Source organism: Esox lucius, chromosome 2 (assembly GCF_011004845.1).
Source record: "Esox lucius isolate fEsoLuc1 chromosome 2, fEsoLuc1.pri, whole genome shotgun sequence".
Lineage (NCBI taxonomy): Eukaryota > Metazoa > Chordata > Actinopteri > Esociformes > Esocidae > Esox > Esox lucius.
This window is the reverse complement of record NC_047570.1, coordinates 23,142,991-23,245,849: the sequence shown is the minus strand read 5'-3', so window position 1 is coordinate 23,245,849 and position 102,859 is coordinate 23,142,991. Positions and strand designations below refer to the sequence as shown.

General features: G+C 42.6%; 2 protein-coding genes across 4 annotated transcripts; one reads left to right on the top strand and one right to left on the bottom strand.

The window, feature by feature from the left end:
• The first annotated feature begins 12,913 nt into the window (after nt 1-12,913).
• pepd (peptidase D) lies at nt 12,914-26,267 on the top strand. The gene is made up of 15 exons (XM_010878552.3): nt 12,914-13,015; nt 14,126-14,309; nt 16,571-16,698; nt 17,393-17,456; nt 17,617-17,664; nt 18,837-18,898; nt 18,999-19,043; nt 20,697-20,772; nt 20,985-21,031; nt 21,972-22,040; nt 22,230-22,307; nt 24,125-24,273; nt 24,574-24,758; nt 25,057-25,248; nt 25,505-26,267. The coding sequence occupies exons 1-15, from the start codon at nt 12,999-13,001 to the stop codon at nt 25,619-25,621; spliced, it is 1,461 nt and encodes a 486-aa protein (XP_010876854.1). The 5' UTR covers nt 12,914-12,998; the 3' UTR covers nt 25,622-26,267.
• A 102-nt stretch (nt 26,268-26,369) lies between these two features.
• LOC105015393 (thrombospondin type-1 domain-containing protein 4) lies at nt 26,370-96,623 on the bottom strand. Of its 3 annotated transcripts, none has more exons than XM_010878530.4 (19): nt 96,334-96,623; nt 94,863-95,124; nt 94,177-94,233; nt 93,942-94,011; nt 91,711-92,090; nt 90,669-91,185; nt 89,300-89,402; nt 87,297-87,433; nt 42,728-42,935; nt 40,705-40,880; nt 39,804-39,927; nt 38,333-38,530; nt 38,015-38,144; nt 36,823-37,027; nt 31,766-31,939; nt 31,291-31,464; nt 30,246-30,425; nt 29,975-30,119; nt 26,370-29,337 (listed from the first exon to the last, which is right to left on the bottom strand). In XM_010878530.4, exons 3-19 carry the CDS (start codon nt 94,203-94,205, stop codon nt 29,195-29,197), a joined length of 3,093 nt encoding a protein of 1,030 aa, XP_010876832.1. In that variant the 5' UTR covers nt 94,206-94,233; nt 94,863-95,124; nt 96,334-96,623; the 3' UTR covers nt 26,370-29,194. The 3 variants fall into 3 exon arrangements, with proteins under 3 accessions (XP_010876832.1, XP_010876823.1, XP_010876842.1); XM_010878521.4 differs by having other exon boundaries at nt 94,911-95,124; XM_010878540.4 differs by having other exon boundaries at nt 95,021-95,124.
• Between the last annotated feature and the right edge of the window lie 6,236 nt (nt 96,624-102,859).

Here is a 102,859-nt window from a genome sequence, read left to right as displayed (position 1 = left end):
TGCATCTGCCTGAAAGCTTCTGGTGCAGTAATCATGTGAAGATGTGTTCACCTGAAGGTGTTGCAGCAGCCACCCACTCAGCTGCATCCATTTCCTGACTCTATCTTGCTGGCAGCTTCTTGTGTTTTAATTAAATCTTCATCTGGGTGGTTGAAGAGTGTAAATATGCGGAGCTACCACAGCTCGCCAGCAAACTATATGCCTATTGGCTGCACCACGTCTCCACAAACTACATCTCCTCTGCTTTGGGTTGAGAGGAGAGACAGAACTTTTTGGCTTTCTTGTTTCTCTTTTTCTTCCTATCTTTTTCTTCTCTCCCACTATAGCTGGAGGGCGTTGGCTCGTGGAACTTTCCATGTTGCTCTCGTAGGCTTAACGAACTAACACTGCTCTCTACTCACATTTCTCTCTATCCCATCAAGCTGAAGGGTGAGGAATTCCAACAGCTATTAAAATGGTATAGACGTTTCACTGGACAATCCTTCTTTCTGCCCAAGCTAAGTAGATACATTTGCAGGACTCACTAATGGGTGAAAAGGAGTTAGTTATGTTAGAAACAATATAATACACTCACTAGCGTCAAAAGGTTTTTGGCACTTCACAAATATGGCACAGTAGGCCAAATTTATTCTGTGGGGTCCACTTACAGTATAATTAATTTCCCATAATGCACCAAAGGCAGAAGTATAAAATACTTATTTATAAAACCCAAAATGTAATTATTGAAAAAATTACTTTATAAATGTGCAAATATAAGGAGAGTATGTATACAGATGGCTTTCAAAAGGTAGGATGTTAATAGTTTTTGAGGACTCTTTCTTCTCTAATGTATGTAATAGGTTAAAGACAGTTATGTCATACCCATGGTTTAATTGTAAAGTTGTAATTGGTTGTGGTTACAGTAGCTGTGGTTGTCATGTCTGTTGCAGCCTTTTCACGTTCTACTACTACTCCCACGGCCAAATAAACACAGACGGTTATTTAGCTTAACACTGATGCATACCAAACTATGGGCCAGAACAGTTGGGGTTGGCTTAGATTTTTGAAAACATACGATTATTGATTAGATAGCTAGAAAATGCTAGCCAGATTTTAATTGAGAGGACATGAGTCTTCATATGACAAGGTGTTAATGTATGGGTCATTGGCAATGTTAGTATGTATGACCACTATTCAGTTTTGAAGTTGGCCAAGCTATATTTACAAAGTGATATCCCAAGTAGTGTTTGATGTCTTACTGTATGTCTTATTGTTTACTTCAAGTGCCAACACTGCTTTCTTCTAGGACATCCTTCAAGCCACTGTAACGGTCCCAAACCCTCAGATTTTCAGTTCAAAGCTCTATGGTTCAACTGTATCATCAGAACTTGCAGCTGGCAGTAGAGATAACGTTTAGGATGCAAGGGAACTGGCACTGTACACAGGGACTGGGGTATCTTGACTTTCTGGAGCCCCAAGCTTTGCTGTACTGTTTGTTCATCTGGCAGATCCAGTTCATCTCTGCTGGTCAAGCACAGTTATTACTGGTGGTGAACAACATCAATATATTTTGGATGAAAAGTTGAAAGACATACGATTACACCTTGTTCTTTTGGACCCTTTCATTTTATTAAAATTAAATTTTATTTTAATAAATTTAACAAAAAAGGTGTGGTTTGTGTATTTGACTGGCATGTCCAATGCCTTAATAAATATGCAGGTTAAATGTCTTTAGAAGACCCAACTCTGGTCTGGTGTATGTTCTATGAGCTCCCAATCGCAAAACTGTTGATGATGGAATCATGGTGAATCAGCAGTCACTCTTCTCTCTTTTTACTCAGATTTCTGTTCATGTAATTTTTGGAACATTCAAGAAACACTCTCGTACATCCATGGTTTCTCAGTTTTATATTCACATACAGCACTGTATCTATAGAGAGTTACACCTCCCCCTGCTGTTCATATGATAGTAATGTATTTTTAAATGTTTTGTTGGTTTTTGTTTATGAAACGGGACCGATGCTATACTGGCCCTTTTTTCTCTTGATTCAGCAAATACACAGCCTAGATTGTGATTGAAGCAGTAAGGTGTTTCATGTTACTGATATATTTTGTGCAGGCTTTTATATTAAGTACAGTATGGTTAATGTGGCACAGTGGGTTTTTTTAACAGGGAAATGTTTAATACTCCCACTGGATTTTCCTTTGAACAATTGTCTTAGAGGTTGAAAGTTGAGTATGTTTTAAAAATGTATAGACATTAGATGGATTCAATAGAGAATTGTATGGATCTCCCACTGGTTTACTCATAGACAGGGCCCAGGTTGGACTGAGTTTGAACCTCAGGCAGGCGATTGTGTGTAGGACAACTGATGGAGATTTAAAGTGGCTGTGTGGAGCGCCCATGGTGACACAACATCAGCACCTTTGAAAGGCAAACAGTGTACGCGCTCAAAACTTGTATTCTTTCTGATGTGCATGCTGTGAACAATTTCTCTGATTTAAGTTTGGAAATCATAAAACTGGAATGGCTGGAGATGCCTCAGGGTAAGTGATAACACTGCTGTAACTGTGATGTATAGTTGCGAGTCAAATTTTTCTAGTGCTGCTACTCCTCTGACATCTCCTAATATTAAAATCCTCAAATTAACTCCTCAATTTATATTGCTGCGTTTAACAAACTGTGTCTTGACAGTTAATGATGGTAGATTACCTTATGTAACAATACTGACAGTCATCACCAGATGGTGCCTGTAAGACGTGCGGGTACATGCTGTTAGGTACAGTGGGGAGAACAAGTATTTGATACACTGCCGATTTTGCAGGTTTTCCCACTTACAAAGCATGTAGAAGTCTGTCATTTTTATGATAGGTACACTTCAGCTGTGAGTGACGGAATCTAAAACAAAAATCCCGAAAATCACATTGTATGATTTTTAAGTAATTCATTTGCATTTTATTACATGACATAAGTATCTGATACATCAGAAAAGCAGAATTTAATATTTGGTACAGAAACCATTGTTTGCAATTACAGAGATCATATGTTTCCTGTAGTTCTTGACCAGGTTTGCACACACTGCAGCAGGGATTTTGGCCCACTCCTCCATACAGATCCTTCAGGTTTCGGGGCTGTTGCTGGGCAATACAGACTTTCAGCTCCCTCCAAAGATTTTCTATTGGGTTCAGGTCTGGAGACTGGCTAGGCCACTCCAGGACCTTGAGATGCTTCTTACAGAGCCACTCCTTAGTTGCCCTGGCTGTGTGTTTCGGGTGGTTGTCATGCTGGAAGACTCAGCCACGACCCATCTTCAATGCTCTTACTGATGGAAGGAGGTTGTTGGCCAAGATCTCGCGATACATGGCCCCATCCATCCTCGTTCTGTCCCCTTTGCAGAAAAGCATCCCCAAAGAATGTTGTTTCCACCTCCATGCTTCATGGTTGGGATGGTGTTCTTGGGGTTGTACTCATCCTTCTTCTTCCTCCAAACATGGCGAGTGGAGTTTAGACCAAAAAGCTCTATTTTTGTCTTATCAGACAACATGACTTTCTCCCATTCCTCCTCTGGATCATCCAGATGTTCATTGGCAAACTTCAGACGGGCCTGGACAAGCGCTGGCTTAAGCAGGGGGACCTTGCGCGCGCTGCTGGAATTTAATCCATGATGGCGTAGTGTGTTACTAATGGTTTTCTTTGAGACTGTGGTCCCAGCTCTCTTCAGGTCATTGACCAGGTCCTGCCGTGTACTTCTGGGCTGATCCCTCACCTTCCTCATGATCATTGATGCCCCACGAAGTGAGATCTTGCATGGAGCCCCAGACCGAGGGAGATTGACCGTCATCTTGAACTTCTTCCATTTTCTAATAATTGTGCCAACAGTTGTTGCCTTCTCACCAAGCTGCTTGCCTATTGACCTGTAGCCCATCCCAGCTTTGTGCAGGTCTACTATTTTATCCCTGATGTCCTTACACACCTCTCTGGTCTTGGCCATTGTAGAGAGGTTGGCGTCTGTTTGATTGAGTGTGTGGACAGGTGTCTTTTATACAGGTAATGAGTTCAAACAGGTGCAGTTAATACAGGTAATGAGTGGAGAACAGGAGGGCTTCTTAAAGAAAAACTAACAGGTCTGTGAGAGCCCAAATTCTTATTGGTTGGTAGGTGATCAAATACTTATGTCATGCAATAAAATGCAAATTAATTATTAAAAAAATCATACAATGTGAAACATCCATAAACTGTTTTTTTCAGGATGATTTCCAGGGCAAAGTCTTTGATAATATTACATTTATTTTACAGTCTAAATCCTCCTGACTTGTTGTTCCTTTTGTAAAGTGACTAAGTATGCTTTTCTGCATCATTCTAAAATACCAGTAAAGGTTTAAAAGCAACTCAGTCTAGCTATCTTGCCAGCAAGTTCACATTACTTAATCTTATGCTTTCTACATCATCAATAAGCAACTACAAAAAAATTATGCAAAGTGGCAAGGAAAAACTCCTTAGTGGGTTCAGTACCTAGAAGAAACCTAGACAGGTGCTGGACTCAGAGGGATCCAAAATGATACCTTAACATGTTATCTGGACAGACACTAGTCTACTGTCACAAACTAATGCAACGTTACCAATTGGGATTGAGACAGGACAGATTGACCCAAGCTTTAAAGAGTGGATGGGGAGACACACTGACTACATGGGTTGTGCATATCAATAGCTGTATTTCCATTATGGATTTACCTTCACTGCCTATAGCCTGAACTGGGATACCTTTGGCAGTATGACGAGAACCTACAGCAGCATTCTTTCTTGAACCTTGAATATTTAAGATAAGAGTAAATGATTACTGCCCATATTCTGCAAAATATAAAAGGATGGTTATAATAATTACATAACTTTCATTGCTCACTGCAATTATTGGGACCTTGACCTATTTGTTTCTTATTTAGGCTCTGTACTCCAAATGTGTAAGTATAGATTCTCATGTTTTTACAGTATTTGAAGGTTAGTTTAAGGTTTAGGGTATTTGTGTCAAAATAGGTTTCTCATTTAGAAATGACAATCATTTTTATATGTACAAAAGGGTTTTCAAGTGTAATAAACTACCCGGGCAGTGGATCACTAAATAAACCATGCAAACTGTCCATCGGATCTTACAAACAACAACAATTATTCCCCCACATTATACCTAGAGATTGCATTTGCTGCATTTTTAAGGCCAAATGCAGCTGTTATTTTTCAACATCAAATGATTTATGGGTATCAGTTAACAGCTGGTAACCAGAAGCTGTATGTAATATTTTAAATTGTTGAAAAACTATAGTAATAGTAAATGATAATGTTTTACAATACCAACAAAACAATTGTTTAGTTGAAACATAATGTCATTCTTTCTGTGTTGAATTGCTTAACCCAAGTAAAATTCACAACAGTTTTGTTGAAAACATTGTTTAATTCTGACTGCAACACATTTCCACCAAAACAGTAAAAAAATAACAATAGATTTAATTTTCATCTTTGATAATCAGGACATTTTCTATAGGAAATGTATCAGTATGTTTCACACTTTAAATGTTAGTTGTATCAGCTGTTGTACAGAATGATTCAAAACAGGTATTACTGCACTGAGCCTTTATTTAAGTTTAATATTATGCATGGATTCTAAAGAACTGTAGAGAGCCTAACTCCCTAAATACACACAATTGGCTTTTTTTAACAAATGTGCCAGTTGTGTAAATGCTTTCACTATTAATAGTCAATTATGTTTTACTAAAGCTTTTTCAGTTCCTATTCATTTCTAATAAAAATTACCTATCATTACTTAAAATAATTAATTTTGCTTAGAGCAAATACTTGTATAATCTAATTGGTAATCATATAGAGCCATGTTGTGTCTGTGTTTATCAACCTGTGCTTTATATTTCCTGAAACAGTAGCCTGTTTCAAACTCACCTACAGAGCTTTCCTGTCTGAAACTTAACTGATTATTGTCTTGGTTCTGCTTTCTCTCCTCTACCCACTGCACTCTTGTACTCTAACACAGCACATGTTTATGATTGAGGAAGCCAGTGACAATTAACAGTTAGGATTTAACATGGCTAATCTAGTGATATATCAACAATAATAAATCTTTACTTGTGTGCTGCACTTTCTACACCTGATATCACACTAACTTCACCAACTCTTCTGCCAGACACTCTGCCAGTTCTTCACTCTCTTTTTGCCTAGCATAGCATACAGATGTACAGTAGTAGGGACAGTAATAGGACATCTCTAACAGAACAATAGCCATTGATGTACAGTAAAGTTTTAGTGCTGGTACTTTAATTGTCTGAGTTGGATCTTAGTCACCATACAAATAGCAGTGATAATAGCAGAGGTAACATAAACCTTGGACATGTTGATTGAAAACCCTCTATCATGAATCCCTGCAGTATGTTTAATGCTACTTAACCCACATTTTTGACAGATGGTGATTATTCCAAAACTGAGGAGAGTGAATGAATTGACACTAGCTAAAATACATTATAACTACACCTCTTAAACTGAAGTTGTATATCTGGAGTGCCAGCCTTTCACTTTATTGCCGTTCGATCACAGTGGTTTACTGTTTTCTGCTGCTACATGACATTAATTTATGAAAAGGAAGAAACTGACTACCACTAAGCATGTAGGCTCACCTAATTAGCTAACTATACTTGGGAGATACACATTTCAGTAAGTCTAGTGGTACATATATGCATTTAAAAGGAAACACATACACTCACCTAAAGGATTATTAGGAACACCATACTAATACTGTGTTTGACCCCCAGAACTGCCTGCATTCTACGTGGCATTGATTCAACAAGGTGCTGAAAGCATTCTTTAGAAATGTTGGCCCATATTGATAGGATAGCATCTTGCAGTTGATGGAGATTTGTGGGATGCATATCCAGGGCATGAAGCTCTCGTTCCACCACATCCCAAAGATGCTCTATTGGGTTGAGATCTGGTGACTGTGGGGGCCATTTCAGTACAGTGAACTCATTGTCATGTTCAAGAAACCAATTTGAAATGATTCAAGCTTTGTGACATGGTGCATTATCCTGCTGGAAGTAGCCATCAGAGGATGGGTACATGGTGGTCATAAAGGGATGGACATGGTCAGAAACAATGCTCAGGTAGGCCGTGGCATTTAAACCATGCCCAATTGGCACTAAGGGGCCTAAAGTGTGCCAAGAAAACATCCCCAGACCATTACACCACCACCACCAGCCTGCACAGTGGTAACAAGGCATGATGGATCCATGTTCTCATTCTGTTTACGCCAAATTCTGACTCTACCATCTGAATGTCTCAACAGAAATCGAGACTCATCAGACCAGGTAACATTCTTCCAGTCTTCAACTGTCCAATTTTGGTGAGCTCATGCAAATTGTAGTCTCTTTTTCCTATTTGTAGTGGAGATGAGTGGTACCGAGTGGGGTCTTCTGCTGTTGTAGCCCATCCGCCTCAAGGTTGTGCGTGTTGGGGCTTCACAAATGCCGCATACTGGATGTTTTTCCCTTTTCACACCATTCTTTGTAAACCCTAGAAATGGTTGTGCGTGAAAATCCCAGTAACTGAGCAGATTGTGAAATACTCACACCGGCCCGTCTGGCACCAACAACAATGCCACGCTCAAAATTGCTTAAATCACCTTTCTTTCCCATTCTGACATTCAGTTTGGAGTTCAGGAGATTGTCTTGACCAGGACCACACCCCTAAATGCATTGAAGCAACTGCCATGTGTTTGGTTGATTAGATAATTGCATTCATGAGAAATTGAACAGGTGTTCCTAATAATCCTTTAGGTGAGTGTATATTATAAGTAAATTTGTCATGGTGCGGTGAGCAGCAGCGCCACCGTGCCATATTTCCACAAGTTCCCATATTCTCACGAACACATCCCGGACTGTCACATGTTTCCCATCTTCCACACCAGGTCCCAATCTAGCTCGTTTGTATGTGTATATATGTTTCCCCTCTGCTCCCCACATTGTGGATCATTGTTGCTGTTGCTTGTCATTGTTGCTGTCTGTTAGTATACCGGTGAGTGTTGTTAAATTACTGTTGAATGTTGATTGTTAAGACGCGTTGTCGCGCACTTTATTTTCATCAGTAGTTAGTTTCGTTTTCCGTTCGTGTTTGGTTTGTTTGTTGTTTTAATAAAAACCCACGAACGAGAGTACTGCCTGCGCCTGGTTCCTCCAACACTACACCGCGACGAGTTGTTACAGAATGATCCACCGCAACTGGAGCCAGCAGGCAGCCCCTCCAGAGAGGGTGTATACGTGGAGGGGCGATTGGGGGTCTGACTCCCTCTCATCGGACGATGATGAAGCGGTCTATGAGAGAGTGGAGGAGGATCCCCTTGGGGAGCAGTGCTGGGGGTTGCCCCAAGATGGGTTCGGGGTGCCGCTGTGGGGCATGGACCAGTATGGAGTGGTCAAGCCCCTCACCAAAGAACAAGGGGAGCTGGTGAAGGGTCTCCTGCAGGACATGCAGGAGGCAGGAGGGTCAGGACGTAGGCGAGGCCGGAGGAAGAAGAGGGCGAGGTGCCCAACGCTCGGTCCAAGGTCCCCCCAGGAAAATTTTAGGGGGGGGCTGAGTGGGTGCCCGGGGGAAGTCCCGACGACGCCCCCTCTATGTCCGGTGCCTCCTCGACCCCGTGCAGGCTGGCCAGGCTGTAGGCTGGCAATTAGGCGCACACCGCTTCCTGCTCCGCGGCCTTCCGCTGCCCCTGTCCCTGCGCCACGGCGCTGATTGCCCCCTGCTGCATTGGAGCAGCAGCCAGCGCCTCCTACCTGCCAGCAGCGGCAGTCAGCGCCCCCTGCTGCATTGGAGCAGCAGCCAGCGCCTCCTACCTGCCAGCAGCGGCAGGAAGCGCCCCCTGCTGCATTGGAGCAGCAGCCAGCGCCTCCTACCTGCCAGCAGCGGCAGTCAGCACCCCCTGCTGCATTGGAGCAGCAGCCAGCGCCTCCTTCCTGCCAGTGGCAGCAGCCTGCACCGCCTGAGGCCGAGGAGGAGTGGCCTGCACCGCCTGAGGCCGAGGAGGAGTGGCCTGCACCGCCTGAGGCCGAGGAGGAGTGGCCTGCACCGCCTGAGGCCGAGGAGGAGTGGCCTGCACCGCCTGAGGCCGAGGAGGAGTGGCCTGCACCGCCTGAGGCCGAGGAGGAGTGGCCTGCACCGCCTGAGGCCGAGGAGGAGTGGCCTGCACCGCCTGAGGCCGAGGAGGAGTGGCCTGCACCGCCTGAGGCCGAGGAGGAGTGGCCTGCACCGCCTGAGCTTGCCGGGGTTTGGCTGCCACCGCCCTCTCCTGTCCCGGCCGCCCCGGCCCCTCCTTCGGCTCTTCCGGCTACCGACCCTCCTTCGGCTCTTCCGGCTACCGACCCTCCTTCGGCTCTTCCGGCTACCGACCCTCCGTCGGCTCTTCCGGCTACCGACCCTCCTTCGGCTCTTCCGGCTACCGACCCTCCTTCGGCTCTTCCGGCTACCGACCCTCCTTCGGCTCTTCCGGCTACCGACCCTCCTTCGGCTCTTCCGGCTACCGACCCTCCTTCGGCTCTTCCGGCTACCGACCCACCGTCGGCTCTTCCGGCTACCGACCCACCGTCGGCTCTCCCGGCTACCGACCCTCCGCCGGCTCTCCCGGCCTCTGACCCTCCGCCGGCCGCCGACCCTCCGTCGGCTCTCCCGGCCTCTGACCCTCCGCCGGCCGCCGACCCTCCGTCGGCTCTCCCGGCCTCTGACCCTCTCCCGGCTACCGACCCTCCGTCGGCTCTCCCGGCTACCGACCCTCCGTCGGCTCTCCCGGCTACCGACCCTCCGTCGGCTCTCCCGGCCTCTGACCCTCCGCCGGCTGCCGACCCTCCGTCGGCTCTCCCGGCCTCTGACCCTCCGCCGGCTGCCGACCCTCCGTCGGCTCTCCCGGCCTCTGACCCTCCGCCGGCTGCCGACCCTCCGTCGGCTCTCCCGGCCCCTGACCCTCCGCCGGCTCCTGTTCTTCAGCCGGTTCTGCCTCCCCGGCCTGTCCCGACGGCTCCGCCACCCTGGTTAGTCGCGGCTGTTCCGCCCCCTTGGCGGGTTTGTGCCGATGGGGGTACTGTGCTGCCCCGTCCCCCCTCCCTTGGGCTGGGGTTCGTCTTGGCCCGTCCGGTGGCCGGGCCTTTGGGGGGGGGTACTGTCATGGTGCGGTGAGCAGCAGCGCCACCGTGCCATATTTCCACAAGTTCCCATATTCTCACGAACACATCCCGGACTGTCACATGTTTCCCATCTTCCACACCAGGTCCCAATCTAGCTCGTTTGTATGTGTATATATGTTTCCCCTCTGCTCCCCACATTGTGGATCATTGTTGCTGTTGCTTGTCATTGTTGCTGTCTGTTAGTATACCGGTGAGTGTTGTTAAATTACTGTTGAATGTTGATTGTTAAGACGCGTTGTCGCGCACTTTATTTTCATCAGTAGTTAGTTTCGTTTTCCGTTCGTGTTTGGTTTGTTTGTTGTTTTAATAAAAACCCACGAACGAGAGTACTGCCTGCGCCTGGTTCCTCCAACACTACACCGCGACGAGTTGTTACAAAATTAAAACATTATTTATAGAATTTTGCATCTAATCATTCGTAATGCTGCTCTACAAACATTGAACAGCTAGCAGAAATGTCCGTGTGGGTACTAGGCAGCTAACTAGCTACTTTTCCGGTATGTGTGAGGTGTGGGTTGGGTGGCCACACATTCCATTAAATACGGGAAGCATTCACACAAAAAAATTGCCTTCTGTTTTCAGAATTATATTTTCCGCCTACTTCATCTAATGTGCATAACTGTGCTTTAAAAATACAATACCATCTCAAAATAAGGCAAATGGTTGATACCCTTTGCCATAATATTTCATGTCACCAAATAAATGTAGTGTAATTTTAGCTAGCTAGGATAAAAAGGAAGTCATCCGTCATTGCCATCCGTCAAAAAATACATTTGATAAAATTATTATGGGAAAGTTGTCTTTGCAAAATATTTGCTTACTTTAGTAATTTAATCATGTTTCCATGCCCTGACTGTAATTCATAAGAAACAGTAATTAACCATTGTGTATAAAGACATTAGCCAAGTTAAATTTTTATCTTCCACACGTCTGTAGAAAGTTGACAACACAACTGAGTGATAAACGTTCAGTCCATGAATAAAAAAACTATGGTGACCTTCCAACACCCTACTTAAACAAAATCTTTACACAGTCTAACCACAGGGACTTTCACCTATTGGATGAGGCATTTATTATAGTTCTCCATTAAATGGAGAGAGATCTGGCAGAGGTAGGGTTGTACAGGCCGATTTATGTTCCCAACACCAACTCAAATAATCTACTGATGCCTGACTTAATACATTAATAAAATAGTTTCCATCATTGAGCTACCTGACAGAAAGCGAGTAACACTAACTGCTACACTTCAATCAGAAGACAGATCTGATGAGAAATCCAAAACTACACTCACTCTGTATGTAACCAAAACGCTACATATTGGGTACCAACCCAAGAACTACACATCCTAACCCAAGAGCTCCAAGCAGCAGTGATGCCAAGCATGCTGAAACATCCTGGAAAGTGGAATGTTATCTTAACCACAAACAACTTTCAGTAAGAAGTAATTTGTCCTGTTGGACTTAATTGGGAAGCATCTCAGAGAGAAATGATCTGTTGCCAGGTATTTCTGTGAAAAGGATCTGGTGCCTGACCACACAACAAGAGCCCACAAAACATCTGTGACACTATCATCCTCACTGGGAGCAATGATATAAAGGCATGGAGAGGTAAGTCACCACTGCAGTGGAGAGATTAGCTGGCAGAGTTGTTGAAAAATGCTCAGGTTGAACCTCACCATGTCCACCCTGTTGAAAAAAATATGTTTGCTTTAACATTCAGCAGCATCACTGAACAGTGCAGGGGATGGGGTCAGTAATAGCTCTGTTGGTAGAGCATGATGCATTGTGGGTTTGATTCCCACAGGGGGCCATTATGAAAAAATATAAAATATCCTAAGTTGCTCAGGATATAAGCATTTGCTCTTAAATTAATCAAATGTAAAATGTCAATGTAGTGTGCTTTCATGGACAGTGTACATCTAGCATGCCAACAACCATGAACCAGCTAATGTAGGACCTAGTAAAAATGATTAAACTGGGGGTCAAGGTGTTTGCTTGGACACTAAAGGAAACTGCTTTGAGGGGATATAGTAACCAAAAGAAAATATTTTCTATGTATCCTTGAAGATCAAAACCACCCACTTCCAGAGAATCCAACGTCACCTACACTGGCAGGCCATATCCAGAAAGGCCAGCACAACCCCTGCCATCCCACTATTGCTCATTCAAAAAGAACGACATGGCAATCAGTCCACAGTCCAACAGGAGAGGTTTCCAGCAATTGCACCACATAAGGCATCTTCTGAAGACAGTTAGTAGATACAGATAGTTATCAGAAATATTATGATTAGAAATAAAAACCTAATGTGATTGTGAGTTCTGTTCAAGATTAAAGGTTTAAAGATAACCTAAATGTACTGTATGTAGTTCATTAACTAAGTAATTAGTTAATCTCAAATAATATTAATATATTAGCCATTTCTGAGAGTGATTAAGATAGCACAATTGATGATACAGTTTTTCCAATCAAAGGTTGTGAACGTTAGTCAGGTTCTGTACTGTTTATGTGACTATACAAATAGTATTGCATATTCATTTTTATAGACCTGATGAATTACAGCAAATCAGGTTTTTGCAAAATGGAAATATAATGTGACGAGTCCCACATTTTCAGAAAATTATTTTAATACCTTCAAAATAAGTATTTCTGCTTTCCCAAGCCTGAGTTTACCCTATGACAACACCCCTGTGACAAAAGTAATTCGCATGAACGCACCCGTTGCGCACGCATCGAAAATCAGCTGATCGGAGTCGAAAGCGAAGTCACATGTCACATGATATTGTTCAGTGTTGAGCAACATGGCTGCACGGCATGAGTGAGTATTCTGTATGGTTTTCTCTTCGGTTTTGTAATTGAGAGTGCATTCATTTCTTATAACTCACTGCATTAACCCTGATCAGCTAAACTATGTCGTTCACGGTGCTATATCAACCTACCTTAGAAAGTGATCGCGTTGCAAGCTAGAATGTTTTTCACTTCCCTGTGTAGTAGTAAACCTAACCTTTTTTGCAAATGTATGTAGTCCAAGATCACGTTTTAGACACCTAAATGAACCGTAGCTAACTTAATCCGTTCTCTAGCTATTGAATTATAAATGTCATAGTGTCTGAATCTCCAACGAATATCAAACCAACTTTATTACTTTGGCTACAGCTTGAGAATAGGTACTGTACAAAGTTAAGGAGGTGAGTTTGTATTTGTTAACATGGATGTGCTAACATGGAATTGTCTTAATCGTAACTTGTTTGTCGTTTTAATGTACTAGTTAAATTTCTTTAACAGGAACCACTCTTACTTAAATGACAGTTAAGGGTATAGAGAGGTTTTTTAGGTTTACTAAAGTTGGTTGGTGATTAACAAATCAAATTGAGTAACCTTTGATCTTATACACCAGCAGAAGTGTTATCTTTACCACACACTGGGGATCAGTTAATCTATTTTATTTTGGGCAATAATATTCAACATTTCCATCTGTTGTTCAGTCTTAATTCTTGAGTTCCAGACATGGTTTGATGGTCTGTGTCCTCACCACTTCTGCTAAAGTCTCTCAAAAATGTAATTTTACACAACCACAGTTGATAAACAACTAAGTGAATAGATTTGTTAGTTACATTTTACATCTAAGAGTTTAAAGGTGGCATTGTTTGAATATTCCCCATTTTAACTTTCTCCTAGTACCACCCACCCCAGCCTAAACCACCCTGGACTAGCTAATACTATTGTGGTCTTGTTCTGTAAGGGATCAGGAGCAGGGTTGTTATTGAAATTTAGTATTTTAAACATTTGAGGCTGGATTCTACACATTGCCCCTTCAAATATTGTACAGAATTTAAATCAAGGCATGCTGTTGGTAACAAAACATGGCAAACTACAAGCCAATAATGTTCAACATAGAAAAAACAAAATCTGTGCTGTCTTTCTGTAGACCTGTGTATTGGCTGGGGAAGGACACACTGAGAGTGTCAGCAGCCCTGTTCGTGGAGAACCGGCGGCGACTATGCCAGGGCCTGAAGGCCAAGGAAGGGGTGGCCCCCAAATCTGTGGTTGTGCTGCAGGGTGGAGAGCAGAAGCAGAGATACTGCACTGACACAGACATGCTCTTCCGACAGGTGGGTCATTCCTAATATGCGGTGCAATTTGGACCTCTTGCAATTCTTTAACAATTTAAATGATTCTTATAAGCTATCAGCAATAGGCCATGTTTGACTGTCAGAAAAAACTAAAAATGTAGACAGATTTTTCTCATGAGACAATTCAATAATTCTGCCCTGTTAGAGACATACTTATAAGTATCTGAAAACATTAACAATGTGCAGTACCAGTCAAACGTTGGGCACACCTATTCCTTCAAGGGTATTTCATTATTTTTACTATTTTCCACATTGTAGAATAATAGTGAAGACATCAAAACTATGAAACTAAAACACATATGGACTCATGTTGAAACCAACAAAATATTGAGCAAATCAAAATAAATGTATATTTTAGATTCTTCAAAGTAGCCACCCTTTGCCTTGATGACTGCTTTGCACACTCTTAGCATTCTCTCAACCAGCTTCATGAGGTTGGACTTCCCAACAGTCGTGAAGGAGTTTCCACATATTCTTAGCACTTTTGCCTGCTTTTCCTTCACTCATTCCATACCATCTCAACTGGATTGAGGTTGGGTGATTCTGGAGGTCAGGTCATCTGCAGCACCATCACTCTCCTTCTTGGTCAAATAGCCCTTATACAGTCTGGATCTGTGTTTTGGGTCATTGTCCTGTTGAAAAACAAATGTATAGTCCCTCTAAGCATAAACCAGATGGGATGTTTGAAGTATTAAATAAATCAAAATATTTTTTTTACAAAGACAACATATCAAATGTTGTGACTGAGAAATGTTATTTTTTCTTGATAAATATATGCCCACTTTGATGGGCATATAAATTGATGCCAGCATAATGTTTCAAAAAATCTGGGACAGGGGCAAAGAATTACTGGAAAAGTTGCGTAATGCTAAAAACCAAACCTGGTGGAACATCTTACAACTGTTTAGGCTAATTGGCAACGGGTCTGTAACATGATTGGATATAAAAAGAGCATTCCAGACAGGATAAGTCTTTCAGAAGATGGGGAGTGGTTCACAAGTAGGGCAACTATTTAAGAATATTGTTTCTAAACATACGTTACATAAAATCATTAAAAGATTCAGAGAGTTCAGAGAAATCTCTGTACACAAGAGACAAGGCCGAAAAAAAATTCTGTAGTAGAAATGGGCTCAGGAACACTTCGGGAAACCATTGTCTATGAACACAGGACAGTACGTTGCTGCATCCACAAATGCAAGTTAAAACTCTGATTTAGCTGATCAGAAGGTGATGCCCCTGTCCCAACATTTTTTAAACATGTTGCTAGCATGAAATTCTAAATGTATTTTTTCAAAAATAATACATTTTCTAAATATCAAAATTTGGTATGTTATCTTTGTACTATTTTCAATTAAATAAATGGATAAATGATTTGCACATAATATTCTTTTAAATTTTTTTAGCAATTCCATATACATTTAGTTGAACCGATCAATCTCTACAAGTTAAAACAAAAATCTGCATTGATGATATTATTCAATTCTGATTTTAAAATTACAATCTACCAGGGTGGAATGAAGCACAACACGTTGGAAGCAATTACAACAATTGTAATATAACATCAAATATGTATCTTAACATACATGAATCATGAGGATATGTAAATTGCAGTACATACTGACAATCATTTATTAAATATATTTTCAGTTAGTGAACTGTTCCACCCTGTGCGTATTCCTACATAAAATACATTTTGAGGCTAAGTTAGCTATAGCTCTGTGAGTGAGCAATATTGCATTGAAATGACGTTGAACACTTGACCAGGATTTACATTTCAGTATCAAACATTTTAGAATTATGATAGCCTAACAGTATGGAAATTTATGGAGACATACATACTAACATAATGAAACATTGAGACATATATTGAAAGTAGTTACTCAGCTTTGAGCTGTTGTTGTCCATCCAAAAAAGATTAAGGACATCTTCCCTCATTTTAAAAACATTTCTTATTGACATTTTCACCATTTTACTCCAAATTAGAATCAATATTTTTCTGAGACCGAAATGGCACTGTATAGTTGGAATGACCCGGCCATGTGTTTAGTTACAGTGAATGACAGACAAATGACAAGAACTCTTTAATTAGGCCATATATTGTAATATTCATGACCCCAGCAGGAATCATACCGTCATTCTGTTGTTGCTTTACCATCTGAGCCACTTAGGATCACACATGATGGGATTGATGGAGATGTAACTCTGTCTGACATTTGACTTACTATGGTTATCTTCTGAAGGAATCCTTCTTCCACTGGGCTTTTGGAGTGACTGAAAGCGACTGCTATGGAGCTATTGATGTAGACACAGAAAAATCCATTCTCTTTGTTCCCAAGCTGCCTGAGAGCTATGCAACCTGGATGGGAGAGTGAGTACTTGGGGGATAAAATGTATCTCCTTATGATATAAAATATATTGAGAGCATAAAGTCGCCACTGACATTATGTAAATAGTGCAGAATTTATATGTTTTTATATTTTAGTTGGACACTTGTTTCTTTTGATTTGTTCTATATTTATGGATGCTGCTCAGTTGTTAAGTCAATTAATGTGCAGGCTGGTACCGTACATTTCACGTACATGACTATATTGTCAATTTATGGTCCTAAAAGACCCAAACAACCATATGAACACATTTTTTTTTCTGATATGATGTACTTTTTTTGTTTATATTTACATTTTGTATTAGAGATTATGGTTTGTCATGTTTAAGTTGGTACAGATGCGACCCTATTTTTCATTGGATTAGTTCTAAATATATAAGAATTTTACAACAATTTAAATGGGCAAATTGGTTGCTTCTTTAGCATCCAAAACATGAGAGGATAAGTAAATATAAAAGAAAAACATATCATTTATGCTAGTGAATGTTTATGTTTTTGTACTGTTGTATAAGCGGAATAAACACCACTGTTCTTAGCTAAACCTCATCCCATAGTGTTGTCCATTATTTCCAAAATAATGTACAGAACGCTTTTTTTTCCTGGCCTATATTGATTTTGTCACAATGTAAGAATACTTTTCAGGCCTGCTCATTAAAGAAATTGCATATGTGTTTGACAGGATCTATCCAAAGGAACACTTCAAGACAAAATATGCAGTTGATGAGGTGCAGTACACCTGTGATGTAAGTTTTTTATTTATGTCCCTTCTAAATGTAAATACACCCATGTTTATTATATTGCGGCTTTCTTGTAATGTTGTAGCTCAGCTAGTTTTTCTCTGTTAGATCGTGTTATCTTTCTCTGATCCCTCATTATGCTGCCTTTCTTTTGGATTTCATACAGATTGCTGATTTCCTATCCAAGATGAAGCCTGAGGTCCTTCTAACTTTGGTATACTGGCTTTTAAGTTACTGAATGTACGGTGGCTTCAGAAATTATTCAAAGCCCTTCCCTTTCTTCACATTTTGTTGTGTTATAGACTTAAAGGGATAGTTCTTCCTAGATTCATATTTGGGTGCAATAACACTTACCTTCAGTTGTGCTTGAAGGCCTGTGGGGTAATTGCCGTTATTCGCCACTGTACCAGCCTTTAATGAGCATGTCCAAATTCATGATTTGAATCTGTTAGTCCCGAGCAATATAAGCTGCATTGTAAGGGGAACAAAATTAAAAAAATACTTTAAACTGAATTGAATAATCAGTCGCCCTAGCATAAATATATATTTTGACTGCATACTGACGAAGCAGCTTCCCCTATTTGGGGACTTCACACTGACACTATGCAGCCAATTTTCTATAACCACCATACAATAATGGGCAATTTGGCAATAATGGTAATAATCGGTAGCTAGCAAATGCAAGGTTGTGGTTGTTAATGTTTGTTACGACAACTTGAAAAACACAGATTGATACCATGAATTTTGACTCCATGCACCCACTACCATGCTTCACCATAGAGATGGCATTAGGCAGTGGATGAGCTGTACCTTGTTTCCTCTGGATTGGTATTCAGGCCTAATAATTTGTGAATATTGTTTCCTGATGATGCCTGATTAATATAGGGCTGCAGAGACGGTTGTCCTTCTGGCAGGCCATCTCTGCAGAGATATTCTGAAGCTCTTTTGGAGTGGCCATTGGGATCTTGATTACATCCGTGACTAAGGCCTTCTTGCCTGGTTACTTTGTTTGTCCAAGTGGCTAGCTGAATATTTTTGCAATTTCTGTGACCAATGCACCTGACAATCAACCTAATGTGACCAATGCAGTTGCATTTGTCATTGTGATTTGGTTACTTCAAAGTGACTGTCTTTTTCCATGTGTTGTTTCAGTTATTTTGTCCAACACTTTTTTTAGCTTAATTGGGAGAGTCTGAATAGTTTTGTACATGAGAGATTTTTAACTTTTATTTTCAGTAAATTGAAACAAAGAAAGAGAAAGTGAAGGGATCTGAATATTATCCGAAGGGACTGTACTTTAAAATAGTGGTGTACAGTAGTATTTAAAGTATATTTAATTATAAGAGACACAAAGTGGGCTTAATAAGTGTATTATGTTTCTTTCAGCGTGGCGTGAACACAGATAGTGGGAGTATTTGCCGGGAAGCCTCCTTTCCAGGAATTAGCCAGTATGTTTTATTGGTATCACTTTACATCTATATGAATTAAACAGGTATTTGTAAGTTATTGTACGGGTGTAATGTTGCAATATGTCCTTGTTTTTTTTAGATTCAAAGTGAACAACACTCTTCTGCATCCAGTCATTGTGGAATGGTCAGTACTGTATGATACTGTATTCACCACATAAACATTGGTTTCTACAGCATTTCTTCCATGTACAGTACTGAAATTATGTTTATGGTCAATGTATATGTGCAGTATGTGTTTATTTGAAGTAAACTCAATTAAACATTTATACATTGAAATGTAACAACTTCAAAAAGTCAGTTTTTCTGACCTAGAATGCAAAGCTGAAGCAATAGGCTCTGGTAGACTGTATTTATTTTCAAGTAGTCATGTGGCAAATTCTTAAAAGCTCCTTGCTGGGTTTTCCATCAATGTTTTTACTTGTGTTGCTTTTTGTTCTTGTTGTTTTTTATAAAGCCCTTTTATATCAGCAGTTGTCACAAAGTGCTTTTACAGACACTCAGCTTTAAACCCCAAAGAGCAAGAAACAATAAGAGTTGATGGATAGTAGCTAGAAAAAACTCCCTAGTAGGTCAGAACTTAAGAAGAAACCTAGAGAGGAACCAGACTCTGAAAGGTGGCCAGTCCTCTTCTGGCTGTGCCGGCTAAAGGTTATAACAGTACAAGATTATAGTAACATTAATGAATGCATGTGGGCTGTGTCAAGAGTCTATAAGCAGAATCCAAGTCCACTGCATGACCAGGTGGACAAGGACAGGAACAATCAGGTGGGGTGAGAGCAGTGGCAGCCGGAATCCTCAGGCAGCAACTTGATCTGCAACACAATCAGGAGGACTTTGGACAGGTGTGGTCCAAGGGCTCTTGTCCTGAGTTGAAACAGAACCGAACACAAAGAAAATGTAGAGACTGCATTCCTTGGATTTACAATGTAGAACTGACCCTACTTGCCCTGGCACAATAATATAGCAGTACAGGCAATATTGTGCTGAAAGACAATAAATGATGGCCATTTCTTGTAAGGTCAAAGTTTGTTCTTTGGTGCCAGATGATTCTGCTAGATGCCATGCAAGCACTTTACTGGGTTTCCTACTGTCTCTCAATGAAGTGACCTTTAAGTACTGTTTGTCAGATATAGACAGCTTTTTTTTTTAATTTTTTTATTTTTACTTGTCCTGTTCAAAGTTCTTTGACATTTCTTCTGGCAATCTCACAATAGATACATTTCACAAAGACTTTCTTCTTTTTGCTGTATCAATGTTTATTTGTGTATATTCTAATGTTGCACAGTGTTTCTACAAGCAAATATATGCTTAGTGCCTAGGTAAATAACTTCCAAAATGTCTCTCAAGTAGCCTTATACTTTTGCATGTTACTGTACATGTTTTAGGTAAAACAGTATGTCTACTGTTTTACCTAAAACTAGTAATCTGAGGTAATCTGAGGTGATGACTGCATCTATGATATGAAGATAATTATTAGGAAATGTATTGTGGTTGAATTCATGACCGATAAATGAAAAACACTTCACCAACATGAAGGCAGGATGCATATTTTGTTCTGAAAGTTAGAGAGGGGGCTGTCAGGCTCCCATAGTGAGGATTAGATTAGTAATAAGATATCAAATTTAAAGCACAAATGTAATGCATTTAGCTTCCTTAGACTTTCTATTGTCATTTGACTGAGAGCTATAAACCAAACCTAGTATGTTAAGTGGTATATGTTAATCCAAGAACCTGATATATATTTATCCAAGACTTCTTGTTCCATCTCTAACAACAGCCGGCTGACTAAGACTGATATGGAGCTGGAGGTGCTGCGCTACACTAACCGTATTTCCAGTGACGCCCATAAAGAGGTAAACTGCAAGGCCAGACAGACCTGTCACAGGGGGAGATGGAGCTCCAGCTATGTGCCAATTCATTGAAATAAAAGTTTCACATCTCATGTAGATAAGTATTCAGACCCTATGCCATGGAACTCATCACCTTTGATTGTCCTTGAGATGTTTCAAGAACTTGACTGAAGTACATGTTTCAGCTGACATAGTCCTTTTTTGTTTACTTTCAGATAATGAAGAAAGTGAAACCTGGACTAAAAGAATATGAAATGGAAAGGTGTGTTGATCTTTTTGGTATTCAACTTATTTTAAGCGCATTGCTTTTACAGCTGTGGCAGTATATTGTACTGTATGTACTGTGTATAATTCCATGACCAGAGGTGTACGTATTCTGTGCTGCCTGCTTGTGAAGGTAATGGTTTAACAGCATATTTCATATCTATGCCAAGGTGTGTTCATCTTCACAGCACTACTTATAAGACAATAATTGGCTAGATTTGGAAGCAGGGTCTGCAACAGATGGCCCATGAGCCAAAAGCTGCCTGTGGTTTTAATTGTTAGGTCATTAGCTACAGACATAACAAACAGTTATTTTTTGGTCACTTTGGCTCTGGGATTAGAACCGGTGGCCATTTGTTCTCCAGCCTAATACTCTTGACCACTAGGCCACCTGGTTTAGTACATAGATATTTTCAGAATCATGTAGTAACAACCACCCACAGAACAGAATTTACGGTTTCTGGCAGTAAATGTAATCTGGGTGGCAGAAGAGTAAATAATGAAAGTTATGTATCAAGGTGGTAGGTATAGATCTTTTTTTTTTTTCTTGTATTATAGGCCAATAAAATAAAAAAAAAGCTACGTTAAAGGGGCGATATGTAAGAATATTTCTGTACTACTAGCATAAATACAAACAAATTAACAGAAATCAGCTGCTGTTAATGTTCAAAATAAAACAATTCAGAGTGCTTGAGAAATTCCCCTTTTAAACCTTCTCTACAGTCAGTTCACATTGACATTGTAATACTGGCTTTAGATACTTCAGTGCTTTCCTTCCCACCCTTAAACAGCCTGTACTAGCTAAAACTATTCCGGTCTCATTCGGCAAGGGAAGACTAGGAGGAGACAAGTTGTGTTATTGTTTAAATTTAGTCTTGTAAACTTGTAGAGATTATTTTTTTGGTATTTTTTCTGATCTCCGTGCTTGACTGTTCCAGTCTGTTCCAGCATTACTGCTACACCCGTGGGGGAATGCGTCACACCTCCTACACCTGCATCTGTGGATCGTAAGATGTTTCACTTTACTACAAAGAAAGGGGCTTATTTAAAGGAGAATATACCTAAAAAAATTATTAAAAAAAGACATCTCAGGTCAATTTGGAAATGAAGACACAGTGCTATATTTCTGACTTTCTTTCTGACTGTATGTTTAATGGCTCAAAAATGACATCCTTGAATGCTTCCATCTTCGACAGTGGAAACAACAGCTCAGTACTTCACTACGGCCATGCAGGAGCTCCCAATAACAAGACCATCAATGACGGAGACATGTGGTGAGTCTGCAGTCACTGGATGTTGAAATGAGCTGAGGCCTGTTTTACACTTTGGAGTGGGCGTGTTGTGGTGAGCAGTAGTGGTCTGTGGGATGAATGGGATTTTTGGATCTTGTACTGCCGGCCTGCCCTCCACCTGCCGGAGGAGAATTTCTGGAACTGTTGGTGATAGGGGTTGAAGGGGTCAGCGATGATCTCTTCTGCACACTTCATTACCCTGAAGTCAAAACGGGGACAAATCGCCCTCGTCAAATCTTTTTGATCTGTAGACAATTAGCCGGCAGCAAGTTATGCGCAGTTCACAGTTCAAGTAGGCTGTTGGGAAGGTTGACCCTGGGGTTGTCCAAATCTGCAGATTAGCGGGGAAACTGCAAGGCCAGACAGACCGTTCTTTCAATTCATGGAAATGGATTGCCTTGTTTATTTTGAGAAAAGAATTGGCTGGAAGGTTGAGCCATATCAAGTCTTTCCTAAGGCTCCCATAGTAGAGAAACATGATACATTACATTTTCCCAGCACGTGCTGTTGTGTGTGCTTTGTCTATGAGGATTGCAGTTGTTATGAAATGCGAGAAGGCCAGAATGTTTGACGTTCTCAATTGATGTATGAATTGATTTTGAAAGATTTGCAGTTTGAGATTAATACAGATTTCACTCAGAAGTTCAATAATGGTGGTGTGTGAATACAATCCGAAATAATATTCAAACATCCCTAAATAAGCACTACATTTGGACGAGGGCCAGGTAACTAATTAAACATTGAGCTCGCCAAACAAAACATTGAGAATTTGACAAATCTTACACATTTTCCAGCTCTGAAAACAACTTGTCCACCCTTTCAGGGAGAACTAGTGTAGATCGTATACTAATGCTTTGAATAAATAAATTACAGTAATCCAACATATTACATAAGAAATATGGAGATTAAAATGCGTTACTGGTTGTGATATACTGTAAGTAATGGGAAACAGATGGACACTAACAATCTAACGACAAGCAGTTCACAAACAATGAATTGTGAAACAATTCTCAGGAAGAGGCATTCTGGGGAAAGGCACACTCTCCTAGACTCAGCATTTTAATTTAAAAAACAGCTTACTCAATACATATCTTCACATAAGCCTTAGGAATACACTTAAAAAGTGTCAATTGTAGTCAGTAGTTAGGTTAAATGCAATTTGGAAATAAGTTGCCTTTGTTTCAGCCTTTTTTTTCCTCTTTTTTTATGGCTTGGGTTGACAATTGCTTTGCTGATGCCTAGCCTGGAGTGTATGAACAGAACAAGGAGCAGATCTTTCACAAGATACATAAATCTGGAGCATTTTATCTCACCACCAAATATGGTGGAAGGTGAAGAATTTGATTGAAATTAAACTGGGCTGACATTGTGCTGATGTTTTCATTAACCAAATGTTTTCATTAACTAAAAAGGTTAATGTGTTGGCGCTATATTGGGTTTAATTCAGCTGTCAAACTTATTTACTGTATAATCTTGTTTTCAATCAGTTTGATCGATTCCAGTATTTTTGCTCTGAGTGCCTCTCCAGTGGGTTTACTCATAGACAGAAAACAGGTTGGACTGAGTTTGAACCTCAGGCAGGCGGTTGTGTGTAGGACAACTGATGGAGATTTAAAGTTTCTGTGTGGAGCGCCCATGGTGACACAACAAGCCTCTGCTAAATGTTTACTCATTTTGATGAACACGCTGTGAACAATTCCTCTGATTTATGTTTGGATATAATAAAACAAATTGCTGTAGAGGCCTCGGGGTGAGCGATAACACTGCTGTAACTGTGATGTGTGGTTTTTTCCTTGCAGTCTGTTTGACATGGGCGGAGAGTACTACTGCTACTCCTCTGACATCACCTGCTCCTTCCCGGCCAATGGAAAGTTCACTCCAGATCAGAAGGCAATCTATGAAGCTGTTCTCAAGTCATCACGGGCTGTCATGGCTGCCATTAAACCTGGTATGGCCATGCTTTACATAGGCAGGATAAATGAAGCTAAACATGCAATACACACATGCTTCCCAAAGTAGGGGTAGTAACCCCATGTAAGATCTCCTTACATAAATATGTGACACACACACATACCATGGCCGTCCGATGTTATATTTAAATAGGCTTCAGAGTTTTTGAAGTCCAGTGACTACCAGATAACATGCCAATATCCTAATCACCAGTCATCATTGTCTACTGTATCCTTGGCTTCTTCTAAATCTATATAAATACCAGAAAAAGATTGAGTGCATTTGTCCTGTTTTTCAGGGGTGAAGTGGACAGAGATGCACCGTCTGGCTGACCGGGTTCACCTGGAGGAGCTGCTGAAGATTGGGATCCTGCGTGGAAGTGTTGAGGACATGATGAAGGTCCACATGGGCTCGGTCTTCATGCCCCATGGACTGGGACACTTGCTGGGCATAGATGTGCACGATGTGGGTGGCTACCCAGAGGTAAGTAACAAAGAGATTTCTACAAGGCCTTTTCACACTGCATTGTTCGGTCTATCTAGACCTGAGGCTAAGACTGGCCCTGGGCTAGATTAGCTTGTGTTCCCACAAGAGTTAGTTAATCCTGGTCTTTAACCTAGACTAAGGATTCACGTTTTCCTAAACCTCTAGCTAACTAACAAATATCTGTTTACTTATTTTAATGGTCAGTGCTGCGTGAAGTTCAAAATGTACTTCCAAAAACACATTTCACACTTTCATGATGGTCAATCCAGTAGATATGTTGTATTTTGTTACACAGGGTATTGAACGGGTCAATGAGCCCGGGCTGAAGAGCTTGAGGATGGGCCGTCTTGTTCAGGAGCGCATGGTCCTGACTGTGGAGCCTGGTATCTACTTCATAAACCACCTACTGGACCAGGCCTTGGCCAACCCAAGCCAGAGCTGCTTCATCAACAATGAAGTGCTGGCTCGCTTCCGCGGCTTTGGAGGGGTATGTTTACCTACCCATGGATAGTTTCTAATCACTCTTTTATGGCCTTGTCTTACTGGCCTGCACATGGAAAACAGTCCAAAGTCTGCACATGGAAAACGCTTTGTCTTAATTCCATGGCAGCAAATAATATACACATGCTTTACTTTTAGGTCTTCTGCTACAGTTTGTTCTCTTTGTTCCTTACCTGCTGTTGACTAGTAATCTTGGCTCTGTGACTGAAATGATTTACTCACTGTTTTCTCCATCTGTCCAGGTGCGTATTGAGGATGACATTGCGGCGACTGCCCAGGGAATTGAGTTGCTCACCTGCGTTCCTCGTACAGTGGAGGAGATCGAGGAATTCATGGATGACTCTGGAAAATCCTTCTAAATACTCCGCTCAAAGCTCATCTAACCAAATCATTTTTACACTCCTTAATCTGTTTTCTGATTTTAAGTGAGATGCAGTTTGTATTCATTTACCTGTCCGCATATTGCAATATAATCACAGATGGGAAAAACCTTTTTCAATTCAGTAAATGCAGTATCAGTATCATAACATTAACTGTTTCAAGTTCCTTGATGATTCTTGTGAAATACAGTATATCAAACACTGTATAAAACAGAAAATATGCACATCACTCAATAACATTGGATGCAATGAAATCGGAACTTAATATATAGAAGAAATAATTCAGCAGTTTCCGTAGCATAACACCGTAATACATAACACGTGCATCGAACTATTTTAAGCTTCTTGTTATATTGAAACATGCATAGTCAACTGCAGGTCTCGGGCAAATTTGTCATGTCTGCAGCATTGTGTTGATTTTAGTCACAATGTTGGTTAACCAGGTGCGCTGAGTAAAGACTGAGTTGAGACATTACTTTTTACTTTAAACTGCAGTGTAAAATTAATATTGACCGCAATATTTCAGTGCCTGGTAAATTGCTTTAAGACTGTGTAATAGATTTATTTTTTGTTTTATATGATTCTCAATCTACAGTGCAATTAAAATAAACCCCTCAATTTGCAATGTGTGAAATTTGTAGACTGATTGCATTTGTGTATTTCTATATGTGTACCTTTCACATGCTGTGGAGAATTTAATTGGTATTGCATTCAAACCCGCTGTAGAAATGTTTTGGCAGTGTCTTTATTTACAGTATTCATCCTGTTTCCATGACTACTATTTCTGAAAAGTGAAAGTAAACCTGTAAGGGAGTTCACCCTGGTAATAGTTGTAGGTTTTCAAACAGTACCTAGTACATAGTAGTCTGTTCATTTGATCATGGAGAAAAATATCAACTGGGTTAATATGTGCAAAATAGGTTTGAATTAATTGAGCCATATATCACAAGTTCATGAAGCTCTCATACAAAACAGCATTGAGTTGCCTTGTAACATTGGTCTTATGTTTTGTTACAAATTTGATGGCAAACAATAAACAAAACATTATACATTGCATGTATTTGCGTTAGAATAACCAAAATATTGGTAATTAATAATATTTACCACATGTAGACGTCCCAGATTTTATTTAATTTCCAGTTAGCAGTTGGAACATTCGGTTAATTTCCTAAAAATTGCAGAGCATATGTTTTATGGTCATGTCCTTACAGCCTATGGAGTCCATGCCAGACATAGCACCTCAATACTATAACAGGATGAGAACACATTAACCATGTTGCATTTCTCCATAACCTTCTAATACAGTGAACAGTACTACGATGGATGGACTCAGAAAGGAACACTGAGGACAATAATTGGGCAAGATTATCTGCTAGCATGCTATTCATCACACATTCTTAACATTTAGATACTATATGTGAGTAAAACCTGCAATTCACTCAAAGAAATCAATTTGTGAAAATGTTAGTACATGTACTGTGGGGAATAATGTTACTGATCATTTGTCACTTCAGCTAAGACGAGTTACCGTGGTGGAAATCCTTTTTCTCACTCACTAGTATTCGGTTGGTATTCATGAAACCCATCATAGCCATGTAACGCAGTAGGTTTTTATTCAGAATCCAACACCATTCTGTGAGTTCATTTGATCAACTGGGCCCTTTTTTGTTTCCTAGAACTTCTAACAGTCTCTGTTAACCATCCTGTATGCTGCGTAAAGCCTACATTCCCTTTCTATGCAGTGATTGGTGGAGAGGCCACAGACATTTTAACACTGCAGCCGAAAGGGGCCTCTGGTGGCTGATAAACCAGCTCCATCCCTGGGGACCCCAACAAATAAATAAAGAGGCTCTGTTTAGTTCAATTAAGTCATTGAGAGGATATGATGAATTGCTTTCAGTTCACCAATGTATTAATTCATACATACATTCATACTATATGGTATATACCTTACATAGTACATACCGCAGTGCTGCGAAATATAAAACACTGAAACACAACATGATCATATTAGAGCTTAATTTGTTGAATAGATTTCCTTAGTAAAACTAGTTAGTCATCTCTTAAAAGCACAAACAACGGGGGCGATGGCAAAAGAAAAATTCTTACAAAACCTTAGTGCTGGAATATTGGTCAAATTGTGCACGTCTCTCACTCGCAGATAATTGATATACACCCTACCGCACATACAATGTTGTTAAATAAAAATAAAATGGAAAAATACAAATTGTATGTCACAGCACAGCATATTTGAGTACAAGAAATAGTGAGATATGCAACCTGATTGTGTGCGGCAACACATGATTAATTTCACTGCTCACATAAACATAAGTAGAATTTATAATATGTCAGACACAGTTCCCAAAGCATTATCAGAAGTGTTTTCTGTATTTGTAGCTAAAGCTAATGCAAGTCCCGCGCAGGGCACCCATACTTTGTGACCACCTGACCTAAATGTTTCACATAAAAATCGACATGTATATCTCACAATCAATAATACATTACAATGTAGTATGTTCAAGTTAACACAAAGGATATTCATGTTTGTATATTCTGCATTCAACAGTGCTGTTTGTACTGCAGTGTGAGGAGGCTATATAACCTCATGACATGTGCAGTTGCTCTACCATTTTCTTTGCGAGTGAGATATGTGGTCACTTTGATGGACAGTCCAAAAAGTCAAGAAGGTTAAGGTGCACAATCACATTTTAGTAATTTGCCCTTTCATTTATCTTTACACCATTACTTGATCTGGACAGATAGAGCCTTAACTGTTTGATACGTCCCATGTGAAATACTGAAATCTTTGATTAACTAAACTGCTACAGTATGTAGGATAGTATGTAATAGAGCTCTCAGGATACATGATTGGTGATGATTTTTGTAAAAACATGTAAAACTTCATACCGCATGTAGTTAATTATATTATAAATACTGTGGATTTAAAGTTAAGAAGGTTATAAAAATGTGTCCAGTCTCGACATTGTTATCATGTTGCTTTACCTTTCTGTCTTCTCTTGTGTCAGAGGGCCATGGTAGCCAAGCGTCTCATCACAGATGCATTAGCAGTCCTTAGTATAATAGAACCCCTACTCATACAATATTACTTCTGCACATTTTCCAAGTTTCGGCTGAATACCCTTTCAAGACCTTAAGCCATTCAGGTGACTGGCAGCCGCAAGCTGCTTCCCACTAAACCAAAAAAAAAAAAAACAGAACATTATTCTTCCAATCCATGAAGTGGTTCCAGATTTTTCTGTTTGGTGTGCTCTATCATGTCGCCTAATCAGCGCTCCTCCACTCACTAAAAGTGTCCTTCACAACCATCCTCCATAAACTATTCTGGTTGGCTTCTCCTTACAAGCCAATGTGAAGTTGGCCTTTCTTTTCTTTTAAGTCACTCATGGTAAGTGTCCAGTCAAGTTTCCAACCAGAGGCAGGTTATCGACTGTTCTTTCCCATTTGGGTTAGTGTGTTTGGCCCAGGGACTGAGGGCATGCTCTTGGCACCGTGTCAGACCCAGATGGAGGTCTGAGGCCTGGTGTGAGAGGGCTAGCTGCGTCCCCGGTGATGTGACTGTCTGTCGGCCACTCGTGTGCAGGATGCACAGCATGTTGTCTTGTAGTAGTCGTACACACAAAGACGCGCTTGGACCACCACGTTGCAGTTGAAATACTTGTCTCGACAGTTCTCATCTGAAAAACAATCACCTAAAGTCAATGATGATCTGTGTTTTTAAGGTTAAGAAACTTCAGTTTAAATGTTGATATTGCGCTATACCACATATCTTCCCACATACAGATTTAAAAGAGTCCTAAGTATTTGTTTTGTAGTTAAGGAATATGATATATGTGAGGAATATAATATGAAAAGTTTGAACATTTTAGATTCAAAACTGCTCTAACCCTGTTATGTCAAGTCATATGTCATCCTATGCAGCAGCAATGCCGGCTTGTCTTAGTAAAGTGGCTGTGTGCTGTTCATTTTTATACAATAAAAACATTCAAACAAATATATAAGCAGTTCAGTCCATCTCAATTTTAGAGTTACAATAACTAGGCAAAAGTAATTATCAAATGCTCTATAAAGAGATATTTCCATTCAAAAAATACTTTCGCATTCTAGAAGCTTTAATATTAGCAAGGTATTTTGCTTAATGTCAAAACAGCATCTCATTTTTACAACACATAATATTTTGGTCAGCCCCCCAACATTATTTGCCCCCCACCCCAGCAGTGCTGGACAGGTCATCACTAACCAATCCAACTGTTTAACATTCCAGACGAGGTACTGTGGGCCTTGATCTCTGTTTTCCACACAGTTATGACTGACCTATGTGAGGCACGCATGGTCCTGGGTTGCAATCCTCTCTCTCCCGTGGTTTCAGCTGCTCCTCACAGGCCTCACTGGACAGTGTATCGTCAGACAGACAGCGCACCTCGCGCACACGGAAGCCCCCCTCACACGTCTTTGAACACTGCGGAGACAGGGAATGTAATTCAGACCTCGTTCTCCCGTCGTTCAGGTCCAGTTGGGAGTGTAGCGCATTTCAGAGGTTCCATCTCCACACTGGAACGTGTGTGTCTGTGTGCAGGCTACTCACGGCGCTCCAGTCTGTGTGGTACCACTTTGCCCCACAGTTCTTGTGGTGGCAGCTCTGCTGATTAGGAGGCTTGTCCAGGGAGGAACATTCATAGGGTGGCATAACGTTGAACCCCTCGTCTGATTTCATTAGACACACCACTGCCCTCTGCTGGCTGCCAGAGCCACACTCTGCTGAGCACTGGGGGAAAACAATCCCATAGGTCACATGTATTAAGGCTGTCAACTGGTGACACCAACCGTTCCATGTAACTGTTCCACAGGATAGGTAATACAACACATACTAATAGGTATAGCATGAGACATTACCAATGTTAGCATTTCACCATTCAGCAGGAAAACCTAACCTTTGCCAACACAACTTTCCCTACTAACACATTTTTGTCCAGTCTTACCTAATCTTGTTCCCTGAACCTTACGTTCAAATTTTCTTGGTTGATTGGTAGACTAAGCCAATGCCTATCCCATTGGACATTTCTAACAGCTTTTTTTATTGGCTAATGAAGGCCAAATTTGACAGATGGTCCCACCAGACCTTCTGTCAAATTTGACCTTCATTAGCCAATAAAAAACCTGTTAGAAAACGTCCAGTGTGTTAAGCATTATCTTAGTCAGCTTAGTCTACCAACCAATCATCTTCCACGACACTTTCATCAACGGGTTTTGTGCACCCAAGCCCCATTTGCTAAACTGTATATGTTACTGTGGGGCAGTACAGTGCTGCTCAGATGTCCCGACAGACAAGGCAGTTCTGCAAGGCAGATCTTCATTAAAACTTGTTTACTGTGATAAAACAGTACAGTACAGTAGTACAGTAACTAACTAACTGAAAGAACATTACATTTAGAGATGTGAGCTATTAGCTGGTTGGTTATATTATGAACTTGCTGGCGCAGGCTAGACTGGATGTAATGGACATTTTACTCAGTAAAATCACTCTCATAGATTGATATGGTCACTCAAACTAAAGCCAACTTCAGATTGTTGTAGTGTCAGTCTCTCATATGCACTGTGCTCAAAAACCTGGGTAAGATGTTGTGTCTTACCTGACTCCAGGGGCCAGTGAACCACTCGATACGATTCTCACAGGGGCCATTGTTACAGACCTGAGAGGCAGCGGGGCGCTGGTGGCCACACCCCTCCAAAGGCAGGCTGCTAATGTGATCGGTCAGGCACAGAACACCACGGGTCTGCACGCCCATCCCACACTCAGCAGAACACTGCAGGGAACAAAGACGAGGTAAACTACAGTACAGACAGTTAACATACAGGAGGCCTTTTCCCTATTAATAGGGCTTCATTGTCTTCCTAATTGTCTTGCCTGGTAAAATAAAAGTAAAATAAAAAAAGAACTCTGTTACAGTTTTGTTGGGGCTTAAATGTAATTTTGCACTGATTCGACAATGCTTTAAACATAAATGTATTCTCTGTGATTATGGGAACATTGACCTGACTGCGGACAAGGCACCAATAATGTTAACAGTGATAGAGAACTGTAGATGCCCTCAGTCCTACACGTACCTTATTTCCCCAGTCAGTAAAGAACCAACTCTTAGCACAGGGCCCCATGTCACAGTTTTCTTTGTCACTGGGTCGCAGCTTCATGTTGCACTCATCATCTGACACCACGTCCCCCACATTGCTGACACACTGCACCTCGCGGGTCCTCTGTCCCACGCCACAGGGAACCGAACACTAGGGAGACAATAGACAGGATGAATTGTGTGGGAGTTAGTGGTTATCCTCACAGTGTAGATTTGGATCAGTTCTCCCTGGCAAAACAACTTTCGTTGTTAATATTGATGGAAACAATGTTTCCATTTTGAAGACATTTTAGCAATGATAACTTCAATTATTGTAATTGAGACCGTGTGACTATAAGGCTTACCAAAACAGTTTGCATAGTTATTTGGACATTTTGTTTTCAGTGAGCAATTTGCTCTTCAACAATGAAGTAAGTTTGTAAATGTATAGTATACAGTAATGAGTACTGGTTTTAGAAGTGTATTTTGATGTTTTCTTCATTCCTGACTATGTGACCTAACATTCATGTACAATGTATTCAGAATGCAGCAGCCCATCTAGTGTTCCAGTTTTCCAAGTTCTCCCATATCAGCCTGCTCCTCTGTACACTGTACTGGCTTCTAGTTGAGGTTCATGTCTGAAGGCCATCTACTGAGCAGCAAGAGGAGCTTCTCCTCCCTACCTTCAGGCACTACTCAAACCCTATGACCCTCCCCAGTTTGAAATCCATGCAGTCAAAACTCTGTCCTGGCACATCAATTGGGTAACCAGTATCTGTTATTGGCGCCACAGCACTGTTGTTTTATTGTAAATGGACCTCTCTGATATGTGATGGACCATCTGAAGAGCAACTATTGTATGTGCCTCCGAGGAGGTGCAGCAGTCTATGGCTGTCTTTTGTAGCACCAAGCTTACCACCAGAGTCTATGTTCAAGTCTTTAATATGCTGCCAGCTGACAACAGTCTGTGAAACCCCATGAGGGTCAGACATAATCCACAAGAATGTCCTAGTCTTATTACGCTCCATCAACTCCAACATGCGGCCCGGGTGTCACAAAGGTAACAGGTCGTCAGGTGAGTGAGCGTGCCATCACATGCACTTCCAACCACCTCCTGGTTGGAAGACCAGTCTGAGGGGGGGGGAAAAACGTTGGAGTGGCTGCCTACAGTACTCTCTTAATTTTTTTTTTTTTAAAAGGGACTGAATTTCAAAGACACTTAAATTGTGAAAGAGCTACAGAGCTCATGTGATGGCTGCTCCGCGTGTCGCCGCGTGGCGCTGCGTGCCCTATCCTTCTCCAGTGCTCCACCTACTGACTGCCGGCTGGAGACGATTGCAAACGCAACCCACACGCACACACCTGCACCATTGTGCAGTGGTTATTTAAATTCCGGTTTTGTCACACACACCTCACAGGTTATTGTATCTTGATATGCTGAAGACCGTGTGGTGCTGCCTTTCCTTTGATATGAAAGAATAAAACTGTTGTTCTTTGTTGTCGTTTTTGTTTTCCTGTTTACATTTTTGCCTCACTTTTACGCACTCGCTACGCTCGCACCTCACAGTTCAGGGCTGATAACAGAGCAGTGGTGCACCAATCATTTACATCAAGAGCTCTATATAAAACTGTCCAGTATTGGAGGGTTGCACAAAAGAAGCCGACAATTTGTTTGGGTCAGATGAGTCCACAAGCATTGTCCAACCAACCTGAAAAACCTGAAGAAAATCTGCCAAAAATAATGAACCAAAGTCACTCACTGTGAGTAAAACTACTATATACTTACTAAAAACTTGGTGTTATTGCAGCAAAAGGCATCTATAGCAAATGTTGAATACTTAAAAATATTTTCCAACAATGTCATGATAAAATAATTGATTGTTGTATTGCAATAAATGCATCTCTAAAGCCAGACTGGTATATACACTATTGTTCAAAAGTTTGGAGTCACTCGGAAATGTCCTTGTTTTTGAAAGAAAAGTAAATTTTTTGTCCATTAAAATTTCATCAAATTGATCAGAAATATAACAGAAATAGAATGTACACTTTCTTCTGAAACTTCAGTCTATTCTTGCTCTGTGAAATGAAGGCTATTCCATGAGAGAAATTACCAAGAAACGGAAGGTCTCGTATGACGTTGTGTGTGACTAAAGAGTTTCAGAAGAAAGATATTTGTTTCCGGCCATTTTGAGCCTGTAATCAAACCACAATTGCTAAAGCTCTAGATACTCAAGTAGCATAAAGAAGGCCCAAAAGAGTCTAGCTGGAGATGGGCACTGTCTACCAGGGCAATGTGGGCTGATGGGTGGGGCTGGGGCACTGTGGGCTGGTGGGCAGGGCTGGGGCACTGTGGGCTGGTGGGCAGGGCTGGGGCACTGTGGGCTGGTGGGCAGGGCTGGGGCACTGTGGGCTGGTGGGCGGGGCTTGGGCCCTTTCGAGTGAACTGAGTTAAGGTGTTTCAAAAGCATTACAGTATTAGTTAGCTAGTATGGAGAACCTAAGGGATCAAAGTAAAATAATAAATAATTAGCAGCACTGAATTATAACAATTCATCAAGTTTGCATAAAGCAGTATTTTTTCAAACAGTATTTTAAAATAGTTTCTAGATAGTCGAGTTGTTTAACAAAGATAAATATTGTTTGGAGATCATTTGTTTGTCCATAAGCCTTAATAAAGTAAGAACTTCTTTTAACAAGCAAAATTGATATAATGCTTGGTCCCGTTCATAAATAACAGATGCAATGGTCAATTTTAGCAGCAGATTCCCTGCTACAGTTTTCAAGGTGTTCATCGTGTTGTCAGTTGTATCACTGCCCACTCTGTCCAGTGAGGATTTTCAAACCCATCACATTAAGACCAACACAGAAGTACATAGAAGTCCACAGTAAAAATGCTGTGTTGTTCAAAGGTATGTACGTACATGGACATTAATGGACATACAAGATTGCCTTACTCCGTGAGATTGCTTACTGTAATCAATCTTCTCTTTGTTGAATAAAATGTGTATGTTTTTTAGTGTTCTGTTTGAATATTGAATAAATCCACATTGTTGCTTTTTGAACTGTAGATTTATTTTCTGTTCAAAAACACATTCTATTTGCACTCTATTTGTAAATCTGGATGAATTTATATACACCACTATGAAGAATATTAAAGAAATCAAGTTGCAGTTGGCTTAATTTTTCACATGCACAGAAACATAGATGTTGTTGGACATGTACAATGAAAATCTTACACATAATGAGGAAAAATATATAAGATATTCAGGCATATGAAAATACTGAGTAAACATTGAGTGAAAGTACAGTAAAACAGTGAAACTCACAGTGTCCAATCATGCCTCACAGTGCCTAACCGGCCACACAGTGACCAACTGTCCTCACAGTGTCCAACCTGGCCTTACAGTGACCAACTGTCCTCACTGTGTCCAACCGGCCTCACAGTGCCCAATCGGCCTCACAGCGCCCAACTGTCCTCACAGTGCACAACTGTCTTCACAGTGCCAAATCGGACCCACAGTGCCCAACCCGGCCTTAGAGTGCCTAACTGTCCTCAGTGTCCAACCGGCCTCACAGTGCCCAACTGTCCTCACAGTGCCCAACCGGCCTCACAGTGCCCCACCGGCCCCACAGTGCCCAGCCTCACACTGCCCAACTGTCCTCACAGTGCCCAACTGTCCTCACAGTGCCCCTCCGGCCCCACAGTGCCCAGCCCAGCCTCACAGTGCCCAACTGTCCTCACAGTGCCCAACCGTCCTCACAGCGCCCAACCGTCCTCACAGTGCCAAACTGTCCTCACAGTGCCCAACTGTCCTCACAGTGCCCCACCGGCCCCATAGTGCCCAGCCCAGTCTCACAGTGCCCAACTGTCCTCACAGTGCCCAACCGGCCTCACAGCGCCCAACTGTCCTCACAGCCCCCAACCGGACTCAAAGTGCCCAACCGTCCTCACAGTGCCCAACCGGCCTCAAAGTGCCCAACCGGCATTCTAGTGACCAACCCGGCATCACAGTGACCAACCCAGCCTCACTGTGCCCAACCAGGCCTCACAGTGCTCAACCTGGTCTCAAAGTTCGGCCTCACAGTGTCATTGTCATTACAGGTTTGCCATCTGCAACAGATGAAGTTACGATGAACAATCTAGGTACTTGGAAGACCGAGTGAGACAGTGACTGAACCAACATAGAGAAGGGGGTGAACAAGGTTTTGATTTAGGGAATAAAATCCTGACCAATGAGCATATACAGTGTAAATTATCAATATCAGTGTAGGGAGTTATAAAGCCTTTAATACATAAAGGCTTTGTAAGGTATTTATTCAATATTTTCTTATTACAATACAGGTCATTTGTTACCAGTTTTCCTATTCCTAAATTCTTTACCCTCTTCTTTTAACCAACCTGTAGGAAAACATAGGTGAAGTGGTTTTGATCTTGAATAACGTAAATGTAAATTATTTTATAGGACATGGATATCTGTAAAACATCCAAAACAGTGTGACATGTAATTTTTTTGATGGGCTATTCTCAGAAATGTTGTTGCCTAGATAATTATATAGGAATATAGCTACATTTCAATGCTGGATGTGTATGCAATGTTTGCAGGGCCATTGTTCTCAGCATCATCTGACATTTCTTTTATTTCCGGGCGTGGCTATCGCTGTGCGCCTAGCCATGCCCCTGACAATGCCCCTGACCACGCCACTTTTTGATCTAGAAAAAAACCTGTACATTGGGAAATAACTGGAGGTGAATATTGACCAACTAAGCATTTCAAAATAGGACTTTGGAATTTTATTAAGTCTCAGTTTTCTGCGATTATGGTCTTAATTTGTGTGAGGTGTATACATTTCTTGAGACTACATTTGTTTCAGTGACTGTTTGGTGATTTGTTTAAACCACCGCATTATGAAGACGATTCCAATTTGTAACTGCGGCAAGCAACCTTAATCAAGTGCAGCAGAAATATATGAAGGGAAAAGAAAACCTTAACCCTCTCTGATGTGCTGTCAAAGGGGACAGTGCTGGTGTGTGATATCTAGACAGCTGTCACTCACGGCACTCCACTCTGTGTTTATCTGCCACTCGCTGCAGATCTTCAGCTGGCAGGTGCTGGAGGTCTCGGGCTGCTCCAGGTGACGACACAGGCTGGCGTGGACGTTCAGGGTCCGATTGGCGTACACATGTCTGCACAAGACCTGGCGGTGCTGCATACCCAGGCCACATTTCTTACTGCACTCTGACCACTCACCAATGTCCCAGCTGCAAAGGACACAATAGACAAGCGCTACCAACATAGCTGACAAACCATGTGGTCAATTGCCCAATTAGGGTTTAATTCTGATATAAAAAAACGTAAACACAAAGATGACACTTTATGATGAGCTACTGTATGTCTTTGCTGAACAATCCAAGAAATTCCGGTAGTTCTGTGTGGGTACTGTAAATATGTGTGCCAGGTTTAGGTGATTTCTGATTTTGTATTTTTCTGTGTGTGTATATGTATTACAATAGTTGTGAGGACCAGACATTAGTATGGTAACCCAAGGTATATCAGGGAAAGTGTGGATATTTGCTGGTCCTTATTTAAAAATTAGGCTATTTTAAAACTTGGAGTAAAGGGGTTAGGGTTATATTGAGGTTTGTGGTGGGAATTATGGTTAAAGTTATATGTATTAAGGTTTAGGTTCAGGAGTTAGAGTACGTTTTAAGGGAATACTTTTGATACCAAAATGGGTATGTAAAGCTCTGCCTATGTACTTAATGTGTGCATATGTCATGTTTTGGGGTTCTATGTATGTACAGTGGGGAGAACAAGTATTTGATACACTACCGATTTTGCAGGTTTTTCCTGCTTACAAAACATGTAGAGGTCTGTAGTTTTTATCATAGGTACACTTCAACTGTGAGAGACAAAAATCGAGAAAATCACATTGTATGATTTTTAAATAATAATTTTGCATTTTATTGCATGACATAAGTATTTGATCACATACCAACCAGTAAGAATTCCGGCTCTCACAGACCTGTCAGTATTTTCTGGATTTCTGTTTTATATTCCGTTTCTCACAGTTGAAGTGTACCTATGATAAAAATGACAGACCTCTACATGCTTTGTAAGTAGGAAAACCTGCAAAATCGGCAGTGTATCTAATACTTGTTCTCCCCACTGTACATGTATGTATATGTGTGTGTGTGTATGTATGTATGTATGTATGTATGTGTAGTTAAGCCAAATGGGTCCCTCACAAGGCAGGGCAGGGCTGGACGTTGCAAGGCTCCTCCTGTGAGTTGGGCCTGGTGCTGCTGTCACAATGGTTCTCTGGTGCCTGCTCATGGCTCATTCTGTGGACACAGTGGAAGATGGTGTACCTGCTACCTGAAAACAATACACACCAGAGTGGTTGATGGTTAGGTGTTTCTGAATCAGTACTGCATCTATAATTCCCTGCTTATGTATATGGGAACCGAGTTAAACCGAGTTGACCCACTATTAACAATCAGATCATCAGAGGGTAAGACATGTTGGAGCTTTAGCTCAGACAAAGCTGGTACATAATGTCTTACCTCTGCCACAGGAGGAACTACACTCTGTTGCTCCAGCCAGTTTCCAGTTGTATTCTCTCTGTCGTCTGGGTGGCTGAACAGCTGGCACTTGGTTGTCTGGTAGGTGTGAAGGGTACTTGCCCCCTCCTGCTGGATCGTACCCCTCCTGGTTTGGGTTTCCCCGTTGGTCATACCCACCCTGCTCATGCAGTGTGTTTCCTGGAAAACCCAGGTCAGTATTTCAGCCCACAATCGTATGGTCATAGAGATACAGTACCATGGATGTGACCTTCCCTCAGTTTGCAGACAAAAAGAAAACCCCACATACTGGCTGTTTCAAGTGACCCAAATCTGAAGATATTTTTATTTGTTTCACCTGTTTAACCTGGTACACTAATTCTCAGTCAACTGACAACTAATTCTCATTTACCGTGATAACCTGGCAAAGGGATTACAATTCCAAGACAACAATTAGTTACACATAAATAAAATCAAAACACTATGCTCAAGGGAATTTGCAATTCAAATGAGTTATTCCTACAGTCTGAAGAGGAAAAGTTGAAAAGTTATCGCTGAAAAGGGGTAAACCTAGAGGTTGCATTTAAAAAATATATATATTACAATATATTCAAATTTGTTGATAATCACTTGAATTTAAGGGAAAAGGGGAAAAGTTAATTATAACCAATAAAATGATCTCTATTGCCCTGCTATATACAGGTACCGGAGATGCTTTTGTACTGGAGATGTGAGAGAATCCTCTATCTTCTATTTTCTGCCACATACCATTGGCTCAGAGCTGTAGAAACCTACTGTCATTTGTGGAAACATGAACTAAGCCTACAGGTGCATCTAAAAAAATTTGAATATCATGGATTTTTCTTTCTTTCTGTTATTCCATACAAAAACTGACACCATGATATTTTCTAAATTCATTACATTGAAAAACATTTTTTCAATCTTGATGATTACGGCTTACAGCTCACAGAAATAAAAAATCCAGTTTCTCAGAATATTAGAATAAAAAATGTATAATACAGAAATGTCGACCCGAGAAGAGCTCTAATCAGCTAATTAATTTAAAACAAGTATGTCAAAAGACACTTTTTGGCACTCAATACTTGGTCAGGGCTTCTTTTACACGAATTCCTGCATCAGTATGGCTTGGCAAGGAGGCAATCAGCCTGTGGCATAGCTGAGGTGCTATGGAAGCCCATGTTGCTTTGATAGCGGGCTAATGCATTGATGCCCTAATGTATTTCCATCCAGCCTCAATTGCTGCTATGCCAGGCTCCAAATGGCTGTAGGATAGCAGGGACATTACTTTTCAGGATCTACACTGTTTTTCACAGGTCAACTGTCATTGTAGACACAGCTTAGATAGTAAGTATACATATTTGAACTTTAAGGGCTGTAGTATTTAACAAAGACTAGTAGTTGATTGTTTCCATACAGATCCAGTCAGATGTTTTGGTAAAGATGGACGCCTCACCTCCAGGTCTGTGGTTGGGCTGCTGTGGGTGTACTGGGTTTCTGTGGTCAGGGTACTGTGGAGGCTTGGCAGAAGGAAGGATGAATTCATAGCTTATTCCTGGGTTGGGCTGCTGGTAGATCACCTTAGGACAGAGCAAACATTCTTCAGTGAAGTTAATTACAACATAATGAGCCAGTGTAAGCTGCCAGTGAAATATGCGCCAATATGAGCTACATTCACAGCATTAAACTTGGAAATTGTTAAATGTACACTATTTTGGTGAACATGTGAGTCATTTTTTATTCTGCTGTAATGTTCTTCATTAAACTCTTCAAATGAACTTGATTGTGCTCTTTGCAAGTGTATCACCTACTATAACACTAAAATCATATTGAACTAAATTTACTTTGCCCAGAGCTTTTCTTTTGTTTTGTTTTAACACTATGTTGAAAATGCTAATTTGCATACTTCCCAGGCTGTTTATGGTTTATTTGTTAAGTGTAGTTACTGCTCATGTTAGTATTTTATATGACTAAGAGAGGTTATTAAATTACTTTCTTTTAAAAGTCTTCTCCAAGCAGGTTCAAAGGAATATAGATAAAGGAAACTGGAACAACCATTTCCACAATAGTGCAATTAAGTCATTTAATTAGTTTAAATATATATATATATATATATATTTCACTCAATCTACTTGCATAAGCACAGATATTATAAACAACCCCCAGAACAACTACTACAATGGTTTGGATGGGACTGTTTAACAACAGTCCACTGTGTAAAACAATACCTGCTTATTAACATCAACATCTGATTATTAACTTCACTTAACGTAACTCTGGAAACATCACTATAAATGTTACACTGAAAAATCCACACTGCTGTGTTCTATTGTACATACAAGTTGATTGGTACATACATAAACATCCAGAATCTCATTGGTAGGCCCGTCAGCCAGGAAGGACTCCCCGGCGGTGCTGGTGATCTCATTAGGCCGTCGGTAGGTGAACATGGTGCCCACCCCCTCATACTTCCCTGGCCGGTCAATCGCCCAGTTTCCATTAATGATGGAACGACCTGAGCGGCTTCTAAGAGCTATACACAGACCATGAGTTGACTATTAATAAAACACACATAGAATGGAACAAAACTTGATTTTAAAGAGTTTATGGGACACTAAAAATGTCTGCCAATCCACCCATTATTATACTACATTAGATTCAACTTTATTATCATTGAACAAGTACAAGTACAATGAAATGCAGTTAGCATCTAACCAGAAATGCAAATAGAAGAGGGCAGGAAAAGTATTATGAAACATCAACCTGAATTGCTATGACAAGTACAGCAATCCTTCCTACCACCATCATCTTTAATAAGTATAAAAGATACACATCCTCCATTGTACTTAGATCTTTAATATGGATCTGTTTTAACATGAAGAAGAAATCGGCTAAAAGTGAGCAGATTTGTGTCTCCTCTCTGAAAGTAATTACTGTTGTCACATGCAGATCAGTGGGTGTACAAGTGGCCCTGTAACCTTGATTATGCGTTTCCACCAATAGATCTGATTCAGCCCATGCTGAACAAAGGGGCCTGCCATTGATCCTTGTGGTTCACCATATGCCCAGGAAAATGTGGTTTGTGGAGACCTTCAGACTCTTTTGCAGAGACATGCTGTCTCAACATGGCAGCTTTGGCATCTATAACCAGAGGGTTGTAAGTCATGGTCAGCAAGAGGCTTGGCTCCAAATGTCACTGCTACTATTTAATCAGCTAGGGTGTCCTTTATGAGGGATGGCAGGCATTCAAGATGGGGTGCCAAGGCAAAGGAATGGTTCCTTCCCAGAGTCCCATGAGGGAAATTATTATGTTACTGTAGGGGCATTTTAAGCAGGGCTGGTCCTTTTCCTCTCTGAAGTTGTACATGGTTATGATTTCAGCATGTATGGAAAATATTGAAGGTGGCACTCTTGGGTCCCATGCCCTGGTGATATTGTTATCAGGAATCACACCTCTCAGTCCCTGCGATACCAGTTAACAAAGACAAATGTTTAGGGCTCAGGGATGTCAGGGTTAAGATGTAATTGACCATGGGACTTCAATTGGGCTCAACATTTCACTTGGCCTTTTTTAAGTGGCACTTTTATTGTGGTAAAGGTGGTTTGAGCACAAACCGATAGTGTCATCCCTCATCTCCACCTCCAGGGAACAGAAATTATAGACATAATCTTACATGTTCAAGGCAGGAGTGAAATTCCTCACCTTAATTAAAAAGGATGGGAAGGACGGATGTTCTTTAATGAAAGCTTGTTTATATACTTTCCCCTGAGGGGAGAAACCAGGCCAGGGGAAGTGGGGGCCAGGCCCTCTCCATCCTGACTCTCTACCCTCACTCTCTGCCAGAACCACTGCTGTGCTATGGCATAGCCCTCATTAAACCAATGTCTCCAACAGTAGTCACTCCTGAAGAGACCCACTTCGATGTCACACGTTATGCTTCTATGAGGAAAATAGATCATTTATTCAGTGAATGAGATTGAAGGGTTTCTTCACAAAGTCGGCCAAGAGGTGCACTTTGTGGTTGCTTCCAAACAACACTGTAATGCCCACACTCAGAAAAAACTGTGAAAAAAAGAAAATCCTACTCTGTTTTTGATTTCCTTTAATTACAAGAATCAAATCCATTTCCGCAACAAGAGGCTGTTCCGTGCTGCCTGATACTGGGATCACCGGCTCACAGCACAGATTTAGCAAGACATGACCTAAATTATTTATTGCGTGTCATAGCTCATGGACCTGATTCAGGCAGAGATGTGTAGCACTTTGAGAAGAAGCTGATAAAGGGCTTGTAATGGCAGTGAAACAGGTGGTTAAGATACATGCTTGTTTTGTGATTAACCTTGCCTCTGACCTGAAGATTCAGTCACAGTCCTACTCACCCAAGTAGTTCTGGCTCTTCACTGTCTCTGTGACGTTGATCTTGGTGGCTCCCTCCGGGATCTCCACTACCTTGTGGTAGCCCACCTTGTTCAGGCTGTGCTGCTGGAATAGCCCTGACACCAGCTTACAGGCCGTGTTGTCACCACCACACACCCCACACTTGTCCATCATCTTGCCTGAGCCCAGATACTCATCACAGCCCAGACTCTGTCAGCAGAGAAAAAGGAGGTCACACGAGCGATTAGAAGATATATAACTATACATACGCATACTGTATACATGTATATACAAAATATCTGAGGCCTTTATGAAAATCTAGTGTAAAAAGTCAAAGCGGTGGTGAGACAATGAAAATTTACTGGTCTGGCTAGGCTCATTAGTGTCCAGTAGAGGGCGGAGCTACTCCAGAAATTTACTAAGGCATAGTCTCCCAGTGCAAGTTTCCAACCAAATTAGATAATTTTTAATGATAGAGTGTGTTAAATTTTTTTATTTGAGCTTGTTTTATGTGGAGTCAATGGGATGTAGTCTGTGATTTTCGGTATACTGTCAAATCTGGCAACACAGAACTTTCCTCTTCACATTCACAACTAATGAAATAGATGCAATCAAAAACACTAAATGTGATTGTGCTTTCCACATACATTAATTTCAGGTCTGAATCATCAATTCACAAATAAAATATTAAGACCAAGTATGATGACCTAACTGTTAAGATATAATGGCACACAATGACGCTTTAATTCTTGAGCAAACCAATGTTTTTGAATGATTACGTCAGATAATATTACCAGCCAGGCATACTAGTTAGTTGATAGCATCCAGTAGGCCAGCTAGCTGCGAGGGTGGAATCCGGGCTGCTAGCTTACTAGCTGTTTTGAGAGTAGATGTTTTGATTATTATTGGATGTATAACAGATTGGAGTCTAATTCATATATTGTTAAGTTTTATTTAGAATGTGAATTTCATATCGAAATGTAGCTTCAAATAGAGTGATATTTTGGAGGTTGTAGCTACATTCAGCAACTTATTTTTCTATTGCTAACCACCATAGTAATGAATCTTCATGAAAAGCTAGACTACTGATCTTTATTTCAGTCTGTCTGTGTTGGCTCTTTCCTAAATGAAATATGCTCTTTGTGCTAATATATTGTTAGGGTTAAATGTTTTACATATACATATATTTACAGGTATAATGACTGTTAAAACAAAGCAAATTAATCATGGTCTAAAAATATATCATACAGTAGATGTCGGTGAATTGCCACTGTATAAAAACATGTGCATTGGTTTGCAAATGATTATCTAAGCTAAGCTAAGTACTTTTTTCCAAAGTGGTGGCTGTGGAGCAAAATGAGCCAAATGCTCTGGGGTGAGCTGAACCAATGGTTCACTTTGCTTCACTATAAGTTTATGATGTATCAAATATTATTTCAAAGTAAACCTGCATACCTGAGGATATATTTCTTATTTTAATTATAGTAGAAAAGCTGTTATGCCACAAAAACATCTGTGGCGTGTATCAGTCATTGCATAATGTGATGTCATATATGTCATGAGACATTACCTCAATTATTAGTATAACACATATTTACCAACAAGATAGGTTACCCTGGCTGCTTTTACAATTTGGATCTTGGGCAAAATAGCAGATCTGATTGGTCAAAATTACTAGATCAGATGTGGGCTGCCTGTGTAAAGGTATTAAAAAGGACTGCTCTTAACTACAACCAACAGCCTAGGGCAAAGAGGAAATAGTTTCAGTGGAATTGACTTCCCCCAATGATGAAGATATTGAATAGAGGTTATACGTAGACCATGAGTGTGTGCCAAAAGCTTTCTATCCCATTTTTAAAACAACGTTGCCAAATATAGTTGAGGCATTTAGAATATAACATATTCTAGCCAAAGGGAATTTACAAGAGAAACTAAAGGAGAGAAGAAATGTTTACTTTTTCTTTGAAATAATAAATTATTTTAAAAAAGAGGATTGGTAAATTTACCTCCAGATGGCTCAACTTACCCCTTGACTAGGATTAACTTACCCCTTGACTAGGATTAACTTACCCCTTGACTAGGATCAACTTACCCCTTGACTAGGATCAACCTACCCCTTGACTAGGATCAAAATACCCCTTGACTAGGATCAACTTACCCCTTGACTAGGATCAACCTACCCCTTGACTAGGATCAACTTACCCCTTGACTAGGATCAACTTACCCCTTGACTAGGATCAACCTACCCCTTGACTAGGATCAACTTACCCCTTGACTAGGATCAACTCACTCCTACCCTCGGGGTAACACAGTGGCCACCTTATTTGACCACTCATATTTTCAAGGCCCTTTGTCATAGGTGCATGCGTGTCATTTCACCTAGCAGGGAAGTCCTGAAAAAAGGGTAGATATAGACACTTTCTTTCTGTCTCTTTTCCCCTTGTCTAGGGGACAACGTGAGTAAGAATTGGCTCAACGTACCCCACTCTCCCAACACATGACGCAAATGCAGTAAAACACACTACACATGATCGTGCTTACTTTCAATTAATTTCAGGCCAAATTCCTGGGGCCTGTAACACAATCAATAAAGGATGTTGCTTTGGATGAGCTTGATCAGCTAGATGATTAAAATGTGTAAGCAGAGACTTACAGATGTTAAGGTGAAAATATTTTGTACTTCTGCGCTACAAAGGCTTCTATGTTAACTGCCAACAGTTTTACCAGTGCAGTGCATGGAAAAGCATATGACATCAACAACCTCATAAATCAAGTAAAGGGGGAGAATGAGATATAAACATAAGCATATCCCAGCATATTCATAAACAATCACCTCGCTAACTCCCTGACCTGCTGAACATAATTAACTACCATAATGCTACAACCAATTAACATGAGCCCATTTCATTTCAAGAGGCATATTCTTGGCATTAAGCTAGGGTAGTAATGGCTCACAAAGTTTCCAAGCTAATCCTCAGGGGTGTAAGCTTTCTCTGTCACACTGGCACTCATGAATTACAGGAAGCCTGGACATGGTAAGTATAGAACACTCAAATCAGCAGTCCATAAATTCTGCTAATCCAGCTGTAAAAGTAGCTCACTGTCTAAAAAGCTGCTGCAGGAAAAGGGCTTGGTTGGGACTGATTCCAGCAGGCCACCGTACTTCTATACCTCCAGACCCCTGGGCAGTGGAAGGCGGACATCGGTGTGCCCGTCACTACAGCCGGGCACAAGTTAAATGGGGATGCAAAAGCTGTATAGATTTAATGACACAAAGATCCTTCGTGATTGGTGAGCTGCAAATGCTTTTCTCTAGTCAGTTTGTCAGTGTCTCTCAATAAGTGTGATGTAAAGTGACAGAATTCAGCTATGAGAAGTGAGGGATGTATGCCAACTAGAAGGGAGATGACGAGGTGGCCAAGGCGGGAATAGGGCAATGTTTGGGATATTGCCAGGACACAGGTTAACAAGTGCCATCACGGAATTTCTTTGTGACCACAGAGGACACGTGTTTAACATCCCTTCCAATGATGGTCCCTACAAGAAACAATGTCCCTTCACTGCCCCGGGGGCACTGGGCTTCAATCTCACAGCGTTAGGAAAGAGTGAACCCTACTAGCCTTCCAACAACACTTCCCGGAGCATTTGGTCGTGTCCAGGGAACAGCTAGGACGGACCATGCGCCCTGCTTAGCATCAGAGGCAGGGTCCCAACATTCATGAATTTCGTTACACAAATTCAAGTGATTCCTTTTACAAAATAAACATTGTATCTGTAATCCTGAAGCCGACATAACCAGATGAAGAAAAACTGCACAAATAAATGCAAAAGTGCAGTAATTTAAAAGGGTTTTGCTGTAGATTTAGACACTTTGAGCAGACTAAGTTCTTCCTGGAGATGCAGTAAGTCAGTCAGCTGTAGGCTCGATGCAGGCTGGGCCAGGGGGCTGGAGGAGGGAAATTATGGCCAGGCCATTGCTATGGGTGTGTGGATTGAGGAGATTGGGGTAGGCTCAGGAGATAGAAACCTGGCTCTCACCCACCCAAAGCAGCAAGCCAGTTCTCCACCTGGGGCCAAAACAAATACACACCCCCTCCTTCTACACAGGAAATAAGCGATGAGAGAGGGAGAATATCTAACTAAGAGGCCTTAAAAATTACAAAAAAGGGCAAATGTGTAGTTATTCTACGCAAAACAATGAACGGATAAAAAAGTCTCTACAGAGACCCTTAATAATGGTTGTCTTGTTCATTTGCCTGGGAATAGCTGTGAATGGCAATGTATTAATGTGTGTAGTCATACAAAAGAAAATATTGTCATACAATTTTGGTCAGGAAGAAAATGTAATGGAATTCATCTTTCGTAGTGCACCAGGCCTTTGCAGTTTTTCACAACTGTTAATGTACATTTCCTGAATGAGTATGTAACTGACATTAATGTGCTGCTGCTCTTTGATGACCACTTAATGTTTGACAATGTTTCAAATGTTTGAGCTATATGAAAGGCACCATTTTACAAAAAAATCACAGTACTACCACCATTTTAATTAAACATCAAACCTCTCACACAAAATAAAACTCATATACTCAAAACCATTTTATCTGACCATATTAATTCAAAACCATATTAACATTTTACATCACACAAGCATCAAGAACATTGACCCTACTGAATACTAATTTCACACAGCTAAGATGAGTTTAAAACACTATTAGAAAAAGGTAATAATGAATGAACAACTATCATTAGTTCCAAAATGTACCCTACACATTTGGCACTTAAATGACCTATTTCCATTTCTGAAAGTCCAGACAATTGATGCAACAGTGAAACATCTTAGGTTTGGCAGAACTCTCAGCACAGCTTCACTCATTGTCATACTCTATGCAAGAACATGGTCAGGTAAAGTGTCACAAATCTCATTAGAGACCTGAAATAGACGGTAGGCCGGTCGAAACATCTGTCCTCCAAACCTAAAAAGGTGTCTCAGGGAATTAGCCGGGACACATGAGCGTAACTATCAGGTAAAGTGTGTGCGACCATGCAAACATTTCATAGTGCCCAATAAATGATAAAAGTAAGGAGGTAGTGGCATAACTATCAGGTGTGCTGGAGGTCCCGAAAGAACATCGTACACCTGGTCCCGCATCACCACGCTACGCCAGTGTTCCTGTTTAGTCCTTTTCCAGGGGATCCACCGTATTTTCAGTTCTCAAGTCAGTCAAAGACTTCCACCTTTGGGTTTATAATACTTTTAGGAGCGCATCCCATTTCAGTAGAACTAGTATGTGAAATGCTACTGAAATTCATCTAATCTGGTAGGTAGATGTATCAGGACGGCAGTCAAAGTGAAGAATGTTGGCTGAAAACCCCAATGGCACAATTCCAGATACAGTAGTTCTGTGGTCTTTTAGGGATTGGCTTGTCATGATAGTGATGGTAATCCAACAAATCATTGCTAAATTCAGTGGAACCTATAAAAATTGGACCAGGCAACTATTAGTATCCTTCAATCATTCCAGGAAACGACTTATAACAAATCTTTGAGTTCACCTTCATAAAAGGCCCTTACACTCATGGTTGGGGTTAACTAAGTTGTCAACTTTATACAGAAGAACATCTCAGAAGGTTTGAAAGCTTAAAAAACAGTATACTGAGATATAATGTCAGTAAAGAAGGAAAAAAACGACAATTGTTTAATTACAGTACACCAAACATACTGTACAGAAACGCAAGTATCCGTTGCAATGGCTACATGTCACTTATGTAATCCCTTTCCAGCCAGCTTGGCATAGGTTACACTTGCCTTGCAATAATGTTTCTTTTAACTGTGTAGGGGGCTTCATTTGTGGTTCTACATAACAAACACAAAAATGAATCTAAAAATGAGCAGTCACAGTGACTTCATGCTGGAATGAACAGGAATGCTGGAAAAGTCTTAGAGTTATTAACTCTTCATCCCACCATCTTGGTTAAATTAATCTAGTCAGTATTGGACTGCCTGGAAGATTTTGGATCCCAGTGTAATGGCGAGGCGGCCATCGCGTTCACAGGATTTTTTAGAAAAATTCACTACAGACCAAAAAGATATAAGCTAATGAGTGACTGACATCAACATGTGGCTACGCCGTTTTTGACTATCAGACAGCACTATGGTACACCAATACATCCAGATGGGTGCAGCTGTTTCAGAAGCCCCATCTACACAAATTCCCAATTATTACCCACATACTCTGCATATCACTATCAATGCAGACATTTTAATTCAGTCATTGCAGCCAGTTCAGCAGCTCCCAGACAATAACTCCTCTGATCTCAGCCATGTCCATGGCTTGAGGTCAAAATATCCTCTGGTCAGATCAGAGCTTAGACCAGAGGTTCCCACAATATGTTACTGGGTGCCAAGCCAGATCCACCAGCCTGGAGACTGTCAGAGACAACTGACTGAAGCGAAAAGCCAGAAGAGTCCCTGACTGGCAGGCACAAAGACTGATCATTCAATACACAATCCTAAGCAGATGGATTGAACAAGGAATTAATATATTAACACAGATGTTGCTATGGTCACCATTAACACTATTTTAGGGTACCAACAATTCAGGGAACAGAACCAGTAGTTGGACTGAAGTGATATCTGGAAAACAGAACAGTTATTTAAAGAATATGGAAAGCAGTTAAGACACTGTTATCAGTTCAGATGTTCTGAAATGTTTGCCCACGACTCTCACAAACAAATGCAACAAAGCACTCCTCTGTCACTCAGAAATTCTCTTTCCACTGTCAGGCCCACCAGCAACAAATCCTTTACTTTATGTAGCTCCTAGTGTATACTGCCCCATCTTCATTACTTTTCCGTAGGTTATTAGTGTACAACAACAAGAAAAGGAACCAGGCAAGCCTAGTTTGGCCGGGCCAACAATTAGAAGGAATGAATGTAGTTGCCCTGCCTGTGTCTCCCATGTGAGAGGCCAAGTCTTTAACCACTACAACACAACGCTATACATATTCTGAATGTCGGTGTAGCGTCTCAACATTAGATAATTTTGTCACACATTAACATCATGCCTAGTTTGAATATTTCTTTTTAAGTTTACTTCCACCACAAATAGCATCCATGGAACTGTATGGCTTTTGCCACTGGCTGTTTTAACATCTTTTTAGCCATTAATAGGCTTACTAGTATCTACTAACTTACTACTTGGAATAGTCATAAGATTTGAGCAATTTCTAGCAAGACGATTGATGAACTTTACACTGCCAAAGCTATTTCATTTCATAGCACAACAATACTTGTTTTTCTTTTATTCATTAATGACATTGATACAATACATATCAATATAGGTGACAATAACTGACTTTTTCATCAAGTGAAAAGACTTGTGGAAACCCCCCCTCTTAATGCAAAAAGTACTGCATTATGTTTTATGTTAATACACCTGGTCAAACAAGGGTTAATATACAACTTTATGTGGGAACCTATATAATCTACATAATTTCCCAAATTTTAAATGCACCAAAATGCTTTAGGGATTCTTTAAATTTCAGTTATTCATGAACAAAATACAACCTAATTTGATATTGTTCATTTTAATTATTGAATCCAGTTATACACTTTTTTATGGTCTGAAATAAAATGTACCACTACTCTTTCTGAGGGCACTTCCCAGTTAACAGTGAAACTAGCCCTTTAAAAAATATTTCTAGCAAATAAAAATGCTATTAATTGGCTACCTAATTGGTAGCCTACTCTTACTCCTATTTCATTCAAATAACTATAAAATGACATACTTTCTCCTGACTAGTGACATTCTCTACAGCCAACAGCAAGTTCTACTGGAACATTGATGTTGCTGTTATCAAGACTTGGCTTGCAGTGATACGCCAGCTCATCTGGAAATGTAATATTTACATTACTGGGTTTCCAAGCTGAGAATACTGGGTCACCATAATCTCAGAAAATAATTCATAGTGGAGATGACCTTACAGTGGCCACTGAATGGAAATGCGATTATACTGAAATATACATGATACTCACTAACCACAACCTCAACATTGAAAAAATTTGGAGGATCATTGTCTGTTTCATCAGAAATGTCACTCCTCTCCTGTCTCCAAAGGAAATGGTAACAATCAATAGTAAACTTTTTATATAGTACAGACAATGACAAATGTGTGGGTGATAAACAATAGAAACCAAACACAATGCAAGATGTTGCAGTGTATATCACCAGTTTGTACAACTCAGTCTTTCAGTTTTACTCCCAAATGCAAATAAATTGACGTACATAAAAAAAATATTGTTAACTACTACTCAGAGGTTTACAAATGGGAAGGGACAGACTGGTTGACTTAGTGTGCTTCTCAACCTACCCTTTCACTGATGATGAATCCACAGTCTGCCTGGTTTGAAATAACAGAGCACTTTTGCACTGTGGACAAGGAAAGTACAGAAAAAAATTGTTACACTTTATTTGGATAGTCAAGATCACCATCTGTAGATGCTCTCCAAATAGTCATACTATCAACAAACTATCAAAAAATGTGGTAATTTCTTGCTACGGTTAAAGTTAGGTTTATAATTATTGATAGGGTAGGGGTTAGGGAAAGGGTTAAAGTTAGGGATAGGATGAGGTTTAGGGTTAGTATTAATGTAAGCAGATAGCCTAGTTAATTTAAAATAATGCTTGCTAAGGTTAGGGTGAGTTTTCGAATAATTGTTATTATAAAGTTTTGGGAAAGGGTTAAGTTTAGGGATAGAATGAGGTTTAAGATAGGGTTGGTTTAGTAGATTTGTAGATAATCTGTAGATGTTTTACATACTATCCAAATAAAGTGTTACCAAAAAATCTTCCTTGGCTGTGATGACAATAGCTAGAAGTTCTCTTACCCTGAGTCTCCCAAACTAGACATGCTGTAGTGGTACAGTATCATATGGGCATGGTGTAGACTTGAGGTTAGGGATATCATATGGGCAAGCAGCCCTGGGAGTTAGTGTCAGGATGTCAGGAAGCGGTGTGGCTTGGGGTTTGGAGTGAGCAGCTAACCTCAGTTATGCATCCATCATTCCATTCCTTTCATTTAATCTCCATCCCTGTACTGTTTCCTTCCTGTCTGTTTAAACATTACTGCACAATGAGGTGAATGTGCTCTCTGCCACAGCAGGCAGGCAGACTGAGATTCCCACACTATGTTCATTACAGTCGAATGAGCTTCAATTCAGACCAAAATTGTTCAAGAGTTGTCAATGTTGTTGAAAGGGAGAATATTTTTGTCTGCAAAATTATATTTATTTCAAACATGACATTTCACATGTGAAAAGATGTTGATTTTAAAGTGTTCTAAAACGTTTTCACAGGTAAAGAGTTCCAAAATCCACATTCTGAAGAAGCTAGTAGTATAGCGTTAGGCCCGTAACAAAACATTTTGAAACCCAAAGCTGACAAAGTAAGAAATATATTGTTTACAATCACATATTCTTCCCCAACACATCCAATTCAGAATGGTTGGGTAAAGCTGGCTGTATATTACAAAAAGATAAAGAGCTTTAAGTTGTGGGGTAACTCAACATTACACCAAATCTCAGTTTGAATTAATGTCTTTAATTCATTTTTGAATGAGACATGAGCCTCCCAAAATGCAATAAAAGCATAATGTTTTGGGACGGGCAACTGAATCAATCCTGTTTGTTTAAAAAACTGTTGCAGTACATTTGTTTTTTGATTGCCAGATATTAGAATCAAATATTTGTGTCCGGGTTGGCCTTTCCAAGCGAATTGCTAAATGTCCAGACGGTGAAGAAAATAACTGCCTACAAAAGCGCAACTACAAACATGCATGGCAAACCCAAAGATTTCAAAACAAACAACAAGGCTTCAATGCAGAGACCTTTTGCTAGCATAATACTTTTAGTCAGGCACGGAGAGCGGGAGGGGACCCTGGTCTGCTTATTGACCATGCTGCAACCACAATAAATGAGCCTTTACGACGCCTCACTGCCAGGCACTGCCTCCTCAGGCAGACCAGAGTTGGCACATCTGGATCAAAATAATAATGAGGCCATGTTTCGAAGTCAAATGTCTCACTTTCTGTACTCTTTGTTTGCACTCCTCAAGATCGTACGGTGACTGGTCACTATTTAATTGGCAGCACCTGTCTTTATCAAGGCATGGAAGCACAGCATTTGGTCATGGTTGCTGAATTCCTATGGGGGAATGGAGACTGAAAGGAATAGCGGTAGTAGAGACAACAATGAACTAACGGCCTGAGCCGACTCGTTAGACAGTAATGGGCTGTAGTGTTCTTTCTAAACTACCTCACCTGCTCCATAAGAAATGGCATTCACAATACAGGTCTAAAGGTAGTTTATTTCAAAAAGATTTACTGAGTCAGATACTAATGTAATTCCTGAGAAGACTAAATTGGACCTGTTGAGTTAAGACCCTAGTCAGCATTTAGAATGCAACTGCATCATTTATATACTTGCAAAACACAAAGCCGCATATCTCAGAGAATGTCTGTGTTTTGATTAGAACAGCATTTCAACCCTCCCACAGACACCAGGATAAGGTACGACAGCCCAGCCCCTCCAGCCAGTTGGTCCATCTGAAGTGCAGGTGGTCGTCCATTGGCGCTGGCGTAGGCCAAAAGCATATGTCTCCCACATGGTGAGATGCTAAGTGCCTTTCTGGCTTCCCTTTAGGGGTTCCTTCATCAGAACAGTGTTTAATAAGGCTGAGTAAGCTAACGGCACACTCTCCCTTCAACACAGTCAGCACTTGAAACACAGATGCTTCTGTGGTGGAGGTAGGATACTATAGTGCTGGTTAAGGCTGGGAAGATAAATTGAACAGTAATCGTAGTCAACTTGTTGAATTAATTGATTAGGAAAAGCCAGCCCATATCAAAGACATTTGTATTTTGAAATGATTGAACTTTGGTAATACTTGGATAACTGTTAATGGGGAAATGAATGCCAACAACAAACTAAAAGCACCATTTTGAAGTCTAATCGAATAACATTTGGTTTTAAAGAGTTTGTTTTATTTATCGTTATCTCACCAACCAGGCAAAAGTTTCATAGCTCCACCCCTTGATGGTTATGGTAACCAGTGACCACAGATTGTTCCCACACCCTTTCTGTCAACATTGCTGGTTCTCATGCTTCCAACAGTTTATTAGTTACAACAATCCATGTGGTGAACCATTCATTTAAAAGATATCAATAAACATTGAAAAGATGAGGTTACAAAACCATCATAACTGCTTGGCAGTATAACGTAATCCTGGTTGCAACATACCGATGATGCCCAGGGGTCCAGCACAGGGCAAAGCAAAATTGCACAGCACTGCCCAGATGGGACGGGTGGACAGTGGAACAGCACTGCCCAGATGGGACGGGTGGACAGTGGAACAGGACTGCCCAGATGGGACGGGTGGACAGTGGAACAGGACTGCCCAGATGGGACGGGTGGACAGTAGAACTGCCCAGATGGGACGGGTGGACAGTAGAACAGGACTGCCCAGGTGGGACGGGTGGACAGTGGAACAGGACTGCCCAGATGGGACGGGTGGACAGTGGAACAGCACAGCCCAGATGGGACGGGTGGACAGTGGAACAGCACTGCCCAGATGGGACGGGTGGACAGTGGAACAGGACTGCCCAGATGGGATGGGTGGACAGTGGAACAGGACTGCCCAGATGGGACGGGTGGACAGTGGAACAGGACTGCCCAGATGGGACGGGTGGACAGTGGAACAGGACTGCCCAGATGGGACGGGTGGACAGTGGAACAGGACTGCCCAGATGGGACGGGTGGACAGTGGAACAGGACTGCCCAGACATTGAACCCTAGCAACTTAACTGTGTTAAGTTTGGGTGCCTGCAAACACAATTGTGGATGTATAGTCGGGGAATGTGTAACCTCAGCAGGCATGTACCAGCCAAAAGCTTCCAGGTTGAAAGAGCAGTGTGATAACAAAATTGGGAGGGAAGAAAAATGTGTGTTCAATAAATAAATGTGTGTTTTAGGGGCGTTTAAAGAAAACCATTACTGCTAATCCTTTGGTTTCTATTCAACATTTGGAAGCAATAACTAACAATGGAAAATCTCAATAAATATTGCATTGAACTCTTAGTGGTATGACTTCAAATAGCATAATTAACAAACACATTTGAAAATATCAATGGCTTAGAGATGTGGTTCCCAACCTTTTTCAGTTACTGTACCATCAACAGACTTTTGCTCTTGTCTGAGTACCCCCAAAGTACCCCTGCATGTTAATTTTACTAGTAAGCCTATGATGTCATGAGTGTTCTCAAGTACCCCCTGTTGATAGACCAAGTACCCCTAGGGGTCCTAGTACCCCTGGTTGGGAACCACTAGAGGACAGAGGAAATTGGCATCCTTCAACCAAGAACAACAACATCAATGTATATCTTATAACCAAGTCATGTACAAACAAATGTATCTTATATACAAAATTTTCCCCATATTGGATTTCAGGAACTTGTGTCATAAATATGTTGGGAAGCTAACCAAACCAAAGCAATAACATGAGTTTGTAACCAGTAATAGAGACACAAGCTCTTGGTCTTTTTGGGCCAGACAGTGATAACTCATGCATTCTATCCCATTACATGGCATTTCCCAACATCAATCATTATGTGTGTCAAACCCCAAGCGGGTATCCAAAACAAGGAGCAGGAAAAATTAACTGTGGGAACTCTTCCCACTGAGAGGAGTAAGGCTATGAGGCTTTTCTATAAGCTTCACTCCTATACGGTAGCACTTTAAATGTAAAAGCACGGGATGAAGTGATAATAACATGGTAATTGTATGGCAACAAGTTGTAATTACCAACATCCCTTCATTTGGACTTTTTCTACACCTCAACACTGGAGAGTAGATTAGGACTTATACTAGGGATGACAAGGGCCTGTTATCGCAGCAGTAAAGGGGCCTCATGTATACAACAAATCTCTCTCCATGCCTGAGGCCAAGGGCACAGCGGCCTCATAAATGCCCACTGCTAGTAAATGTCTCTGAAATAGCCTACACTGTTGATTCGACTGCCTTTAAAGCACTGAGGGTTTCCTCTGACAGCTTGTGACCAAATACTGGATAAGGCATAACATAAGGACAAACTAGTTCTAACAGGTATAAAATGACTAGGCCCCAGAGTGAGAGTCTTTTGGATCAAACCTAATATTGTAAAATATTTTTTTCAGGCACCAACCTCAACATCTGCAAACTACATCCTCACTTGATGTCACTTATTTTCTAAGACAAGTGTAGGGGAAGACAAAGCATGGACTGTCCAAACACTGGCATTATTTTTCTAAAAGTGTATTTATACATACATATATATATATATACATACATACATACACACATTCATATATATATACACACATTTATATATGTAGCATACATCACCTGTCTGGGGCTACCTGTTTGTTGCTGTATACACTCACCTAAAGGATTATTAGGAACACCATACTAATACTGTGTTTGACCCCCTTTCGCCTTCAGAACTGCCTTAATTCTATGTGGCATTGATTCAACAAGGTGCTGAAAGCAATTTTTAGAAATGTTGGCCCATATTGATAGGATAGCATCTTGCAGTTGATGGAGATTTGTGGGATGCACATCCAGGGCACGAAGATCCCATTCCATCACATCCCAAAGATACTCTATTGGGTTGAGATCTGGTGACTGTGGGGGCCATTTCAGTACAGTGAACTCATTGTCATGTTCAAGAAACCAATTTGAAATGATTCGAGCTTTGTGACATGGTGCATTATCCTGTTGGAAGTAGCCATCAGAGGATGGGTACATGGTGGTCATAAAGGGATGGACATGGTCAGAAACAATGCTCAGGTAGGCCGTGCCATTTAAACCATGCCCAATTGGCACTAAGGGGCCTAAAGTGTGCCAAGAAAACATCCCCCACACCATTACTCCACCACCACCAGCCTGCACAGTGGTAACAAGGCATGATGGATACATGTTCTCATTCTGTTTATGCCAAATTCTGACTCTACCATCTGAAGGTCTCAACAGAAATCGAGACTCATCAGACCAGGCAACATTCTTCCAGTCTTCAACTGTCCAATTTTGGTGAGCTCTTGCAAATTGTAGCCTCTTTTTCCTATTTACCGCCTCAAGGTTGTGCATGTTGTGGCTTCACAAATGCTTTGCTGAATACCTCGGTTGTAACGAGTGGTTATTTCAGTCAAAGTTGCTCTTCTATCAGCTTGAATCAGTCGGCCCATTCTCCTCTGACCTCTAGCATCAACATGGCATTTTCGCCCACAGGACTGCCGCATACTGGATGTTTTTCCCTTTTCACACCATTCTTTGTAAACCCTAGAAATGGTTGTGCGTGAAAATCCCAGTAGCTGAGCAGATTGTGAAATACTCAGACCGGCCCGTCTGCCACCAACAACCATGCCACGCTCAAAATTGCTTAATTCACCTTTCTTTCCCATTCTGACATTCAGTTTGGAGTTCAGGAGATTGTCTTGACCAGGACCACACCCCTAAATGCATTGAAGTAACTGCCATGTGATTGGTTGATTAAATAATTGCATTAATGAGAAATTGAACAGGTGTTCCTAATAATCCTTTAGGTGAGTGTATATGACCTGTCTGTTGTTTAATAATGGTTTCACAGCCAATTACATCCACATGAAGCTGTATCAAACTAAGAGCCACGACCAGCTTGACAGGCTAATTGAGGATAACACTCATCCCAGTTCAGAGTATGAACAGTTAAACACTAAGAATGTATTTGAATGATACTGTCTTTTATAACCATAACTAGGTAACTGTGAATGCAGCTTGAGAAAACAGAACAGAATGCCATAGTCACTTAACAGTGAAAACTTCTCAATCTGATACCTACATCCTCCGCATGATCTGCACTCATAGCAAAGGCATGACATAACATAACTAAACCTATCTACTAGAATTAAACTATCAACTTACAGTACAACAGCTCAACTATGACTTACGAAGCACAGTGGTTTTAGGCTAATGACATAATGTCATAATACATGTTTAAACAGGCTATAGTTATAGCAGGAGTCACTCTTATGTCTCTGTAGGTATCAGATTGAGAAGTGCTGCAACTAGGATAAAGATAAAAAGCCACTTCCAGGTGGTCAGTTTTATCCCAAAACTATTGGCAAGCAGAGAGAGGGTCCTTAAGTAAGATCCTGGTAATGTTTAAATCTTACCTGTGACAACGGGTTCCCTTGCCCAGTCACATGCATGTGGAGGAGGCAGACAAGCAGCAGAAGAGTCAGACCTGATATCATTCTCTCATGTGTCCGATATCAGTTGATCAGCAGCTTTCAGTCATGGATTCAGACGGGTCCAGTACGATACGGAAGCCACTGCTGACTGTTTCCCCTTGCCTCTGTGGCGCAGCGAACGCCAGTAGTACTACTTGTCCTGATCTCTATGCATAGCCCTGTAAACTGAGCTAGAGGAGGCACAGCTGGGCGGGGGGGCTGTGTCTTTTTAGAAGGGGAGTCAGGGGCGGGTGGGAGGAGAGGAGAGAGAGAAATATCTGGGAAGAAAGCAGATTGGTGAAGAGATTTTCCTTCAAGAGGAAAAGTTTGGGAAGGGAAGTGGATTAAGTGTATTATTTCTGAACGAAATGAAACATGAAGCCTCCTACTGGGTGGTGTCATAGGCACAGGTGTTGGTGAGGCAACACAACTGGATACCTTTGCTGAGCATTCGTTAGCAGTACTCGACAGAATACCACTGAATTGTAATACAGTCAATTGAAAATTGCAGGACAGCAAAACACCCAAAGTTAAGTTACATGAGAAAAAAAGAATTACGGTCAAGTCGACACAACATCGAAATAACACGCACTATGGAAAATGGTTAATATTCCTCAACACAGAGTGACCACAACCTCTGTATCAACACGATCCCTAAGTGCTCTTTCTCTTATACAAGCACTCTTAAGCCCTTAATTGCAAGCCACGTCGCAAGCAAGGTTGGAAGTGCAATAGCCGGAGCCAAAAAGCCGGAACTCATAATATGGTTTTTCTATTGCTGCACCATTGTTTCCACAACATTAAACCCTAATTCACCAGGACACACTGGAATTAGGAGCGGGCTATGCATCTGACTACCACAGTTAGTTTTCACATAAAATTATACAGCCATATTGGGTGCATCAGGGCATTGTGGCTGCATTTAGTATGTAGACAAATAGCATTTTGCAGCAATGTGCCTGGAATAACCTTGACATTATTGAATCTTTTCCCAGATAGACCACAAAAAGCGCATGGAGGAAACTGCTGTAGCACTACGGTCTGTATTTCAGCTGGGCTATGAGCAGCCTCACACGTGGAAAGAGAGAGGAAGAGAGAGAGAGAGAGTAGAGAGAATTAGAGAAGGAGTGAGAGAGAGAAAGTGAGAGAGAAAAAGTGAGAGAGGGAATGAAAGGCTTGTGGACTCTCCCTCTCCCTTAGGCCTCAGCTGCCTACACAACATTAAAAGAAAATGCATCGGGTTTTTTCACACCAAAACTGTAAGCAGTGAGTCACTACATACTGTAATGGTGAAGATATCTGAGGTTCAAAATAGGATTGAGATAACTAAACAGGATTAAAACACATCAGCACTTACTGTGTGCCTCTGATTTCACCTTTGATCTCCAATTGGCTGTAAAACAATGGCAAAGAATCAAGTGCAAACAAAAGCAGTGATGTTTAGAGGTCATCGTCTCAACACCTAGACTCTTCTACATATTGGTTAGGTCAGCAGCCTTTTCATTTCCCGATAACTGTTACATTTTCAGCCTGTTTGTAAGTTTAAAAAATCCCCATCCTATTGAATTAAACAGACACACAGTTGTATAAAAACATTATTTAACAGTAGAAAGGTCTGTCCTTTTTGGATGCCTCTTCTTCCCTGCAGCATTTTGAGTCAAGCATTCACAAATTAGAACAATTATAATTCATTTTCAGGTCTTGTGTAATTTGCAACACTGTTTTTTGGAATTAAATTCCTACACAACTACTATGTAGAAACTTGATTATGTTGAGTATCATCAGAGCTATTACGTTACTCCTTAATGTATTGTTATGATACTGGTTCTTCACACATCGCTAATGCATGTTGCATTAGGGTACATTCCATTGCACATTGGGACTACCAAACATGTCCGGTTCCAAATTACATTTAAGGTTAGGTTTAAGATAGGTTAAAGTAAAGTTTAAGTATTACAGTTCTGAGGTTCGGGTTAAGATTAGGGTTAAGGTTAATGGATTTGGCTTGATGGATTTGAACTTGCAACTACAGGAGAGGAGGTCAGTTGTGTTTCCGTCTACCTACAATGCCCTAGCAAACAGGGTTGAAGTTAGGGTCAGTCGAGGTCAGTTGTGTTTCCGTCCACCTACAATGCCATAACAAACAGGGTTGAGGTCAGGGTCAGTCGATGTCAGTTGTATTTCCGTTCACCTACAATGACCTAGCAAACAGGGTTGAGGTTAGGGTCAGTCGAGGTCAGTTGTATTTCCGTTCACCTACAATGCCATAACAAACAGGGTTGAGGTCAGGGTCAGTCGAGGTCAGTTGTATTTCCGTTCACCTACAATGCCCTAGCAAACAGGGTTGAGGTTAGGGTCAGTCGAGGTCAGTTGTATTTCCGTTCACCTACAATGCCCTAGCAAACAGGGTTGAGGTTAGGGTCAGTCGAGGTCAGTTGTATTTCGGTCCACCTACAATGCCATAACAAACAGGTTTGAGATTAGGGTCAGTCGAGGTCAGTTGTATTTCGGTCCACCTACAATGCCATAACAAACAGGGTTGAGATTAGGGTCAGTCGAGGTCAGTTGTATTTCGGTCCACCTACAATGCCATAACAAACAGGGTTGAGATTAGGGTCAGTCGAGGTCAGTTGTATTTCCGTCAACCTACAATGCCATAACAAAGACACAATGAATACGTTTGTAACTGTCCCTACTGCCCGTTTGCAATGGTAACCGCCCTGGTCATATGTTGATGCGGAAGGTTTTTGTGGTTTTACAAATGAAATGTATATGAACAATTCCTTGGATGCACATTTGTCTGTTTGTAGAGCATGCCATTTGCAATGCCAAAGATGTGAGAAATATCACAGGAGGCCGGAAAAAAAGTAATATGTAATCAATCACCACTTTAATGTCGCTCTAGATACAAGCATCTGCTAAATTACTTTTTCATTAGAATATAAAAAGTTGATATATAATTTAAAATAACACAAGACCATTTCCATTCCTTAATGTTAATTTAACATGTGTGTAAAGTACTTTAATTTAGCATAATCCAAGGATGGAGGTGGCAGGACTTACATTTTTTTAAACATTTGAGTCAAAATGACTTACTTGGCAAAACACTTCTCTGAATTGCAATCTGTCTTATGTTCAAATTATTTCTCCACATTACCATATAGTATTTCAAACCCCTGAACTTAACTCTAACTGCTTGAAGACTTAATTATTTATCTTTCAAGTTGATTGAGCAGAGTTTGAAGACGGAGCAGTGGAGTAGAAAAGAGAGAGAGAAAAAAGATTTCTTTGCATCTGGGATATATATTAGCTGCAGCAAGGCCAGGCATGTAGGTCCCTTGATTGTTTCCTTCTTGTGTATTTGACTAAGTAAGGCAGGGCGAGTGGGCTGTTAATGAACAAAACAGGTGGAAGTGAGGTTGGGGAAGCATTGCTGCTGTCACTACTTTGGCCTGTTTTGCTCTTAAAGCCAGCTGACTGTGAATGACAGGGTCATCCTGTGGGGAGGGCTGTTGCACTTTAATTTACAGAGCTGAAAAATTAGGGGAACGACCAGGAAAAGTCAAGAAAACTAGTAAAATATAAAGGAAACCACTAGGTAAGAAAGTTGTAATTACCCATCACTATAAGGTACATTGTAGCTGCATGTTAGTTTGTACTGCTTCTCATTTATGAGAAATGTTTGAGAAACTACAACATATCTATTCTGTGTTTGATCAATCCAAAAGAAAAATGCATTTGCTTTATTTTTTGCTGCTGGGATGTAGCAGTAATGTTTCCAACTTGATGGTGATTATATTACCTAGTTATTTTAGCGCTATACTTAAAGATGTACTGTGGGAGCACAATACGTTTTTTTAAAACATAATGTAATATATAATTCCCAATGGGTGACATAGATTCCAAATGGGTGACAGTTCAAAACTGACTGATTACCTAGTTCACAAAACAAGCATTTTGGGTCCTAAGCACCTTTTTGAAATATGCTGACTGAAACTAAACGTATAAATATGTATATACCATAGATGTAAATCCATTTGTAGTTGCAGTTTCTAGGTAATCAATCATATACCCCATTATGTGGAGGGCAATTGACAAAACTTAAATGAAAGGCTAATACCTATTTATTTTGTTCTTGTGACATACAGTGGGGCAAAAAAGAATTTAGTCAGCCACCAAAGTGTGCAGGTTCTCCCACTCAAAAAGTAAAATTATAATAGGTACACTTCATCATATGTACACTTCAACTATGAGAGACAAAATGAGAAAAGAAATTGCAGAAAATCACATTGTAGGATTTTTTATGAATTTATTGGTAAATTAAGGTGGAGTATTTGGTGAATAACAAAAGTTAATCTCAATACTTTGTTATATACCCTTTGTTGGCAATGACAGAGGTCAAACGTTTTCTGTAAGTCTTCACAAGGTTTTCACAAACTGTTGCTGGTATTTTGGCCCATTCCTCCATGCAGATCTCCTCTAGAGCAGTGATGTTTTGGGGCTGTCGCTGGGCAACACAGACTTTCAACTCCCTTTCTATGGGGCTGAGATCTGGTGACTTGGCTAGGCCACTCCAGGACCTTGAAATGCTTCTTACGAAGCCACTCCGTCCCTGGCGTCATAGTGTGTTACTGATGGTAGCCTTTGTTACTTTGGTCCCAGCTCTCTGCAGGTCATTCACTAGGTCCCCCTGTGTGGTTCTGGGATTTTTGCTCACCGTTCTTGTGATCATTTTGACCCCATGGGGTGAGATCTTGCGTGGAGCCCCGGATCGAGGGAGATTATCAGTGGTCTTGTATGTCTTCCATTTTCTTATAATTGCTCCCACAGTTGATTTCTTCACACAAAGCTGCTTACCTATTGCAGATTCAGTCTTCCCAGCCTGGTGCAGGTCTACAATTTTGTTTCTGGTGTCCTTTGACAGCTCTTTGGTCTTGGCCATAGTGGAGTTTGGAGTGTGACTTTTTGAGGTTGTGGAAAGGTGTCTTTTATACTGATGACAAGTTCAAAAAGGTGCCATTAATGCAGGTAACTAGTGGAGGACTCATGTTTACTTTGCTACACAAAGTTAAATATTCACGAAGACAATGTTTACAAATTAAATACAATATTACAATAAAATAATTTTGCTATATGTCTGTTTTTCCTTTCAGTCTCATGTAAGTTAAATCATTATAGAACCTACTGAAGAAAGTACTGTAAGTGCAGTAATAAATGCGTTTTCCACTTTAAATACATCAATTTGTCAGAAACTAGTTTACTGTAGAAGTACTCCATACAGAGCCAGGTAGTCATTGAGCCAATTACTAAGCATGCTAATGTTAGCACAATTAGCTTAGTATTAGCATATTTTAGTTTTATCAAAAATATAACTTACGGATATATCAAACATCGGAGGAAAGATGTAGAAACAAATTCACATTTACTTAGAAGAGGAATAAAGCAGATATTTTTCTGAAAAGTGGTAATATAGTAACACGTCTTTAATCCGCATAGTAAGTTAAGAAAGAGTGAACCATTCAAAGGTTTTCCAAGAAATATTAGCAGATGAAAAAATGTACATACTGTACTACTGTTTTTTTTCACAACAAAACAATAAACTACACTGAGTAATGTCATATAATATCAATATACTGGGTATACCAAAAATCTAATAATAATGTTTAAATCAGTTCAATATTGATTAGATAAAAGGACTACATATTTTGTTTTGAAATCGCTAGTTAGTCAGGACAGGCCATAGTTCATGCTGAAATTAAAACATTGCAATAATTTTTCTTAATTCTACAATCATTTTGCAAGATTCAAAAAAAGCTTTTTTGCAAGCTAGAATGCTGTGTATACATGCAATCCATTATATACAGTACATGTGTATAGAGTGGCAATCAATTCTATCCTTTGGATACAGACGACCTACTACACATCAAACCTCATTATGCTTATGAGTGTGATTGGTGGTGACATGTCAAGCTTAGACAAGCTGATTGCCAATTCATGACAACAGTGAGTTTTTGGAAAAGCTTGGTAATTTCCAAGGGGTGGTCATGTGACTGGTATGCAACTTTAAAATCATAAAAAAGTAATTTCTCCCAATTTACATTAATTTTAATGTATTTGATATTATCAACTCCTAGTAAAATACACTCACCTAAAGGATTATTAGGAACACCATACTAATACTGTGTTTGACCCCCTTTCGCCTTCAGAACTGCCTTAATTCTACGTGGCATTGATTCAACAAGGTGCTGAAAGAATTCTTTAGAAATGTTGGCCCATATTGATAGGATAGCATCTTGCAGTTGATGGAGATTTGTGGGAAGCTCCCGTTCCACCACATCCCAAAGATGCTCTATTGGGTTGAGATCTGGTGACTGTGGGGGCCATTTCAGTACAGTGAACTCATTGTCATGTTCAAGAAACCAATTTGAAATGATTCGAGCTTTGTGACATGGTGCATTATCCTGCTGGAAGTAGCCATCAGAGGATGGGTACATGGTGGTCATAAAGGGATGGACATGGTCAGAAACAATGCTCAGGTAGGCCGTGGCATTTAAACAATGCCCAATTGGCACTAAGGGGCCTAATGTGTGCCAAGAAAACATCCCCCACACCATTACACCACCACCACCAGCCTGCACAGTGGTAACAAGGCATGATGGATCCATGTTCTCATTCTGTTTACGCCAAATTCTGACTCTACCATCTGAATGTTTCAACAGAAATTGAGACTCATCAGACCAGGCAACATTCTTCCAGTCTTCAACTGTCCAATTTTAAATTGTAGCCTCTTTTTCCTATTCGTAGTGGAGATGAGTGGTACCCGGTGGGGTCTTCTGCTGTTGTAGCCCATCCACTTCAAGGTGGTGCGTGTGGTTATTTCAGTCAAAGTTGCTCTTCTATCAGCTTGAATCAGTCGGCCCATTCTCCTCTGACCTCTAGCATCAACATGGCATTTTTGCCCACAGGACTGCCACATACTGGATGTTTTTCCCTTTTCACACCATTCTTTGTAAACCCAAGAAATGGTTGTGCATGAAAATCCCAGTAACTGAGCAGATTGTGAAATACTCAGACCAGCCCGTCTGGCACCAACAACCTTGCCACGCTCAAAATTGCTTAAATCACCTTTCTTTCCCATTCTGACATTCAGTTTGGAGTTCAGGAGATTGTCTTGACCAGGACCACACCCTTAAATGCATTGAAGCAACTGCCATGTGATTGGTTGATTAGATAATTGCATTAATGAGAAATTGAACAGGTGTTCCTAATAATCCTTTAGGTGAGTGTACAATTAAAGTTTACATGAAATCCATTACATGTTTAAATATTTCCGATATCTCTCCATAAGCAGTTGTAATGGAGAGATTCCATGCTCCAATGGAATGGCTGCGATATGCTTTTATTTCAGTTTTTTCTCTAGTGTCTGCAAACTGCATGTTTTGTGGTGAGCTTGTCCACTTGAACATATATGCTCGGAGGATCTCAGCAAAAAAATGCAGCCCATTGTCTGAAACTACAGTCTCTGTGAATCAATGGCAGGCCAAGGCCTCTTTTATAGCTCCAATTATGGCCTCTACTGAAGTTACTATTTATTTTAGTTTGATGTATCTAGAGATGTGACGTTAAAATGATCAGCAGTTGTGTTTCTTGTTCCACTTAAACAGGCCCATTCTAACCATCTCCAACAGTTATTCAGGAACTTTGGTAGGGATGAGTGGTTCTATGTATTGTGCTTTGTATTTCTATCAGATTTCACATGGTTGACAGTTTCTTACCACTTCATTATTTGCTGGGTCATTGTTCTGCCTTTCGTAATATTGTGCATTGATGATTATCATTGATTATTTTAAAGTATTTCAATTCTGTGGGTCTGCGGTATAACAAGTCTTTCTTCTTCCAGAGCAGGGTCAGCTGCCAAGTTAAGCTTTGAGCGTGTTTAGACTACACATTTACATAATATGTAAACACCACTTTCTATCGGTCAGACATGCTGTTGCTGGTGCTGTTGTTTCAGTGTAAATGTAAGATCGTTGTTTCTTTACATGGAGCAGGACTAGACTTCAGACACCACTCATCCACTCCAATACACATTGAGAGAGACATTATCTTTAGGACTCAGTAGCCACACGGAGTCAAGAAAGTGTACCAAATATATATTTATTTTGTATATAAAAATTTACAAAATAAATATATACTAATATGTGTCCACGTTTTGGAAATGTTCCCCATACTAACCAAGTTTATCATTACTGGATGTTGTTTTTCTGTTTCAGTGAACACATTTTGACAGGGACACTCATTGTCTTTTCTCTGCATTCCAGCAGATTAAAATGGAGACTTTCATATTAACTTACAAATTCCAGCTCGTTCTGTACAACTCTGTTTCCCCAAAATTGGGACGCTGTGTAAAATGTAAAGAAAAACAGAAAGCAATGATGTACACATTTTAAAAGAATACTCTTTAAAAAATACTCAGTAAGGGCTTTGGAACTGAGGAGACAAATTGCTGTAGTTTTGAAAGTGAAATGTATTCCCATTCCTGCTTGATATAGGATTTCAGCTGCTCAACATTATTTTTCGTTTCATAATGCGCCAAAGGTTTTCAACGGGTGACAGGTCTGGACTGCAGGCTGGCCAGTTTAGCGCCCGGACTTTTACTACGGAGCCATGTTGTTGTAATAAGTGTAGAATGTGGTTAGGCATTGTCTTGCTGAAATAAGACGTTATCTGGATGGCAGCGGTGAAACCTGGTCTCAGAAGGATGACGTAGACAATTTTACATACATTTTAGGCAGGGGATTTCATAAGATATATTACGTGCAGTAAAATAACGTTAGAGTTGGAATGGAGAAATAAAAGCAGTAACCATGGTTCAAACCGGCGGCCTTCTACAACCTAGACAGGCACGCTACCCACTGCTCCAGTGAGGAAACTGCAAGTCTTGGCTGATTTTCTTTGTAACCCAAACCCCAGTGCTGTGATACCTAACCTTAACCCAAACCCTAACCTGAACTCCAGAGATGTAAGACGTAACCCTAACCAAACCTTAACCTAACATTTTTTGTTTCCTAACCGTAGCCCAAACCTTAACCCAAACCTTAACCCCGGTGCTGTGAGATCTAACCTTAACCCCAACCCCAGTGAGGGGATGCCTAACGTTAACGATAAAATGCTGTTACTTATCCTGAATACCCATGTCTACAGTGGGGCAGTGAGTAAGGCGACGGCCTTCTCAACCAAATGTTGCCAGTTCGAGACACAGATCAAACATTTTGTTAAAAAATCATCTTTCATAGCATTTGTAAATATCATACGTTTGTAGGCATTCACGTGTTATTTTATGTTTTAATAGCGTTCGTAACATTTGATACGTTGTAATAGCGTTCGTAAGATATGTTACGTTTTTATAATTTTGTAATGTATCATACGTTTTGGTGGCGCATTTTAATGTAACCTAACGTAACGTCACATGTCATACGAAATCGGGTGCCATGGATTTTCGTAAAACAGTCTACGTAGGTTCCTGAGACCAGGTTTCAGCATATGTTGCTCCAAAACCGGTATATATTGTTCAGCATTAATGGTGCCTTCACAGATGTGTAATTCACCCATGCCATGTGCACTAATGCATCCTCACTTCTGACAGACCCATCCTCTCTGGAATGATCTTTTAATACCCAATCATATTACTGACCTGTTGCCAATTGACTTAATTAGTTGTGTGATATTCTACCAGGTTTAGTTTTTTAGCATTAAATAACTTGTTTTTTGTTGCCTCTGTCCCAACTTTACATAAACATGTTGCTGGCATCAAATTCAAAGTGAGGATATATTTTTCAAGAAGCAATAAAATGTCTCAGATTCAACATGTTGTCTGTGTACTATTTTCTATTGAATATAGAGTTTAAATAATTTGCACATCATTGCATTCTCTTTTTATTTCCATTTTGGAAACAGGGTTGTACATAAGCCATTCTTTAGTACAGTGATGAAACAAAGTAACTGGGTAATGACAGGAAAGTTATAGTCAGAAATAAGATGGAAACAAAACTGCCACTAACAATGACCCAACAAAAAGTTTTGCGAGGGAAGCGAGTCCGTAAAAGCGAGGGATAAAGGAGTTAAACAAAATGGAGAAAAACAGGTAGTTCTCTTTTAATGACGACGTTTGAAAAATGCTGTACCACACGGTCCAACAGAACAGACACAACAACCCGTGAGGTGCAGGTGGAAAAACAGGAACTAATATAGAAATCATAATATCTAACTTAAAACAGGTGTGTATGTGCATGATGGGTGCGCTGCTGCCAGCGGTTAGTACACCAGCGAGGTGGAGTGCCGGAGAGGGAGAGAGCACAAAACGCCACGCGGAGCAGCCGTCACATGTATGAGCATCTATTCCCTCACAAATGGAAGTCTCACCGGCTAAGAGTGTCTTACATTTGTGAGTCCTAAATAATTGAATATAATGTAGTTAATGTTTCCAATAAATAACAAGTAGCAACTAACTAACCAGCAACTAAAAGGTAACCAGTATGCTGAAGTTATATTAACTGGTATATGCTTTCTTGTCTAGATGTTTCTGTCCAATTTCAGTAATAATTCCTTGAATTTTCAGGAGGTTAGCTTTTAATTATATCATTTACAAATTAATGACTAATGGGTAATTATTGCTGTCTTACCTGATTGTTGCTGTCTATAAACTAAATAACAACCATCAAGTGTCACGTCCTGGCTGTGCCCCTAGCCATCTCTGCGCTGGGCTCGGGGCATAGCCAGGACAGGACAGGAGGTGGCCTTTAGCCACCTCTACTCCTTTTTTTGGTTTCCCCAATTGGAGGCAGGTGTTAGTCATTGCCTCCAATTGGGGACCCTATTTAAGTTTAGTTTGTAGGCCCCAAGGCGTGGTTCATTTTGGTTTTGTTTATCCTGTGTAAGGAATACCCACGTCACTGGTTGCTGCTTTTTGTTTTGTTGGAGTCCTGCATTCTTTATTTTGTATTAAATGGATTACCTTACCTACCTCTACTCTGCGCCTGTGTCCTCTTCATCCCACAACCAGGACAGAATGAACCACCACCAAGAGACACAGCAGAAATGGACGGTAGGGGAACTCCTCGGTTGGCCGGACAGCGACACCGAGGAGGAGGAGAACCCCTACTGTCCTCTGCGGCACACCGGGCCTCCACAGCATCCACCCCGGAGGAGACGTCGACGGAGGCGACGTAAGCAAACCTCCGTGTGTCCGCCCCAAGAATTTCTTGGCGGGGTGCTGTGGGGGCAGGCGGAATGGAAGGACGCGGCCGTGCCACCCGTGCTCACGTGTGGGGTAGTCCAGGTGCCCCAGCAGTGCCCGGTTCCAGCTCCTAGGCGTCGGGCAACAACGCCGGGGGGGCCTATGAGGGCTTTCCCTGATGTTGGGAGATGTGAGGACTGGTGGGGCTATCGGGACCCGCCGTACCGGTTCTCGCAGCCAGCGCCCCCTGCTGCCCGGGAGCCGCAGCCGGCGCCGCCAGCGCCCCACACTGCCCGGGAGCCGCAGCCAGCGCCCCCCGCTGCCCGGGAGCCGCAGCCTGCGCCCCCCGCTGCCCGGAAGCCGCAGCCTGCGCCCCCCGCTGCCCGGAAGCCGCAGCCTGCGCCCCCCGCTGCCCGGAAGCCGCAGCCTGCGCCCCCCGCTGCCCGGAAGCCGCAGCCTGCGCCCCCCGCTGCCCGGGAGCCGCAGCCAGCGCTCCCCGCTCCCTGGGAGCCGCAGCCAGCGCCGCCAGCGCCCCCCGCTGCCTGGGAGCCGCAGCCAGCGCCCCCTGCTGCCCGGGAGCCGCAGCCAGCGCTCCCCGCTCCCTGGGAGCCGCAGCCAGCGCCGCCAGCAACCCCTGCTGCTTGGGAGCCGCAGCCAGCGCCCCCCGCTGCTTGGGAGCTGCAGCCAGCGTCCCCCGCTGCCTGGGAGCCGCAGCCAGCGCCGCCAGCGCCCCCTGCTGCCCGGGAGCCGCAGCCAGCGCCCCCCGCTGCCTGGGAGCCGCAGCCAGCGCTCCCCGCTGCCCGGGAGCCGCAGCCAGCGCTCCCCGCTCCCTGGGAGCCGCAGCCAGCGCCGCCAGCAACCCCCGCTGCTTGGGAGCCGCAGCCAGCGCCCCCCGCTGCTTGGGAGCTGCAGCCAGCGTCCCCCGCTGCCTGGGAGCCGCAGCCAGCGCCGCCAGCGCCCCCTGCTGCCCGGGAGCCGCAGCCAGCGCCCCCCGCTGCCTGGGAGCCGCAGCCAGCGCTCCCCGCTGCTTGGGAGCCGCAGCCAGCGCTCCCCGCTCCCTGGGAGCCGCAGCCAGCGCCGCCAGCGCCCCCCGCTGCCTGGGAGCCGCAGCCAGCGCCCCCCGCTCCCTGGGAGCCGCAGCCAGCGCCCCCTGCTGCCCGGGAGCCGCAGCCAGCGCTCCCCGCTCCCTGGGAGCCGCAGCCAGCGCCGCCAGCAACCCCTGCTGCTTGGGAGCCGCAGCCAGCGCCCCCCGCTGCTTGGGAGCTGCAGCCAGCGTCCCCCGCTGCCTGGGAGCCGCAGCCAGCGCCGCCAGCGCCCCCTGCTGCCCGGGAGCCGCAGCCAGCGCCCCCCGCTGCCTGGGAGCCGCAGCCAGCGCCGCCAGTGCCCCCTGCTGCCCGGGAGCCGCAGCCAGCGTCCCCCGCTGCCTGGGAGCCGCAGCCAGCGCTCCCCGCTGCTTGGGAGCCGCAGCCAGCGTCCCCCGCTGCTTGGGAGCCGCAGCCAGCGCCCCCCGCTGCTTGGGAGCCGCAGCCAGCGTTCCCCGCTGCCTGGGAGACGCAGTCAGCGCTGCCAGCGCCCCCCGCTGCCCAGTGGCCGCAGCCGCCAGCTCCTCCCGCTGCCCAGTGGCCGCAGCCGCCAGCTCCTCCCACTGCCCAGTGGCCTCAGCCGCCAGCTCCTCCCGCTGCCCAGTGGCCTCAGCCGCCAGCTCCTCCCGCTGCCCAGTGGCCGCAGCCGCCAGCTCCTCCCGCTGCCCAGTGGCCGCAGCCGCCAGCTCCTCCCGCTGCCCAGTGGCCTCCGCCGCCAGCTCCTCCCGCTGCCCAGTGGCCGCAGCCGCCAGCTCCTCCCGCTGCCCAGTGGCCTCCGCCGCCAGCTCCTCCCGCTGCCCAGTGGCCTCCGCCGCCAGCTCCACCCGCTGCCCAGTGGCCTCAGCCGCCAGCTCCACCCGCTGCCCAGTGGCCTCAGCCGCCAGCTCCTCCCGCTGCCCAGTGGCCTCAGCCGCCAGCTCCTCCCGCTGCCCAGTGGCCTCAGCCGCCAGCTCCACCCGCTGCCCAGTGGCCTCAGCCGCCAGCTCCACCCGCTGCCCAGTGGCCTCAGCCGCCAGCTCCTCCCGCTGCCCTGTTTTCGCCGCCGCCAGGACCCGCCGTGGACTGGCCGCCGCCCGGGCCCGCGGATGACTGGCCGCCGCCGCCCGGGCCCGCGGATGACTGGCCGCCGCCGCCCGGGCCCGCGGATGACTGGCCGGCGCCGCCCGGGCCCGCGGATGACTGGCCGCCGCCGCCCGGGTCCGCGGATGACTGGCCGCCGCCGCCCGGGTCCGCGGATGACTGGCCGCCACCGCCCGGGCCCGCGGATGACTGGCCGCCGCCCGGGCCCGCGGATGACTGGCCGCCGCCGCCCGAGCCAGCGGATGACTGGCCGCCGCCGCCCGAGCCAGCGGTTGACTGGCCGCCCGAGGCCACGGATGACTGGCCGCCGCCGCACGAGGCCGCGGATGACTGGCCGCCGCCCGAGCCCGCGGTGGACTGGCCGCCTTGTCCCGCAGCGCCTTCACCTGCCCAGGAGCCCCCGCATCGTCCTACGGCGCCCTCGCCTGTCCCGGCCTCAGCGGCGCCCTCGCCTGTCCCGGCCTCAGCGGCGCCCTCGCCTGTCCCGGCCTCAGCGGCGCCCTCGCCTGTCCCGGCTCTCCCTGAACCTCCGCCGGCTCTCCCTGACCCTCCGCCGGCTCTCCCTGACCCTCCGCCGGCTTCCCTGTCTCCGGCTCCTTCGCCGGCTCTCCCACAGGGTTCTGACCCTCCGCCGGCTCCCCCGGCTCCTGCTCCTCCACCGGCTCCTATTCCCCCGCCGGCTCCCCCGTCTCCTGCTCCTCCGCCGGCTCCTGCTCCCCCGCCGGCCGTCAACCCTCCGCCGGCTCCCCCGGCTCCTGCTCCTCCGCCGGCTGCCGACCTGCTGCCGGCTCCTATTCCTCCGCCGGCTCCCCTGTCTCCTATGCCTCCGCCGGCTCCCCCGGCTCCTACTCCTCCGCCGGCTCTTCCGCCGGCTCCGGACCCTCCGCCGTCTCCCCCGGCTCCTGCTCCTCCGCCGGCTGCCGACCTGCCGCCGGCTCCTATTCCTCCGCCGGCTCCCCCGTCTCCTATTCCTCTGCCGGCTCCTATTCCTCCGCCGGCTCCCCCGGCTCCTACTCCTCCGCCGGCTCTCCCGCCGGCTCCGGACCCTCCGCCGGCTTCCCCGGCTCCTGCTCCTCCACCGGCTCCTATTCCCCCGCCGGCTCCCCCGTCTCCTATTCCTCTGCCTGCTCCTATTCCTCCGCCAGCTCCCCCGGCTCCTACTCCTCCGCCGGCTCTTCCGCCGGCTCCGGACCCTCCGCCGGCTCTTCCGCCGACTCTTCCGCCGGCTCCGGACCCACCGCCGGCCCTTCCGCCGGCTCCGGACCCTCCGCCGGCTCCCCCGGCTCCTGCTCCTCCACCGGCTCCTGCTCCTCCGCCGGCTCCTACTCCTCCGCCGGCTCTTCCGCCGGCTCCTGACCCTCCACCGGTTTCCCCGTCTCCTATTCCTCCGCCGGCTCCCCCGGCTCCTACTCCTCCGCCGGCTCTTCCGCCGGCTCCGGACCCTCCGCCGGCTCCCCCGGCTCCTGCTCCTCCACCGGCTCCTATTCCCCCGCCGGCTCCCCCGTCTCCTGCTCCTCCGCCGGCTCCTGCTCCTCCGCCGGCTCTTCCGCCGGCTCCTGACCCTCCGCCGGTTTCCCCATCTCCTGCTCCTCCGCCGGCTCTTCCGCCGGCTCTGGACCCTCCGCCGCCTCCCCCGGCTCCTGCTCCTCCGCCGGCTCCTATTCCCCCGCCGGCTCCCCCGTCTCCTACTCCTCCGCCGGCTCTCCCGCCGGCTCCGGACCCTCCGCCGCCTCCGCCGGCTCCTACTCCTCCGCCGGCTCTTCCGCCGGCTCCTGACCCTCCGCCGGTTTCCCCATCTCCTGCTCCTCCGCCGGCTCTCCCGGCTCCTGCTCCTCCGCCGGCTGTCGACCCTCCGCCGGTTCCCCCGGCTCCTGCTTCTCCGCCGGCTGTCGACCCGCCGCCGGCTCTCCTGCCGGTTCCTGTCCCTCCGCCGGCTCTCCCGTCTCCTGACCCTCTGCCTCCCTGGCCTGTCCCTGCGGCTCCGCCTCCCCGGCCTGTGCCGGCGGCTCCGGGCGCTGAGCCTCCGCCGGTCCGGGTGTGGTCGTCCCGGTCTTGCGGTCGGGAGCCCGCGCCTTTGGGGGGGGGTACTGTCACGTCCTGGCTGTGCCCCTAGCCATCTCTGCGCTGGGCTCGGGGCATAGCCAGGACAGGACAGGAGGTGGCCTTTAGCCACCTCTACTCCTTTTTTTGGTTTCCCCAATTGGAGGCAGGTGTTAGTCATTGCCTCCAATTGGGGACCCTATTTAAGTTTAGTTTGTAGGCCCCAAGGCGTGGTTCATTTTGGTTTTGTTTATCCTGTGTAAGGAATACCCACGTCACTGGTTGCTGCTTTTTGTTTTGTTGGAGTCCTGCATTCTTTATTTTGTATTAAATGGATTACCTTACCTACCTCTACTCTGCGCCTGTGTCCTCTTCATCCCACAACCGTGACATCAAGAATGAAGAGAGTTTTGTGAGGTATTTTTTTACTAATGTAAACTTGCCAACTTCAAGTCTTGAGCACTTTGGGAAGTTCTATACAAAACTCACCTAGCAGTATCTATACTCTATTTAGGGCATGAAAAAACAGTATAATCTCATCGAAGCTAACATTCTAACAATGTATTAGCAGTGCAAGATTTTTGAAAGAACCAAAATGCAGACATTTTCCTCTTATGAGACTTGTTTCATTTAGTTTGTATCTGAATTGGTAGTAACAACTGAATATTCAGAATATTTTGCTGTAGCTTATAGGCTGAATGGCTTCACTGTACAACTTAAAAACATCTGCCGACAATCTTGAGTGAAATACATGTTTCATTAGCAAGATGACATTAGAAAATAAACCCTTTAAATGTCTCCACCTGCTTGTGAGGTTGCTTCATTCAAAAGTGCACCATGGTTATTGCATAGCTAGTTTAATAGTTCATTGAAAGCATGTGATTCAGTATAAAAAAACAACCTTGAATGGCCCCGGAGTCCGCTCATAAATCTATCTCCGTCTAAGTCAAGGCTATTTCCTGTGTCACAGGTATTTCCTAGGTGGAAATGGTTTGAATGGATGTGGCGACCCCAAACTGTTCACACCCCTGTTGTTTACGGACAGAATGTGTAGCAGGTTTGACGCGTTTGTCATGTTTTATGTTGCTTGAAAACGTAGACACTTATTGACTGTTTTCTAAACCAAAAACGAAATGTTTTCTACAAAACCCCCCCAAAAACTCTTAATTCACAATCTTGACCGTCTCACCAGCAATCCCCAAATGAGATTTTGCATTTCTATTGACTCATACAGTATAAAATATACTATAAAATAGTAATATACTACCTGCCCTGTACTGTTAGATACTGTTCCATGACAGTTTATCACTTAGCAAAGGATGTAACAGCGGTCAGCGACTCTTTAATACTGTCTCTGCCTTGTTCTGTTCCGCTCTACTATATGTCCCAAGAGGTGTATACACCATGTACTGCCTGTTTAAAATCAATGGAGCTGGCAGCTCCCATAGCAAGGTAGACATATTTCCATTAAACTCCAAGCAAAAGAGCTTGAAGACTTAGGAGCCATGACGGCTGTAGAGACCAAGAGATATTTCACACACTGGAATTGCTTTGAAAGACAGGCTACATCTCAATCAGTAGAAGCCTCATGAAAAAACAGGCCATCAGCAGCTCATTTAAATTGACAAGCTGTGGCTTGCTAACCACTGTCAAAGCATCATGCCTACTTTATTGTGACTGAGCTGAATTATGGTCAATGAGGATCAAATAGGGGACCCTCTTTAGTAAACAACAGCAAATCAGCAGATACTGTATATTCAGGAACTAATATTGTTAAAAATGCATCAGATTTGGGTCCCATGTAAAGCAGAGACTAGATTGCCATCCCAAGTAACCCAAGATAGTAATAAACTATATAGAAAACGGATCGGTAAACACCTTGCTGCACAATGGAGACTTTGAAGAGTCCCAGAAATTGTTCATGCTACTGGACCCCAGAAATAATTGCTGCTGCCAAGGAACGTATTAATGGGGATGTAATACATATCCTAAAGTATACTAAATACTAGTTTTCCTCTACGGACACAAGGTACTGAGGCACCACAAGACCCTGTTTCAATCACAGCCAGTCATTCCATAGCAACTTTTTGTGGCAGGTTTGAATGTCTGCAAGCTAACTATGGTGGACAGTTTTGCTGACTTCACGGTTACAGTGTTAAAAGAAGCATGATTTGGCAGGGCATGTTTCAAGTTATGATCAAAGAAGGTACCACAAAATTCAGAAGAAAATGTATCGCTAAATGTAAAAGACAGGTGTAGGTGTAGGCATAAACTAATAGTGTTGTAAATGCATTAGATTTGGGTCCCAAGTAAAGCAGAGACTTTTCTGTTCACAGCGTGAAGGAATTAACATGCCCCTACTTAAAGGGTCAAAGACTCCCCTGTCTCCAGACTCCAGATTTTATGGACTCTGTTCTCAACCCATGAGGATGGGTCTAGCAGAGCGAGTGTGATCCACAGATCCAACCAACACACTTCAGTCCAGTCGCCAGTGACCAAACAGAGAAACGAGGACTGAACGGAAACAGAGAGGCTAAGAAGACACACTTAGGTTAGAATCCTAATTTTTGCTGAGGATGACCGAAATGACATCAATGGATTACAAAATGTATCTTATCATCCAAACCACTCACAGTTAAAATAAGACATTTATTCAAAGTCATTTAGCAAGCACCCTCATCCATGATGACTTACCATAGTGAGTGCACACATTTTCATCTTGGCACACAAATGGGAATCAAATCCAGAGCCCTGGCGTTGCAAGCACCCCCCTCCTCCAGTGGAGCCACCCATAACACCTTTTTCTTCTCATGCATGGCATTCTCCAGAGACAGCGTAGCAACAGGCTGTACTTCACTCATTTATGCAAGTTGCCTATCCTATATTAACCTAATGTAGCAGGCATAATATAAACTCTTGAACACCATGTCAACATCCTGCTATATATAGGGATTCAGATGCTATAGGGAATTATTTACAGTGTGTATACTAACTAACCCAATCACAGAAAACCTGACTCTGTGGACTTCTCTTTCCCTAGAAAATGGCAGATCCAATTTTGGGGGCCTGCAGCTGGGGCCCGACGAGAGAGACAGTGTTGTGATCTCTTATCCAGTCTGTACCATCCCTATTTCAGAGCCTCTCATTTTCTCTTTTAATAAGTCAGACTGTCCCCGCACAGGGAATGCCTAAAACAGATGCAGCTGTGTGTCTGGTCAGTGGAGGTGTTTTTGTTGGGAGTGTGGGGAGGCTTAGCGGTGTTAGGGTGACCCATGGAGCAAGGCCTCATCCTTGGGTGGAAATGGAAGGGAAACAGCCACTGTACCTGTTCGACAGCCAAGCCACTGACCCAGGGCTTAGACGCACACAGGAACACATAATGAATGTGAGCTATGAGACAGTGAGAGGACTGGCAGAGACCCCAGTAGAGGAGCAGATGTGGGCTGAATTCAACATTGGAGACAAGGCTCTGGGGAAGAAACCACTGAATTACAGTTGTAGGGGTCCATGATTTCACCCAGTCTGCACTGGGACCTGTGTTAGCCTATATGTTGAAATCAAACTATTACCAGCCTTTTATTGGTACCTTTAGCCATATACCCTCCACAATATAAATCCTAGGTTTAAACTACAAATTGTAACTACAAATATTTGACTTTGTTGCTGGGGATGTGGCCAGTATGGAAATCGCTGTAATGTCCTGGTTGCTAATAATCTATGCTCATTTGGTGTTTAATTGAGAAAACATGCATTAAAATAATGTAAGGAATAATTTCATCATCTATATTGTTGGTAAATATCAATACCCAAAACATTTTTTACAGCTGTTTAAATCTGGTGGATGAAACAAAAATAATTAAGTGAAGCATGTAGCTCCACTATGTTACAGAGCCGGGGATGGGGACGTGTTTCAAATGCCAAATATTGTCCTCATAATTCACCTTTATTTAGTGTGAATAAAGGCAGGAACAGGAACAATATCTCATAAGTAAAGCACTATGAAGCTAACTATCATGTACTGATGAAGTACTGTTCATCATAAGGTATTGTATTTTTGTCATTTAGCAAATGCTCTTATCCAGAGTAACTTAAAGTTGTGTAAACATTTTAAGAAGCTAAATGGCCGGACAAAGGTCTTTCTTTCATTAAATAATAACAATTGCCAGCATCTTGCAAGAATGCATCTATTTTTTAAGAAGTTAAGTGGAACAACTGCATAACACAGTTGGAGTAGGAACATTCTACTCATTTAATTATAATTAATTCAGTGCTGGAAAGCAGACAATACAAACAGTTCACAAAGGAAAAACATGGGTTGGTCATTGAGTTGTTTTCTCATTGAAAAGGTAGGGTTTCACAATGTTCGGAAAATGCCCAGAGACTCTGCTGTTCTAGTCTCGATGGGGAAGTTGGTTGCATCATTGTGGTGCCAGGGCAGATTTCTGTCTGGCAAGATCATACTCTACAAATGTTGAAGAGAATTAACCTGCTATAGCAACAATGTGTTGTATAGCATCACGCCAAGGTTATTTGCATTCTGAGAGGGGCAGTTGTCATCCATGATGAACATGTCTTTAAACAGACAGGCCTTCCCACTGATGAAGTGCAGCTTTGTTTTATCAAGGTTAAGCTTGAGGTAGGGGGGAAACATCCAGGCATGCAGAGATGTGTTTCACCCCCTGGGTGTTAATAGGGGGAAAAGAGAAAAATATCCAAGAGTCATCTGCAAAGCAATGATAGGATACATGCGAGGGTAGGACCAAGGCAAGTGACTTGGTGTCTAGAGAACACCAGTAGTAAGTGCCCGTGGGGCAGACACCGATCCTCTCCACGTCACCTAGGAGCAGCCCAGTTGGGTATAATCCAAAAGTGTGGTGAGCCAGCGACATCTGTATTCAAGAGGATGGAGAGTAGGATCTGTTTCACAGTGCACGGGTCCTTCTTGGAATGGTTTATGTGATCGTTCAGCAGTTCTGATTGAACGTGTTTTTTTGATTTTGATTTAAAAGGGGAGGTGTGTTATTAAGCAAATGGATTTCATACTCTTGGGGACTGATTAGCGATCCAAAGAATTCCCATACCATCACAACTGCCTACCAGAAAAATATATAATCTACCACAGGCAATGTGCTATTATAACACATAAATAATAGCATAACTACAAAAGTGTCATTAACAAATTAAATTACACAGTACCATCACTTAATACAGTATTGTACTGTACAGTATATGATTGAAGAAATTGTCAGATTTTTGGGCTAGGGCTTACCAAACTTGGACAACTGTTTAATAATATGAGGTCTGGGACATACCCTGTTCCCCTTCATTGCCTTGAATGTAGCCTATCCATTCCCCATTATAATTTGCACCTGTGTCTCGTTCAACCCCTATATAAGTGCTGTGTTTGCTGTCAGTCTTCGTGAGTTTTTTTTTTGTGTTTGCAACTCTACTGAGCCTTCTACTCCAGAGCGTTCCACTGTCTTAGCCTAGTTCTGTAAACAGCCTGTTTGGGTATCCTGACCTTTGCCTGCCTGTTGACCGCCTCTTTTGGATTACCCCACTTGTACCTCTGCCTCCTACCTACGTGCTTCGCCTGTTATCAACCCATCACCTGCCTGCTGACTTCGCTACAGCCTGCTTCTTTTGCACTACAATGTTTTCTCCATAATAAAAGGGCTCCTGCGCTTGGATCCATCCCTCCATCCATCTGTTTTGTGTGCAATCATTACAAATAATTTTTTTTTATTTAATTTTAAAAAATTGGATAACTTTTGCTGTTTCGTGTGCAATCATTACAAATAAAGTAGAACCTCGGATTCAGGAGGAACAGTGTGGTTTTCGTCCGGGCCGTGGAACACTGGACCAGCTCTATACCCTCTACGGGGTGTTGGAGGGTTCATGGGAGTTTGCCCAACCAATCCACATGTGTTTTGTGGATTTGGAGAAGGCATTCGACTGTGTCCCTCGCGGCATCCTGTGGAGAGTGCTTCGGGAATATGGGGTCCTGGGTCCTTTGCTAAGGGCTGTCAGGTCCCTGTACGACCGAAGCAGGAGCTTGGTCCGCATTGCCGGCAGTAAGTCAGACTTGTTCCCAGTGCATGTTGGACTCCGGCAGGGCTGCCCTTTGTCACCGGTTCTGTTCATAATTTTTATGGACAGAATTTCTAGGCGCAGCCAGGGGCCGGAGGGTGTCAGGTTTGGGGACCACACGATTTCGTCTCTGCTCTTTGCGGATGATGTTGTCGTGTTGGCCCCTTCTAACCAGGACCTTCAGCATGCACTGGGACGGTTTGCAGCCGAGTGTGAAGCGATGGGGATGAAAATCAGTACCTCCAAATCCGAGGCCATGGTCCTCAGTCGGAAAAGGGTGGCTTGCCCACTTCAGGTTGGTGGAGAGTGCCTGCCTCAAGTGGAGGAGTTTAAGTATCTAGGGGTCTTGTTCACGAGTGAGGGAAGGATGGAACGGGAGATTGACAGACGGATCGGTGCAGCTTCTGCAGTAATGTGGTCGATGTATCGGTCTGTCGTGGTGAAGAAAGAGCTGAGCCGCAAGGCGAAGCTCTCGATTTACCGGTCAATCTACGTTCCTACTCTCACCTATGGTCATGAGCTTTGGGTCATGACCGAAAGGACAAGATCCCGGATACAGGCGGCCGAAATGAGCTTTCTCCGCAGGGTGGCCGGGCGTTCCCTTAGAGATAGGGTGAGAAGCTCGGTCACCCGGGAGGAGCTCGGAGCAGAGCCGCTGCTCCTCCACATCGAGAGGGGTCAGCTGAGGTGGCTTGGGCATCTGTTTCGGATGCCTCCGGAACGCCTTCCAGGGAAGGTGTTCCGGTCCCGTCCCACCGGGAGGAGACCCCGGGGAAGACCTAGGACACGCTGGAGGGACTATGTCTCCCGGCTGGCCTGGGAACGCCTCGGTGTCCCCCCGGAAGAGCTGGAGGAAGTGTCTGGGGAGAGGGAAGTCTGGGCATCCCTGCTTAGACTGCTGCCCCCGCGACCCGGCCCCGGATGAAGCGGAAGAAGATGATGATGATGATGATGATAACTTTTGCTAAATGTTTGGCCAGAATGACCATCAGTTGATGTTAAGGTTTTGTCGGAGTCACCAAAACATTGGCCTTTTCGGGGTAAACACCTAACGTCTTTTAATTGTCCACTAAACACTCAGAGCACAGTCTACAGCTGTGCTAATGAAATAATACAACTCTACAACCCTACTTTGTATAGATTTCAAAATGTCTTCAAGTTCACCATCACCCTCCAGCAGAAAAGAGTGTGGTCAGAGATCGCCCTTTAAAAATACACACACCCTTCTAAAGTGCACTTCCTTGGCATACAGAGAGACATAGAGCTGTTCAATGGAATTCCCACCATAAAGACAGCTTTATTTTAGTATCCATTTCAAATGTGTAACCAAGTTCAAAGTTTTCTATGGCTCAAATCTGGGTTTTCCTTCTTTCTGCATAAAACCATGCATTTGTATGAGACACATTGTATTCGGTGACAAGGTCCAAACCTTTCACGTTAAGCTCATGATTTATAGTTAGGGCTCAGTCTTTCCACTGTTAAAAGACAAAGGATATCCTGAAGAGACCTTGGTCAGCCTACATGCATCAGTCAAACATAGTTAACAGTGCAAACTACTACTATTGTACTCACTCAAATGATTAAGGCTGCTATGAAGACATATCTGTTAACGTTGTATTCAGAAAGTAAGATAAGCAGGAAAATGCAAGGGTCCTCTACAGTGAAAATGCTTTTCCTTTTTGTGTTATCCAGAGTGTAGAAACAGCAACTGAAATGATACATTTCTTAGTAGGCAGCATATAGTTGGGATTATTAGGATTATAAATTCTGGCCTCATCAAGGAAGCCAATAGGGCTGAGAATTGCTATGGATGTTATGATATGACAGTGTTATGATGATTGCTCACCTTGTTGAAGAGGTAAAAGAGATTTATTTTAGAAACAATTAGAAAAAAGCTTTAAACAGTCATGGATACAAAAGCGCTGAAAACTGTTAACTTATTTTTGGAAACAAATAAGAACTAGTTATAAAGGAGAAATAATCAGAATCAGAAAAAGTTTTATTACCAAGTTTCACAACAAACTAGGAATTTGTTCTGGTCCGTTGATGTAGCAATTTTGTACAAAACAAATAAAAACAAATAAGAATAGTGGACTGAGCATAAAAACAGTAGATTGAGCCTCAATAAATTCCTAAAAAATATGAAGCTGCAGGAATTATATGAAATATGAAATATGAAGCTGCAAGAATTGTCCAGTTTACTGTTGTCTGTGTATGTGGGGAGGGCAATGGCTTTGTCTAGTTGAGGGTTATGTGTGTATGTGGGGAGCAGGATACAGTCAGTTTGACTCCGGGGGCATGTTCATGAGGCATACTGTTGTAGGAAAGAAACTGTTCTTGTGGCGAGAGGTTTTGGTCCTGACGGACCTCAACCTTTTACCAGAGGGGAGAGTTCTGAATTGTCCATTTCCAGGGTGAGATGGATCAGCCCCAGGTTTTAGTGCAAGTACCACAAATGAAAGGAACACTTACAGTACCTTCCCAGTATTCAGACCCCTTTCCGTTCTCCACATTTTGTTGTGTTGTTTTTTTGGCCAACAATCAACACACATTGAGAAAGCAAAGACATTTTCTTTTTAGAGTTTTTGTCCCGTTTAATGAACATAAACACCAAAATATCCAAGTTACATATGTATTCATACCCTTTGACATTCCTTTGACACTCCTAATAAGGCACATATGTATCCTGTTTCTTTTCATCCTCCTTGAGATGTTTCTAGAACTAGATTGGAACCCACCTGTAGCTAATTCAATTAATTGGTATGACTTACAAAGGCCCATATCTGCCTGTATAAGCTCCCACACTTCATAGTGAATGTCAGGTCAAAACCATGCCATTTAGAAATTATTCGTAGACCTCTGAGATGTGTCGAGGCACAGATCTGGGGAAGGTTTAACAAAATTGCTAAAGCAATGAAAGTCACCAGGAGCACAGTGGGATCCATCATGGTAAAACGGAAGAAGTTTAGAACCACTTAGACTCTTCCTAGAGCTGGCCGTTCTGCCAAACTAAGCAGCTAGGCAAGATGAGTCTTAAGTCAAAGTGGTGACCAAGAAACTTAACAGAGCTGGAGAGTTTCTCTGTAGTGATTAGAGAACCTGCCAGAAGGACAACCATCTCTGCAGCACTCCAACAATCAGGTATTTATGTATTGACTAGAAGCCACACCTCATTAAAAGGCATATGACATGACACATGGAGTTAGCTAAATGCCATATAAAGATTTGCTGGTCTGATGAGAACAAAATCGAACTTATAGGTTTTAATGCCAAGAGCTTTGTCTAGCAAAAACAAGGTACCACTCATCACCTGGAGAGTATCATCCTTACGTTGAAGCATGGTGGTGGAAGCATCATGCTATGAAGATGCTTCTCAGCGGCAGGGACCAGGAAATTGGTCGTGGATTGGGGAAAGGATAAACAGAGGAAAATAAAAATAGTATGAGGTACTAAAAGAAAACCAAATCCAGAGCACACAAGATTTCAGCACATCAACAACACGAAGCACACAAGCGAGACAGTTCACTGATTCTTCGCATCCCATCTGGCAAAGCTTGAGAGTATCAGAAAGGAAGAAACTACCCAAATCCAGGTGTGCAAAGCTGGTAACAGAATAACAAAGAAGACTCTTAGCTGTGATTGCTACTGAATAAAGGGTCTGAAGTCATTTGGGCAACTTTCTTACATCAATATTTGTGGTATATAAATTATATTTGTGTTTACTGGTGATTCTGATTCTGATGTTTTAGGTCAGAAGAACCGCTTAGTCTCTATACTCTTTGCTTATACTTTGCATCCATGTCAAAACCACAAATAACTAATTGGTCAGTTTACAATACGTACTGAGATATACCTTCACTAGGAAAGATTTGTTTGTAGCATGTGGATGCATATACCTCACCATGTCATTGTGATAGACAATAGTACATGAATACCATGTCTTGTAAAAAAAAGTATGAGGCTCCATCTACTGAAGCCACCAGACAAGAATGGTGAGTTGGAGGATTTGTCCTATGGATCTGAGTGAGATTTGTGTGAGCCCTGTGGAATTCAAGGCATCCTAAAGAAAGCATCAACCAAGTACCCCTGGGGAGAAAACTGGGCAGGCTTCTTAGTCTGCTAAAGTAATATACTGTATGTAATAAATAATATGCAGTTGCACAAACGCTTTTATCCAAAGAATTTACAAACATGTAGTATGGGTGGCCCCAGGAATCAAACACATAAGCCTTGCTTTGCAAGCACCACGCTCTACCAACTGAGCAATACAGGACCATTGAGGGCTAAGATGTAAGGGACTGTGGTAGTCAGAATACAAGATTTAACCACTATCTGTGAGAATACTTTCCAGCCGGATGGTTCGAGTGCTTCTATGAAACCTGGCCCCATTCCATTTTCTTACAAGCTATAGGAGATTTGTGGTCTCGAAGACAGTTTTTCATCCCGAAGGAGTTTTTCAACGTCCTTAATTCAACTGTTCATGTTGAGCTATCTAATCAAGTATGTTTTGCAATATTAAAGTAATTTTGAGCGATTTAACCAAGTGTGAAGTGCATATCTTCCAGTTTCACAGCACTGGAGCCGATCATGGGAGCCAGAGCAGCCCAGCTGGAGGCAGACCCAATGTTAAAGGAAAACAAGACTCTCAGAACACAAAGTGAATTGAATACCACAGAACAGTGACCAACTGTTTAGCCAACTAAGCTGTCTTACATTCAGGATATGGCCTGTCCCTCACAGAGTAAGCACAGCGACTTAATAGAATGAAAGAAAGTTCATCCAAACACCAGCAGGCTAGTTGACATTTTCAATCTATGACTACTGCTGAATTGTTGCCAAATCCTTTTTCCATATTATCTATGCATTTCTTTTGGGACATTCTATAAGTCTGAGACTAAACATAGTACCATCTAACAGTATAGTTTCTTTGACACAGACCTAAAAGAATTGTCACTCGGTTAATTGAACTATAAAGTCTGACTGATGTGTGCCTCAAAGTATATCAGGAACATGAACTTTGAATTTGATGCCAGCAACACATTTCTAACAAGTTGGGGACAGAGGCAACAAAAGACTAGAAAAGTTGTGTAATGCTAAAAATTATAAAAAGATGAGATGAAAAAACAGACATGATTCTGAAGTGGAAATCATTGCATGGGCTCACAAACTCATCCGAAAACCATTGTCTGTGAATAAAGTACATCTTTACATCCACAAATGCAAGTTAAAACTACATCATGCAAAGACGAAACAAGACCCAGAACCGCTTTCACCTTCTATGGGCCCAAGCTCATTTAAGATGGACTGAAGCAAAGTGGAAAACTGTCTTGTGGTCTGAGAAATAAAAATTTGAGAATTATGGAAGCTGTGTCCTCCAGACTAAAGAAGAAAGGAGCCATCCAGCTTGTGATGGTATGGGGGTGCATTAGTGCACATGGCATGGGGGACTTGCACATCTGTGAAGGCACCATTAATGCTGTACATTATATACAGGTTTTGGAGCAACATATGCTGCCATCCAGACAATGTCTTCTTCAGGGAAAGCCTTGCTTATTTCAGCAAGACAACGCCAAACCACATTCTGCACGTATTACAACAGCATGGCTCCGTAGTAAAAGAGTCCAGGTGCTAAACTGGCTAGTCTGCAGTCAAGACCTGTCACCCATTCAGAACATTTGGCGCAGTATGAAACAAAAAATATGATAGAGGAGACACCAAACTGTTGAGCAGCTGAAACCCTATATCGAGCAAGAATGGGAAAACATTTAACTTTCAAAACTACAGCAATTGGTCTCCTCAGTACCAAAACACAGAGAATTGTTAAGAGGTGATGCAACACAGTGGTAAACATGCCCCTGTCCCATATATTCTGAAGAATGTCGCTGGCATCCAATTCTAAATGGGTATGTATTTTTCCAAAAACAATACCCTTTCTCAGGTTCACCATTTGATATGTTGTCTTTGTACTATTTTCAGTAAAATATTGGGATAAATGATTTGCACATCATTGCATTCTGTTTTTATTTGCATTTTACACAGCGTCCCAACTTTTCTGGACACAGGATTGTAGAAACAGATTGTTATTGTTTATTTATTCAACCTGTATTTAGTGAGGAAAATCAGAGGGTAAAGTCAACTATAATAACACATTGTTATCCTGTGTTTAGGTGAGGAACTCCAGGACTATGGAGCTACAATGGTTTAAGTGGACATGTTGCGAAGTTATTCAGGACCTGCAGTGGAAAGTCCAACTTATCATTTTTTGTGTGTGTTTGTGTTAAACACCTCTTTTCACACTCATACCTCCCCATCCATACATACACACCCTGAGCTTATACACACTCTAACACAGTGTTGATTATTTTCTGCAAAACAGGATCACGTCACTGGAAACAGACATGGTCCCCACTCAGTGAAACGTATGTAGGCTACACCTGATTAGGTTTCAAAAGTATGCAGCCATAAGCCTCTACAAGCCACCTTACAGAAAACCTTACAGTACAACCTAAACATAATGTTTGCACACTGACTACAGCTTCACATAAGGGGCAGTACAGATAGAGCCTTGGGTCATGTTTACAGTAGGAGATGTGATTTTATTTTACACAAAAAAAGAGACAAGAAAAGCAGGAAAAGCAGATGTTTCTGTGTCTATGGCATCAGTCTGCTTGGGACTCCCCAATATAATTTATGGGAGCATCTTACCGCTACTATAGGATGTGCCCTGACCTGCTGAATGAATTCCCTAGGTGAGTATATACAGAAATCAGGCTTCAATATGTTCCTGTGGTGCAAGGTAGAGACAGAATGGCCAGTGATTGCTTTAGCTCACAGTTTAGCAGGATAGCTTGGTTAGCATTGCTAACAATTGAAAACAATCAAAAATTCTAAATCAGTGTTTGAATGCCTAGGATTTCAAGTTAGCGGTGTTGATGTTGACTACTGGCTAACTCACTGCAGGGCATCAGAGGGAGTAGAGTACAGTTCTTACTGCAGTCCATGTCACACCCACAGAACCCAGCTGCGTAGATACTATCAAAAACACTCCCACCATGAGGTCAGCTCACTACACCGTCCAGATATGTAATGGACAGATGGGGTGGAGGACTGCTGAGAACACAGCCCCCTGTGGTACATCACAATTTCAATAGTATTAAAAATGGAAATTACTCAAAGTTAATATGAGATCATAGGACTCTTTATCTTGATTAAATCTTAATATAGTAAAACTCTAGTGGATTATAGTGCACGGGAAATGAATGTGGTTAAATGAAAAAAAGGTCAGCAAAACTAATTTGGATGAAGGGAGACTCAGAGGCAAGTAGGAGTTCATAAAGCACAACTTGGACAGAGTTCACATAGAATTATTGCTTGGAATCCTATTGGGAGAACATTCCTAAGATTTCAATCCTGATCAAACAAGCAGTAATACATACCCAACAGCACACCGAACACACAGCCAGTCAATATCAATTAACAGGTTTACACTGTGTGTTTGTTTTAGGGATATCAATCTGGTCAAAGGACAAATACTGTATTTCTGTCCTAATCCTTCATGGAGATCCCAGATCCTGGACCCAGTTAAACCAGTCACGTCAACCTGACCTCAATTTCACACCTAACGGACTAACAATGTTGTACTCTGCTGCACTCTGGTGGTTGTAAAAAATAAATGACAAAATATTTATAATTACTATTAAATGAAGCAATAGCTTTCATTCCCTTTCATTGCCCAAAGCTCCTACCTGACACCTCCCCGCCACACAGATGGACGTCTCATTCCGGCCACATGGCGTCCCATCAATAACCCGGTCCGACTGACGCACATAGAAGCGGAAACCGATAGCACGACAGTTCAGCTCACAATGCTGGTCCCCAGGAACTGTGATAGAGGAAGGAATAATTCTATTGTGATAGTGAGTATAACAAACTCCCTCACCTGTATACTCTCTGGTAGTGTGCCTGGCTGGATTGGGACAATGAGGGGAATTGGCCAAATCAATTTGGAAGTCTCACCCAGTTGATTACATTAAAATGTTGGAAGCCCTCATTGGCACTGTTCATGCTAAAACATCCTTTTGGCCACCAGAGGCGTATTTAAAACATTTTTGCAATTACCAGTGGTGAGTAAACCTCATGTCTGAATTACACGTTGAGTGTGTCTTAGCTGTATATGGTGGAAGATAACACCAGGCTACAGTCAAGGATTCAGAGAAAGCTAATTAAATGCCTCGTAAACCATTACCAAGGGGAGTTACAAGATTTGCTCCTCTCTGATAATCAATTAGTGCCAATTAGACAAACAGATCTCTGGATGTAACTTTTATGTGTGAGGAAAGAAAATGCCCTCCAGGCTTGAAAACAACTTGGCTGGCAGTTGGATGGGTGAACGTAACATGAGGTTTGTAACCCAATTTACTAGGAATTCACTCACACTGTTTTAAATATTACCTCATTAGGTTAAGATGACAGCTATGACAGCTAAGCAGCAGTACGGAGTACAAAAAATATATACTAGTGTGACAGATTACTGAATTTAATTTGAAGTGTTTTTAGTTAGTTTCTCCTTGCAATTTAGCTCAGGATAATTAATTCATTTGGACGATGCTAATAATGCTAATTGCAGGATGGGACAGATGTGAATAATGGCTTGTTGTGAAAAATGACTCAATGGGCCTTCAAGAACAACTCAGAGTAAGTGTTATTTTTCACCCAAATATGAATCTAGGTTGAACCATCACATTGATACATATTTAAGTTCTTTAATCTCATGTTGTTCAATGCCGTGTTATAACTGCTCGTGCAACATTTAGCTGCAAAGACAAGCAACCAAGCCCTCCTTCTAGTTCTTTGAATAGTCTCTCACATCGCTGTGGAGGAATTCTGGTCAACTCTTCAATGCAGAACAGTTATACCTCCAAAATGTTTGTAAGATTCAGAGAGGAGGGGTTCAGCATGAATGGTTCATTTCACATCCTATCATAACTCCTCACATGAGTTTAGGTCTGAACATTGACTAGGTCATTCCAAAACGATTGTGATTCTGATGTAGAATTGCTTATGTGTTTGGATTATTGTTCTATGTCAGCTCACGGAAGGATTGTCCTACATAATCTCCTAGAATTCTGTGACACACGGCAGAATACATGGTTCAATGAATGATGACATGTCATTCAGGACCTGAGGTAGCAAAGTGTCTCTAAACCACCACACAGCTGGGATACAGTATCTCACAAAAGTGAGTATACTCCTCACACTTTTGTAAATATTTGATTATATCTTTTCATGTGACAACACTGAAGAAATGACACTTTGCTACAATGTAAACTAGTGAGTGCACAGCTTGTATAACAGTGTACATTTGCTCTCCCCTCAAAATAACTCAACACACAGCCATTAATGTCTAAACCGCTGGCAACAAAAGTGAGAACTCCATGCCCAAGAGGGTTATATATTGTATATAAGACCTAGATCACCAATAAGCCATGTCACAATTAGGGTTAACTGCCTTCCTCAAAGGCAGCACAGCAGATTCCTCACCTTGTTTGCTGTGGGATTTGATCTACCAAAATTCAGTTTGCTGTCTTGACACTTAAAAACTAAGTCACTTGCTGTCCACATTCAGCAGTTTTGCTGAGACATTACAGGTTACAGAACTATATACTCGGGTGCTTACATTGCCTCACAACATGGATAAATAGTGACAACAGCACGGCAATGTGAAAAACATGAAAAGACCCGGCCATACCTTCATTGAAAGGCTCCCACTCGTATAGTCGACCCATGAAAGGACGGCTGTTGTAGGAAGAACACTGTACTGCTCTGATGTGTCCACTAGCCGGAGGACAGGCCTGGACAGACAGACAGATGAATGGGGTGATTGTGTGTCCATTGGCCCACATAGTCCAAACGTGCACAGCAAAATCCCCGCCTTAATATCCCGGTGGAAGCAGTTTTGGTGTTGATGATGTGTTACTGTGTGTAATGTACTGTTTCTGAAAAATAAACATGGTGTTCATTCAGTGTTGCCTGCTTCAAAATGTACTGGTTCCCCATTAACTGATTCCATAGCGACAGTGTTCGTTGGGTCTGACAAGAAACAAACGAAACATTAAAACATACACACATTTGGGGAAAACATTTCCATATATATTCATTTGTTAGTGTTAACAAAGGTACCACTCCCCAGAAATGCTGATCAGTATTGTATATTTCCCAGCATTCTTCATTACAGTGACATTTCAATTTCAGTTTTATTTCTATATAATCTCAGTTAACACAGAACTAACGTATCATGCAATTGGACAGATGGTAGATTTCTTGAGACCTGGGCTGAAACAAAGAACTCCAGCTTCTCAATTTTAAAATTACCGGCAAGTCTACAGAGACTTGCCATCTGAAATTTGAAAGATGCACAGTATATCTTTATATAATCCAATCTGTTATTCATAACTTTTCTCACCAGTTACTGAAATTGTTTCTCCAGTGATGAAGTCATAACTGTTATTCATTACCTTCCAAATGTAGACTGCATTTGATTAGATTCCAATTGTTGGAAATCTTTATACTGGAATTATATTTCATTCTAAAATAACCCAAAAAAATTGACTAAGCTAGAATACTAAGAAATTCAGAAAAGGCTTTACAAGAACTGTAAAACTTGGGTCACATGCATAACTCCAATTCAAAAGTGTTATCAGTAAATACTGTACCTTTCATGCTTATGTTGTCACATTATAATTAGAGTTATAAGTTGTGTTGTCACCCAACATAGTGTTCAATATCTACACCAACAGTGTCAGGAAATGTACCCATAAATGAAATCTACCCATAAAAGGGTAGCAATTGTGCTCATCCAATCCTCTCTGGTGGTCTGGTGCTATGTTAACAGTGTTACATTTACCAACTGGCATTTGCTGTGTGGCCACATTCAGTATTCCCTGAGGTAAATTCCAGACTTCATGTCTGTCCACTATATATGTCTCTTTCTCGACACATTTTGTCTTCCTTTATCTTTCCTGTAGTGGTTCAGCTTTGTGTTATAGTGAGTGATTATCACAAGTGATGACTATCACCTCTGTAGGATAATTATCCCCCGGAGCTGAGCTTATTCTTACATTGGTGTTGCAGATCCTGTACTGGTTGTATTCTCCCGAACAGGCGGAATTGGGCAGGGGGTTATAAGGTCGTCCTTGGGGCTGCTGAGCTGTTGAGGTCGGGTTGTAAGAGGGCTGCGGCTCCTGCCTGGTTTGGAGGTGCATCTGTCCAGGCTGGTAGAGTGAGGAAGACCAGGCTGGGTTGGAGTTAGCCTGGGATTGAGGGGTTGAGTTAGAACTAAGATTAGGCCTGGGCCGGGCCTGAGAAACTGGGATCTGGCTATGGACCGGGCTGTAGCTGTGGACACGCGGGTTGTTATAAAGCGGACGCCGGTGGTTTGGCCTGTAGCCTCCGTGCCTGCTTGTTGACAGGCTGGAGTCAGAGATTGGGGAGCGTCTTTGTTTGTGGGAGGGAGCTTTCCCTGTCCCTTCGGTCCCAGATGTCAGACCTGTGTCCGTCTGGAGTGGCACAACGTAAGGCATCTTCCCGAATCCATACTTCCCTGGGGTGATCTGACTGTCAGTGTCACCGCCCCTCCTGAGAAAACACACAAACACACAAAGAGACAAAACACACATGCTGGTTTTATAGCCAGGGGAGATTGTCTGGATGAAATTTCTCCACTTATAATAATTGTTTACGCTCGAAATGTGTTGACTCTTGCATAGTGAATCACAGCCAACAAAATGTCAGACACAAAACACGATTGCAAATTACAGATGGATGGTAGTGACAGCAAGCTAGCACAGAGAGGAGAGCGCCTTTGTTGTGATTTGACGGCTTGGATTCCTACGCCAACAATCCCCCATTACTCAACTGTCAGTGCTATTTATTTAAAGGCTTTTTAACTCAAGCACACAGGAAGGCCAAGCACCAGACGAGCCATTGACTCCATCCATAAAAGAATAGCTTTACACCGAAGGGGGTGCTAACGGCCACGGGGTGTCGGGGCCACACAGAGACACGTTTAGACCAGGCTGCTCAGCATGCAGGGCATTAAACAGAGGCCACGTTGAGGCACACACACAGGCCCTTGTCTGGATGGTGTGATGGACACAGTACCTGCGTCCAGTCTGGGCCTGAGCCTCGCTTGCACTCTGCTGGCCCCTGACTCCCTCTCTGTGGGCCTGGCCCACGGTGTCAGAGTGCAGTGGTCTCCCAGGGCTGTTGTGGCGTAGTGGGACAGTAGACTTCTGGGCAGACGCTCTGCGGCCTGGCTTCTGGTGGGGGTGCCGTTGCTGGTGACCACCCGGCCTGGAGGGGTAGGCAGCTGCAGCCAAGGAGGGAGTGTAGGATGGCAGACAGGGGCGGACCTGTTCCTGGACCCCTCCCCCACAGGAGAGGGAGCAGGAGGTCCAGGGCCCCCAGGAGCCCCAGGAGCCCGGAGCCCGACCCTGTTCTCCACCGGCCTCCTGCTGCTGGGGCTCTGCCCTCTGCGGAACCTTCAGTAGCACAGACATCCTGGGTTAATGCCCCAAAGCATGGACAGCATGGCACAGACATCCTGGGTTAATGCCCCAAAGCATGGACAGCATGGCACAGACAGCACCGTAATGCCCAGGACAGGCAAAACAAAGTAGTGGATTACATTAGGGGGCTTCGGAGAAGACATTCTTATGAAAGACTCAAAGCCAATAAGCTCATGTCATCATCGACTGTTTCCTCTTTCCCTAGCTTTCTATATACGAGCTTCTGTTGATGGCAGATAAAGCCTAGATTTGGCTGATTAAAGGATATTTTCCTCTCCCACTGCTTACTACTGACTATCTGTATTACCTCAGTTTACATTCGGCGTAACACTGCCAGAAACATATTACCGCCTTAGTGTAGCTATTATTGCACTCTCTGTCTGAGGACCCTGCCAGTCCCAACCCTGAGCCAGCCAGCTCAACCTGATGAGCTGCAAAAAAGAAAATCCAGCTGTTAAACAGACACTTTATCTCTATTCATCCAAACCTAACACATTCATCCAAAGCTAACACATGCACACTCAGCCACCCAATTGCTTTTAGAAGACTATTAGAGAATAAACAAACAGTAGGAAGAGTTGGCAGATTGGTCTCCTCGTGTCTATCACCAATGTGAGGCTATTCACAGAGCACTCAGACCACCTCCTCATCCATTGTAACTCTACTGTCTCCACATTCTCCAGGGTCAGCCATGGGTCAAACAGCTGGACTCCTGGGAACGTACAGGACCAACAGACCAACTATCTCCCAGAAAGGAATGTCCTGTTAGACAATTGTTTGTGATTGGACAGTTTGCCTGCAGAGTTTAATCTTGGCTCATCATTTCCACATCTCTTCTTTCTCTTCTCCACCTCTTTCACTCTCATATCCTTCCTCTCTCTATCAATGCACCAAGTCTCATATCACCCCTTTACTGCTGACCTTCATGAGGTGGCATTGCTGACAGCTATCATGACCGTGCCTTTTAACTGTAACTGTTCCACTAGCTAACAGATTCACGCCCAGGTAGGAGGCCTCATCTCTCCTTCATTACGGACTGATTGCATGTTAATATGGATCAGGATGGACGGGTGCTGTATTTAAAGGCTTACTATAAAATACACGTAATTGACCAAGAATGAGAGTGATGGTGTTGCATCAGGTGACCTAGCCTCCACAATCCCCTGACGTCAACCCAATTGAGATTTGGGATTTGGGATGAGTTGGACTGCAGAGTAAAGGAAAATCTCCCAACATATATAAGTGCTCAGCATATTTGGGAACTTCTTCAAGACATTTGGAAAAGTATTCCAGATGACTACCTAATGAAGCAGGTTAAAAGAATGCCAAGAGTGTGCAAAGGAGTCATCAAGGCAAAAGGTTGGTACTTATAATAAAATATGAAATGTATGTTGATTTCTTTAACACCATTTTGTTTACTACAGGATTCCTTATGTCTTATTTCATAGTTTTGATGTCTTCACTAATATTCTTGTGGAATACAGTGAAAATAAATAAATAAATTGAACGAGTAGGTGTAGCCAGCCTTTTGACAGTTTGTGCTCTTCAGTTCCTCTGTTAACTGAAGAGCGCTAATTGGCTACTGCCATAAATCAGAAGGGAAAATAATGCAGTTCAGATTCTGAGAATGTGAGCCAACCAGCGCAGGCTTATAAAGCCAGAGTAAAGTGATTCCCGGACTGCAAAAACATGAGGGAGGTCCATCACGCTGGGCTTAGGGATGTCAAACAGTCCATACACATGTTAAAACCAAGTTACCATGTTCCCATACTCAGCACTCAACCCCACCTCTACTCCCCTCTCCTGACCCCAGCCTCCACTCACCTTCCTATGGTCTGTGGTAAGCTGGCAGACCAGGGGATTGGGTCTGACCAGCAGTAGAAGCAGGGAAACTCTTCATGTAACAGACAGAAGACACATTACTATAATACATATGCTACTGTTTAAACAGAGAATGATCACTGTAATCAAAAAGTAATGTATAATGCATGAAAAGAAACTGGCAATAGTCTATCCATCATAAAGATAACTAGTTTGAAAGAAACAAATGGGATCTCACCTTAGAATCCCGACAAAGATTTCCTTCATAGCTTTTAGACTTTACAGGCTACAGTTCCTAAAGGACATTGGAAGACATTTTGACATTGACAACAGAAATAGAGAAGTAGCATTAGTCAAAACTGTTTCTTTTAGAGCAAAAAGGCCAAGTGAGTCATTTAGACTCAAATATAATTCAAAATGTAAATATCTCTGCCATTTTCAAAGATCCATGCCCTTCCCTCCTTAACTTCTCCTAGGTAAGTCTATTTAAAAATACTACTTCAGTGTAAAAACAAGTTTAAAACCCATAGTAGTACCAGAAATTACCAGGTTGTAACCTCTAGATGGTGCTGTTTTTGCTAAAACAGCTCATTCTTTTTTGTTAGAGGTTGCCTGTTACTGATCAAATACAAATAAACCATTATGGCTTTGATTCATAATGAGGAAGGAGCAGCCTCTTTAATTGGCCACAGCTGAAGTTGGGTATTACCCAGATAGAGGAATAGGTTTATGGGTTTTTAGGTTCATGTGATGGGACAGGAGGACACATAAAATGTTTGAAAGCAAGAACTAGCCTCCAACAACTTCTGGAAAAATTAATTCACACTGCAAGAGAAGTGCATGGAATTTGTATGGAAGAACAACAGGACATTGAATATTTTGCACAAAAAACACAGTGAAAGATACTTGACCACCAGAACCCACAGCTTTAGGAAGCCACAGCTTCAGGAAGCTACAGCTTCAGGAACTCACAACTTCAGGAAATTACAGTTTCAGGAACCCACAACTTCAGTAAATCAGCTTTCAGAGCTCACAACTTCAGGGATTCACAGCTTCAGGAACCCACAAACTCAGGGACTCACAGCTTCAGGAACCCACAGCGCCAGGAACTCACTGCTTTAGGAACCAACCGCTTCCATTCCTTTGTTCCACTTCACAAAAGCACCATAGGTGCAAAAAGAGATTCCTGTGGCACAGATCAAGTCATTACGTTTGACACAGTCCTTGGGAAACCCAAGGAAACATACATTGGTAAATGTGCATGCATCTGAATTATTAGTGTGCTGCTATGGAATAGCAGATACTCTGGACGATGTAAACATGAACATACAGGTGAAATTCATACATTCAATTAATTCAGCTAGGCAATATTTCGGCCAAATAAAAGCATGCTCCACACCATTATTAAGGCACCAATCATTACACGCACCAGTATCCTTTGGTGCATGTATTGGTAACTACATTGCAATAGTTGGATTGGTCTGTTGTCACTGACAGATAACTGATGCTGTATGATGGCTATTAGGGTGGGCTTGGTTTAAGGTGCACCGGACTTGTTGACGCTATATTTCACCATTGAATCGTCATGGCCATTAACTTGGTGTGAATTATATGATAGGTACGTATTCAATTTAATGTGAATCCTATACATTAATATGGCCAATTTGGAAGCAATCAAATAGCTGCATTTTTCACAAATCAAATTACATTTCAACAAAATAATGTAGACCTAATGCTCACATTACCAGTTTTCAACAACAAAAAACATTATAAATATCATGGATTGGTGAAATTACAAGGAATTACATGCCTTTTTGAAATATCATGACACCCAGTAACGTATTACTACAACAAAATTCTTGTTTTGTCGTTTAGAAAATATATGTCTCTCTTAGAAGGTTTGAATCGAAATTAATCCACATTGGCAGGAACGGCAGTCTAACGAGTCTTGGCCTTTTTAATGTCCTCTGGTACAATCCATAATGCTTCCATAATGCTATGTCTGAAAAGCTTGTAATTAAATATATAATATTCAAATAATTATAGCTTCTTGAATTATGAAACAATTCGAAATAATATTGAGTTAAGGCAAACAACATCACACTTGCAAGCATGTCTGTTTCGGTGCCAATGTATAAACAAAAAGAAAGTTGGAAGGGATTTGGATGGAAAATGTTAGCGAACTGTCCTGGTGCCAATAAAATAACACTTTCGAAATCTGTCCTATAATTATACTAATCTGTCGACAAACGAAAACATTATAATTACAAATAAGATTCAATTACAATAATTTCAATAATGTCATCAGTTGCATTATTCATTATATGAGTAGCCTAGGATTAGATTAGGTAAACTTTTTTTTTTATCTTTAAAACGTAGATTGATATGTTCATACCATATATGTTTGTTTTTCTCCCGTGATGTAAATGCTTCTCATTGGTAAATTGTGGCACCTCGAGATTCATATGCGTAACAGGTATCAATCGAGCGCGGAGTTCTGTCCAGTTTCAATCCAATTGGGTTCAGTCCAGGTTTAAAACGTTACTTCCAAAGAAACAGTAATCCTTATCAAATTCTGTATTCTGTAGAAGCGCTGGTCAACATGTTAGGGTAGTTCACTCGCTGTCGTCTAGAAACAAAATTCTACTGAGTGAACGCAAGCCATTGGGGAACGACGGAGAAAAAACTTTCTGCGCCCCCTGCCTCTCGCTATATCCACTGTACAAAATAGAACAGATTTCTCTTCATATATTTTTAATAAAAGCTTTATTAACTATTAAAACCGGGATCCTTCATTTTAATAATAATAACAATACTACTCCTGTGCTTTATAAAAAGATTAGGGATGGGTCAGGATGGGTCTCAAATTCATAGACAGTGCTAAGAAAGGAAGGCTTCACAATCTATGATTTCAGCATGTTAGTTTTAATCATGTTTTGAGGCTATACCGTTTAAAATGTTGTTAGTAAAACACATTTACATTTGGGGTTCTAACAGGATATGTGTGTATATATATATATATGTATATATACACATAGTGTAGACCTAATGCTGGTCTACACTCTGGGTGCATTAATATGTGTGTGTATATATATATATATATACACACACACATACATACATGTATATATATATATATATATATATACACACACACACACACACACAGACACACATATCTTGTTAGAACCCCAAATGTAAATTTATATATACATGATATATATACATTTATCAGCCATTATGACTAGCATCACTGCCTCCGCCTGCTTATCTTCTTCCCATAGTGCATCCTGGTGCCATGTGTTCTCCAGGTAAGCGACACACACGCACCCGGCCATCAAAGTGATGAAAAATAAAATGTGATTCAGCAGACCAGGCCACTTTCTTCCATTGCCATGTGGTCCAGTTCTGATGCTCACTTGCTTATTGTAGGCACATTCGGCAGTGGACCGGGGTCAGCATGGGCACTTTGACTGGTCTGCGGCTACGCAGCCCCATACGTAACAAACTGCGATGCACTGTGTGTTCTGACACCTTTCTGTCAGTACCAGCATTTTAACCTTTTCAGCAATTTGAGCTACAGTAGCTCGTCTGAAGAATGTCATAGTCCATACTTCAGGAGTGAGAGGGTGGTAGTGACTAACCAGGAGGACTTCACTCAGACATTGTACAGCAGTAGGGAACATATTTTATTTATTATGTGATCTTACACATACAGTTAGATGTATATATATATATATATATACAGTGGGGAGAACAAGTATTTGATACACTGCCGATTGGGCAGGTTTTCCCACTTACAAAGCATGTAGAAGTGAGTGACGGAATCAAAAAAATATTATCCAGAAAATCCCATTGTATGTTTTTTAAGTAATTAATTTGCATTTTATTGCATGACATAAGTATTTGATACACCATAAAAAAGCAGAACTTAATATTTGGTACAGAAACCTTTGTTTGCAATTACAGAGATCATACATTTCCTGTAGTTCTTGACCAGGTTTGCACACACTGCAGCAGAGATTTTGGCCCAGATCCTTCAGGTTTCGGGGCTGTCGCTTACAGACTACAGACTTTCAGCTCCCTCCAAAGATTTTATATTGGGTTCAGGTCTGGAGACTGGCTAGGCTACTCCAGGACCTTGAGATGCTTCTTGCAGAGCTATTCTGGCTGTGTGTTTCGGGTCATTGTCATCCTCCCCTCAATACGGTGCAGTCGTCCTGTCCCCTTTGCAGAAAAGCATCCCCAAAGAATGATGTTTACACCTTTATGCTTCACATTTGGGATGGTGTTCTTGGGGATGTACTCATCCTTCTTCTTCCTCCAACCACGGCGAGTGGAGTTTAGAACAAAAAGCTTTATTTTTGTCTCATCAGACCACATGACCTTCTCCCATTCCTCCTCTAGATCATCCAGATGGTCATTGGCAAACCTCAGACGGGCATGGACATGCGCTGGCTTGAGCAGGGGGACCTTGCGTGCACTCTAGGATTTTAATCCATAACGGCGTAGTGTGTTACTAATGGTTTTCTTTGAGACTGTGGTCCCAGCTCTCTTCAGGTCATTGACCAGGTCCTGCCGTGTACTTCTGGGCTGATCCCTCACCTTCCTCATGATCATTGATGCCCCACGAGGTGAGATCTTGCATGGAGCCCCAGACCGAGGGAGATTGACCATCATCTTGAACTTCTTCCATTTTCTAATAATTGCGCCAACAGTTGTTGCCTTCTCACCAAGCTGCTTGCCTATTGTCCTGTAGCCCATCCCAGCCTTGTGCAGGTCTACAATTGTATCCCCAATGTCCTTACACATCTCTCTGGTCTTGGCCATTGTGGAGAGGTTGGAGTCTGTTTGAGTTAGTGTGTGGACCGGTGTCTTTTATACAGGTAACAAATTCAAACAGGTGCAGTTAATACAGGTAATGAGTGGAGAACAGGAGGGCTTCTTAAAGAAAAACTAACAGGTCTGTGAGAGCCGGAATTCTTACTGGTTGGTAGGTGATCAAATACTTATGTCATGCAATAAAATGCAAATAAATCATTTAAAAATCATACAATGTGCACTGACCAACCAATGCATTTGCTAAAGGACCGATGTCAAGGATCAAGTTAAAAAACCAGGGCAGGTTTTACTTTAATTATGTACATTTCAGGTTCTGAGACAACTGCTCAGTCCAGGGCCTAGGGCTTGGTGCTTTCCCTGTGGCTGGGAAAGTCCAATACGTAAAACTGCCTGTTGCTTGCTCATTTAAGTAAACAAAATATATTGTGAATGTCCATGTTCTTGGCTTGTTCCTTGGCTTGCTGAGTTGTGTGGTTATGCCCAGTATGATTCAGGTTCTGCTCGGTTGAGCATGCAGCCCAAACTGGCATGATTGTTCACTGGCCTGCAGCGTATGTATACAGCCGCTGAGTGACCTTTGCCTCCTCATGGCCTTTGTGTAATGTCATAATAATGACTTTATCTGAGTTAAACTCAAACTGTCATTGCTGTACCCCCTAGTGACTATTTTCAGTGTTGGGACTATGCTGATGATTGCTTCGAATTTGCCTTTAACCCCTATTTATCCAAACCACGGTCCCGGGTGAATGCACCCAATTATAGCAAGTTAATGAACTACTGTTCCGTTTGACCCATTCAAACTACACAAGCAATCAAATAAGAAAGGAGAGCTGTTCTATCATTTAACATACAGGACATTCAGCATTGCAGTTCATAATAAACAAAGTGCTAAGCTAGTTCCAGGACCAGGGAGATGTAATACTCTGTCTGACATAGATAAACTCTGAGCCATGTGTCCAAAGAATTGTCTGACTTTAAAGGGTAACTGTATCAAAAAACAACTAATTGAAAATGGCATATAAGTCATCAATCAATTAGTTGGAAACATGTATACTAGTGTCAGGATTGATTACAAAGAATAACATTTTCACGTCTCTCAGAACTCTGCAGAACTGGTTGCTGGATGGAAAATACAATTTTTGCTCTCTCTGAACATCATCCAAAGACTGATGGGCACCCCTGGCATGTCTTCATCATATCTAGCTGGCATTCACCAATTCCAACTGCCTCTGCCTAAGAGAACTGATCAACCACCCTGATATCCTTGCTATTTCAAACTCCTTTTCCCTAACTGAGCTTTCAGGACATACCATTAGAGCATATTATATTCTCTGGATCTTCTACCGTGACAATATCTTTGCACTTGACACATATCCAAACCTTTACTGTATTTGCTTCTGCACAAATGCTCACAAAGCATGTCTCATGTGTCCTAGCTTTACATTTGTTGGAAGAAACCGTCCATTAAACATCAGTCACATGGAAAGGCCTTCCTCCCACTTTCCATTTATAGTACGAGTCATACAACTTGTATCAACCACTCCAGGCATGTTTACTCTGAGCCACATTGGTGAGTTGTATGCTCTGAATACAGACTTGGCCCTGTTCTGTCTCCATAATGACGCCAAAGTGCTTGAAACCCTTAAAAGTCTTGTCCGTGTATTTTGGATTTGTGCAACACAAAGGGTGTTATGTCTGTTAGAAATTACGGACCAGGCAGCAATCAAATCCCAAGGGTAAATTCAACTGATGTATCAACTAATGAAATGTATAGAAAGGGTGGTTGAGTGAACATTTCTGAGTGACTTTTTAAGATACCTTAATTTAGCATATACTTGTGTATGCCGTAGTGAGTGCATACATTTTCATACTTGGAAATCAAACCCTCAGTGCTAGAGATACAAGCCCACAATACTGGTGTTGAGTAAATTCACGTTACTACTGTAGCTTTATAGTCTAACAATTTTCCTTGAATATGGCAGCAATTTGTTTGAAATATTGAATATTATAGATACACATGAATGTAATAAGCATAAGAATTGTGGCATAGCACACTACAACTATGTAGTGAGAATTAAGAAGAATATATACACAGAAACAATATACCAAGAAGATAAAGCAATTATATACATTATACTGTACACCAGCAGCAGTTTAAAAAGAGTACTAACTAGCAGCAATATTGGTAGTAGTATTGAATATTATAGATATGGAAAGTATGGCAATAATATACAAAATAATGTAAACTAGCAGCAATTTTTGAAAGAATGGGATGGAGAATATGAACAGTATGGTAGAGGTATTGCATATTATAGATACATATGTGAGTGTGTCGGCCTCAAGTGGAGGAGTTTAAGTATCTAGGGGTCTTGGTCACTAGTGAGGGAAGGATGGAACGGGAGATTGACAGATGTATCGGTCTGTCGTGGTGAAGAAAGAGCAGAGCCGCAAGGCGAAGCTCTCGATTTACCGGTCAATCTATGTTCCTACTCTTACCTCTAAATGTATGGTCATGAGCTTTGGGTCATGACCGAAAGGACAAGATCCCGGATACAGGCGGCCGAAATGAGCTTTCTCCGCAGGGTGGCTGCGCGATCCCTTAGAGATAGGGTGAGAAGCTTGGTCACCCGGGAGGAGCTCAGAGTAGAGCCGCTGCTCCTCCACATCGAGAGGGGTCAGCTGAGGTGGCTTGGGCATCTGTTTCGGTCCCACCGGGAGGAGACCCCGGGGAAGACCTAGGACACACTGGAGGGACTATGTCTCCCGGCTGGCCTGGGAACGCCTCGGTGTCCCCCCGGAAGAGCTGGAGGAAGTGTCTGGGGAGAGGGAAGTCTGGGCATCTCTGCTTAGACTGCTGCCCCTGCGACCCAGCCCTGGATAAGCAGAAGAAGATGATGATGATGATATGTAAAATGCGTATGAATTGAGTGTAACAGGCGTATGAATGGTACGTACAAAGGAATATTCTAATGCTCATTAAATGTACCTGAAAGGACACCCAAGCATCTGGAATGTTCACGTGTGATCAGTATGATCATGGATCTGTGTTGCTGGTTGAGGAGCCTTATGGCCTGAGGGAAAAAACTGTTTGTCAGTCTGTAGGTGCGTGCCCCGATGCTCCGGTAGCGTCTACCAGACAGCAGCAGTGTGAACAGACCATAGCCTGGGTGGCTGTGATCTTTCATGATGTTCTGTGCTTTCCTCAGGCATTGTGTATGGTAGATGCCTTGCATGGAGGGAAGATGGCAGCCAATGATGTTCTCTGCAGACTTTACCACCCTCTGGAAGGACTTGCGGTCTGCATCGGAGCATCGGCTGCACCAGGAAGTAATGCAGCCTGAGGATGCTTTCAATGGTGTAGCTGTAGAAGTTGTGAGAGTTGTGAGAGTGGGAGTTTTTACAGACATGCCAAATTTCTTGAGTTTCCTCAGGAAGGATAATCATTTTTGGGCAATTTTCACTGCCAAGTTCACTTGTTTGGACAAAGTGAGATCATCTTTGATGAACACACAGAGAATTTGGAGACTGTGAAATGTATCTTATTTTACACACAAAAACTGCTCTTACTTGCTTGTTCCCTTGGTGGTATCAAAGGATTTGGGTGGATTAAGGTGAATATTCCTCACTGACAGCAGCACCTACATTGAAAAACAGTATTAATTAACTTGACAGATACTATGCAGCCCTGTGATATATGAAATATTTGAGTCTGGTTGTGTTAATAGCAGCGTTTTTTTGGCATGCCTCCACAAAAGGCAGAACCTCGCTCTTACCATGACGGACGTTTGTTTGGAAAAATTTTGCTATAAATTACATTTACATTTTAGTAATAAAGCAGACATTCTTATTCAGAATGACTTAAGTCCTTTACAGTCTGTTGGTAGTCATGTTTTTTGGAGCAGCATTGCATTCCATCCAGAGACACTGTATAGCCACTGTAAAGCCATTAGCCAAGAGTACAGGAAGTATACTTGTGATTGTGGTGCTGAAAACCAAGATGTTGTCTGTGTTCAGTATGTAGTTATTTGTTGCTTATTTGAAGTATGATGCATCTATAATTAACAACTATAGACCTGTAT

What these genes read in the sequence shown, in the direction of transcription:
- pepd (XM_010878552.3), top strand. An exon ending in ATCAATGACGGAGACATGTG is followed by an intron (nt 22,308 to 24,124) that starts GTGAGTCTGCAG and finishes TTTTCCTTGCAG; the next exon opens with TCTGTTTGACATGGGCGGAG. An exon ending in GCTTCCGCGGCTTTGGAGGG is followed by an intron (nt 25,249 to 25,504) that starts GTATGTTTACCT and finishes CCATCTGTCCAG; the next exon opens with GTGCGTATTGAGGATGACAT.
- LOC105015393 (XM_010878530.4), bottom strand. Translation starts at nt 94,205, where the DNA reads ATGAAGGAAATCTTTGTCGGGATTCTAAG. An exon ending in TTACCACAGACCATAGGAAG is followed by an intron (nt 92,091 to 93,941) that starts GTGAGTGGAGGC and finishes GTGCTACTGAAG; the next exon opens with GTTCCGCAGAGGGCAGAGCC. An exon ending in GTGTGGCGGGGAGGTGTCAG is followed by an intron (nt 42,936 to 87,296) that starts GTAGGAGCTTTG and finishes CTCTGCTGACAG; the next exon opens with AGTCTGGGCTGTGATGAGTA.